The sequence below is a fragment of the Oncorhynchus mykiss genome, chromosome 10 (genome assembly GCF_013265735.2).
Source record: "Oncorhynchus mykiss isolate Arlee chromosome 10, USDA_OmykA_1.1, whole genome shotgun sequence".
Lineage (NCBI taxonomy): Eukaryota > Metazoa > Chordata > Actinopteri > Salmoniformes > Salmonidae > Oncorhynchus > Oncorhynchus mykiss.
Genome location: NC_048574.1, coordinates 27,409,154 through 27,553,332, shown reverse-complemented (window position 1 = coordinate 27,553,332; position 144,179 = coordinate 27,409,154). Strand labels below are relative to the sequence as shown.

At 43.0% G+C, this 144,179-nt stretch overlaps 2 protein-coding genes and 1 pseudogene across 5 annotated transcripts in view; 2 read left to right on the top strand and 1 right to left on the bottom strand.

Annotated features, from left to right (window-relative positions):
• Window positions 1–9,279, top strand: part of LOC110533586 — an 18,880-nt pseudogene extending 9,601 nt beyond the window's left edge. The window contains exons 7-10 of the transcript XR_005053610.1: window positions 6,409–6,541; window positions 6,738–6,829; window positions 7,130–7,385; window positions 7,501–9,279. The product of XR_005053610.1 is annotated as a rab5 GDP/GTP exchange factor-like (transcript). The remainder of the gene's footprint in view (window positions 1–6,408; window positions 6,542–6,737; window positions 6,830–7,129; window positions 7,386–7,500) is intronic.
• A 4,404-nt stretch (window positions 9,280–13,683) lies between these two features.
• On the top strand, window positions 13,684–53,739 carry LOC110534878 (E3 ubiquitin-protein ligase TRIM37). 3 transcript variants are annotated; one of them, XM_036989997.1, is made up of 25 exons: window positions 13,684–14,104; window positions 14,530–14,608; window positions 16,684–16,785; window positions 21,268–21,308; window positions 21,934–22,050; window positions 25,850–25,937; window positions 26,056–26,178; window positions 26,432–26,555; window positions 26,660–26,727; window positions 29,426–29,550; window positions 29,886–29,936; window positions 30,305–30,386; window positions 32,576–32,652; window positions 32,750–32,929; window positions 33,037–33,151; window positions 33,247–33,444; window positions 34,297–34,433; window positions 46,101–46,183; window positions 47,308–47,496; window positions 47,667–47,966; window positions 49,109–49,264; window positions 49,464–49,653; window positions 50,262–50,446; window positions 50,894–51,069; window positions 51,320–51,466. In XM_036989997.1, exons 2-25 carry the CDS (start codon window positions 14,588–14,590, stop codon window positions 51,329–51,331), a joined length of 2,940 nt encoding a protein of 979 aa, XP_036845892.1. In that variant the 5' UTR covers window positions 13,684–14,104; window positions 14,530–14,587; the 3' UTR covers window positions 51,332–51,466. The 3 variants fall into 3 exon arrangements, with proteins under 3 accessions (XP_036845892.1, XP_036845893.1, XP_036845891.1); XM_036989998.1 differs by having other exon boundaries at window positions 13,686–14,104; window positions 50,262–50,371; window positions 50,894–51,040; window positions 51,320–53,739; XM_036989996.1 differs by having other exon boundaries at window positions 13,686–14,104; window positions 50,894–51,040; window positions 51,320–53,739.
• A 2,856-nt stretch (window positions 53,740–56,595) lies between these two features.
• On the bottom strand, window positions 56,596–143,682 carry ppm1e (protein phosphatase, Mg2+/Mn2+ dependent, 1E). Its single transcript, XM_021617945.2, has 7 exons — window positions 143,400–143,682; window positions 69,133–69,254; window positions 64,601–64,800; window positions 63,282–63,470; window positions 62,905–63,048; window positions 62,661–62,754; window positions 56,596–61,005 (listed from the first exon to the last, which is right to left on the bottom strand). The coding sequence occupies exons 1-7, from the start codon at window positions 143,579–143,581 to the stop codon at window positions 60,089–60,091; spliced, it is 1,848 nt and encodes a 615-aa protein (XP_021473620.1). The 5' UTR covers window positions 143,582–143,682; the 3' UTR covers window positions 56,596–60,088.
• Between the last annotated feature and the right edge of the window lie 497 nt (window positions 143,683–144,179).

Sequence of the window (144,179 nt, the reverse complement as noted above, 5' to 3'; positions counted from 1 at the left end):
GGCCATTCCTTCTCTTGCTAGGACAAACGCGGTAGCTGCTGCATGCTGACCCGGTAACGACGAACCTACCGATTCTACTTGTAAAATCGCAATGTTTGGCAGTAGCGAACAACTTCACTTTGAGCCAATTGGAGAGCACGAACCCCCATGTGGGGGAGCCAACAAAAAAAAGTAGGGTATTTTCTCCGTACATCCACGGATAAGCAAGTCAAACTTCATATGCAATGTATGGGATGGTAGCTAGCTAAATGCACAGACGCAATGCACACAACACTAAATGCTTCCCCCAAGCTGTAACTCCACCACTGTAGCTAGTATTGACATTATAATACCATTTCCATGAAACGTCTGCCTGTGTTAGCTGCCAAGTTAGGGCAGTGTCCTTACCTAGCTTTGTTATGCTAGCTAGTGAATATTCTAACGTTAGCTAGCTAGAACAACATTTTGCTATGGGCTGCACTGGCAGTATGTGATTATGGAAAGTGAATTAAATTGTTTCTACGTCATCTTGCTAGGTAGTTATCTCGCTGTGGTCATCTGGCTAGGGCTTTCTACAAAAAAGCAACATTAGCGCGGATAGCTTGGAATGTAGACCATAAGCAATATACACAGATATATGCATTGCCAAGCAACGCTACTGCCACCTTCTAGTTTGGGGTATTTTAACGAGGCTGAGTGGCTGACGACTTCAAAGATTTTTGCTGAGTGAAAACACGAGATTGACTGCCAATACTCTTAGGTGGTGGGCCAAAGCTTTAAAAATGTTTAGTTGATCAATTTCCGTTGAGGGAGGAGCAGATTTTTGGGGGGGATATGATGGTAAAACATTCTTATGATGACAAAATTTGTTGGCACCTTGAATTCTTGCACATTTTCTCATAAAAAGGTATATTTCGAAACTTAGCCGCTCAGGCAAATTTGTCAAACTACTAAAATTGGAACCAATCAGAACTCCCGTACATACCCCTGGTGATGAAGGTAGCCAATGGCTTGCTTCTATCTATGATAACGTGAGCTGTTATCTGATGAAGAGGAACAGATATAGCTAGCTCCCAGACTGAAATAAGATCTAAATCTTTCGAGTGCACTGAAGAGGTAACTCTGTTTACCATTTAGGCAATTTATTGAAAGCTAGTCAATGTTAGACTAACCTAGCCAGCTACTGTAAATGTCAATTTTTGTTTCATTAGCTATATCTCTGAGTTCAATTGTTGAATGATGTTTTGGCCTGATTATGTCTATTTTAAAATATCTATCTGCAGGCTTAATGGCTCAATCCTATACTTTGCAAAGAAACCCAAATAAAATAATGTAGATAGAAGTGTGTGTCGTATGCTAGAATAGAGGTTTAAAAACGACAGCTGCAGATATATATTAGCCCATACATATGGCATAGCTTACACATACAGTATAGCATTCATTCCAATACAATGTGCTAAGCAATAAGATAACCAGAGTTTGCTTTCTAAACCAGATGAAAACATGCCTCCCAATTCCGTGGAAATATCAGTTGGGAAATTAATGTTTTGAGTTTCAAATACTAAATGTTCAGTGAATGTGAGTATATTTGTGTTTTTAAATGATTAAAACCTTCCTACTAACCTGAAAGTAAACAGTGCCAAAATCTTGAAAATCCATTAATTATTCTAATATCTATGACTGAGTGTGAGACATCTTTTCTATTTTGTACGATTCAACGTTCTTAACCGTAGACTCCCTGCCGCCCTGACAAGACTGTGTAAGACAAAAACCCACAAAGAAAAGACAACAGGCAAATGCGGTCTAAATAGTGACGGCAGGGCTAATTCAAACTGTAGGACTTGGTGAATAGACCATGGGAGATAAGTGAGAGACAATGATGAATAAAGATGCTCAAACAAGAATGTGTATCTGTAATAGTGTTCTTCAACTCTAAAATGCACTAGACTGTGTAAGACAAAATCCAGAAAAGACAACAGGCAAATGCATATGTGGTCTCAATGTCTAAGTAGTGACTGTAGTAGGACAGTTCTCCTCACAGGTGAGTGAATCAGCCCATGCTTGGTAAATAGCACTTGGTTGATATCTGGGAGCAGGTCACAGGAGATCTGAATTGATCATGAGAGACCAGAATTAATAAAAATAAATCATCACAGCAAAGGACTGTAGTTTGTGAGCTAGGAAATGAACATCCTGACAGTCTGAGGCATGGTGCTCTGCAATCATCCTACTCCAACTATTGACATGGATAATGTAGCATTTCTTATTTGTCAGTATGACATTATTGGGTCCTGCCTTGATGACTGTATTAGTTATACACTACTTGTCCTATAGATTTTTCTAGTCTTAAATTATTACTTGGAATAAATTGAAAACCAAAATGCTCCTTGTCCTGGAATGACATGCTAGCTAGCGATAATGCCATCTGCTCCTGCTAGCAACAGATCTACTTGTTGTAAATAGCTAGCTACAGTACTAAGGTTGCTGTCAGGAGTCATTTTACAGCTTGCATTGATGGTATCACATTTCTATAACTAAATAGTTTAATACATTTTTTAAAAAGCCTTTACCTGAGCAGTTTGTCAGAACTGTGTCTGCTACCTGAAACACAGATAACGCGATTGGCAGACGTGATCAACAGCGATAGTACACAAGTTTTTGATTGGTTTACAGTTTAGTACTCAGCGGCATTTGCCTGTCCAGCTAGTGAACATAAAAGTAAGTATTTGTAAAAAATGTGCAAGAACTGACATTTCCTACAAACATAAATGTGTTTAGAAGAAATAAATATACACTATGTGAAAGGGGGAAAAAAAGAGCTCTTCCCTCGACAGAGATTGATCATTTGGCAATCCTACCTGTGTGTCTGAGCTTTTATATAATGCCTTTGGTTTCATTTGCAAATAGAAATATCTATCAATATCTACTGTAAATATACAAGTGAGGCCTAAGCACTTCACCAAGTGGCCACTGAGGACAATGAGGACTTAGACTTATCAATGTCATTTTCAGCCATATCAAAGGCTATAGTCTTAATCTCGGAATCCTCTTTGACTGATATGGCAAACGTGTTTGGTAGATTTCAGGCCTGTAGACTTGTGATATGAAATAGATACCTTGTGATCTGTGATGGGTTGGTTAGGTTGCTTTCTAAATGTAATCTGTTACAGTTGTTACCTGTCAATTTGTAAGCAGTAACACAACTTTTCAATTACCCAACCTCAGTAACGTAATCTGATTACTTTCCCTTAAAAGAGGCATTAGAAGACAAAAATGATTAATCAAATGCATTTGGTGTGTCATCGTAGTTCTCCCTGAATTGTGGTCAGATTCCCTCAGGCAGCACTAACTTAAACTTGCACCTTTTTTCAATGCTGAATTGAATATCATCGAGAAAACAAACATGTCAATGTATATTTTTTGCATACATTTTTTATTTATAAGTAATAGTTTTTCAAAACTGATTTAGTCATTTTTTTTCTTCAGTTTCTCCCCAACCTTGTGTTAATTATGTGACATGTCGGTGTCTGATATGTTTGCCATATCTCATCTGTTCCTCACTCTGTGTGCTATTTTATTGTGGGGGGGCAACTATGTTTGGTTCAATTGTTCCCTACAACAACAGCTGGCCTTCACATATAAGCTAGCTAACTTTAGCAAGCTCACATCCAAATGCCAGTCCTACATTCTTCCACAAAACATAGCTCGCTAAATCAGTTCAAAACCAACACCAAACTTTACAATGTTTACAATAGTGTTGGAAAGCCGATCTCGCTACGCCATAGTCCAAGCTACGGTAAGAGCTAGCCACATTTTAGTTTCAGACCGGGCAAACACTGCAGCTAGCTACATTTCCTCGACTAAGATCAACCAAGAGACCAGTCAATACACAACTCAAACTGTAGCTGAGAAGACAAATTGCTTGCTAGCTATATTAAACCTCCAATGCACATGTAAACAACACCTCTGTTGTGCACTGCAGTGTGCAAATGCACGCTCGCTACAATCATAAGCCTCACCAGAGAAGCATTGCTATTTCAAATATCCAGAATAAATTCCAGTACGCTCCCTTTCCTGTCTTCTTGACATTTTTATCCAAATGTGCGCTGATCAACATTGTGAAATTAACGTCAATGCCATTTGAGAGTCTTGATTGTATTTGACAGCTCTGATCTGGATGCTGGAATAGCCCATGTGTTGGGCACACTATTTGTCAATAACGCCACCATGCAGGGCTATTCTAGGGGCGGGAGGATTATATAAACTGGTTGGTTTTAGCCCTGAATGCTGAATGTGCATCTGTGGTATATCAGACCATATACCACGGGTATGACAACATGTACACTGCTCCAAAAAAAATAAAGGGAACACTTAAACAACACAATGTAACTCCAAGTCAATCACACTTCTGTGAAATCAAACTGTCCACTTAGGAAGCAACACTGATTAACAATAAATTTCACATGCTTTTGTGCAAATGGAATAGACAACAGGTGGAAATTATAGGCAATTAGCAAGACACCCCCAATAAAGGAGTGGTTCTGCAGGGGGTGACCACAGACCACTTCTCAGTTCCTATGCTTCCTGGCTGATGTTTTGGTCACTTTTGAATGCTGGCGGTGCTTTCACTCTAGTGGTAGCATGAGACGGAGTCTACAACCCACACAAGTGGCTCAGGTAGTGCAGCTCATCCAGGATGATACATCAATGCGAGCTGTGGCAAGAAGGTTTGCTGTGTCTGTCAGCGTAGTGTCCAGAGCATGGAGGCGCTACCAGGAGACAGGCCAGTACATCAGGAGACGTGGAGGAGGTCGTAGGAGGGCAACAACCCAGCAGCAGGACCGCTGCCTCCGCCTTTGTGCAAGGAGGAGCAGGAGGAGCACTGCCAGAGCCCTGCAAAATGACCTCTAGCAGGCCACAAATGTGCATGTGTCTGCTCAAACGGTCAGAAACAGACTCCATGAGGGTTGTATGAGGGCCCGACGTCCACAGGTGGGGGTTGTGCTTACAGCCCAACACCGTGCAGGACGTTTGGCATTTGCCAGAGAACACCAAGATTGGCAAATTTGCCACTGGCGCCCTGTGCTCTTCACAGATGAACGCAGGTTCACACTGAGCACGTGACAGAGTCTGGAGACGCTGTGGAGAACATTCTGCTGCCTGCAACATCCTCCAGAATGACCGGTTTGGCGGTGGGTCAGTCATGGTGTGGGGTGGCATTTCTTTTGGGGGTCGCACAGCCCTCCATGTGCTCGCCAGAGGTAGCCTGACTGCCATTAGGTACCGAGATGAGATCCTCAGACCCCTTGTGAGACCATATGCTGGTGCGGTTGGCCCTGGGTTCTTCCTAATGCAAGACAATGTTAGACCTCATGTGGCTGGAGTGTGTCAGCAGTTCCTGCAAGAGGAAGGCATTGATGCTATGGACTGGCCCGCCCATTCCCCAGACTTGAATCCAATTGAGCACATCTGGGACATCATGTCTCGCTCCATCCACCAACGCCATGTTGCACCACAGACTGTCCAGGAGTTGGCGGATGCTTTAGTCCAGGTCTGGGAGGAGATCCCTCAGGAGACCATCCGCCACCTCATCAGGAGCATGCCCAGGCGTTGTAGGGAGGTCATACAGGCACGTGAAGGCCACACACACTACTGAGCCTCATTTTGGCTTGTGTTAAGGACATTACATCAAAGTTGGATCAGCCTGTAGTGTGGTTTTCCACTTTAATTTTGAGTGTGACTCCAAATCCAGACCCCCATGGGTTGATAAATTTGATTTCCATTGATAATTTTTGTGTGATTTTGTTGTTAGCACATTCAACTATGTAAAGAAAAAAGTATTTAATAAGAATATTTAATTCATTCAGATCTAGGATGTGTTATTTTAGTGTTCCCTTTATTTTTTTGAGCAGTGTGTATATGTGTATATATATATATATATATATATATATATATATATATATATATATATACACATATACACACTGCTCAAAAAAATAAAGGGAACACTAAAATAACACATCCTAGATCTGAATGAATTAAATATTCTTATTAAATACTTTTTTCTTATATATATATATATATATATATATTACACATCCAGTTGAAGTTGGAAGCTTACATACACCTTAGCCAAATACATTTAAACTCAGTTTTTCACAATTCCTGACATTTAATTCTAGTAAAAATTCTGGAATTGTGATACAGTGAAATGATCTGTCTGTAAACAATTGTTGGAAAAATAACTTGTGTCATGCACAAAGTAGATGTCCTAACCGACTTGCCAAAACTATAGTTTGTTAACAAGAAATTTGTGGAATGGTTGAAAAACGAGTTTTAATGACTCCAACCTAAGTGTGTGTGTAAACTTCCGACTTCAAGTGTGTGTAATACAAAAGTTAAGCCTAATGTGGAATGTTTTCCTTCCAGGCACTTCAGAGCGTGTGGAGCAAGTGATGGACGAGGTGGAGAAGTACATTATGACTCGCCTGTATAAGAGCGTCTTCTGTCCCGAGACCACAGACAATGAGAAGAAAGACCTGGCCACTCAGAACAGGATACGGTAAGGACTACAATCTTCTTCCTGAAAGACAGGCAGTTGTATTAAATTGTTTATGAATTGGGGTGTTTGTCACTGTGGGCAGACATGCATGCAATTATCCTCCCGTATCTGTCAATGTGCGTGGTAATGACCCTTTGTGTTTGTGTCACTGTGGGTGTTTGTCACTGTCTCACCCACCACTGTGTGGGTTGTATAGGGCGTTACACTGGGTGGACATTCAGATGCTCTGTGTGCCAGTGGATGAGGAGATCCCAGCGGTATCAGACAACGTGGTCATAGCCATAACAGGTGAGTCATGGATGGTGTCAAACAGAATCCCATTAGGACTCAACCAAACATGTCTCTTTAAATGATGGGTAGTGTTCAGAGGACTCTGCAGTGTGTTGCCTTTTTTGTTAGTTTTTTAACCTTTATTGAACCAGAAAATGCTCATTAAGACACAGTGTCTTCTGCAAGGGAGACATGGCCAAGAAAGCAGCAGTCAATACAATATTACGCAATTTTAAAGCATACATGATCTGACCTATAGGAAACATTTTCACATTTCAGGATTGTGAACAGGATTATGAATTGTGTGTTGCATTACAGACATCATCGAGATGGACTCCAAGCGGGTACTAAGGGAGAGCTAGCGTGCATCACGCGCTGCAGCAAGCACATCTTTAGCGCCATCAAGATCACCAAAAGTGAGCCAGCCTCGGCAGACGACTTCCTACCCACCCTAATCTACATCGTACTGAAGTCCAATCCACCACGCCTGCAATCCAACATCCAGTACATCACCTGCTTCTGCAATCCCAGCAGGCTCATGAATGGAGAGGACGGATACTACTTCACTAACCTGGTACGTGTCTCTGTGCCACTTCACACCACTCCCTCATGCCCACACCGAGGTGAAGAGAACCAAGCACACACTCATTTGGTTCATAGCTCACCTCCTGTGTCCTCTCTCTGTTTAGTGCTGTGCAGTTGCCTTCATTGAAAAACTGGACGCCCAGTCCCTCAACTTGGACCCTGTGGACTTTGAGAGCTACATGTTGGGCCAGGCCTTCCCTCGCAGGCCAGAGGTGGACAGTGGCTGGCCACAGATTGACACTGCCGCTTCCATACCCGCCCTGGCCCAGGTCAACCAGAATCTGGATCTCCTGTCAGGCCTGCGGAGCCGGCAGGAAAGGGTTCTGGAGGTGGCGCAGAGCATGCAGAGTGACCTGATCACCTGGCAGGAGAGTGTAGAGCGAGAGGTGCAGGAAATCCTGGAGAAGTACCCATTGGAGATCAGCCCACCTGCCCTCTCTGCGATCGACTCAGACAACATGGAAAACGACCGGCTGCCACTGACGCCCCAGGTTTTGCTGGGTAATATCTCTCCAGAATGGGAGGCAAGAGGGCTTCTTGAACTAATGATCCCGCCTCTCTGTAATGCTTTGAGCCGTCATTGGCTCTTTACTATGGCGAGGTTCAGGAATTGGCAGCCCCCTCGTGTCTATACTGCTACCATTTTAAACATTCTCACACACTGTAAGCCAAGTAGGCTTTTGTCCATTTTTCCCCTAGACCCTTTCCCAAAAGCATTCACAGATCTAAATTAATAGATAAAAGGAAGGACTAAGTTAAGGGACCTTTAATGGAACCAAGTCTTTACAATGTTCCTGCATACACATACTCCTTTTAGACTAGCCCTCTTCAGATCAGATGGCCTGAGTTGGCATTGGGCCCTAATCTGTACTCCTCTACATCCCTGCTGCACTGACACAGATGGCACACCTTGATACCGTAAGATAACTTCTCCACCTTGTCGTGCTGAGGAAAGAGGCATCTTACTTTTAGATGGCTGCTGGTGAATTTGGGAAATGCTGACTAACATTTAGTTATTCTTCAGATAGAGTGGTACATGTTACAAACTGTGAAACCTAAAGAGTGACCAAGACTCAAGTTACTGTGTTATGTACAAAATGCCAGTGAACTGCTGATATGGATTGTGGCATGTTGTGCATCATAGAAGTAATTGTGAAAGATGGATGATACCTGGGGAAGATGGATGATACCTGGGGAAGATGGATGATACCTGGGGAAGATGGATGATACCTGGGGAATGTTCAGTAAGGTGAAATGCTCAGATCAATGCAGATTATTTTGTATATGTTTAAGGAACACTTAACAGTTCAATTTGATTACAGCGTGATATTTACTCTATTACTACATGCCTTTTCTATCTGCAATTCATTTAACATTTGAATCACCTGAATAAGCCCCAGATTGTAATACTTCAACATCACTCACTCTGCTGTCACACAGACATATGTACTCTACTTAAACACTGTAATCAACTGTGACTGACTGCTGAGTCTCTAAAAGATTTGTAAACAAGTGTGTGTATATTTGTCAACTTTTAAACTGAATGGCACATCACTATTTTATTATGGAAATGTAATTTATAAGAATTGCCTTGTTTTACAGTGTGTATTTAATTGCCGTTCAATGAATAAACCCCAGGAATGCAAATCTAGTGGGGGTTTTTCCTCCTGCCTCACACCATTTCCACCCATACTGCTGATGTTCTGCTTGGTCAAAATCCCATCTGGTTTGCGCTTACTGGGATTATAATTTGCATATGTGCAAACTCCTTCTAGACAGTTGGAAAAGCATTCCTCATGAAGCTGGTTGAGAGAATGTCAAGAGTGTGCAAATCTGTCATCGGGGCAAAGGGTGGCTACTTTAAAGAATATGAAATATATTTTTATTTGTTTAACAGTTTTTTTGGTTACTACATGATTCTATGTGTTATTTCATAGTTTTGATGTCTTCACTATTATTCTACAGTGTCAAATAGTAAAAATAAAGAAAAACCCTTGAATGAGTATGTGTGTCAACTTTTGACTGGTACTGTACAGGAAATTTACAGGAAATGTTGCTCGTTAACAGTTAAATACACAAAAATCTATCCTAAATCATGTAGCGTATCCTTTATTGCCTGCTGCAAATGACTTGCTACTGACATCTTGTGGTGAAAACGTTGACCAGAGTTGTACAGATAGAATGGGGCACTGCACAGCAGTCGTGGGTTACTTTGGGACCGGTTACTTTGGAACCATATCCCAATTCTGAGAATCCTTTCTACAGATAAAATGGGTATGGTGGAAGTAAGCTAAACTTTTACATTCAGCCTCAGAATTGCTGCTAGAAGTTGACATCCGATTTCTACAAAGAAAAGCTGTAGTGTAACTAAAAAAGCTAATTGGACATAAAATGATCATTGTTTAGTGTGTTAGGTTGCACTTTTAAGATGTATTATTTGATTCAAACCATAACTAAGTGGCTGCTCTGAAGCCTTCTGTGGCTATGTAGCTCTTATCTCTCCTGGCCCCTTTTCCTCATTTAATAGAATTGGATGGGTCACGAGTGTATGTAGATTGCATCTAAGTGTCCACCATATTGCTTTCCCCGATCACATGGTTGGGAGAAAATGTAAGACGTACTTTCTTTATTCATGCCTTTGGATGCCTATTCATCAAGGCTCAGTGGTTAGCTGGGAAGCCAGGCTTGATACCAGAGGATTCTCCAGGAAATGGGATGAGGTGTCTCGATGGGGCTAGCCTGAATGGAAGACTTACATTTTATTCAGCTTCACTGGGGACATAAAAAATGGCTCATTAATTTTGCCCCACATTCACAGAAGGCAGCTCCACTTCTCTCCAAGCGTTCTGTATTTAGTATGTGGGTCAATTTCTCCCTCAGGTTCAAATTAGGCTTCGGAATAAGGCATGTTTAGTGGGAAATCCATATTTCAGTACAGTTTTGAGCATGGCATAGTTGGTATATAGTAACAGTCAAAAGTTTGGACACACCTACTCATTCAAGGGTTTTTCTTTATTTTTACTATTTTATAAATTGTAGAATAATAGTGAAGACAAACTATGAAATAACACACGGGATCATGTAGTAACCAAAAAATCTATCTATTTTATATGAGATTCTTCAAAGTAGCCTCCCTTTGCCTTGATGTCAGCTTTGCGCACACACTTGGCATTCTCTCAACCAGCTTCATGAGGTAGTCACTTGGAATGCATTTCAATTAACAGGTGTGCCTTGTTAATTTGTGGAATTTCTTTCCTTCTTAATGCATTTGAGCCAATCAGTTGTGTTGTGACAAGGTAGGGGTGGTATACAGAACATAGCCCTATTTGGTAAAAGACCAAGTCCATATTATGACAAGAACAGCTCAAATCAGCAAAGAGAAACGACAGTCCATCATTACTTGAAGACGTGAAGTTCAGTCAATTTGGAAAATTTCAAGAACTTTGAACGTTTCTTCAAGCGCAGTCGCAAAAACCATCAAGCACTATGATGAAACTGGCTCTCATGAGAACCACCACAGGAAAGGGAGACCCAGAGTTTCCTCTGCTACAGAGGATAAGTCCATTAGAGTTACCAGTTTCAGAAATTGCATCCCAAATAAATGCTTCACAGAGTTCAAGTCAATCATCTCAACATCAACTTTTCAGAGGCCTTTTTGGTTGAATTGCTGCAAATAAAGCACTACTAAAGGACACCAATAATAAGAAGAGACTTGCTTGGGCCAAGAAGCACGAGTAATGGACATTAGACTGGTGGAAATCAGTACTTTGGTCTGATGAGTCCAAGTGTGAGATTTTTGGTTCCAACCGCCGTGTCTTTGTGAGACGCAGAGTAGGTGAACGGATGATCTCTGTGTGTGTGATGGTGACACTGTCTGTGATTTACTTAGAATTCAAAGCACACTTAACCAGCATGGCTACCACAGCATTCTGCAGCGATACGCCATCCCATCTGGTTTGCGCTTAGTGGGACTATAATTTGTTTTTCAACAAGACAATGATCCCAACACACTCCAAGGACTATTTGTAAGGGCTATTTGACCAAGAAGGAGAGTGATGGAGTGCTGCTTCAGATGACATGGCCTCCACAATCACCCGACCTCAACCCAATTGAGATGGATTGGGATGAATTGGACTGCAGAGTGAAGGAAAAGCAGCCAACAAGTGCTCAGCATATGTGAGAACTCCTTCAAGACAATTGGAAAAGCATTCCCCATGATGCTGGTTGAGAGAATGTCTAGAGTGTGCAAAGCTGTCATCGAGGCAAATGGTGGCTACTTTAAAGAATATAAAATATGTTTAGATTTGTTTAACACTTTTTTGGTTACTACACGATTCCATGTGTGTTATTCCATAGTTTTGATGTCTTCACTATTATTCTACAGTGTCGAAAATAGTAAAGATAAAGAAAAACCTAGGTGTGTCAACTTTTGACTGGAATTGTAAGTAAACTTGATTTTGCACATAAACTCAGCAAAAAAAGAAACGTCCTCTCACTGTCAACTAAAGTCAATCACAATGCTTTATTAAGAAGTGTAATAGACTACTGAGAGAGTGTTGTGATATTATGCAACCTAATCCAGTGACTGTCATGAATTTTGGGTTGACAATTAGGATAATTTTGTTATTTTACAGTCAATGTTCTCTTTAAAATGCATCTTCTTCTATTTACTTATATTATATATATATAGGCCTAATTAAATTAGTGCCAATTCACCACCAGTGGAAACTGAAATCCCATTAGTTGCTAGATTTCTAACTATAAATAAACTCAGCATGTGACTAACAGAAATGTAATAATGTGTCCCTGAACAAAGGGGGGTCAAAATCAAAAGTAACAGTCAGTATCTGGTGTGGCCACCAGCTGCATTAAGTACTGCAGTTCATCTCCTCCTCATGGACTGCACCGGGTTTGCCAGTTCTTGCTGTGAAATGTTACCCACCTCTTCCACCAAGGCACTTGCAAGTTCCAGGACATTTCTGGGGGGAATGGCCCTAGTCACCCTCCAATCCAATAGGTCCCAGACGTGCTCAATGGGATTGAGATCCGGGCTCTCCACTGGCCATGGCAGAACATTGACATTCCTGTCTTGCAGGAAATCACGCACAGAACGAGCAGTATGGCTGGTAGCATTGTCATGGTGGAGGGTCATGTCAGGATGAGCCTGCAGGTAGGGTACCACATGAGGGAGGAGGATGTTTTCCCTGTAACACACAGCGTTGAGATTGCCTGCAATGATAACAAACTCAGTCCGATGATGTTGTGACACACCTCCCAGACCATGACGGGCCCTCCACCTCCAAATCGATCCCACTCCAGAGTACAGGCCTCTGTGTAATGCTCATTCCTTCGACGATGAACGCGAAACTGATCATCACCCCTGGTGAGACAAAACCGTGACTCGTCAGTGAAGAGCCCTTTTTGCCAGTCCTGTCTGGTCCAGAGACGGTGGGTTTGTACACATAGGCGACGTTGTTGCCGGTGATGTCAGTGATGTCTGGTGTGGACCTGCCTTACAACAGGCCTACAAGCCCTCAGTCCAGCCTCTCTCAGCCTATTGTGGACAGTCTCTGAGCACTGATGGAAGGATTGTGCTTTCTAGTGTAACTCGGGCAGTTGTTGTTGCCGTCCTGTACCTGGGTGGGATGTTCGGATCTACCGATCCTGTGCAGGTGTTGTTACACGTGGTCTGCCACTGTGAGGACGATCAGCCTGTCCGTTCTGTCTCCCTGTAGCTCTGTCTTAGGCATTTCACAGTACGGACATTGCAATTTATTGCCCTGGCCACATCTGCAGTCCTCATGCCTCCTTGCAGCATGCCTAAGGCATGTTCATGCATATGAGCAGGCACTCTGGGCATCTTTCTTTTGGTGTTTTTCAGAGTTAGTAGAAAGGACTCTTTAGTGTCCTAAGTTTCATAACTGTGACCTTAATTGCCTACCGTTCCACAGGTACATGTTCATTAATTGTTTATAGGTCATTGAACAAGCATGGGAAACGGTGTTTAAACCCTTTACAATGAAGCTCTGTGAAGTTATTTGGATTTTTACGAATTATCTTTGAAAGACATGGTCCCGAAAAAGGGATGTTTCTTTTTTTGCTGAGTTTAGAAGGAAGGAATGCATTGGGAGAATAAGATTTCATATTATTTTGTTACTGTTTGTCTTCCCACTTTCTTGTAGAAATTGCTTTTATAACATGTGTGGGTGTGTCGATTTACCCTTCTCATATTTATACGGGCCATTGCTCATTGGATAACTGTGAGAAAGGTCCCACCTTCCACCGCTTCAGCTGTTTTACATTGGTTGAAGCAATCGCGATAAACATGGAAATGGTCTCCAATGGTGATATGATATGTAGCTGCAGCAGATTATAGCCTGCATCATGGAAGAAAAACAAATGTAGCCACGGGTTGCAAAAGCGATGCGAGTTTTGCGTGCACGCGTATCATTGAATGAAGCCTGTCTACAGTATGAATTTGATATTTACAGTGGAGGCAATTTAGCTGTCTGTCAATTGGGCTGCTAGCTAGTGAAGGGCCATGTTAGCTCGATGCTAACTCGTTTATTGTATAGTTGAGGTTAGGAATCAGGCTAGTTGACGCTACCAATTTCACACATCCAAAATAATAGTGGAACATCTGCGTATTATCAATGCCTTTCTGAAGAAAGAAGAAATAGCTAGCTAAACCAGCTAGCATCTGAGAAGGTAAGGTAACCAGCTATCTAACGTTAGCTAGCTATCATAATCAGCTAACGTTATTAGTTAACCTTAGTTATATGTTTGAATTCGCCCTCATCACGCACACCTTCCTTGGTTTTCTTTTATGTTTGTGTTGCTAGTCAGCTATGTTGTTTAACACTATGCCAATTTGTAATTAATATAGTCGTTTTGGAAACCGCAGTGTTGTTAGTTCCCAAAGAGACCACCTCACCTTGCTAGTTAACGTTAGCTAACCTGTCACACATAGCCAAAATCAATTGTCCGTTAGAAGTTATTGAACAATAACATTGCTTGATATCGTGAACTAATTCCTTCATGCGTTGGAAGTGACAAGAAAATACTATTTTTGACTGGACCTTTATCTACATTTTCGTTTGACGCTATTGTTTTCTTTCTCTCCATGAAAATAGGTATTGGATTCATATTTCACCCAATTTCCTCCATTTGAAGAAAAGCAAACTGGCTGAGATGGATGAACAAAGTGTTGAGGTGTGTTTACATTTTACACCAGTATAAATGCACATGTATGTCACTGGTTACCCCACTGTGTAGCTTTTAGATAAATACCTATCTCTATGACATTTGAGTGAACAACTTGACATGCTGCTCTAGCTAGAAAATTCCCTAAACTGATGGATGGATGCAAGCACTCCTGAGCTCAGGACATATCACTAGACTAGAGATTTTGCTCTCAGCCAACGTTGGCATTAGACTGGGTTATGGGTTCCAAATATAGCTCACCCCACCAGGCAGTAATTTACATTGCATTGTGCACCAACTGTACCAAATGAGAATTGATTCCTGCTTCCTTGTCTATGACTGAGCTCTGTGCTCATTGTGCACAAATCAAAGTTTATTTGTCATGTGCACCAACTACAACGGGTGTAGGCCTGACTGTGAAATGCTTACTTACAGGCTCTAACCAAAAGTGTGATTTCTAAAAAAGTTTTTAAAAATTAAGGTATTAGGTGAACAATAGGTAAATAAAGAAATAAAAACGACAGTGAAAAATAACAGTAGTGAGGCTATAACAGTAGCGAGGCTATATACAGGCACCAGTTAGTCGGGCTGATTGAGGTAGTATGTACAAGTAGATATGGTTAAAGTGACTATGCATATATGATAAACAGAGAGTAGCAGCAGCGTAAAAGAGGGGCTATGGGGGGGTGCACACAATGCAAATAGTCCGGGTAGCCATTTGATTACCTGTTCAGGAGTCTTATGGCTTGGGGGTAAAAATTGTTGAGAAGACTTTTTGTCCTAGATAGACTTGGCTCTCCGGTACCGCTTGCCATGAGGTAGTAGAGAGAACAGTCTATGGCTGGGGTCTTTGCCTATTTTTAGGGCCTTCCTCTGACACTACCTGGTGTAGAGGTCCTGGATGGCAGACAGCTTAGCCCCAGTGATGTACTGGGCCGTACGCACAACCCGCAACCATGCTCTCGATGGTGCAGCTGTAGAACCTTTTGAGGATCTGAGGACCCATGCCAAATCTTTTTAGTTTCCTGAGTGGGAATAGGATTCGTCGTGCCCTCTTCATGACTGTCTTGGTGTGTGTGGACCATTCTAGTTTGTTGTTGATGTGGACACCAAGGAACTTGAAGATATCAACCTGCTCCACTATAGCCCCGTCAATGAGAATGGGGGCATTCTCGCTCCTCCTTTTCCTGTAGTCCACAATCATCTTCTTAATCTTGGTTACGTTGAGGGATAGGTTGTTATTCTGGCACCACCCGGCCAGGTCTCTGACATCCTCCCTATAGGCTGTCTCATCGTTGTCGGTGATCTGGCCTACCACTGTTGTGTCGTCGGAAAACTTAATGATGGTGTTGAAGTTGTGCCTGGCCATGCAGTCGTGGGTGAACAGGGAGTACAGGAAGGGACTGAGCACGCACCCCTGAGGGGCTCCAGTGTTGAGGATCAGCGTGGCGATGTGTTGCTACCTACCCTCACCACCTGGGGGTGGCCTGTCAGGAAGTCCAGGATCCAGCTGCAGAGGAAGGTGTTTAGTCCCAGGATCCTTAGCTTAACGATGAGCTTTGAGGGCACTATGGTGTTGAACGCTGAGCTGTAGTTAATGAATAGCATTCTCACATAGGTGTTTCTTTTGTCCAGGTGAGAAAGGGCTGTGTGGAGTGCAATAGAGATTGCATCATCTGTGGATCTGTTGGGGTGTTATGCAAATTTGAATGGGTCCAGGATTTCTGGGATGATGGTGTTGATGTGAGCCATTAACAGCCTTTCAAAGCACTTCAGGGCTACGGATGTGAGTGCAATGGGTCTGTAGTAATTTAGGCAGATTGCTTTCGTGTTCTTGGGCACATGGACTATGGTGGTCTGCTTGAAACATGTTGGTATTACAGACTTAATCAGGGACATGTTGAAAATGTTAGTGAAGACACCTGCCAGTTGACTGTTTCTAAATATACAGAAAATATTTAAAGTTAGGCCTTTATTAATGTAATGTATCATACACCACATTTGAGCCTACTGATTCCTGTCCATGTGTATAATGGTTCCAGTCTTGCTTTGATAATATTTAAGACTTCTATCTTGCCACACAGAGTATTGCGGAGGTGTTCCGCTGTTTCATCTGTATGGAGAAGCTGAGGGATGCTCGGCTCTGCCCCCACTGCTCCAAACTCTGCTGCTTCAGCTGCATACGGGTGAGTGACATGTCGCCACGGGCAACGAGACTAACTTGTTAGCGTAACACTTCACAGCTGGCATGTGAGGGGAAAATCTACAGGCCTTAAAATGCCTCAGTCTGAACAATCATACTTATAACTGACACCATTAGTGAATTAAGCAAAAACTTTAGTAACCAATTTAACTTTAGTAACCAATCTTGTTTAACCTCTCTAGGGTACGTGGGACGCTAACGTCCCACCTGACCAAAATCCAGTGAAAGTGCAGGGCGCCAAATTCAAACAGAAATATTATAATTAAAATTCCTCAAACATACATGAATTATACACCATTTTAAAGATAAACTTGTTGTTAATCCCACTACAGTGTCCGATTTCAAAAAGGCTTTACGACAAAAGCATACCATGCGATTATGTTAGGTCTGCACCTAGTCACAAAAAAACAGAAATTTCATGGTTAACGTGACGTGGTGTGATCATAACAACATACAGGTACTCAAGTCCTTCTGTTCACCTGATTTAGAATTCCTCACAATCAAATGTCGACCTCATTATCTACCAAGGGAATTCTCTTAGATTATAATCACAGCCGTATATATTCCCCCCCCAAGCAGACACATCGATGGCTCTGAACAAACTTTATTTGACTCTTTGCAAACTGGAATCCATTTATCCGGAGGCTGCATTCATTGTAGCTGGCGATTTTAACAAGGCTAATCTGAAAACAAGACTCCCTAAATTTTATCAGCATATCGATTGCGCAACCAGGGCTGGTATAACCTTGGATCACTGCTATTCTAACTTCCGCGACGCATATAAGGCCCTGCCCCGCCCTCCTTTTGGAAAAGCTGACCACGACTCCATTTTGTTGATCCCTGCCTACAGACAGAAACTAAAACAAGAAGCTCCCGCGCTGAGGTCTGTTCAACGCTGGTCTGACCAATCTGATTCCACACTCCAAGACTGCTTCCATCACGTGGACTGGGATATGTTTCGTATTGCGTCAGACAACAACATTGACGAATACGCTGATTCGGTGAGCGAGTTCATTAGAACGTGCGTTGAAGATGTCGTTCCCATAGCAACGATTAAAACATTCCCAAACCAGAAACCGTGGATTGATGGCAGCATTCGCGTGAAACTGAAAGCCCGAACCACTGCTTTTAATCAGGGCAAGGTGACCGGAAACATGACTGAATACAAACAGTGTAACTATTCCCTCCGCAAGGCAATCAAACAAGCTAAGTGTCAGTATAGAGACAAAGTAGAATCTCAATTCAACGGCTCAGACACAAGAGGTATGTGGCAGGGTCTACAGTCAATCACGGATTTCAAAAAGAAAACCAGCCCCGTCACGGACCAGGATTTCTTGCTCCCAGGCAGAATAAATAACTTTTTTGCCCGCTTTGAGGACAATACAGTGCCACTGACACGGCCTGCAACTAAAACATGCGGACTCTCCTTCACTGCAGCCGACGTGAGGAAAACATTTAAACGTGTCAACCCTCGCAAGGCTGCAGGCCCAGACGGCATCCCCAGCCGCGCCCTCAGAGCATGCGCAGACCAGCTGGCTGGTGTGTTTACGGACATATTCAATCAATCCCTATCCCAGTCTGTTGTTCCCACATGCTTCAAGAGGGCCACCATTGTTCCTGTTCCCAAGAAAGCTAAGGTAACTGAGCTAAACGACTACTGCCCCGTTTCACTCACTTCCGTCATCATGAAGTGCTTTGAGAGACTAGTCAAGGACCATATCACCTCCACCCTACCTGACACCCTAGACCCACTCCAATTTGCTTACCGCCCAAATAGGTCCACAGACGATGCAATCTCAACCACACTGCACACTGCCCTACCCCATCTGGACAAGAGGAATACCTATGTGAGAATGCTGTTCATCGACTACAGCTCGGCATTTAACACCATAGTGCCCTCCAAGCTCGTCATCAAGCTCGAGACCCTGGGTCTCGACCCCGCCCTGTGCAACTGGGTACTGGACTTCCTGACGGGCCGCCCCCAGGTGGTGAGGGTAGGCAACATTTCCACCCCGCTGATCCTCAACACTGGGGCCCCACAAGGGTGCGTTCTGAGCCCTCTCCTGTACTCCCTGTTCACCCACGACTGCGTGGCCACGCACGCCTCCAACTCAATCATCAAGTTTGCGGACGACACAACAGTGGTAGGCTTGATTACCAACAACGACGAGACGGCCTACAGGGAGGAGGTGAGGGCCCTCGGAGTGTGGTGTCAGGAAAATAACCTCACACTCAACGTCAACAAAACTAAGGAGATGATTGCGGACTTCAGGAAACAGCAGAGGGAACACCCCCCTACCCACATCGATGGAACAGTAGTGGAGAGGGTAGTACGTTTTAAGTTCCTCGGCGTACACATCACAGACAAACTGAATTGGTCCACCCACACAGACTGCATCGTGAAGAAGGCGCAGCAGCGCCTCTTCAACCTCAGGAGGCTGAAGAAATTCGGCTTGTCACCAAAAGCACTCACAAACTTCTACAGATGCACAATCGAGAGCATCCTGTCGGGCTGTATCACCGCCTGGTACGGCAACTGCTCCGCCCACAACCGTAAGGCTCTCCAGAGTGTAGTGAGGTCTGCACAATGCATCACCGGGGGCAAACTACCTGCCCTCCAGGACACCTACACCACCCGATGTCACAGGAAGGCCATAAAGATCATCAAGGACAACAACCACCCGAGCCACTGCCTATTCACCCCGCTATCATCCAGAAGGCGAGGTCAGTACAGGTGCATCAAAGCTGGGACCGAGAGACTGAAAAACAGCTTCTATCTCAAGTCCATCAGACTGTTAAACAGCCACCACTAACATTGAGTGGCTGCTGCCAACACACTGACTCAACTCCAGCCACTTTAATAATGGGAATTGATGGGAAATGATGTAAAATATATCACTAGCCACTTTAAACAATGCTACCTAATATAATGTTTACATACCCAACATTATTAATCTCATATGTATATACTGTACTCTATATCATCTACTGCATCTTTATGTAATACACGTATCACTAGCCACTTTAACTATGCCACTTTGTTTACATACTCATCTCATATGTATATACTGCACTCAATACCATCTACTGTATCTTGCCTATGCCGCTCTGTACCATCACTCATTCATAAATCTTTATGTACATATTCTTTATCCCTTTACACTTGTGTGTATAAGGTAGTAGTTTTGGAATTGTTAGCTAGATTACTGTTATCCCTTTACACTTGTGTGTATAAGGTAGTAGTTTTGGAATTGTTAGCTAGATTACTTGTTGGTTATTACTGCATTGTCGGAACTAGAAGCACAAGCATTTCGCTACACTCGCATTAACATCTGCTAACCATGTGTATGTGACAAATAAAATTTGATTAGATTTTTACCTCAAACATCCGGTGAAAGTGCAGAGAGCCATGTCAATTTACAGAAATACTCATCATAAATGTTGACAAATACAACTGTTATGCATGGAATTAAATATACAGTACAGCGCTCCGAGACCAAAACAAGCAATACAGATACCCGCCATGTTATGGAGTCAACAAAAGTCAGAAATAGCATTATAAATATTCACTTACCTTTGATCTTCATCAGAATGCACTCCCAGGAATCCCAGTTCCACAATAAATGTTAGTTTTGTTCGATAAAGTCCATTTATGTCCAAATACCTCCTTTTTGATGGCGCATTTAGTACAGTAATCCAGATGCGCAGGCACTAGGTCCAGGCAAAGTCAAAAAAGTTATTACAGTTCGTAGAAACATGTCAAACAATGTATATAATCAATCTTTAGCATGTTTTTATCATAAATCTTCAATGTTTCAACCGGAGAATTCCTTTGTCTTTAGAAATGAAAGGGAACGGAGCTAACTCTCACGGGCGTGCGCCTGACTGAGCACATGGCCTTCTAGCACACCCATGACTCAATCAGCTCTCATTCTCTCCCACTTCACAGTAGTAAACAAGTTTCTAAAGACTGTTGACATCTAGTGTCTTAGGAAGTGCAATATGACCCCACAGACACTGTATATTGGATATGCTAAGACTTGAAAACCTCCCACTTCCTGGTTGGATTTTTTCTCAGGTTTTTGCCTGCCATATGAGTTCTGTTATACTCACAGACATCATTCAAACAGTTTTAGAAACTTCAGTGTTTTATATCCAAATATGTATATCCTAGCATCTAGGCCTGAGTAGCAGGCAGTTTACTCTGGGTACACTTTTCTTCCGGATGTGAAAATACTGCCCCCTACCCCAAAGATGTTAAGGGAAAACCAATATTCCACTGTCATTATACTATGATTTTAATATATAGAACAATTCTCATTACAGTGTTTACTTTGAAGTGTCAGGCTACAAATATAGGAATTTGAGGCAGTCATGGGTGTTAGGCATCCTGTAAAAACCTCTCCATCTATACAGTGTTACAACCTCATCTGCAATGCTGACATGTAACCTCTTCTATTGACAGCGCTGGTTGACTGAGCAGAGAGCCCAATGCCCACACTGTCGGTAAGCCCTTCTGTGTTTGAACACAGTACTTAGTATTCCTGGCAGGGACTAGGGAAAGGGGGGGTACCTAGTCAGTTGCTCAACCGAAATATGTCTTCCGCATTTAACCCAACCCCTCTGAATCAGAGAGGTACGGGGGCTGCCTTAATAGACATCCATGTTATTCGGTGCCTGGGGAGCAATTGTTGTTGGGGGTTAGTTGCCTTGCTCAAGGGCAGAACGGCAGATTTTTCAACCTTGCTGGCTCGGGATTCGAAACGGCGACCTTTCGGTTACTGGCCCAACGCTCTAACAGCTAGGCTAAATGCAGCGGGGGTTAGCCTACTACTGATTATGTTCCAGAACAACCTTTTTAGAATCCAGGCAGCAGAGTTAAGAGTAAATCGGGGGAATAAAGTATAGATTTCCCCCAAAATTCACAGTGAGGACTGATCTAGTGCCAGTATTAATGATGAATCTTAAGGAATACTGAACTTGGAGATCTGTATGTAACTGTTCCTTTGTCCAAATTGTTTGATTTAGATGGTTTTGGATAGACTTAGGCTGTAGCCACCATTTAGGGGACATTATTTTTCAAGACCGATCATGTTTGTGTATGACCGTGTGTGTGTCTGTCTGTCTCCAGGGCACCACTGCAGCTGCGGGAGTTGGTGAACTGCCGCTGGGCTGAAGAGGTTACCCAGCAGCTGGACACCCTGCAGCTCTGCAATCTCTCCAAACACGAGGAGAACGACAAGGACAAGTGAGCCCCAGCATCCCTCCTTTCTATCCCTCACTCCCCTTTGACCCATTCATCACTACCACATATTTCTTTCTCTCTGTTTCTCTCTCTCTGCCCTCGCTCCCCCTCTCTATCCATACCCTATATTTCTGTTAGAATTGAAGACCTCAAACACAACCTGGGCCCCATTAAACTAAATGCAGTATGATGCAAAAGCAACCTAGAACAATGTGTCCTTTCAGCTTAGAAATGTGAAAGGCCCAGCACATTGTAAAGTGGGCTGAGTTTATAAATGGCTTGTTGTTTGGCTCTAGGTTTCCATCCAATTTGAAATAGATTTTAATGTGAATATTCTAAAATCGGCATAAATATTTTTCCCCACGAGTTGTGTTCCATTCAAACAAACTTGTTTCGGATAAAAAGTCTCATGACGAAGTGCACAAAAAAGCTCTTATACGACTAAGATATTTTTTGTAGAGGTGGGGTTTTCTGGTGTTTTCGGAAGATGAGCAGGGACTCTGCTGTCCTAGCTTCAGGGGGAAGCTGGCTTCATCGTTGGTGTGCCAGGACAGAGAAGAGCTTGGACTGGGCAGAGCGGGAGCTGCCTTCCTGTGGGGATGGGAGGGCCAAGAGACCAGAGGTGGCAGAACTGAGTGCTCGGGTTGAGGTGTAGGGTTTGAGCATAGCCTGGAGGTAGCGAGGGGCAGTTCCTCTTGTTGCTCCGGAGGCAGGCACTATGGTCTTGTAGTGGATGCGACCTTCGACTGGAAGCCAATGGAGTGTGTGGAGGAGCTGGGTGACATGGGAGAACTTGGGAAGGTTGAAAACAAGGCGGGCTGCAGCGTTCTGGATAAGTTGCAAGGGTTTGATGGCACAAGCGGGGAGCCCAGCCAACAGCCAGTTGCAGTAGTCCAGACTTGAGATGACAAGTGCCTGGATTAGGACTGACTGAGGTAGGGTTGTAGAGCTTGAACTTGCAGGAGCATGGTACTGCTTTGATGTTTGCAGAGAACGACAGGGTGTTGTCCAGGGTCATTCCATGGTTCTCAGTACTCTGGGAGGGCGACACTGTGGAGAATTCAACTATGATGGAGTGGTCTTTGAGCGGGCAGGCCTGCCTCGGGAGGAAGAGCAGCTCAGTCTTTTCGAGCTTGAGGTGGTGGGCTGACATCCAATCTGAGATATCTTCCAGGCACGCAGAGATGCGTCTCGTCACCTGGGTCTCAGAAGAGGGGAAGGAGAAAAATAGTTGAGTGTCATCTGCATAGCAATGATAGGAGACACCATGTGAGGATATGACTGAGCCGAGTGACTTGGTGTATATAGAGAAGAGGGCCTAGAACCGAGCCCTGGGGGACACCAGTAGTGAGAATATGTGGTGCAGACACAGATCCTCTCCACGTTGCCTGGTTGGAGCGGCCTGCCAGGTACGATGCAATCCAAGGGTGTGTAGCGCTGGAAACGTCCAGCACTGAGAGGGTGGAGACGAGGATCTGTTGGTTCACGGTATCAAAGGCAGTGGATAGATCTAGGAGGATGAGAACAGAGTCTGCTTTGGCAGTGCGGAGAGCCTCCACGCAGAGGATCAGTCTCGGTTGAGTGACCCGTCATGAAGCCTGACTTTTTATTTGACTAGGCAAGTCAGTTAAGATCAAATTCTTATTTACAATGAAGGCCTGGGAACAGTAGGTTAACTGCCTTGTTCAGGGGCAGAACAACATATTTTTACTTTGTCAGCTCAGGGATTCGATCTAGCAACCTTTTGGTTACTGGCCCAACGTCAAGAAAAGCATTCTGAAAGCGATAAGAGTTGAACAGAGGCAGCACACGAGTGTTTTGAAAAAGGGATACAGGTCCATAGTTTTTTGCATCACGACTCGAGTGTTGGTTTTTTGAGGAGGGGAGCATTCTGGCCATTTTGAAGTCAGAGGGGACGCAGTCAGGGATGAGGGAAATTATGAATGGAATTAGGTCGCCAGAGATGGTCTGTAGGAGGGGATAGGGTCAAGCTGGCAGGTTGTCGGGCGGCCAGACCTCAGTCACAATATTTCATCTGGAGAGAGTGGGGAGAAGGAGGTGAAAGCGTAGGGTAGTTCTGTGTGAGTGGGACCAGTGGACTCAATAGGCTGTGATTGAGGAGCGGCTGTCATAAACCTATTCAGTGGTTGAGTCATCCACAGGGAGGGAGGGGTGTAGGATTTAAGGAGTGAAGAGAAGGTGGAAAAGAGTTTCCTGGGGTTAAAGGAAGAAGCTTGAAATTTAGAGTGATAGTGGCTCTAGCAACAGATGCAGAGCAAGAGAAGATAAAGAAGAGGGAGTGAAAGGATGATAGGTCCTCTGAAAGTTTAGATTTCCAGTGCGAGTCATAAGATGTGCAAAGGGGGAGGGTAGGGTCGAAGAGGCTGAGTGGCTAGGAAAGGGAGACAGTGGGGGAGGGAGTTGTAGTGAGATTTGTAGGCTAACAGCCACTAGTAAAGATGAGATCAAGAAAATTGCATGTCTTGTGAGTTGGAAAGGATTGGACAAGGGTGAGGTCAAAAGGCAAGGAGGGGAAAGAGAGTGTTGGAAAGAAACTAATTAAAGGCATACATCGGGAGGTTGAAGTTGCCAAGTACTAAGAGCAGTGAGCCATCGTCAGGAAATGAGCTTATCAAGGTGTCAAGCTCATTGAGGAACTCTCCAAGTGCACTTGGAGGGCGATAGATGACAACAATGTTAAGCTTGAGTAGACAAGTGACGGAGGGGAGAAAGAGAATCTCCATTTAGGAGAAATGAATACCCCTATGCTACCACCGCTACGACCAGATGCTCTTGGACTATGAGAAAAAACGTAGTCAGATGAAGAGAGCAGCTGGAGTAGCAGTGTTCTCTGGGGTGATCCATGTCTCTGTCAGGACCAAAAAGTCAAGGGATTGAAGGGCAGCATAGTGTGAGATGAACTTGGCGCTCATGGCCGCAGATTGGCAGTTCCAAACGCTGCCAGGGACCCGAAATTCCACCTGGGTTGTACACGCAGGGTACACTATATTAGAAGGGGGGGGGGGGTCTGTAAAGTTTACAGGGAGAGGAGCGAACATGGAATAGAAAACACGCATAGTTGCCAAAGCTACAAAAGGGCTAAATGAGATCATCAGAAAATAACTTGGTAAGATTCTCAAGCGAGAGAGTGGTGTGGAGCCTTCCCCGAACACCTCGGCAGAGCAGTCTTTGTTTCGGGGACGAGACTGACTCGACCGCCGCTTACAGCTGCTGTTGAGAAAACAGGAGAGACTGAAGTACTAACACTTATTGCTGAATGCCTAGGAGAGGAGAAACCACTCTCCCTCCAATACAACCACTGATTACCAAAACAAGTCACAAATTGCCCTGCCGCTTAGATGTGTCAAGAATCATCTGCAAGTTTTGAGCAGTCGCAGTTCACACACCCAGTAGGCTAATGCGAAGACGGGCAGCACTTAAAATAGATGTCCTAGCGAACAAAAAGAGAGTACTAGACAACAGATAAAGACAAAAATTATACTTATCACTCCTGGAGATATCAGGAGTCCTCTAGCTATAGAATGAAGCACTTGTTGCATAATCTATTTCACCAGCAAAAAAATTGCCCACATTGTCAAGCGTATTTTGTTTTGTTCGACATTTGGAAAGTTTACCGACAAATTAGAATTTCCATCAGGCCTGTCGTGACATTTTTTTTGTCCGACATGTACTTTACTCGCAATAAAAGGTTGGATCGAAACCTGCTTAATGTGACTTAAAATGTGTTGAAAAGAGATTCCAGAGGGTCTAGATGTGTCAGTTGTCTATGGTTTGTCTACAGGTGTGAGAACCACCATGAGAAACTCAGTGTGTTCTGCTGGACCTGTAAGAAGTGCATCTGCCACCAATGTGCTCTGTGGGGAGGCATGGTAAGTGGCCCACAGAGGAGTATTCTCAGTCAAGCCCCACATCCCTTTGGTATAACAAAACAAGTGCTCAGTCAGTCCATTCCTGTATTTTGATCTTCACCCCTTTTCCTTCCCCAAGCATGGCGGCCACACCTTCAAGCCTCTGGCTGAGATCTACGAGCAGCACGTGTCCAAGGTGAACGAGGAGGTGGCCAAGCTCCGCCGCCGCCTCATGGAGCTCATCAGCTTGGTGCAGGAGGTGGTGAGGGCCACTGTTTCTTTTTCAGCTTGGTTAGAAGCACACATGAGAAAATAGGATCAATATCACTACTGCACACTGCTGAATTTTGCCACTAGATGGCACAAGAGCACTACAGCTAATTTGCCTCTGTTGTGATGGGATGCCTCCTCCACTCTATCCCTCTGTGATGACAGATGAAGTTACTGTTCCACCAAAATACATTATAACGCTGCAACCGTCTGCCTTAATTCAACATGTTTTCTGATTCTCTTAGGAGAGGAACGTGGAAGCAGTGCGAGGGGCCAAAGACGAGCGAGTGCGAGAGATTCGTAATGCAGTAGAGATGATGATTGCTCGTCTCGACAACCAGCTGAAAAACAAACTCATCACCCTCATGGGTACGCACATTTCATGACACCATTTGTGTTTCTCTCTTGTCACTGTAATGCCCTTCTATGTCACTAAAATATTATTTTTATATGAAAATGTCCTCTCCCAACAGGTCAGAAGACCTCCCTCACCCAAGAGACTGAGCTACTGGAGTCTCTCCTGCAGGAGGTGGAACATCAGGTATGTGGACTTGTACCATACCAGTATACAGTGTACCATTTAAAAAAATATTTAACACCAGGAATGCCGTAGGTAGCACTACAAGTGGATTGGAATGTGTTGTACCTGCTTGAGAGGGTGTGTTTCTTGCAGGACATACTGTGTTGTCTTGTGGTTTGTGGAGGCAGGTGTTTTAGGAGGAGAGTGGGAAGTGAGTGTTTTCGGTGGCAGTCTGGCACGCCACACCGCACAGCACTCTGGGTTAGAGGTCGACCGATTAATCAGAATGGCCGATTTTAATTAGGGCCGATTTCAAGTTTTCATAACAATCGGTAATCGTCATTTTTGGACACCGATCATGGCAGATTACATTGCATTACAGGCTGGATACCTCTTATGCGAGTGCAACAAGGAGCCAAGGTAAGGTGCTAGCTAGCATTAAACATATTTTCTTAAAAAAACAAATCTTAACATAATCATTAGTTAACTACATACACATGGTTGATATTACTAGTTTATCTAGCTTGTCCTGTATTGCATATAATCGATGCGGTGCCTGTTAGTTTATCATTGAATCATAGCCAACTTCACCAAACGGATGATTACCTAACCATAAACATCATCGCCTTTCTTAAAATCAATACACAATTATATATTTTTGAACCTGCATATTTAGTTCATATTTCATGCTTACTTGAATTGTGTCACTTCTCTTGCATTCTGTGCAACAGACAGGGTATTTGCAGCAGTTTGGGCCGCCTGGCTCGTTGCGAATTGTGTGAAGACTATTTATTCCTAACAAAGACAGCCAACTTTGCCAAACGGGGGATGATTTAACAAAAGCGCCTTTGCAAAAAAAGCACAATCGTTGCACGAATGTACCTAACCATAAACATCAACGGCTTTCTTAAAATCAATACACAGAAGTATATTTTATTAAATCCGTATATTTAGTTAAATAATCCAGGTTAGCAGGCAATATTAAACTAAGGAAATTGTGTCACTTCTCTTGCGTTTATTGCACGCAGAGTCGGGGTATATGCAACAGTTTGGGCCGCCTGGCTCGTTGCGAACTAATTTGCCAGAATTTTACGTAATTATGACATAACATTGAAGGTTGTGCAATGTAACAGGAATATTTAGACTTATGGATGCCACCCCTTAGATAAAATATGGAACTGTTCTGTAAATTCACTGAAAGAATAAATGTTTTGTTTTCGAAATGATAGTTTCCGGATTCGACCATATTAATTACCTAATGCTCATATTTCTGTGTGTTATGTTATAATTAAGTCTATAATTTGATATTTGATCGAGCAGTCAGACTGAGCGGTGGTAGGCAGCAGCAGTCTCGTAAGCATTCATTCAAACAGCACTTTCGTGTGTTTGTTAGCAGCTCTTTGCTATGCTTCAAGCATTGAGCTGTTTATGACTTCAAGCCTATCAACTCCGGAGCTAGTTAGCGGGGTGCGCGCTAATAGCGTTTCAATCGGTGACGTCACTCGCTCTGAGACCGTGAAGTAGTTGTTCCCCTTGCTCTGCAAGGGCTGTGGCTTTTGTGGAGCGATGGGTAACGATGCTTCGAGGGTAGCTGTTGTCAATGTGTTCCTGGTTCGAGCCCAGGTAGGGGCCAGGAGATGGACGGAAGCTATACTGTTACAATGGCAATACTCAAGTGCCTATAAGAACGTCCAATAGTCAAAGGTCTATGAAATACAATTGGTATAGAGAGAAATAGTCCTATAATAACTACAACCTAAAACTTCTTACCTGGTTAATATTGAAGACTCATGTTAAAAGGAACCACCAGCTTTCATATGTTCTGAGCAAGGAACTTAAACGTTAGATTTTTTACATGGCACATATTGCATTTTTACTTTCTTCTCCAACACTTTTTTTTTTTTTTTTGCATTATTTAAACCAAATTGAACATGTTTGATTATTTATTTGAGGCTAAATTGATTTTATTGATGTATTATATTAAGTTAAACTAAAAGTGTTCATTCAGTATTGTTGTAATTGTCATTATTACAAATAAATACATTTAAAAAATCGGCCCGATTTAATCAGTATCTGCTTTTCTTGGTCCTCCAATAATCGGTATTGGTGTTGAAAAATCATAATCGGTCGACCTCTACTCTGGGTAGCAGGAAGCTGAGCGAGAGGAGGCACTGAGCCACCAATTGTCTAGAGGCTTTCTGTCTTTTCATATCCTCTTCATCTGCACTTGCCCTGAACAGACAGGATGGTCAAAGCAGTGATGTTCATGACCACGATGTGCTTTCACCTGTCCAGTTCTTTCACATCAGTGCAGATAAAGAACGGGAGAAAAGGATAGGAAGCAACTTCAGACTACTGATATTCACTTTTTGTTTTCTGAGCGAATTGATTTGAAACTTTAAGAAACCAGGTGCGTTCTCCCACAGGTGCAATTTTCTCACACATTCTGCCATGTAAATCTTAGGGTCTTTTAATGCTTTTTACATTGTCTTTCCTCAAATGACTATCAGCTGTTCTCAAACCTTCACACAGGTGTTTTCTTATGAATTCACCTCTCTGAAGTCACAACCTAGGCCTTTTCATCGCCTGTCAAACTTTACCTTGAGTGCGTCATGCCTCCAGTGAAATGAGATGCGTTAAGAGTGAGGGTGAAGGGGGAGTGGTGGTCAGGTGTTGCTCTGCAAAGCTCTTCAATTGTGTGTGGTTCTCTGTCCTACAGCTGCGCTCCTGCAGTAAGAGCGAGTTGATCTCCAAGAGCCCAGAGATCCTGCTGATGTTCCAGCAGGTTCACCGCAAGCCCATGCAGTCCTTTGTCACCACTCCAGTCCCCCCCGACTTCACCAGGTAACATACTAACTAAACCTACTTCACTAAACCCATTTTACTGTACCTGCACACCTTCCTAGGTACTGTACTAAACCACAGATCCTGTGACTAGATAGCTTGATTTAAGAAAGAAGATGCTCCGGACCCTCTTTTTAGACTGTAGCTGTGTTTTTTTAAATTGTCGTCAAAGAAAAGAGGATCCACTTTTAGATATAGATGTTCAGTTCAATTTTGTATGGTTAGATATACATTTCCATTTGGATTATTCATAATGCAGCAAGATATTGTTATGCTTTTAATGGATATTTCATGACATTGAGAAGTGTAATTACGGAACAACTTTCTCTCCACAGTGAGCTGGTTCCTGCCTATGACTCAAGCACTTTTGTTCTGGCCAACTTCAGGTAGTTTTGAAAATGTTTGGATATGAGCTTGTGTATGCACAAGGAATAGAAATCGACAGTCTTTGAACATCAAACAAAACATATTTTAGCTTCTGTTTCTTGGAGAATAGTACAAACAGTACAAAGCACCCCGCTCATACCCCGCACAACCGCTCATACTTTATTTGGGGTTGCCAGGTCCAAGGCTCTGATTAAGTGCTTATGTTCCAGCTGCTAATTAAGGCAACCAGGGACACGTCGGCCCATGATGAGCAATTTCTCTCTCGTTGTGACACTTCACCAAGAAGCAGTTGAAATTGTATTTTTTAATGAATGGGTTCCTCTTATCTGACTTGTTTTTCTGCCTGTGTGTTGCGTTGTCCTTACAGCACCCTGAGACAGAGGGCAGATCCCGTCTATAGCCCCCCACTCCAGATATCTGGCATCTGCTGGAGACTCAAGGTTTATCCAGTGAGTAGACACCAACAATTGTGTGTTCTCTAATACTTAGTAGTAATTGCTACTAAACTACTAATGATCTCTTATGTTCATCGTATCTTACTCTAACTACTAGATTTGATATGTCATCTTTTTCACAACTAAGTTGACAATATTGGAGATTGTGAAAAACTCTCTGGTTTAATGTTCACCATAATTATGGGTTCTAGCAGCGAAGCTGGTTTCTTCTGGTTTATTATTATTATACCGGTTCTTCTTACAGGGAAAATGTAACATGCAAATTCCTGTGAGATGGTAAGGCAGAGGAGGGTGCAACTTGACATGATGATAAATGCCAATTGGCCACAAGGTGGCACTATAACAGGCACTTGAAATTGCATACTCTGAAAGGTAATGCGCCTCACCCCATATAACCTAGGGTCCTGAAATTCAGTGCATAGGGTCCCTCTTCTCACAAGGAACACATTTGCGTCAAGGACCCAGAAGGTCCGTCATCATGGATTTTACAGCATTTTGAATTTTGTGAAAAACACTTAAATCACATATCCTCCGGGACCACTGGGTCCATCTGGATGAACCTTCACATAGCATCTATGGACCAAGGTCTCAACTGAATATGTTCCAGACTAGCATGTCAAACAACATGGTGCTACTGACCAATAAATGTTCATGTGAGTGTTGCCTGGCACATCAATGCATATCAATCAGACATTAATACTTGTATTAACCAAACTTGTTCAAAACACTGTCAAGACTCAACATATGCAAGCATATTCAGATCGACTGTGTTGGAGCTAAAACGGCACATGTTTATATCTCTCCATCTGTTTGGCTTGGTGATGAAATTTGGCACACATGCTATGAGTCTAGCTAATCTGTAACGTATGGTTCAGTTTGGACACATGTTCTGTTGGACAAATAATAATTAATGCAAGGTTATTGCGGCCATATTGTTTGAGTAAGAGTCTTGGAAAATATTGTGTTTGAAGATAGATTATATATACCACATTTGGTGCCGATCAGTCTAGCGGTTTTGGAGAAAAAGCTTTAAAGTAGTCAATATCATAAAAAATAGCCCAAAGTATGCATATTGCATGATCTGATTTGTGGTATTTGGCAAGCGTGATAAAGAGTACAGAAGTAGCTCCTCTAGAGCGATGTGCCCACAGCTTGAATCCCAACATTGCTCCTTGCAGCTATATTTATTATGTTCCTTCTGCCAATTTGCTGAAACATTTTTAATTCCAGTTAGTTGGTAAGGGCTAGAAGGGTGCATCAAGGCCACACCCTCCCATGCAATTTGAACATAGGTCCGTCTCTTCACAAGGAAGAAATTGGCCTCGAACCCATAAGGTCCGCCATGATGGATTTTCCGCCATTTACAATTTTGTGAATTATACTTAATATGCTACTCTGGCACCGAAGGACCAATCTGCACAAAACTTGACATATGACCTCTGGACCAAGGTCTCTTAATGCTAATTTACACACTAGTATATCAAACAACTTGGCCGCTACTGACCAATAAACATTATTGTGGGCATGGTCTGGCACATAAATGTATATAAATCAGACACTGATGATCGTATTGTAACAACTTGGTACATATGTCCCAAACATATGCAAGCACATTCAAATCGACCACATGATGATGCTCTAACGGGCACATGTTTATATCTCTTGATCTGTTTGTCAGAGTGGTGAAATTTGGCACCCATGTTCAGGGATATGAGTCTAGCTAAGGTGTAAATTATGGTTCAGTTTGGCCACATCGTAGCGCTGTTGGACAGGAAAAAACATTAATGCAAGCTCATAGCCAATGAGCGTGCATGAAAAAAAAAAAATATATATATATATATATATATATATATATATATATATTTTTTTAAGCGGCCATATTGTTTGAGCTGGATTCCTGGAAAATATAGGATTTGAAGACATGGGTACATTGGTACATAGTATCTATCGGTCCATTTGGTTCTGGAGAAGAAGACGTGTAAAGTATTTAACTTTGAAAACTGGTGCTGCTCAATTAACCAAAATTGACCGATGTCGGTTCAATTATTTGAATTCCATTTTGTTCAGTTTTTTTCTGTCAACTCAATGTGAACATTGCACAGTTTCTCTAGAGATAAACCCGATCCAGCTTGAACCCCTGCTTGCTGCTTGCTGCTATATTGTGTGTTTGTTTTTCCCTTCAGGATGGCAACGGTGTGGTGCGCGGCAACTATCTGTCCGTTTTCTTGGAACTATCTGCAGGACTCCCTGAAACGTCAAAGTATGTTTTTTAAATTTATTGTCATTCTCTTTCTTTGAATTTAAGTTTTCACTTGAATTTATGTCACCTTCAACGTGTGTATTTTCTGTGTCTATAGATATGAGTACCGTGTGGAGATGGTCCATCAGGCCTCCAGCGACCCCACTAAGAACATCATCAGGGAGTTTGCATCAGACTTTGAGGTGGGGGAGTGCTGGGGCTACAATCGCTTCTTCAGACTTGACCTGTTGGCCAGCGAGGGCTACCTCAACATGCAGACTGACACCCTGGTCCTCAGGTTACCACTAATACTAATAGAGAGAAAGATGCCATTTCTAACTCTGGGTTTAGTGTCTTCATTGGAGTCATTTTTGACTGCTGAGTTGACTTTTCTCCCCTGAACAGGTATCAGGTGCGTTCGCCCACCTTCTTCCAGAAGTGCAGAGACCAGTACTGGTACATCAGCCAGCTGGAGTCAGCCCAGTCCAGCTACATCCAGCAGATCAACAACCTCAAAGAGGTGTGGGTTTTAGATCACCACAAATTAATCTCTAATTAATCTAAACTAAAATGATTTGCGTTAACTCATTGCATATTATTTCTCCATGTTGTCAGAGGCTGGCCATTGAGCTGTTCCGTAGGCAAAAGTCTCGCAGCTCGTCCCCTCCTGACCGGCGCCTGGGCACCTCGACCTCGGAGAGAGACTCCCGCTCAGGGAAAGGTCCCGTGGCTGAGGATGGCTGCCAGACCACTGCCACTGAGACCAAAGTGGAAGAGGAGGAGGAGGAGAAGACCCAGCACGATGACTCCAATGTGAGTCACTCAGACATTAGCACTTTGTCATCATATTCATGATGACCACAGAGGTTGTGGCGAAATCTGCACGGAGCCTTCACCCTGTATTGGTTCATATTTGTGATTCAAGATGGTGCACACAACACATGATCATAGTACCCAAACACACTGATTAGAGTGGTCGAAACAGTTAAATGTTGTGTGGATACGATAGTCTCCTTTGTATTTACACAGGGGAGCAACTTTCATTTTAGAAATGGGGGAGGATATAATATATATTATTTATATTTTATCCAGTCAGATAAACACCGCTCGGAGACGTCCGCAGGGTCCTAAAGCACACCGTTGCCTCGTTTTTTTTATCACATTCCAATGATAAAACTGGGGGGGGGGGCATATCCCCCCATCCCCAGTGAAAGTTGCTCCCCTGTATTCACATAACCACTGGGGTCGAAACATTGTTACATAAAAATCCAGGAAGCATATCATATGATGAATGGCATTATAAAAACAACTGGATGAAATTAGATTTCAGAGACACTTAATCATTCTGCCCCTTTTCCTCCTAAAATGTCTAGTCCTACTTAAGGGCTGACCTCAGCATGCATTATCATAAGGTGTCTCAAGAGGGAGATGGGGCACAGTAGAGGAGAAATGCTTGCTGTGTCAGCAGCTGAGCTCTAGGCTGCATGTTGTCTGAACATTGCGCTAATGTTGCATTAATGTTAAAGTATAGTCATGAGCTGATGGGGACCTTAAGCATGCACTATTTTATCAGATGAAGATCAAACACAGCAGAGTAGGAACAGCTGTGTCAGAGATTAAGCACTAAATGCTTTTATGTAAATGCTGCGCTAACGTTGTGGTCAGGAGCTGTCTGATGGGGACTTGGAAGTGGACTGTCTGACGGGGGACGAGGAGGTGAACCCTCTGGACGGTAGCAGCACCTCAGGCAGCTCCACGGCAACGAGCAACACAGAGGAGAACGACATCGACGAGGAGACCATGTGAGTGACCTAGCGCCACTATCACCCCTAACCACAGAGCTTTCTCTCTAGTTTTAGTCCCCCAATTATTTGGAGGGGGGGGAATGCAGAAATTATATCCACATCCTCAAATCAAACTTTATTTATCACATGCTCTGAATACAACAGGTGTAGTAGACCTTACTGTGAAATACTTACTTACAAGCCCTAAACCAACAATGCAGTAAAAAAATAGATAATATACTAAATTAAAAAATGTATAAAAAGTAAAATAACAATACCGAGGCTATATACAGGGGGTACCGGTATTGAGTTAATGTGCGGGGGTACAGGTTAGTTGAGGTAATTTGTACATGTCTGTAGGGGTAAAGTGACTATGCATATATAATAACCAGCGAGTAGCAGCAGTGTAAAAACAAATGGGGGGTCAATGTAAATAATCCAGTGGCCATTTGATTAATTGTTCAGCAGTCTTATGGCTTGGGGGTAGAAGCTGTTAAGGAGCTTTTTGGTCCTACACTTGGCGCTCCGGTACCGCTTGCCGTGCGGTAGCAGAGAGAACAGTCTATGACTTGGGTGACTGCCGTCTTTGACAATTTTTGGGGCCTTTCTCTGACACGGCATAGTATTATAACTCCTGGATGTCAGGAAACTTGACCCCAGTGATGTACTGTGCCATACTCACTGCCCTCTGTAGCGCCTACGGTCAGATGCCGAGCAGTTGTCATGCCAGGCGGTGATGGAATCGGTCAGGATGCTCTCGATCATTACATCGATCTTATCATTACAATGACTTGTTTGTGTCCCTCTGTCCCAACCTGGAATGTGCTAGTTAGAAAGAGTGTAGTTTTGATATGAGTCGTGTATGCGTACTTCATCAACCTGTTTTCAAACCCCTGAGCCCGAAGAGACTGTGTGGAGTGAAGGGCTGTTGCTGGAGCCTTAGTCTCACATGTTCTCTCTCTCTTCTCCACCCCCTCACTGTGAGCTCACCAGATGAGCCATCATTGAGTCATCACTGCTCCTCATACTGCCTGGCTGAGTGCAAAAAAACAACACGAAGCTCTCCAGCTCCAACCACGCACACTCATACACATACACTAGGGTTGAATATTTTCTAGAAAATCAACCAATTTTCTTTCCTGGGAAAATTGCAACCCTATCACGGTATTCCCATTCAAACCGGAAATGCTATTGAAAAGCATATAACATCAGCCTAAAATATGGACAGGAATCTAATGGTTTCTTGTTGTAGTTGTCACAATTTAATCAACTGAAAATGTCTGTCACCACACAATTTGTTGATGTAGTTTAGTTTAAATTTAAAAAAATGAGGTTATTAGCCTACAGACTAGTGAACATTACATTTGTTTTATCTTACCCCGGAAAGATGTTGGCCCCTTTCTCTCCCCTTGCACCTGGCTATCAGGGGAATTTCGGGAGGTTGTGTTTTTACTTTATGATAGTCACCACTTTAAGCAGGTTTTGTCACAGGGAACATATTTGATTCTCCGCTAAACAAACAGACAAGCAGATAGGCCTAGTAGTGGAGATTCAGTTGCTCAAATACCTGCCAATCTGACTAGTCAAACCCATGGATTCGCTTTTGTTATTGTGACATCATCATGTTGCAAATGTCTATTTCCTCATGCGTTAAGCAGGGGGACACGTCTGGCACTGCAGGATTTGAGTCCCTGGCGGCGTAGTGTGTTACTGATGGCTGGCTTTGTTACTTTGGTCACAGCTCTCTGCAAGTCATTCTCTAGGTCCCCCCGTGTGGTTCTGGGATTTTTGCTCACCGTTCTTGTGATCATTTTGACCCCACGGGGTGAGATCTTGCGTGGAGCCCCAGATCGAGGGAGATTCAGTGGTCTTGTATGTCTTCCATTTCCTAATAATTGCTCCCACAGTTGATTTCTTCAAACCAAGCTGCTTACCTATTGCAGATTCAGTCGTTCCAGCCTGGTGCATGTCTACAATTTTGTTTCTGATGTCCTTTGACAGCTCTTTGGTCTTGGCCATAGTGGAGTTTGGAGTGTGACTGTTTGAGGTTGTGGACAGGTGTCTTTTATACTGATAACAAGTTCATTAATACCATTAATACAGGTAACGAGTGGAGGACAGAGGAGCCTCTTAAAGAAGAAGTTACAGGTCTGTGAGAGCCAGAAATCTTGATTGTTTGTAGGTGACCAAATAGTTATTTTCCACCATAATTTGCAAATAAATTAATTAAAAATCCTACAATGTGATTTTCTGGATTTTTTTTCCTAATTTTGTCTGTCATAGTTGAAGTGTACGTATGATGAAAATTACAGGCCTCTCATCTTTTTAAGTGGGAGAACTTGCACAATTGGTGGCTGACTAAATACTTTTTTGCCCCACTGTATGTGTCTGAGGGTGTGTGTGTGTGTGTGTGTGTGTATATATGTGTCTGAGGGTGTTTGTGTGTGTGTATATATGTGTCTGAGGGTGTTTGTGTGTGTGTGTATGTATGTATATATATATATATATATATATATATATATATATATATATATATATATATATATGTATATGTATGTATGTATATATATGTATGTATATATATATAAAAAATATATGGGTGTTTGTGTGTGGCTGACTAAATACTTTTTTGCCCCACTGTACTAGGTAAACTGTTGACGTTACAATGTTTTTGTAATAACGTCATCTATTAACCTTTTAATAACAAAACAAAAATGACATACATTTTCATATTCCATATATCGTCATGACCACCGTTGTGGCTGACAGAAACCATTATTCCAAAGTCCCTTTATTTCATGTTTAATGTTCTGAGGCTGGTTCTCCATAGTAACAGGACAAAAGGAATTTGTCTGTGGCCTAAGATTTACCAGGGGCGTGAGGGGTCATAAAAACCCCACATCTTCAGACCCCTAGATCTCTCCTCTGTTGGGGTTGAGAGAGAATCTGTAGGGTTGTGGTCTCCTGTAACCTGACCAGATCAGGACAGTCTGTCATGTCTAGGGTGATCCTACTTGCAGGTGGGTAGTTAAGGCACTTGGAACAACTTGGCCCCTGAAGGCCAAAGCTTACATTGGGAACATTACTGGGCTGACCTAGCAAGTTCGGGAGAGGAGGCTGGGACTGGGCCCCTAAGGGGGTTTCAGGATCTATTGCCAACTTTCCAAAAATCGGGCTCGCTTCCGTCCCACGGGTGATCCTAGTATAAGACTTCATTAGGTCTTCCATTGCACGTGTGCGCCTGTGTACGTAGTAGGTGCACACGCCAAGGGAAATAAAACCAAGGATCCTGGTAACAGTCAGGATACCGTCCGGAACCGTCCAAGAGCGGGCGACAGACCAATCTTTTGGTCTGTAGTCAGTCGGGTCAACTAAGTGCCTCATCCCGTACGCTAAGATCAACAGTCATGGGTCCCTCGTACTGGATTTGGTTTTGAGTGGCTTGTGGTAATTCACGGGAACGGTTAGCAAAAGCATCCGGCATTTCAGTCTCGGTGTCTATCCTGTCGTCGGGAAGTTGGTCGAGAGTGAGGTCGTCTATGTGAACAATCGCCCCCTCTGGTACTTAACAAAAACAGGTTCAATTGGGCGTTCGTAAGTTTTTATTTTTTTATTTTTACCTTTATTTAACTAGGCAAGTCAGTTAAGAACAAATTCTTATTTTCAATGACGGCCTAGGAACAGTGGGTTCTGCCCCTGCCTGTTCAGGGGCAGAACGACAGATTTGTACCTTGTCAGCTCTGGGGTTTGAACTTGCAACCTTTCGGTTACTAGTCCCACTAGGCTACCCTGCCGCCCAAGTCATAGTGGCGGACGCGAACGGTGTGTTGACCAACCGTCGGTTCCCTACCACCTCCACTTGTGTGGTGGTGGCCCCATCCCTGGCTGTTTGTTTGGCTCTACAGCGTTCTTCGCTGGTGATAGCTTTAATACCACAAAGACGCTCAGTGTTATCCCTGACAAACGGTTTGCTAGGACAGTGGTAGTGGACATCTTTGGTTAGAGTACACATTAACAGGTTAGGGGTGTGAGAGAAATCTGTGTTGTTTTCCTGGTAAGCTACAACTGGGGGCGTGGCAATCTTTACGTGGATACTGTCGCGCCAAAATCCTACATTGAGAACTGTTTTCAATCTACAGATATTCTCCAGTTCAACAACCGGCAACGTCAGTTGAAATCCCACTTCATTACGATCAACATCAACTTGTATTGGGATGGCCGACCCCAGACTATAGGCCAAATGTGACTAATGGCCTTATTGACCTCAGCTACTTCAACCATGATATGTTGTGCACCAGATGGGCACTAGATATGAGGGGATTCTATTCATGGCCAAGTGGTCCATAGAAGAGCTAACTTCACAGAGAAAATCCCCCAGTAACAATCAAACCAATTGGACATGGGCATAGTCATGGTTCATGACCTCTGCTAGCTTTCCTACAGACAGGATAGTTTTTTCAGGAGAGTAGTGTGTGTGTTGACCACCAGAATAGTGTCCTGGAGAGACTTTCCCACATGTGGGCCTGTGCCTTCATCTTCTGCTGGATAAGTGGCATCTCTTCAGTAATCTCCCTAACATTCCTCTTGACTGTGGCTAGACTGACTGCGTTGACGGCAGTGGTACCTAGGGCAAATAGTGACCCTTGGACAGTTGGAAAGAACTCCACGAGGAGCCTGCCTGTTACGCGAATGCAGTCAGAAGCCAAGGTAAGTTGCTAGCTAGCATTTAAACTTATCTTATAAAAACAATCAATCAATCATAATCACTAGTTAACTACACATGGTTGATGATATTACTAGTTTATCTAGCGTGTCCTGCGTTGCATATAATCGATGCGGTGCGCATTCGCGAAAAGGAACTGTCGTTGCTCCAACGTGTACCTAACCATAAACATCAGTCAGTCTAGCCTTGGTTTCATGCATGTCAACATCAGAAGCCTCCTCCCTAAGTTTGTTTTACTCACTGCTTTAGCACACTCTGCTAACCCTGATGTCCTTGCCGTGTCTGAATCCTGGCTCAGGAAGGCCACCAAAAATTCTGAGATTTCCATACCAAACTATAAAATTTTCCGTCAAGATAGAACTGCCAAAGGGGGAGGAGTTGCAGTCTACTGTAGAGAGAGCCTGCAAAGTAATGTCATACTTTCCAGGTCCATACCCAAACAGTTCGCACTACTAATTTTAAAAATGACTCTCTCCAGATATAAGACTCTCACTGTTGCCGCCTGCTACCGACCCCCCTCAGCTCCCAGCTGTGCCATGGACACCATTTGTGAATTGATCGCCCCCCATCTAGCTTCAGAGTTTGTTCTGTTAGGTGACCTAAACTGGGATATGCTTAACACCCCGGCAGTCCTCAATCTCACACAAATCATCAAGGAACCCACCAGGTACAACCCTAAATCTATAAACAAGGGCACCCTCATAGACATCATCCTGACCAACTGGCCCTCCAAATACACCTCCACTGTCTTCAACCAGGATCTCTGCGATCACTGCCTCATTGCCTGTATCCGCTACATAGCCGCAGTCAAACGACCACCTCTCATTACTGTCAAACGCTCCCTAAAACACTTCTGTGAGCAGGCCTTTCTAATCGACCTGGCCCGGGTATCCTGGAAGGACATTGACCTCATCCCGTCAGTCGAGGATGCCTGGTCATTCTTTAAAAGTAACTTCCTCACCATTTTAGATAAGCATGCTCTGTTGAAAAAATGCAGAACTAAGAACAGATATAGCCCTTGGTTCACTCCAGACTTGACTGCCCTCGACCAGCCCAAAAACATCCTGTGGCGGACTGCAATAGCAGTATATGCAACTGTTCAGGGAAGTCAGGAACCAATACACGCAGTCAGTCAGAAAAGCTAAGGCTAGCTTCTTCAGGCAGAAATTTGCATCCTGTGGCTCCAACTCCAAAAAGTTCTGGGACACTGTGAAGTCCATGGAGAACAAGAGCACCTCCTCCCAGCTGCCCGCTGCACTGAGGCTAGGTAACACGGTCACCACCGATAAATCCATGATTATCGAAAACTTCAACAAGCATTTCTCAACAGCTGGCCATGCCTTCCGCCTGGCTACTCCAACCTCGGCCAACAGCTCCGCAGCTACTCGCCCAAGCCTCTCCAGGTTCTCCTTTACCCAAATCCAGACAGCAGATGTTCTGAAAGAGCTGCAAAACCTGGACCCGTACAAATCAGCTGGGCTTGACAATCTGGACCCTCTCTTTCTGAAACTATCCCCTGCCATTGTCGCAACCCCCATTACCAGCCTGTTCAACATCTCTTTCATATCGTCTGAGATCCCCAAGGATTGGAAAGCTGCCGCAGTCATCCCCCTCTTCAAAGGGGGAGACACCCTGGACCCTAACTGTTACAGACCTATATCCATCCTGCCCTGCCTATCTAAGGTCTTCGAAAGCCAAGTCAACAAACAGGTCACTGACCATCTCGAATCCCACCGTACCTTCTCCGCTGTGCAATCTGGTTTCCGAGCCGGTTCACCTCAGCCACGCTCAAGGTACTAAACGATATCATAACCGCCATCGATAAAAGACAGTACTGTGCAGCTGTCTTCATCGACCTTGCCAAGGCTTTCGACTCTGTCAATCACCATATTCTTATCGGCAGACTCAGTAGCCTCGGTTTTTCTGATGACTGCCTTGCCTGGTTCACCAACTACTTTGCAGACAGAATTCAGTGTGTCAAATCGGAGGGCATGCTGTCCGGTCCTCTGGCAGTCTCTATGGGGGTGCCACAGGGTTAAATTCTCGGGCCGACTCTTTTCTCTGTATATATCAATGATGTTGCTCTTGCTGCGGGCGATTCCCTGATCCACCTCTACGCAGACGACACCATTCTATATACTTCCGGCCCGTCCTTGGACACTGTGCTATCTAACCTCCAAACGAGCTTCAATGCCATACAACACTCCTTCCGTGGCCTCCAACTGCTCTTAAACGGTAGTAAAACCAAATGCATGCTTTTCAACCGTTCGCTGCCTGCACCAACACGCCTGACTAGCATCACCACCCTGGATGGTTCCGACCTTGAATATGTGGACATCTATAAGTACCTAGGTGTCTGGCTAGACTGTAAACTCTCCTTCCAGACTGATATCAAACATCTCCAATCGAAAATCAAATCTATAGTCGGCTTTCTATTCCGCAACAAAGCCTCCTTCACTCACGCCGCCAAACTTACCCTAGTAAAACTGACTATCCTACCGATCCTTGACTTCGGCGATGTCATCTACAAAATTGCTTCCAACACTCTACTCAGCAAACTGGATGCAGTTTATCACAGTGCTATCCGTTTTGTCACTAAAGCACCTTATACTACCCACCACTGCGACCTGTATGCTCTAGTCGGCTGGCCCTTGCTACATATTCGTCGCCAGACCCACTGGCTCCAGGTCCTCTACAAGTCCATGCTAGGTAAAGCTCCGCCTTATCTCAGTTCACTGGTCACGATGGCAACACCCACCCGTAACACGCGCTCCAGCAGGTGTATCTCACTGATCATCCCTAAAGCCAACACCTCATTTGGCCGCCTTTCGTTCCAGTTCTCTGCTGCCTGTGACTGGAACGAATTGCAAAAATCGCTGAAGTTGGAGACTTTTATCTCCCTCACCAACTTCAAACATCTACTATCTGAGCAGCTAACCGATCGCTGCAGCTGTACATAATCTATCGGTAAATAGCCCACCCATTTTTACCTACCTCATCCCCATACTGTTTTTATTTATGTACTTTTCTGCTCTTTTGCACACCAATATCTCTACCTGTACATGACCATCTGATCGTTTATCACTCCAGTGTTAATCTGCAAAATTGTAATTATTCGCCTACCTCATGCCTTTTGCACACAATGTATATAGACTCCTTTTTTTCTACTGTGTTATTGACTTGTTAATTGTTTACTCCATGTGTAACTCTGTGTTGTCTGTTCACACTGCTATGCTTTATCTTGGCCAGGTCGCAGTTCTCAACTAGCCTACCTGGTTAAATAAAGGTGATATTTAAAAAAAAAAAAAAAAAAAATTCAATCTATGCCTTTCTTAACATCAATACACAAGTATATATTTTTAAACCTGCATATTTAGCTAATATTGCCTGCTAACATGAATTTATTTTAACTAGGAAAATTGTGTCACTTATCTTGCAACAGAGTCAGGGTATATGCAGCAGTTTGGGCCGCCTGGCTCGTTACAAACTGTGTGAAGACTATTTATTCCTAGCAAAGACAGCCAACTTCGCCCAACGGGGGATGATTTAACAAAAGCGCATTTGCGAAAAAAGCACAATCGTTGCACGACTACCTAACCATAAACACCAATGCCTTTCTTAAAATCGATACACAGAAGTATATATTTTTAAACCTGCATATTTAGCTAAAAGAAATCCAGGTTAGCAGGCAATATTAGCCAGGTGAAATTGTGTCACTTCTCTTGCGTTCATTGAACGCAGAGTCAGGGTATATGCAACAGTTTAGGCCGCCTGGCTCGTTGCGAACTAATTTGCCAGAATTTTACGTAATTATGACGTAACATTAAAGGTTGTGCAATGTAACAGGAATATTTAGACTTATGGATGCCACCCGTTAGATAAAATACAGAACTGTTCCATATTTCACTGAAAGAATAAACATTTTGTTTTCGAGATAATAGTTTTCCTGGATTCGACCATATTAATGACCTATGGCTCGTATTTCTGTGTGTTATTATGTTATAATTAAGTCTATGATAGAGAAGTCTGACTGATCGATGGTAGGCATTCATTCAAACAGCACTTTCGTGCGATTTGCCAGCAGCTCTTCGCAATGCTTCAAGCATTGTGCTGTTTATGACTTCAAGCCTATCAACTCCCGAGATTAGGCTGGTGTAACCGATGTGAAATGGCTAGCTAGTTAGCGGGGTTCAAACGTCACTCACTCGGACACTTGGAGTAGTTGTTCCCCTTGCCCTGCATGGGTAACGCTGCTTCGAGGGTGGGAGCGAGGAGAGGGATGGAAGCTATACTGTTACACTGGCAATACTAAAGTGCCTATAAGAACATCCAATAGTCAAAGGTATATGAAGTACAAATCGTATAGAGAGAAATAGTCCAATAAATCCTATAATAACTACAACCTAAAACTTCTTACCTGGGATTATTGAAGACTCATGATAAAAGGAACCACCAGCTGTCATATGTTTTCATGTTTTGAGCAAGGAACTTAAACGTTAGCTTTCTTACATGGCACATATTGTACTTTTACTCCCCCAACACTTTGTTTTTGCATTATTTAAACCAAATTGAACATGTTTCATTATTTATTTGAGGCTAAATTGATTTTATTTATGTTCTATATTAAGTTAAACTAAAAGCGTTCATTCAGTATTGTTGTAATTGTCATTATTACAAATAAATACATTTAAAAAATTGGCCGATTAATCGGTATCGGCTTTTTTTGGTCCTCCAATAATCGGTATCAACGTTGAAAAATCATAATCGGTCGACCTCTAGTACCTACACATTATTACATGTGGACCGTATACATAAACACTCACAGAAGGGCTTCCTACGTATTCATACAGACATGGATGCATATATATATATATATATATATATATATATATATATATATATATATATATATATATACACACACACACACAGACCCATGTCTGTAGGGGGAAACTACAGTCAATTGACATCCCCACTCTCTGCCCACAAGGCACTTCACTCACTCAATGCTGTAGGTCCGGTAGGGCTTATTATAAAAAAAAAATTATCTGGTTGGACAGATGCTCTGGGATGTGTTGCTCCGTCATTCCCCTGTCTATAAATGCGCTGAGTGGTGCGGCGGCGAGTGAGACGCTCTGCTGGAGATCTGACTCATGTTGTACTGGAGTCTGATACAATAGCTGCTGTGTTTCCCTTGTTATCCCCTCTTCTCCCCCAGGGCATACCTAGGAATGTGTACAGGGCTTTCTTAAGCAGACCAATTTAAACCAGCATGCATTAAGTACATGCAGACACATGGACACCTTACTTGGAATACTCTCAAATGGGCACGCACATCCCATGGGGCCATTTGGCCCCTGCTAAAAGAACAGAATGACTTGTCATGAAGCTGTACCATTCCAGAGAGAACATTGCCGTGCACTGTCCATCCAGTTCATCAGTAGAGAGAGTGCGTTCAGAAAGTATTCAGACCCCTTGACTTTTTCCACATTTTGTTACGTTACAGCCTTATTCTAAAATGAATTAAATTGTTTTTTCCTTCTCATCCATCTACACATAATACCCCATAATGACAAAGCAAAAACAGGGTTTTAGACATTTTGGACATAAAAAAATAAATTATATTACATTTACATAAATATTCAGTTTTTTATTTTTTACTCAGTACTTTGTTGAAGCACCTTTTGGCAGTGATTACAGCCTCAAGTCTTTTTGGGTATGACGCTACAAGCTTCGCACACCTGTATTTGGGGAGTTTCTCCCTTCTCTGCAGATCCTCTCAAGCGCTGTCAGGTTGGTTGTTTTCAGGTCTCTCCAGAGATGTTCGATTGTGTTCAAGTCCGTGCTCTGGCTGGGCCGCTCAAGGACATTGAGACTTGTCCAGAAGCCACTCATTCGTTGTCTTGGCTGTGTGCTTAGGGTCCTTGTCCTGTTGGAAGGTGAACCTTCACTACAGTCTGAGGTCCTGAGTGCTCTAGAGCATATTTTCATCAAGGATCTCTCTGTACTTTGCTCTGTTCATCTTTCCCTCGATCCTGACTAGTCTCCCAGTCCCTGCCACTGAAAACTACCCCACAGCATGATGTTGCCACCACCATGCTGCACCGTAGGTATGGTGCCAGGTTTCCTCCAGATGTGACGCTTGGCATTCAGGCCAAGAGTTCAACCTTGGTTTCATCAGACCAGAGAATGTTGTTTCTCATGGTCAGTCCTTGAGGTGCCTTTTGGCAAACTCCAAGTGGGTTGCCATGTGCCTTTTACTGAGGAGTTGCTTCCATCTGGCCACTCTGCCATAAAGGCCTGATTTTAATTACATTTGCAAACATTTCTAAAACCAGTTTTAAGCTTTGTTATTATGGGGTATTGTGTGTAAATTGAGGAAACATTTTAATTTTAGAAAAAGGCTGTAATGTAACAAAATGTGGGAAAAGTGAAGGAGTCTGAATACTCTCCGAATGCACTGTATATAGCTGGTCTGTTCTAACACGGAGCACTTTGTGTCTAATCACCCTAAGAAGCTTATTGATGAGGGAACACTTCTCTGTGTGATTTAGGGAGTCCTGGACACACTTTCTAATTTGAGTTGCTGGTCAAGCCAAGGTCTTGCATAAGCTGATTTATTAGTTGGCTCATAATGTCATCTCCCGGTCTTAGTATTGGCCAAGGAACGGAATGTTCCTTAAGTGGGGTTGATTGAACGTGCACAGTTTCTATATCTTTAGAGGCCCACGTAGGGAACCAAATGTCCCCAAATGGTAATTTCTTGTAACAATAAATCGGCAAATGAAACCAATTGATCAGCTCAATCAATTGAAATGATAGGTAGACCTTTTTCATGTGTTGCCATGGTTTAGGCATCCGTCAGTTTTAGTGGTAGTTGTCCGCTAAAGGTTTAGTCTTATTTTGACCCTGACATTGTAGCAACGTTCCCAGTCCAGATATTGATGGTCTCTGGTTCTCAGGTCTGGGGAGAATGATGTGGAGTTCAGTGGGAACCTGGAGATGGAGGAGGGAGAACTGCCTGACGATGTGGCAGGGGCAGCAGGTAACCTCCTCCTCCACTTTGTCTCTACTCCCTCCTTTTCCCCCTCCCTTTTCTTTCTATCCCCTTCTCTCACCCTTTCTGTATGCCATCTTTCTCTCCTCTTTTTGATCTAGTTATATCTCTCTCACTCATCAGATCTCTTTAGTGTAATGGGGCTTAAAGACGATGACTCATTGTCAGTGTGATGACTTGTCATGGGTGCTGATGTGGAACGTTTTAAGTGTGTTGTGTGGAAAGGTGGTCGCTTCAGTGGATTAATGGGGATTAAAACGCAACCAAAGGGGAGTGTAAAGGGCTGCATAACAATGCTTAGATTTGCATGCATGAAGTGTGTCCTGTTAGAAGCCTACTCTTCAGTACTTTGATAACTGATTTCAACTTTAGCAATTCAGAATTGGCCGCCCTTAAACTCTGACATGTTGGCTGTCTCTTTTACTTACTATCTGACTCTCTCCTCTGAAAGGAAAATATCCATAATTACATGTCCCATATTGGTTTATTTACATTTATTCATTAAACATTGGCTGCAAAGTGGATTATTGTCCCCGCTGCCATTTCCAATCTCTGATCTCTCCTCTTCTCAAATGCTCATTGTATGCAGACCTTAATGATTTTTCTACTGCTCTCTCATAGCTGTTTTTATTTTACCTTTATTTAACTAGGCAAGTCAGTTAAGAACACATTCTTATTTTCAATGACGGCCTAAGAACAGTGGGTTAACTGCGTTGTTCAGGGGCAGAACGACAGATTTTTACCTTGTCAGCTTGGGGATTCGATTTCGCAACCTTTCGGTTACTAGTCCAACACTCTAACCACAAGGCTACCTGCTGCCCCTATGACATGGCTAGAGTTTGTGGAGGAGTTATCTTGTCTGAAATGGGCCTACTGTAACTCGTAATGGAGCGTGAGCTGTTGAGCAGCCACAGCGCTCCTCTGTGTGATAAACCTAGTAAATAAAGATTTCCTTTTGCAACTAGTATGCATTATGCCCTGTTCCAAACTTATTCAAAGCGTTAGTTGACTCATCCAGTATAGTTCACTTTTGGTCTCCAATTCCCATTTGCAACTGTCTCCTCACCGTTGTATCTCTGAACATACCTCTGACTCTCCCCTGTCTCTCCCAGGAGGCTCTAACCATGGGGCCAGGTGTCTGAGGCGTGGTGGAGGTCTCTCCTCCGCTGGCAGCAACAACAGTCTGCTGGAGATTGACCCAGTCATCCTCATCCAGCTATTGGACCTCAAGGAACACAGCAACGTGGAGTCACTATGGGGCCTTCAGCCCAGACCTCCTGCTTCCCTGTTGCACAGCCAAGGTAGGTGGTCTCTCTCACGGCGTATCCGGTGTATGTGACAATACAACATATTTTTTTCTACTCTGTACTGTATAGCCAAGCTAGGGCACAGTCACAAACATTAGGACAAGTGCTAATAGCCACTTAATCTCTTCATCGTGCTTGTCCCTCTCCTCTATACCTCTCTTCAGTCCAAGTCCACTCCAGAAAGGAGCGGGGCGAGCGCCGGCCTCAGGCAGTGAGGAGGGGAGCCCCAGACTCAGGGGTCCTGATCCGGCTCAAGGCCCAGATGGCTGAGGTGCGCAGTAAGATGACGGATGTCAAGTTTCAGCTGGAGGCGCGGGGGGAGGCCAGGGTAGGACCCTCTGGAAGAGCCACAGGGGAACAGGGGCCCTCTTACCACGCAGACTCAGACCTAGGGCCCAGCAGAAAGTCCACAGAGCTGGATCTGATCGGGAAAGGACCTGGGGCCTCCAGACACTGTCGCTCTGGTGAGTGGTGCTCAGGATTGGGGAGTAACAGATTACATGTAAAATATCTTTGACACCTTTTCTGTTTTCTCAGTGACATTCAAATTAGCATTGAAAAAAAGGTCAAGTTTAAGTTTGTTCCGCCTGAGCAAGTCTGACCACAAGTCTGAGACCACTATGATGACACACCAAATGTGTTAGTGGATCACAGGACAAGAGCAGGAATAGGCTTTTGTAGGCTACAGTCCAAGCTATGTCTTACAATGGTGCGACTGCTGTCGGGATCCAAAGATTATCCAATTTGCAGCATGACACCTCCTTTTGCATATAGTTGATCAGGCTGTTGATTGTGGACTGTGGAATGTTGTCCCAGTCCTCTTCAATGGCTGTGAGAAGTTGCTGGATATTGGCGGGAACTTGAACACACTGTTGTACACGTCAATCCAGAGCATCCCAAACATGCTCAATAGGTGACATGTCTGGTAAGTATGCAAGCCATGGAAGAACTGGGACATTTTCAGCTTCCAGGAATTGTGTACAGATTCTTGCGACATGGGGCTGTGCATTATCATGCTGAAACATGAGGTGATGAATGGCACGCAATGGGCCTCAAGATCTCGTCACGGTATCTCTGTGCATTCAACTTGCCATCGATAAAATGCAATTGTGTTCGTTGTCCGTAGCTTATGCCTGCCCATACCATAATCCCACAACTTTGACATCGGTTGTGTCTGTGGGGCCTGGGGACGTACAGCCAATTTCTCTAAAACGATGTTGGAGGTGGTTTCGGTAGAGAAATTAACATTAAATTCTCTGGTAACATCTCAGGTGGACATTCCTGCAGCCAGCATGCCAATTGCACGCTCCCTCAACTTGAGACATATGTGGTATTCTGTTGTGGGGCAAAACTGCACATTTTAGTGGCCTTTTAGTGTCCCCAGTTAAGTTTACAATTTTGGACAGGTAACTGTAACTGATTACATTTAGAAAGTAACTTACCCAACCCTGTTGGTGCTATACATCTTCACTGTACACAATACACTCTACAATCTGTGGAATTGAATAGCATTTCACAGCACTTTCTACGGTTGACTCTGAACAGCCAACTGGGGAGCTATCGACTGCTCAGTCAGATGTTCATCCAACTGTGGTTTGTGTGGCAGGAGGGAAGAAGGCCTTGTCTCCCAAGCAGGAGGGCAGCAGGCTGGGCCTGAGAAGAGCTACAGACGGAGTGGAGAAGGAGTCAAGAAGCCAGAGCGGTGAAGAGTTGTCCAGTGATCAAAGCCTCTTCCCCAGGGACACCCCCAATGGATCAGAAGGTCAGTAGTAAACCCAGGTAGAGGTTGGGTTAGCAGGGTTTAGACCTGCACCAGTGATGACACACCGCCATGGCTCCACCTAAGTACCCAAATGTATGGTTGTCACGTGTCGCACTAATTTGTAAAACATTCATGCAATGCACCAAAAGCGAATTAATTCTGACTGACCAGTGTTTCCCTGTGCTGTGTCATACTGTAGGAGCCCTGAAGCCACACAGCGTGCACAGCTCCCCTCCTTCTCTGGGCAGCTCATCGTCATGCTACGACAGCAAGCCCTGCATTTCCAAACACGACCAGGAGCAGCTCTACGGGGCTGACCTGTACGCTCCGGGGGGCCTCAACGGCATCTCCACCTCCACCATAGCACGACCCAGGACCCAGCCCATGGGGTAAGACTATAACACCCTGTTCCTAAATCTAACCCTAGCCCTTATGCATTAGTGGCGATTCCATTACATTTTCCCACTTCAAAAACAAAGTTTTTCTATAGTCCAGGTGCTTGGAGAAGGGCACATGATAATTGAAAAGTATACTTGACAATTGAGAAAATTAACTCCCTTTAAACCAACGTTTTGGTCATTATTTATTTATCAAGTGTTTACCCCCTGCCAAAGCCTCTCCAATTTAACCATTTGTTTTAGGCATTATATTTGTTTTGAGCCACAGTGATACTCTTTGTTTTATTACTTTACTGTGCCAACCTATTTGGACTACTGCTGATCTAGCTAACTAGACTGGAATTTATGAATTTATGCACCACCCTATTTTGGGATTAAATTGGTTTTCCCAACGGACAAAGCAAGACTGAGAGTGAGCTTTTCTCTAAACTGTTTAGGTTTGAAATAGACCAGCAACTAGTGGTGAAATTATTAGCTTTCACTCTTGCCAAAAGTATCCCTACAGTACCTTTTAGAAAGAAAGGAAGAAAATGATTCCCATGTGTATTGAAATCAATATCACTTGTGGTTTAAACAAATGGCAAATCAACCTCCCTTAGGTCCGGCCTGCTGACGGACAGCTCTCTGGACTGTGACTTGGAGGAGACGGCTGAGGTCCGCCAGTCACTGCTCTCCCTGGCAGAGGGACCCTCTTCACGCCCTGATGAAAGTGAGCCGTACTGCTCTAACCCCCCTCTTCCTCTACCTCGACCCTCCTCTATGGAGGAATGCTATTGTGACGGCAGTAAGGATTGAGCTCCACTTTTCATCTGTGGATAAAATATACTGTAATCTAATACCATACTGGAGGTAGAGTTAAAAGCTTCTTGGTGACGGGAATTTTAAGGGATGTTTATTCTGCAGTTTTAGCCCTAATGATCAGTTGGTATCTGTAGCGAGACAGAGAGGAGGTGTCTATTCTGCCCTGTGCAGGATGAGCTGTGCTCTTGGCGGTGATGGTGTTTCCCTTACCTCGGAGATGCCGCTATATTGGTCTTGGTGGTTCCCCCACTCTGTTACATGTACCTTTTCTCCCTCTTTCTATCTTTCTGCTGTTTTCCTTTCTGTCCCTTCGGCCTCCTCTTTTGTTGACCTATGTGCCCTTTCTCTCCTTTTTCTGTTTGCCTCTCTCGTTCTCTCTGTCACTATGATTTCCCTTATCCTTTGTGCCCTCGTTCTTTCTGTCTGTCAGGTCATCTTGTCCATAAGCAGACGGTGGTGCTGCTGCCAGGTATGAGCAGTGACAGTGAGATCGACTGTGACACGGAGAACGAAGATGAGGTGGTAGCCCTGGAGGCTGGAGACTGTCGCTATGATGCCCAGGCACTGCCCTGTGCAGGTCAATATTGTTACCTGCCACACACACACGTGTGTGTATATGTGTATATATATATATATGTATGTATATATGTGTGTATGTATGTATGTATGTGTGTGTGTGTGTGTGTGTGTGTGTGTGTGTAACCCCTTCACACAATCACTTAAACACACATACATTAGTGTGGGATCTCATTTCTGCACACTTAACACATTTTAGCCTCAAATCAGCTTGCCAGTACTGTGGAAGGAAATTAATGCTATGCTCAGTGTTTTAAATGCTTCTGTTCTTTCCTCCCAGGGGCCCAGTTGAACTCTGACGACCTGTGCTTCACCACAGGAGAGAACACAGAGAGGTGATTCCCCTCCAACATGGCCTCCACAGCCGGTCTAAACAGTGGCCATCGCCATATGGGCACTGGAGAGCAGTGTATATAACTTTTTAATGTACACAAGCACTTGTGTAGACACTTGCATGCAGTCATTCTAGTCACCGGCAACCCCAAATGCAATGAGAATGCTACAACTCACTAAGTGAGCACCTTGATGATGACTGCAAAATATGTAAATATATTTGATCACTTTTATTAATCTCCATTTATATTTAAATGTAAATTGGATTAAATATGAGTTAGAATGGGGCGAGGAACAATATATTTGCGAGAGACATTCTTTAGGCTGTCGTTGTGAAAAGTAAAATAGTAACATTTTATCATATGTAACTAACCTCATGGTTGATGTTTGCAACGTGGTCTGGACATCGTGAGCTCTGGTGAATTTTGAGAATTAAGCACAGTACACCTGCTTCACAACAGAAAGACAACCTTAAAATCTCTCTGCCTTTCTGATTCAATGAGGTGCTATTGATGTGTTTGTGTGGAGGAGCACAGTCAGGCAGGCATCACACAGTGCTGTAATGAACACCCCATTCTTGAAAACAGTCTGAACGAACGCCTTGAAGTGGACACATTTAGTACCTTTATTCCTGTTTCACCATTGATTTAAAACTTGTTAGGAAGTCCCTTTCTGTGCAAATCATATCATTGCAAACTACTGTATTTCGTCTGCTACTCCCGGTAGATTGGAGTTGCTTGCCCCCCAGTAAATCTTTCAGAACAAGAACCAGTTTTTCTGCTGTGTAGACACATTGAAGGATGTATCAATGGTACGTCCTTCTCTGGCATGTGTAAGAGATTGCTACCTTCTGAATGGGTATTGAGTAGTTTCTTAGTAGAACATTAGGCATGACTCTTGTTCACCGTAGCGGATTTTGCCTGACTTGATGATTCACACTGAACTTTCTTGGTTGACAGTCTGGGCTTCAAGTGCTTTTTAACCTTGTCTTGTAATTAAACATCAAAGCTGATGTACCTTATCCGTACATACAGGGTTCTTTCTTTCACCAGAAAGTGTTTTCTGCAGCCCTTGTCAAGTCAAGATGACCTCTGTAACATAGGCATGTATGTAGGTGGTGTTTTTGAGTTTTCTGCGCTGCGATCTCAACTCTTTTTCTGTATTGTGTGCGCAACTCCTCCCAGTTCAGCTATTCTGCTCATCTTTGAAAAAATGGGTCCATGCAAATTCACACCTTTTGACTTCTATGAAGCAGATATCATTTTGTTTTTCAACTTGGTGGATTCCTTTTCTCTTTTCAAAAAAATGGATCCAAATGTCACATTCCGTCGTCTTGATTCTAGATGATTTTATTTTGCTTGTTTTCTGGGCACAATTTGACCAATGCAATATTTGGAAAGTAATTTGTTTGACAGAGACATGTGTAAATAAGTGTTTGTTTTGTACAAAGGCTTCCCAATAGTGATGTGAAGTGTTCTGTTCTTTAAAGCATGTCATTGGAGCAATTTTCTTTCAATATCCTTTTTTGCCCATCAGAGGGTGCCATCTCTTCCTTGTAGTTGATCTTTGCTGTGTGACCGTGGACCATTTTATTTACACAGTAACATTTTATTATTTTCAACCCTTGAAAAGCAATCTGACGACCACACTAGCATCCACATGGACATCATAGCAGAAACTGTACTCTTTGCCAGTGTTCATTGTTCTCCATGGTACAAAGACTTTCTTCATTTAAATGTATACTGAAGAGGTGACCACACTGAATTTGTAAACATTTCTATCTCTTGAAAGGGAGATGTGTAAGATGTCTCAAAGTATACTGGTGTGCATTGACTAATAAGGAAATATGTTCTAAATGCCTGAATGGAGAGCTCAGTGGTTTACACTATAAATATCTTCCTTCAGCTGTAGGATGCCTGATGTTTACCCCCAGCTGCACAGCCTCCTAATGTTCCATCATGTGTGCCTAAAACTGCATGGCTTCAATGGAGTTGAACAGGCAGACGGGGGGTGGACAATATGCTTTAAACGTCTTATTGTGCCCTTGTATATACAGCTCCAGATTCATCCTGATATGGTCTAATTGTATCTATTTCACTGTCAGTTCACTATGCACATTTCTGTTTGTGCCCAGGTTTTAGCTGTGTGTTTGTCTGAGTGGGAAAGGGCTGACTTAGGAAAGGTACTAGAAAGAGGGTGATTAGATGGTTTCAAGTGTTCATGCTTTCCTTTGTGTCTACCATGAGTGTTTATTTTATATTGTCCCAGAATGCAGTGGGATTTTTATTTGTTGGGTATGTGTCATTTTTTGTTGTAACTAATAGAATATGACATTTAACAAATAAAATATTTTATGGTTTCTTGAAACTGAATGTGTGTTACCTAAATATGGAAATACTTATGAAATGGCTGAATTTATGTAACAATGAAAATCCTGCTTTTGTTTTATCCAACTGTATGAGAGCTCCATTGCAGATGAGGGGTAACTCCCACTGTTGTGGTTGCCTCCACGTCTCTTGAGTTCTGCATTGTATAGGAGGGTGGGTGGTAGGGGCTTAGTGTGCCAGGTTGGCGTGGCTAGAGATTGAGCTCAACAGAGATTACTTGAGTGAACTTTGGCACCTGCCATGTCCTGCTTGCATCTGGCCAGCACCAACTCTTCCTTCTTTCAGAAGGCCACCATGCCAAGAAGCGGGGCTTGATTTAGGAGGATTGGAGAGGACATGCTGCACAGTAGTCCGCAGTGCAGAAAGCCCTGTAGGAATTGACATGACTCAAGTTACTGTTATCCTACTACAGGTAAATAGTCTGTTTAGCAGGTTTCCCTCATCCCATTTCTAACCACCCCATAATGTTGTATATGTATTCACATTACCAACATATGTAATGTGTACCGAAGCGACTTCAAAGTGCCATCACTAGTGCTTCACTTCATACCAATGTTTTCTTGGGTAATTGCTCCTCATGAATAAGTTGTTTTGAACTGCTGATGGATTTGAACAGCTTTCTAGGTCTAAGCCATTTTGGTTAGTGTGTTGTCAATAAGGCCACAATGTACAGGTCGTAATGTCTCTTCCCATCATGTTATGATAGTTTTTAATATCTGTTAAGTTTATGTTCAGGAAGTGCCTCAGCTCTTCCACTGAAAATGTCCATATTGTCATCCCCCTTTTCCTTAGCCCTGATTTCACTCAAACTAGAACAGCAGATCAAATACATCCAGATTAAGGCCTTGATTCGATCAGATCAAGTGTTAACCGGCGATAGCTGACACATGCATAGCTTTGTTTTGGCGGTGTTGGAGTAACCACGATAGAGCTGTTAAAACGGTTAGCAGCTGCTCTTGTGATCATTGTCAGTCACACCCACACATTTACATTAGAACAGGGGTGTCAAACCCACTCCATGGAGGGCCTAGTGTCTGTCTAGACAACTGTGAGGGGAGTTCTTTACTAATTAGTGACCTTAATCAAGTATAAGGGAGTAGTGAACCTGCAGACACTCGAACCTCAGTGGAATGAGTTTGACACGTGTTAGAAGTTCAGAACAAAGTGTAGACTTTATAGAAATAATGGCGCTCAAATTGAAAAGAATTAAACAAAATAATGACGATTTTTATCAGCCTAATCAAGATCGATTACATCTCACATTTTAGTGTTCTAACTTGTAAACAATGTTGCATGGGATTTATCTTAATGCAACTCCGTGCTGCCAATGGCAATGTCCGCTTTAGGTATAATGCCAGGAGCCACTTGTTGATTTGACAACTAACACAGTTCCACCTCCGACACCGTCAAAACAACCGCTATGCGGGTGTCAGCTAGGGCGGATCTGATAGAATCTAGCCATAAGTGTTGAGCTGATTTAGTTTTTATAGCAACAGGAGTCTGTTGATAACCTCAGAGTAAAGCAGCAATGACAGTGTTTTGTGTAATGCCAGACTCCATTAGAGTAGTCCCTATTTCAGCCTTCAATTAATGTCCCTCTCATAACACTACATCTTCCACCCTTATTTGCTGGCTCCCAGAAAGCACTCCCCTAAATTAGAAAATGGGTCTATTTGGTCTGATGCCCTGAATGTCCCTTAATCGATCACTAGTGTGACATAGATTAAAGCCATGTCTTTTCCTGTCGGGGTGATTCTCGATTACATTTGGAACACGCAATCTTCTGTGAAACCTGGTGGATATTAACGCTCACTCATCTGTTATGTCAGACGCTAAACTGCTCCAGATATGGACACGGTCATAGTAATTAAGTTTTGTGTGTGTGTGTGTCCTCAAGCTGATGAACAACAGCAGGGAATTACTCTCCTCATTATTTGTATGTGTGCCTTAAACCTTGCAGCAAGAAAGGCCATGAGCAAAAGCTCAGCTGTGGTGCTGCTACATAATGTCAAATGTTTGAGTCAGCAGGTATATCCCTGCATTTCCATCTGTAAATAGTATACCATACCATGTGCTATGTGGAGCACAAACGTTGTACTTAGTAAGTCTGAAAAGCTGTTTATGAAATTTAGTTTGTGAAGTGTTCTTGATGTAGAATGCTTTAAACAACAAAAAAAAAGGTACACATAAATAAGTAATGATGATGAATGTTTTATGCCAGAGAAAAGATAAATGGACATCTGACTGCACACCATTCATTCCACCTGGAGGGTGAAATAAAAACATTGCAATGTTTCCGTTTCTCTACTTGGATGTTAACAAGGAAGTGCCCTCTTTGTTTTCCAGTATATTTTATTAAAATGCTGTAGCTTGCCATCCCTATCTTAAGAATGCTTGACACACTTTACAGGGTGCTGGCAATTACCTAAACTGTGAACACTAGCCATCGTGTACATGGGCATACGCGCATATCACCACAGGACAGTTGGAGGCCTTGATTAAAAATAATCTTGGTAGTTAATTAAATATGGCTGTTCCATCGCTAGGGTCTAAGCTTGACAGGTGGAGGCTAAGGACACTAATTAAGTCTCCTGGCTCTCTAAGTGGAGCCACTGAAGTCTCGACAAGAGTACAGCACACAGCTGAGGGTTTACACACACGTTTGGGAGAATTCCATAGGCCTAATTATAGTCCATCTGGTTGTACAAGAGGTCAAATAAAACTCAGACAAAATACTTGGTTTAATCTTTATACATTATACTAGTCACCAGTTCAGATACACACACACACACACACACACACACACACACACACACACACACACACACACACACACACACACACACACACACACACACACACACACACACACACACACACACACACACACACACACACATGTTTATATTACGAGAAGAACACAGAAAATACAGATACTGAAACATTTTACTGGTTTACCTAACCTGCAGGTTGGGGAACAGCTGGTCATGGGTTTGTCTTCAGGGATGCCTGGCGTACAGAGTTTGAACCGCCCTGTGAGAAGAGGCTGGCCAAGCTTAGAGACACTGGGCTGGATTCAATCCATATCACAGAGGTATTGCGTTACAGCGTTATTGAAATTTAAAGGCAATGTTCCCATGTTAGTGGAAACTGCATTCACAGTAAACAATGCATTTGTCGGCTCAATCGGAAATTACCTTTACATTTCTATTGTGCGATCTGTAACATTTCAGTTATACAGATTGAATAGAGCCCTTTGTTGTGTTTCTCATTGGGACTAATTCAATTTAGCCACCAAACGTATTAGTGTACAGCGACATCTGTCCAAGGGGTACATCATAGATTGTGTCCCATACTACCATCGAGCAGAAGTAAAGTGGTGTGTGCTCATGTCAATGTGAGCACTGGTAAGAGTTTAGGAGGGCGGCTGTTAGTTTGATCTAGCTCTGCCTTTCTCAGTGAAGACAAACCCTCTGAGAGAGCCTTTCCACGCGCGACTCATAAAGATTCATTATTGCTTACAGGAACAAAGCGTTTTGTGGACACAGTGCAGAGTCATGAGAGCAATTGAGTGACATAGGAAAGGGAAGGGGAGAGAGGGGAAGAGACCTGAACTGTGTGGTCTTTTACTATCATCAGGGAAAGTGTCATACTGGCATGGGGGGGGTCCTTTGTACCGCAGCAGTGGGTGAGAAAGAGAAGAACTGTGGGTTAAGCGAGCCAGCAAGTTTAGCTGAAGAACTATAGAGTTCGCATTTTCTGTTTATGGCTTGGTTAAGGTTCAGCGTCTTACAAACAACTGAAGCTATCAAAGACTGTGAGGGGGTGACCATTTTGACATTTCAGTGGATGGTCCTTGAGGAGCATTTCAATTCCCATGTTCCCTTGTCACTCAAGCACTGCTAACGTATACGACTCTCCTTCCAAAGGTGTCACATGAACAGTACAGTACATTGCTGGGGGCTGTGAAGCTTGATATCAACACAGAATATTGGTGATTTTATATAACAGATGTATAAGACAGACCACATGCATACTCTCAACACGTACCCACACGCCTGCACACATTCATACTTACATGTACATAATATAAATGTACTACTATTTCAATAAGCAATTGGTGCCCCGTGTGAGGAATGTTTGGGATGGGAAAGATGTGCACTTTTTTTACTCTCAAAAAGAAGCAGAAAGCTCCAAAAAAGCAGGTGATGTGAGTGGGGTTGGGGGGGGGGGGGGGCTGAGGTTGGGGAGACTCGGGGCATTCGATAACTACCTTTATATATTCAACTTTATGGTTGTCTTTCATAATTGGTCAGAAAATGGCAATTAGTGTGGTCTGCTGTTCCGAGAGTCGAAATGCAGGTGTTGGTTACACAAAGAGAAAGATGCAGAAGCATGGGCATCTTTTAACCCGAAAGGCAGTGCGCTTATTCACATCCTGCTCCTTCAGAGTGGAACACCAGGATAGAATGCTCAGATTTGTGAGGATATGGTGGTAAGCTGATAAATTATAGATTATTTCCTCTCCCACGATCAACAAAACACCTCCAGAATATTGTCTTCCAGGTGTACTGCATCCAGAAATGGTTTTCTTCCATCCACACAGGGAGCGTCGCTACAAGTCCAGAACACCACTACTGTCGCAGTCCTATTGGGCCATCTATGAAGGTCCCGGGAAGGCTCCATGTACATTCTACAACTGGAATACATTCTGCTCTCTGGAGATGCTTAATGGTGACTGTCCAAATGGCCTTCTGTAAATGACCACCATGCATTTCAGTAGGTAGGCCAGCAGGCGACCGACGACTAGTTGTTTCAGAGGAGCAGTAAGCAATGACAGTGATTGGGAACTGACTGACTGGCTGGGGGTTTCTCCGTGTGACTGTGGGTCACTGAGGTGGTTTGGTCACTTGTTTCATGTGCCCTTGTCTCCTGCCCCTGGGAACTCAATGAGACTGGAGCGGGAGCAGGTGAGGTTTTTAAACAAAAGTATGGAAATGGCACACTGTGTTAGTAAAAGTTGAAAATGTCAGGAATGGCACAAACAATTCCTGTTTTCTTAAGGGTATAAAGATGGGTTTTTCCAACAGCGAGAATTAACCTTCTTTGATAAATATTGAATGGTGGTTGCCTGGGCCAGGAGAGTGGAGGCACATTTTATAGAACCTAGTCATTGCTAGATAGCATTTACTATTTTATTTTTTAAAAACTTTTATTTAACTAGGCAAGTCAGTTAAGAACACATTCTTATTTACAATGACGGCCTAGGAACAGTGGGTTATCTGCCTTGTTCAGGGGCAGAACAGATTTTTACCTTGTCAACTCAGGGATTCAATCTAGCAACACTTCTGGTAACTAGTCCAATGCTCTAACCACTAGGCTACCTGCTGAAACTATGGAGTTTCAGAAAAAATACCATTTACATTTGAAAGGATAATGAGATTAAGATTAATTTACTATATTTGTCAAACCAGAGATGAAGACTTTGACATTGATCATGCTTATGCTCTATTATTGTTAGTGAAATTTTAGCAGCATAGTGATTGGTTAAGTAGCCCATGTAAGTGATATGACACACATGGGTCCGCATTGTAATGGGAAGCTTAGAAGGGACTTTGTCGACTGAGGCTCAAAATTCCCATCCATTTTTATTTTTCAGGAAATGGTCTTAAGTGACAGATATTGAAGGCATTTGTTCTGCTGCTTTGTCTCAACTATTCTGGCCCAGTAAGTCTTGCAATGCCTGATAGGGAACTTACTCACACCCAACCTGTTGGGAAAGACTTCTCGTCAATGAGAACACATCTTGTGTTTAGTGTTATGTAACCATCAATTTGACAGGCATAGCACGGACTGATTAATGTCTGCTCTTGGATGACGTCATCCCCAACATTATAAATATAATATCATTTCTTAATAATATCCCCTTTTAGATGCCATTATCCTCTATTGTAACCCCATCTGGAATACATATCGGTCTATATATGTTGGATTTATTCAGGTAAGTGACCACTAATCTTATAATCCTGTATTAACTACTCCCATTTATGGAGATGGAGTGAGTGGATAATTTGTATTCCATTATGAATCTGAGAGTACAGTACAGTATGTGTTTGCAATATGGGCCAGGAGCAGTAAATTGTTATGTCCGGCCTCCTGAATGGGGCTGTGTGGCTGTGGGGAGGGGTAGGTGCATGTAGAGATGAACGGACGGACGGGGTGCCAGTGTCCTGGATGGGGAGTTTATGATGGATGGATGAATGAATGACTGTAGTCAGATAAAGGAAGGGGCAGGAGAGAGAGGAGCTAGTGGAGATTATGTCACATCATCAGACTCTGCTGACGTTGGGTAGGTGGGGGAGGGCCACCCCAGGCCTTCTCTCAGGGCAGCGCTGGGGGTAGGGCACACTACGGGTGGAGTGCAGCAGGCCGGGGAGCTCCCTGGGCGCTCGGCCCCAATCCCGGGACCACCACCCCCATCTGGGGCTCACGCACTCCATCCTCCGGGTGTGCCTCCCCGCGTAGCCAAACAGGGCGGCCGCCAGGGGCCATTGTCCATCTGAGCTGGGATCCTGGCAGGTGGGGACTCGGAGTTTAGGCCGGGGCTTGTGCCTGGAGCCCTTTAGCCCCTCTTCTAGACAGGGCAACCAGGCCGCGCCATGGCCCTCGGCAGGCATGAGGTTCTGGGTGAGGCCTAAGGACGGGGACGGGTGTGAGCTGGCCAGGGGGAGCCTGATCGGACCCTCCTCTCCCAATGTGGGCCCCAGCAGGCCTAGGGTGGTACTGTCTGTCAATGAGTCCATGCGGTCTTCATAGCCCAGGTCGGCTGGAGCCGAGCACTGCTGCAGGAAACAGTGACTCTTCCCCCCAACGTCCGCGGTGCCCCCGTCCTGGCATGCCATCTCCCCTTGCCCTTCCTCCTCCACCTCCTCATCCTCTATTTCCTCCCCTGCCCCCTCCTCCTCTCCCGGGGGGGGCGCGCGGAGGTCTCTAAGGAAGACCACAATGACGGAGATGTTGTCGCTGGAGCCAGCATCGCGGGCCGAGGCCACCAGCTTGTGGGCCACCATGGTGCTGTCGCCACTGTTCTCCGTCAGGTGGTCGCTGACCACACGCACCGCCTCATCAGGACTGACTGTGTCGTAGAAGCCGTCGCAGGCCAAGATCAGGTAGTCCTCCGTGCCGTCCAATGTGACTATGTTGTGGTCGGCATCGCCAGAGATGTAGGGCTTGTGCTCATTGTCGCCTGTCAATCACCAAGAGAAAGAGGGATAAGAAACGAGGGAAAAAAATCATATATTGTAAAAATTTTTATCATTGAAACATTTGTCAAAGTGCTGAACAGCAACCTGGGCATAAACACCATAAAGAGCTGAAAGCAATATAATTTGATATTCCGTGCAGCTGTTTCTGTCATGTCCACCATGCTATGCATCTGTTTTGAAATCAAGGTGGAGAAAAACAAATAATACATTTTAATTTAATAAATAATAATATAATATCTGCTGCTTGCCGCCTTTGCTTTCTGTTCAGCCTTTTGTGACTAATGTATTTATATAAACATGTAAATTAATATCAGTGTAGCAATATCTGTCCTCTCTCCTCTCCTGCATGCAGTAGGAAACAGTTATAATGTAGCAGCTACAGTATTTCCTGTCGAGGAAGTGGTTTTGATATCAGATTAGGGAAGCTTTAGGATTTGGGAACAGAAGGTCACAGTAGGGCTTCCTCACTAGCCACCACTAAAATAGCTACCGGGAAATAAGACTAGACGCTAGCCTCAAGTTGCCTTGTGAATCAGTGCTTGAGGTCAATTAGAATTGAGGTCAGTGGTCTCCCGATTGGTGCAGTGATGTAAGACACTGCATCGCAGTGTTAGCTGTGCCACTAGAGATTCTGGATTCGAGTCCAAGCTCTATCGCAGCCGGCCGCGACCGAGAGACCCATGGGGCGGCGAACAATTGGCCCAGCGTCGTCTGGGTTAGGGGAGGGTTTGGCCGGCAGGGATGTCCTTGTCCTATCGCGCACTAACGACTCCTGTGGCAGGCAGGGTGCAGTGCAGTTGTATGGTATTTTCCTTTGACACATTGGTGCGGTTGGCTTCCGGGTTAAGTGGGCATTGTGTCAAGAAGTAGTGCGGCTTGGTTGGGTTGTGTTTCGGAGGACACACGGCTGTAAGTATCTAATTGGATACCATGAAAAAGGGGTAAAAAAAAAAGGTCAGTTAACTGAAATTCCAAATCAATAATTGAAAAAAGTGCATCTAAGCTATTTAAAAATAAAAATCCCTTCCTGAATAGAATGACTTCAATTTGAAATGACCCCAACCCTGTTGTGTATGTGAATAGGTACAGGATGGATTCTAAGGCAGTCTTTACAGTCAATTCCTATGTTGATGCCAGTGATGTTGTAGTATTGGAGCTGTGAGATTATTCCATTAAGATGTAAATAGCTGCTGGGAAATCAGACTGGTTACGTACACTCGTGTATGCATATAGGTACAGGTAACCCCCACCCCCCACCTCTGGGTTGCTATTTGTCTCCCACTCAGCACTGTCAGCTGGCCCTTGGCTGTGGCCCATTAGACTCTGTCATGACCTCTCTGCTCTGGCGCTCGCATAATCACCCAAATAGTTTAGACTGATTATGGGCCTGTATGCAGGCACACATTCGCACTCTCTGCAGGACACACCTACACGACATACTCCGACCCCTTGCTGACCTCTCAATTTTATCAACACTCTTCTCATTCACGCTGGCGGTGACCAAGGTAACACACACACACACACACCCTCCAACCAGAGGCAGTCCAGGGGGGACTCAGCAACAGACATGGTACAGCAGCTGCAGTCTGTACTATATATGGTAATTGTATAAGGCAGAGGGTGATTGTTGGTGTACCTATGGCTCTGGATACGGACAGGCTGCCATTAACCCTCCATGTGCCGAACCAGATGACACAGCCTCCCAGAGCTTCAATACGCTGCTTCTCATCCTGTAGTGGGAGAGAGAAAGATGGTATTATGTATAACGGTATGTGCTTGTATATGTGACAGACATCTCTGCTTAAGTGATGTTAGCGCCTGTGTGTGAAGTGAACAGTAATTAAGTGAGTGTGTTTTGCGTGTGTGTCTGTGTGCATTACCTCTCTGTCAGGCTTATGAGGCTTCATCAGTTCCACGGCCTGGCCCTTCTTGACCAGCATGACCTGAGAGTCCCCCAGCCAGGCCACGTACAGGGTCCGCCCCCTCAGGAAGGTCACCACCCCCGTGGTGCCGCAGCGCAGGTTCTGTCACACACACAAACACACACACACACACACGTAGACATAAATACATGAGTGTATAGTAATAACTGTTTACTATGATTCACAGAAATGTTATATCTATTAGAAGCAAATTCTGAACAGTAATAACAAATGCTCAGACATTTGAACTAACCTTGCCTCTCTGCAGTTCTACAATACCAGTAGTATTGAAATGAAACCTTCAAGATTAATGTGGCCAATGTTTGAGCCCTTACCTCCATCTTAGCTTTCCGGATGAAGCGTTCGTCGGTGACTCTGAAGGCGCGACAAAGGGCCTCCCCTGGATCCTGGCTGAAGCACTCCTGGTGCACCATGTTGACGTGGAGGTGGTTGGCGGCATAGATGGCAGCGTCCACGCCCCCGTGGCCATCGAACACGGCGAAGAAGGCCTGCTCCTCCTGGTCCTGAAAACACACAGTGTAAGGTCAAAGGTTAACACAGTATGACCTGCAATGTCATATAGCTTCAATATTTCTTCCCTTCATTGGAGTCATCACTTGTTCTAACATGATGGTGATTCATGTATAGTGACTCTCATGCTTTGTAAACATCAGAGTATGAAGCAATGCAAAGCATTCATCTGTCCAATCTCAATCATCTTTACAACAAGGTTCCATAAACAAACTTAACTGGTCATAGTAAATTTAAATTACCATTGGGTATACAGCATAGTTGTGTATCACTCTCATGACGTTGTGCGTTTTCCATGAATGGCATGTGTAGTGCCTCGTCGCGAATATGCAAATCCAAATATAACCGGTTTGTGTCTCCACTCATCCATCTGCTTTAATTAACTGGGGTTTAATGCCAATTAGCCGGCTTACCCACCACTAGCACGCTTAATAGAATGGATAAACATTTGATCCGACAGAATAATTATCTCATTATATGAGGATCTTTGAGCTGGTGTGTTTGCCTGTCTGGGATTTCTCAATGGTCGGTTGGTTCAGAAGGGATGTGAGGGAATTAATAGGATAGGATTTCAATGACATATCTGATTGACTCTGTGTGGCTCAGATAAAATGCCATTATCAGCCTGGGGTGTGGTGTGTGTGTCAGTCTGTTTGTGTGTGTGTGTGTGTGTGTGTGCCCGAGGAAGCATGCTAGAGCACTATGGCCAATAATGCTATTAGAAGCATTTAATTCACTGGCAGCCACCTAATGTGCTATTATTTACTGCTCTCATTGGGGCTGTATTGGGAATAAGTTGGATAGTGGAGTTTTATTGATCTTCTACCTATAGTGAAGTGAGATGGTAGCTTCCCTGCAGGGCATCTGGATTAGCCCACCGGGTTAGTCTACTGGGTTTACCCACTGGTAATCTGATCCTAAATCTGTGGTTAAAATCTTCCATCCTCATTAACCATGCTAGAGTGAACTGATCCTAGATCTGTGGTTAAGGACGACTCTGTTCATGCTTACCTGTATGTTGAACTGATCCTAGACCTATGGTTAATGACTACTATGTTCATGCTTACCTCTATGTTGAACTGATCCTAGACCTGTGGTTAATGACTACTCTGTTCATGCTTACCTGTATGTTGAAGAGAGTGTTGAAGTCGGGGATGACGATATGTTTGTCCTCCATCTTGCGGCGCATGTTTTTGATGGCGTGGATAGAAGTCTCGTAGTAGGGCTGAGGGCGGCGGCGGTAAGGGAAGTCTTTCAGCCACAGGCAGCATGTTTCACACAGTTTGTTGAAAATGAGCCTGGCAAATGCCACCGACTCAATCTCTAAAAGACGACACACGCATAAACAAACACACAAATGGCATGTGATCAGACCACAGGCTCACACACATACAGTACACTACACACCATACACTACACACTATACACTACACACCATACACTACACACCATACACTACACACTATACACTACACACCATACACTACACACTACACACCATACACTACACACCATACACTACACACCATACACTACACACTATACACTACACACCATACACTACACACCATACACTACACACTACACATGGATGCATTAGTGCACTGGTGAAAAGAATGGCATACAGATGCATATAGTCACATGAAAAGAATGTGCCGAATAATATACATGCATGTTTTTATTTAACTAGGCAAGTCAGTTAAGAACAAATTCTTATTTACAATGACACACACACACACACACACACACACACACACACACACACACACACACACACACACACACACACACACACACACACACACACACACACACACACACACACACACACACACAGTCCCAAATGACCCATTAGTCTGGGAACCCCTGTTTTCCATACTTGAGATCTGTCACACTTGAACCCACCCAAAGCCACTCATGCAAGCTAACATGGGGCCTTACACGGGGAATACAAGGGGAAACAGCTCAATGGAAGAGAGAAGATGGTTCCAGTGGAATTAAGGACAAGTGGGCAAGAGAGGCCATCTGGCAAATGGGTTGGGGGCTGGGGAAACGGACATAGAGATGGCGTAAGGAGGGAAAAAGAGGATGTCATGAAGAAGTGATCTCGCCGGCTGGGTCTCCCGGAGGGGACGGCTGACATTTTCTCCTCCACACCGTCTCCGTCTGTGTGCTGCAGACTGCACTCCTACCAGATTTAATGGGAATAGGTCACCGATTGTCTGCACGCCTAACCTCTCATGTCTCTCTCCCCTGGCTAACCCCTGTCTTTTGTTTGCCTGTGAGGAGTAACACTATGATTATATTGTTAAATGTAATGCTTCTGACTTTTTCACACTAAACAGTTTCCCGTGTGTATCAAAAATGGTCCACCACCCAAAGGATATCCAGCCAACTTGACACAACTGTGGGAAGCAATGGAGTCAATATGGAACGCTTTTGACACCATGAAGAGTCCATGCCCTGACGAATTGAGGCTGTTCTGAGAGCAAAAGGGGGTGCAACTCAGTATTAGGAAGGTGTTCTTAATGTTTTGTACACTCAGTGTAAATAAAGTACATATATAAACTCAGCAAAAATAGAAACGTCCTCTTACTGTCAACTGCATTTATTTTCAGCAAACGTAACATGTGTAAATATTTGTATGAACATAACAAGATTCAACAACTGAGACATACATTGAACAAGTTCCATAGACATGTGACAAACATAAATTGAATAATGTGTCCCTGAACAAAGGGGGGTTGTCAAAATCAAAAGTAACAGTCAGTATCTGGTGTGGCCACCAGCTGCATTAAGTACATTAAGTGCATCTCCTCCTCATGGACTGCACCAGATTTGCCAGTTCTTGCTGTGCGAAGTTACTCCACTCTTCCACCAAGGCACCTGCAAGTTCCTGGACATTTCTGGGGGAATGACCCTAGCCCTCACCCTCCGATCCAACTGGTCCCAGAAGTGCTCAATGGAATTGAGATCTGGGCTCTTCGCTGGCCATGGCAGAACACTGACATTCCTGTCTTGCAGGAAATCACGCACAGAACGAGCAGTATGGCTGGTATCATTGTCATGCTGGAGGGTCATGTCAGGATCAGCCTGCAGGAAGGGTACCACATGAGGGAGGAGGATGCCTTCCCTGTAACGCACAGCGATGAGATTGCCTGCAATGACAACAAGCTCAGTCCGATGATGCTGTGACACACCACTACAGACCATGACGGACCCTCCACCTCCAAATCGATCCCGCTCCAGAGTACAGGCCTCTGTGTAACGCTCATTCCTTCAATGATAAACCCAAATCCGACCATCACCCCGGGTGAGACAAAACCGCGACTCGTTAGTGAAGAGCACTTTTTGCCAGTCCTGTCTGGTCCAGCAACTTTGGGTTTGTGCCCATAGGCAACATTGTTGCCGGTGATGTCGACCTGCCTTACAACAGGCCTACAAGCCCTCAGTCTAGCCTCTCTCAGCCTATTGCGGACAGTCTGAGCACTGATGGAGGGATTGTGTGTTCCTGGTGTAACTTGGGCAGTTGTTGTTGCCATCCTGTACCTGTCCATCAGGTGTGATATTCGGATGTAACGATCCTGTGCAGGTGTTGTTACACGTGGTCTGCCACTGCGAGGACGATCAGCTGTCTGTCCTGTCTCCCTGTAGCGCTGTCTTAGGTGTCTCACAGTACGGACATTGCAATTTATTGCCCTGGCCAAATATGCAGTTCTCATGCCTCCTTGCAGCATACCTAAGGCACGTTCACGCAGATGAGCAGGGACCCTGGGCATCTTTCTTTTGGGTTTTTCCAGAGTCAGTAGAAAGGTCTCTTTAGTGTCCTAAGTTGTCATCACTGTGACCTTAATTGCCTACCATATGTAAGCTGTTAGTATCTTAATGACCATTCCACAGGTGCATGTTCATTAATTGTTTATGGTTAATTGAACAAGCATGGGAAACCCTTTACAATGAAGATCTGTGAAGTTATTTGGATTTTTCCTAATTATCTTTGGAAGACAGGGTCCTGAAAAAGGGAAGTTTCTTTATTTGCTGAGTTTATACAGTACCAGTCAAAAGTTTGGACGGACGGGGGGGGGGCGGGGGGGGGGGGGGGGGTTTATTTATTTGTACTATTTTCTACATTGTAGAATAAAAGTGAAGACATCAAAACTATGAAATAACACATATGGAACCATGTAGTGACCAAAAAAGTGTTAAACAAATCAAAATATATTTTATATTTTATATTATTCAAAGTAGCCACCCTTTTCCTTGATGACAGCTTTGCACACTCTTTGCATTTTCTCAACCAGCTTCATGAGGTAGTCACCTGGAATGCATTTCAATTAACAGGTGTGCCTTGTTAAAGTTAATTTCTGGAATTTATTTCCATCTTAAATTGTTTGAGACAATCAGTTGTATTGTGACAAGGTAGGGGTGGTATACAGAAGATAGCCCTATTTGGTAAAAGAGAGAAACGAAAGAGAAACGACAGTCCATCATTACTTTAAGACATGAAGGTCAGTCAATCTGGAAAAGGTAAAGAACTTCAAAAGTTTCTTCAAGTGCAGTCTCAAAAACCATAAAGCGCTATGATGAAACTGGCTCTCATGAGGACCGCTACAGGAAAGGATGACGCAGAGTTAGCTCTGCTACAGAGGATACGTTCATTAGAGTTAACAGCACCTCAGATTGCAGCCCAAATAATGCTTCACTTAGTTCAAGTAACAGATACATCTCAACATCAACTGTTCATAGGAGACTGTGTGAATCAGGCCTTCATGGTTGAATTGCTGCAAAGGAACCACTACTAAAGGACACCAATAATAAGAAGAGACTTGCTTGGGCCAAGAAACATGAGGAATGGACATTAGACCGGTGGAAATCTGTCCTTTGGTCTGATGAGTCCAAATTTTAGATTTTTGGTTGCAGCCCCTGTGTCTTTGTGAGACGCAGAGTAGGTGAACGGATGATCTCCGCATGTGTGGTTCCCACCGTGAAGCATGGAGGAGGTGGTGTGATGGTATGGGGCTGCTTTTCTGGTGACACTGTCAGTGATTTATTTTGAATTCACATTCTTAAAATAAAGTGTTGATCCTAACTGACCTAAAACAGGGAATTTTTACTAGGATTAAATGTCAGGAATTGTGAAAAACTGAGTTTACATTTATTTGGCTAAGGTGTATGTAAACTTCCGACTTCAACTATATATTTATAATATTTCCCCTGCATTCTCTTTCTGCCTCTTTCTCTCTCTCCCTGGCAAAAACACAGAGATCTTAAAGGAGTGATGCAAGGTTATTTAGACTGCTGTTTCCTTCTCTTCTAAAAGACCTCTGCTCTCGCTTGTTCGCTCCACAGAGTGCTTTATTTTGTCACTAACAAAGTAAAGGGAATTATAAGTGACAGTGGATGGCATCAAACTGTGGTATGAAAAAAGTGAGCCAGGAAGTGCAACTGTTTTAAATGCTAAGTATTAGATTAGTATACAAATGGTGATTTTTCTCATTTGTCCATGGTGTTGACTGAAACAACACCTAAACTGACAAAGGCTTTGAATTTCAGCTAATATATTGTATAACAAGTAACCCTGTCCATACAGTAGCCTAGCTAGGTCAGTACATGACCTGATTTTGCATGTCAGGCGTGGGCTGACAGGGGACTCACGGGGGAAAGGGTCTACTCCATCCTCAACAGTCTTCTGGATGTGGTAGATGGAGAGGTCACTCTGCAGAACACTGTCTGCTGTAGACCGTGCCAGGGCAGCCGCCAGGGAGAAGGGGCAGTTACTGTAGGAAAAAAAAGGGAAATGGAGGCGTTATAACAGGAAGGAAGAGAGATCAAAGCGTGGGAGGAAGAGGGAAGAAGGTTGTCATGACGTTGGGCTCTTTGGGTAGAGCAAGCCCAATCCCCCTCTCCCTGCCTCCCCCTTGCCTCCTTCAACTAGGTTGCTGTGGTCAGAGAGACGTCGTAAATTCCTGAGCATCTCCTCATGGACACACAGTATAGAGAGAGTACATTTTCAGAGACAACAAAGGAATTCCTTCCACCTCACAGAACTTGAGGTACAAACAAATTTCATGTTCCGGAGAAAGTATAAAAGATCCGTGAAGAATCCAGCTACGAACTGGTCCGTTTGTCACAACTTGGGGAAGCTCATGGGAGACGGTGTGGCCACATTACCATAACGCTGTTTATATAATAGCCTCAGATATGAGGTTTACATCTAATTGTTGTATAAGATGAATGAGTGAGTATGATACTGTTTGTATAATTGTGTAATATGATTTTGGACTACAAAATACAATTCCCTTTTGATTTGAACTAAATCAGAGGACCGCCCCTGAGCCCAGTTAGGGTCAGACATCCTGGGACAGCCCTTTTCGGCCCTTCCGAATAAAACCCCCACTCAGGTTTTTGATCGGCAGACCGAGCTTACCTCAATTACGAGATGGCTAAAGGTTGCAGACCATGAATTTCTCCATTAGAAGGACAAAGGTTGTAGATCATTGCTGAAAATGTTAACCATACCACGTGGTTAAACTCTTAGACTATCGATACCGACAGAATAAGAACAAGTCTTTGATATTAATTACTTGTCTGCAGCTAGGAATTCGGTATCATTGAACGCGAAGAACGACAACCGCCGAAACATCCATTCTATAACGAATGTCACTCTGAACTATTCCCTCTAACCACGACAGAGAGAGAGAGGGAGAGAGATGGACAATTCTACAAAATAAATGAACTTTTCACCAGCGATCAAGACGACACACTGAGCGTAAATACATTGGGGAGAACAAGTATTTGATACACTGCCGATTTTGCAGGTTTTCCAACTTAAAAAGCATATAGTTGAATGAACAAAACTTCCATCCGTTTTGCAACAAAGCACTAAAGTAATATGCAAAAAATGTGGCAAAGGAATTAAGTTTTTGTCCTGAATACAAAGCGTTATGTTTTGGGCATATCCAACACATGACTGAGTACCAATTTCCATATTTTCAACTATGGTGGTGTCTGCATCATGGGTATGCTTGTCATCAACAAGGAGTGAGGAGTTTTTTAAAAATAAAAATAAATGTAATGAAGCTAAGCACATACAAAATCCTAGATGAAAACCTGGTTCAGTCTGCTTTCCACCAGACACTGTGAGACAAATTCACCTTTCAGCAGAACAATAACCTAAAACACAACACCAAATATACACTGGAGTTGCTTACCAAGGAAACACTGGCCGAGTTAAAGTTTGACTTAAATTTGCTTGACAATCTTCGGCAAGACTTGAATTGCTGTCAAGCAATGATCAACAACCAACCAAATTTTTAAAATATACAGTGGGGAGAACAAGAATGTGATACAGTGCCGATTTTGCAGGTTTTCCTACTTACAAAGCATGTAGAGGTCTGTAATTTTTTATCATAGTTACACTTAATCCAGACTAATCCAAAATCCAGAAAATCACATTGTATGATTTTTAAGTATTTAATTTGCATTTTATTGCATGACATAAGTATTTGATCACCTACCAACCAGTAAGAATTCTGCCTCTCACAGACCTGTTAGTTTTTCTTTAAGAAGCCCTCCTGTTCTGCACTCATTACCTGTATTAACTGCACCTGTTTGAACTCTTTACCTGTATAAAAGACACCTGTCCACACACTCAATCAAACAGACTCCAACCTCTCCACAATGGCCAAGACCAGAGAGCTGTGTAAGGACATCAGGGTTAAAATTGTAGACCTGCACAAGGCTGGGATGGGTTACAGGAGAATAGGCAAGCAGCTTGGTGAGAAGGCAACAACTGTTGGCGCAATTATTAGAAAATGGAAGAAGTTCAAGATGACGGTCAATCACCCTCGGTCTGAGGCTCCATGCAAGATCTCACCTCATGGGGAATCAATGATCATGAGGAAGGTGAGGGATAAGCCCAGAACTGCACGGCAGGACTTGGTCAATGACCTGAAGAGAGCTCGGACCACAGTCTCAAAGAAAACCATTAGTAACACACTACGCCGTCATGGATTAAAATCCTGCAGCGCAAGCAAGATCCCCCTGCTCAAGCCAGCGCATGTCCAGGACTGTCTGAAGTTTGCCAATGACCATCTGGATGATCCAGAGGAGGAATGGGAGAAGGTATGTGGTCTGATGAGACAAAAATAGAGCTTTTTGGTCTAAACCACTCGCCGTGTTTGGAGGAAGAAGAAGGATGAGTACAACCCCAAGAACACCATCCCAACCATGAAGCAGGAAGGTGGAAACATCATTCTTTGGGGATGATTTTCTGCAAAGGGGACAGGACGTCTGCACCGTATTGAGGGGAGGATGAATGGGGCCATGTATCGCGAGATCTTGGCCAACAACCTCCTTCCCTCAGTAAGAGCAAAAGATGGGTCGTGGCTGGGTCTTCCAGCATGACAACGACCCGAAACACACAGCCAGGGCAACTAAGGAGTGGCTCCGTAAGAAGCATGTCAAGGTGCTGGAGTGGCCTAGCCAGTCTCCAGACCTGAACCCAATAGAAAATCTTTGGAGGGAGCTGAAAGTCCTTATTGCCCAGCGACAGCCCCGAAATCTGAAGGATCTGGAGAAGGTCTGTATGGAGGAGTGGGCCAAAATCCCTACTGCAGTGTGTGCAAACCTGGTCAAGAACTACAGGAAATGATCTCTGTAATTGCAAACAAAAGTTTCTGTACCAAATATTAAGTTCTGCTTTCTGATGTATCAAATACTTATGTCATGCAATAAAATGCAAATTAATTACTTAAAAATCATACAATGTGATTTTCTAGATTTTAGTTTTAGATTCCGTCTCTCACAGTTGAAGTGTACCTATGATAAAAATGACAGACCTCTACATGCCCCTTCATGCTTTGTAAGTAGGAAAACCTGCAAAATCGGCAGTGTATCAAATACTTGTTATCCCCACTGTATATTAGTGGGGTTTTTCCCCTTTAATTAAAAATAATGGATTTTTCTTCCACTTTAACGTTACACAGTATTTTGTGTAGATCATTAACAAAACAATTACAATTAAATCTATTTGAATCCCACTTTATAAAAATAAAATGTGAAGAAATCCAAGGGGCATGAATTCCTAACTGTATGATAAGCACTGCATACGGGGGAAACCAAAGTGACTCAGCCTAGCTACTCTATAAGAGGAATACTCAAATTAACATGAGGAGATAACTTAACATATCTCAGATAACAGGTTAAATGTCTCTTTGTGCCAAGTGCCATACACGTTCACATTCCATCTTATTGCGGGTAAGCAGTGATAACCAGTCTAGCTACAATACCTGTTTAACATATTGGGTCAATTGTAACAATTATCATCGGGGAAGTTGATATCTTTTTGGCAGAGACTCATACAAAGTAAAAACATTTACAGCATCCTCTGAAATGTAGATCATGTTGAAACTGCAGCTACATTAATAACATTTGATAGCAAGGTCATAAGTTATTTTTAACTGCACAATATTCTAATTTAGATCGAGAAGTTAAGAATGAGTCAAAGTTGATCTTAAGCCTAAAATGTGATTATCTCTACTCCAGATACTACAGCTTATTAACTCAGGCAAAGATTATTTTACTAATTGCTGGTTAATGTAATAATAATAATAATAATGTATGCCATTTAGCAGACGCTTTTATCCAAAGCGACTGCATCCATGCGTGCATCAATTTTTTACAAACCCAAAAATATCCTAGCATTGTAAGAGCCATGCTCTACCAACTGAGCTACAGACTCTACTCTGTACTAGACTCTAATGGTCTAGTACAGGTAGCCAGGTTAGTATCAGTGCTTATGTAACTCCTGTGTTACTAGAGAGCAGTTGGCAGGATATTCTCTGGGGTTTAAAGTTGGTGGTGTGTGTGTGTAAAGAGCTGGACAAGAGAAGCAGAGAGCTTTTCCTGACACTCACACACACACACGTGTGGTCATCCCATGACACATGCTTACAACGAGTAGGAGATAAACATAAGGCCTCCTATACCACTGGTGGTTTTCCAAACGAGTCACGATTATTCTGAAACCACTACAATTCAATGCATTAATGTTGAGTGCTGAGATGAGTCAATTTAAAACACAGTACAAAATCTATTTTGACTGAACACATTTTTGATTCCTCTCTGGTATCCTTTTATTCACCAACAATCTAACTCTCAAATAAACCCTCTTTCAAGTTGGACCCACTTGCTCATAAAAAAATACTACTCTATCTGAATGTGGAGAGGACAGGGAGTGGGTAGATGGCCTGAGGTTGTGTGGTGGTATGAGTGTACAGTATTGTATGTGTGTGTAGGAAGAGAATGTGGGGTGGATCTGTGGTTAAGTGGTGTGTGTGAAAAAATACATGACATAGGTAAGGCATGGTCTCCTTATATGCGATTATATGGATGACAGTGCTACAGCGAGAGAGAGATGCTAACAGCCTCATTGGTCCCAAGCTGCCATGCTGCCATCTTTGCTAGTCCACCTCCTCCGCGTTTCCATTCATAGAAATTCTCTGTCTTTCTTCCTCGCTCTTTCTCTCTCGCTAGCTCACATACTCTGCCACTGCCTTGCTGAGAGGGGCGTGTGCCGACGTGAGTAGCCCTCATTGGCTGAGGGACTCCGGCACATTCGTCAGCAGCCAATAAGGTCCCCCCTCTGCTTGTGCGACACAGTGAAGTCAGATCAGTGTGAAGGAATGGGGATGAGGAGGAGAGAGAGGCTCTTTTCACACATTTATCTCTGTGAATTCTATTTTACAAACCTAACTACGTGCATTGCTTCTCATCGTGACGACAACAGATACAATGTGTTAGAGCTTCACATCTTGCAGTTTTTTTCATCTATTGGCTGACAACTCCTTTACTGGGTTATTTCTATATACAGTGCCTTCAGAAAGTATTCACAGCCCTTGACTTTTTCCACTTTTTGATGTGTTACAGCCTGAATTTAAAATGGATTGAGATTGTCACTGGCCTACACACAATACCCCATAATGTCAAAGTGGAAATGTGTTTTTAGAAATGTTTACAAATCAATTCAAAATTAAAAGCTGAAATGTCTTGAGCCAATTAGTATTCAACCCCTTTGTTTTTGCAAGCCTAAATAAGTTGAGGAGTAAACATTTGCTTAACAAGGTCCCTCAGTCGAATAGTGAATTTCACGCACAGATTCATGCAAAAAGACCAGGGAGCTTTTCTAATGCCTCGCAAAGAAGGGCACAGATTGGTAGTTGGATTTTTAAAAATCAGACACTGAATATTTTGAGCATAGTGAAGCTATTAATTAGGCTTTGGATGGTGTATCAATACACCGAGTCACTACAGAGATACAGGCGTCCTTCCTTACTGAGTTGACGGAGAGGAAGGAAACCGCTCAGGGATTTCACCATGAGGCCAATGGTGACTTTAAAACAGTTACAGAGAAAGGAGAAACAACATATAGCTACTCCACAATACTAACATAAATGGCAGAGTGAAAAGAAGGAAGACTGTACAGAATACATATTTTTCCAAAACATGCATCCTGTTTGCAATAAGGCACTAAAGTAAACTTTATGTCCTGAATACAAATAATTATTTTTGGGGCAAATAAAACACAACACATTACTGAGTACCACTCTTCATATTTTAAAGCATGGTGGTGACTGCATCATGTTATGGTATGCTTGTCATTGGCAAGGGAGTGTTTTAGGATAAAAATAAACAAGAGCGCTAACCATAGGCAAAATCCTAGAGATAAACCTGGTTCAGTCTGCTTTCCAACAGACTGGGAGACAAATTTGCCTTTCAGCAGGACAATAACCTAAAATACAAGGCCATATACTGGAGTTACTTACCAAGATAACATTGAATGTTCCCGAGTTACAGTTACAGTTTTGACTAAAATCGCTTTGAAAATTGAAAATGGCTGTCTAGCAATGAATACGTCAAGGGGTATGAATACTTTCTGAAGGCACTTTATACAGTTTATTCCATATCTATAATTGAGGCCCTATAGGAGCTTTTTATATTCTCCCCATGCCAGCTAGTCTATAGTGAAACTCCTTATCATCATGGGCGATGTTACCGTTTGCATGGTCTAGATCTGTATTGACATGCGTAGCTGTGAGTCTGGGAGAAACAGAGCGTAGCATAGAGGGCTTTACTGCAGCTTACTGCAGCTGCTGTCTGTGGAGGTGAAAGATCTGGGTCGGGGAGCCTTGCTTTGACGTCATACTGAGAGAGAGGAGGCTCAGCTCGGCTTCACTACTGCACAGAGGGAGGAAGAGACAGAACGACAGAGACAGGATGAGGGAGGGACAGTGGGAGAGAGAAAGAGACTCATCATAACCTCAGATTGAGAACTAGTACCTCTCTCTGAAGCGTATTAATCAAATGTAAAAGACAGGCAGCTCCACTGTTCTAGTCTCCCAGAGACGTCTCTCACTGAAAATGAACATAATGTCCATAAGGATCCCAGTGAATCCTCTCTGGGTGTTCTCTCTCTCTTTCTTGCAAACCTGAGTTCTTCTCTTTTCCTTACTAATTCCCCTCCTGTGTCACAGGGGGTTTGGTGGGCTCTGTATTCCCTTAGCTGATCAGGTTATCTACAGCAGGGTTGTGTGTGTGTGCTTTTCCTTTTAGAAACAACTATGGCTGGGAAAAAGGAGGGTGGACTCAAAAATGAAATACGAATAAAAAAGTAAATACGAAGAACTGGGCCAAGATATGAGAAGTGGTCAACAAGTGATCAACTTTGGGCCATAACACTGTCAACATCACGTAAAACCACTAAATGTAGGCATGTTTAGATTTGGTTTGTTTTATGGCCTGTTTTTGTGTTGTGGATTTGTTAGTCTCCCTGCTAGCACAGTGCCATTAAGTAATTAATGAATCCATCCATCCATGTGGAAGGAGCTTGCAAGCACAATAAGTAGACATGGTTATGGATGCCTCGTATCAAGGAGGTTCCCCTGGGGGTTTTGTTAAATATGGCAGAATGAAAGCGTATCCATCGTCGCATGACAGCGGAGTCAGTCTCAAAGAGGACATTCTGTGGAGAACAGAGGAGGCTGGTGGTAGGAGCCATAGGAGGACAGGCTCATTGTAATGGCTGGAATGGAATTGATGGAACGGTCTCAAACATATGGAAACCACATGTTTGACTCCATTCCAGTGATTCCATTCCAGACATTACAATGAGCATGTCCTCCTACAGCTCACCCCACCAGCCTCCACTGGTGGAGAAGCAATCTGCCATGATCCACATAAACAGGACTCTGCTACAATTCCTCCTGGGCACTATTGGCATATGATGCTCACCGATATCTACAGCTACGCATTAGGAAATCTTTACACAAAGAAAAGGTTGCAAAGTGAGCATCTTGGCTACTTTACAGTCTAGCATGAACCTGTGACATGGCTGAAGGACTCTATCAAGGCTCTGGCAACTAGCACTGTGTTGCATGTAAATGAAAAGGAGAGACTGAACTATGCTTATGGACTCAGGAACAACATAAATGGAACTCATCGTGTTCCTGGTACTTGGAATAGACATCTCTAATAGGCTGGCTGAGGATGGACTCTCATTCTCTCAGTGATATTGGTCCCCTAAAACAATTGGGATGGCTGATTTTAGTATCACTCCCTATCACTCCCTAAATGTCTACTGTTGAATGCTTGATACAGACTCTTGAAGGCAAATGGCTATTTTTACTCATAATGGCAGGCCCCCTCTCTTCCTTAAATGGCAGCTGAACTAAAAAACCTACTTATCTGGTTGAAAAGATACAGTATTAGGCAGAAACATTGATTCGAGTGTAAACATTGACTACAAAGGGTAAACAGCATATTTTTTCTAATATTATCTTCCAAAACAACGAATTGCACTATTTATGGAAGCTGTTATGTTCATAGAGCCCCTGGATATTTGAGGGTTTGGTTTTGATTTCAACCATGCCCACTTGCCCACTAGCACAGGATGATAACGCCTGGGAGAATTATCATGCACAGAGAAACAGCTGTGCTGAATGCGCTCTATCCAATAGTACGGCAGAACCTACAGACAGTGGAACAGACCTGCCCACAAAATACAGCGCCTCAGACTTGTTTACACAAGACAACACATCGGCAATGTTATGTTAAAAGAACACTAGGCCCTTAAGCCCTTTATCGAGTGACCACTTGCTGATGTGTTTGATAGTGATCATGGTCTGCCACTGTTTTGGGCAAAATTACAATTGAGACGATGCACACTTTAATTGCAACTGCCATTTGTCAATATTGCAAAATTCACAACTCATTTGCGGGCATTTTGTGTTCCGCCACGACCTGTTTTGTAACATGATTCGCTATGAAACACTGCCAGACAGACTCACACGGTAATAGATAGTAATACAGTTTTTGTCACACTTTGCTACTGACTTGAAAAGATGATTTAGCTAGCGTCGCCTGCCTGCACAATGTGCCTGCTAGCTACTATCTAGCTTCATTGACAAAAACAGAGATGAAAATTAGCTAGCTAATGATTTTGGGAACTGATAAACATTGTGTAGCTTGTGCTTTATTTACGATAGTTTGTGACACCTTGCTGATGAAGTTGTAGACAGCTTCTCAGAAATCAGTCCTGCATGGCAGCTGACTTGATACTGTCTGGAGTGAGTGCACTACTAGTTTTCATTTTTTTAAATGTACAGTGGGGCAAAAAAGTATTTAGTCAGCCACCAATTGTGCAAGTTCCCCCACTTAAAAATATGAGAGAGGCCTGTAATTTTCATCACAGGTACACTTCAACTATGACAGACAAAATCAGAAACCAGAAAATCACATTGTAGGATTTTTAATGAATTTAGTTTCAAATTATGGTGGAAAATAAGTAGAACACTGAGTCACACTCCAAACTCCACTATGGCCAAGACCAAAGAGCTGTCAAAGGACACCAGAAACAAAATTGTAGACCTGCACCAGGCTGGGAAGACTGAATCTGCAATAGGTAAGCAGCTTGGTTTGAAGAAATCAACTGTGGGAGCAATTATTAGGAAATGGAAGACATACAAGACCACTGATAATCTCCCTCGATCTGAGGCTCCACGCAAGAGGCTCTCACCCCGTGGGGTCAAAATGATCACAAGAACGGTGAGCAAAAATCCCAGAACCACACGGGGGGACCTAGTGAATGACCTGCAGAGAGCTGGGACCAAAGTAACAAAGCCTACCATCAGTAACACACTACGCCGCCAGGGACTCAAATCCTGCAGTGCCAGACGTGTCCCCCTGCTTAAGCCAGTACATGTCCAGGCCCGTAGGAAGTTTGCTAGAGAGCATTTGGATGATCCAGAAGAAGATTGGGAGAATGTCATATGGTCAGATGAAACCAAAATATAACTTTTTGGTAAAAACTCAACTCGTCGTGTTTGGAGGACAAAGAATGCTGAGTTGCATCCAAAGCACACCATACCTACTGTGAAGCATGGGGGTAGAAACATCATGCTTTGGGGCTGTTTTTCTGCAAAGGGACCAGGATGACTGATCCGTGTAAAGGAAAGAATGAATGGGGCCATGTATCGTGAGATTTTGAGTGATAACCTCCTTCCATCAGCAAGGGCATTGAAGATGAAACGTGGCTGGGTCTTTCAGCATGACAATGATCCCAAACACACTGCCCTGGCAACGAAGGAGTGGCTTCGTAAGAAGCATTTCAAGGTCCTGGAGTGGCCTAGCCAGTCTCCAGATCTCAACCCCATAGAACATCTTTGGAGGGATTTGAAAGTCTGTGTTGCCCAGCAACAGCCCCAAAACATCACTGCTCTAGAGGAGATCTGCATGGAGGAATGGGCCAAAATACCAGCAACAGTGTGTGAAAACCTTGTGAAGACTTACAGAAAACGTTTGACCTCTGTCATTGCCAACAAAGGGTATATAACAAAGTATTGAGATAAACTTTTGTTATTGACCAAATACTTATTTTCCACCATAATTTGCAAATCAATTCATTAAAAATCCTACAATGTGATTTTCTGGATTTTTTTTCTCATTTTGTCTGAAGTGTACCTATGATGAAAAGTACAGGCCTCTCTCAACTTTTTAAGTGGGAGAACTTGCACAATTGGTGGCTGACTAAATACTTTTTTGCCCCACTGTATGTGAGAAATACTGCACTTAACACCTTAACTAGATGTAAAATTGCAGTACAAATTATTGATTTAAATGTTATTTTGTGAAGGGTTCAGATCACATAAAGGCAATAACCTTTAACAAAAGATCAGAACACTGGAAATGCATCACCAGTCAAACTGAGCATTGAGATTCTAGGAAGTTGATGTTTGTCCCTGGAATGCAGGGAAACATAATATAGTGCTAATTAGATTGATCATGGAAAAGAAAGACATCCAAGAGATTTAAAGAAAATGTTAGGCCTATTGAATCCGTCTTCAATGTATCAATGAACATCTTGACAATTTATGACCCAGGAATATCCTCATTTATGAGGGCCAGAGACACAGGAGAGGACGCTTCTTTGGTTATAGTTAATCCATCATGTGCTCTTTGATCATAGGATGAAATACTACAGAACAAAAATAAGTTGATGCTGGATAGGAAAAATGCTGAAAAAGCCTTCATGCAACCAAACTTCCAGAAGTAATCAAGGCACTCATGTAGCGAAAACATTTAAAAACGCACAAACTTTTTTTTTTCTCAATATTTAATCTTATTTTTGTTCTATATTTACAAGGGCCACTTGAATAGCATGCAGGAATCAGCTGAAGTCCATTAATGGAAGCTTAAAACACCCTAGAGTCTATGTCGGCGCCACTGCATAAATCGAATTAGCATAATAATAAAAAATCACTATACACATCTGTCAATTTAAGCTAGAGATATCTGTTTTTTGCATTGGATGCCTCTCAATCCACCACATCTGCCCACATCTGAGGTGAAAGGTGACAGAGCTAGTGCAGTGTTTGTCAGACCATGAGACATCCCAAAAATCAGTCTTCTCACAAAATCATTGTTAGCGTCTGAGCGGTTTAGGCTACACACTAATATTACACCTCAGTGGCAAGGTGAGACTTTCACGAACACGTACATGTCAGAATGCCCACAGGCCTCACAAGGTCCCCTGGTACAAGCTGAAAAAATTGATGGAAGTAAATAAACTCAGTAAAAAAAGAAACATCCCTTTTTCAGGACTGTCTTTCAAAGATAATTTGGAAATCCAAATAACTTCACAGATCTACATTGTTAAGGGTTGAACACTGTTTTCCATGCTTGTTCAATGAACCATAAACAATTAATGAGCATGCACCTGTGGAACGGTCGTTAAGACACCAAAAGCTTACAGACGGTAGGCAATAAGTTCACTGTTATGAAAACTTATGACACTAAAGAGGTCTTTCTACTGACTCTGAAAAACACCAAAAGAAAGATGCCCAGGGTCCCTGCTCATCTGCGTGAACGTGCCTTAGGCATGCTGCAAGGAGGCATATGAGGACTGCAGATGTGGCCAGGGCAATAAATTGCAATGTCCGTACTGTGAGATTCCTAAGACAGCGTTACAGGGAGACAGGACGGACAGCTGATCGTCCTCGCAGTGGCAGACCATGTGTAACAACACCTGCACAGGATTGGTACATCTGAAAATCACACCTGCGGGACAGGTACAGGGTGGCAACAACAACTGCCTGAGTTACACCAGGAACGCACAATCCCTCCATCAGTACTCAGAGACTCTCTCAGCCTATTGCGGACAGACTGGACTGAGGGCTTGTAGGCCTGTTGTAAGGCAGGTCCTCACCAGACATCACCGGCAAAAACGTTGCCTATGGGCACAAACCCACCGTCGCTGGACCAGACAAGACTGGCAAAAAGTGCTCTTCACTGACGAGTCGCGGTTTTGTCTCACCAGGGGTGATGGTCGGATTCGTGTTTATCGTCGAAGGAATGAGCGTTACACCGAGGCCTGTACTCTGGAGCGGGATCGATTTGGAGGTGGAGTGTCTGTCATGGTCTGGTGCGGTGTGTCACAGCATCATCGGATTGAGCTTGTTGTCATTGTAGGCAATCACAATGCTGTGCGTTACAGGGAAGACATCCTCCTCCCTCATATGATACCCTTTCTGCAGGCTCATCCCGACATGACCCTCCAGCATGACAATGCCACCTGCCATACTGCTCGTTCTGTGCGTGATTTCCTGCAAGACAGGAATGTCAGTGTTCTGCCATGGCCAGCGAAGAGCCCGGATCTCAATCCCATTGAGCACTTCTGGGACCTGTTGGATCGGAGAATGAGGGCTAGGGTCATTCCCCCCAGAAATGTCCAGGAACTTGCAGGTGCCTTTGTGGATGAGTGGGGTAACACCTCACAGCAAGAACTGGCACATCTGGTGCAGTCCATGAGGAGGAGATGCACTGCAGTACTTAATGCAGCTGGTGGCCACACCAGATACTGACTGTTACTTTTGATTTTGACCCCCCGCCCCCTTTGTTCAGGGACACATTATTCCAATTCTGTTAGTCACATGTCTGTTGAACTTGTTCAGTTGATGTCTCAGTTGTTGAATCTTATGTTAATACAAATATTTACACATGTTAAGTTTGCTGAAAATAAACGAAGTTGACAGTGAGAGGACATTTATTTTTTTGCTGAGTTTATGTAGACTACTTATATGTACAGTTGTCAGAAGTTTACATACACTTTGGTTGGAGTCATTAAAACTTGTTTTTCAACTAACTATAGTTTTGGCAAGTCGGTTAGGACATCTACTTTGTGCGTGACACAAGTCATTTTTCCAACAGTTGTTTAGAGACAGATTATTTCACTGTATCACAATTCCAATGGGTCAGACGTTTACATACACTAAGTTGACTGTGCCTTTAATCAGCTTGGAAAATACCAGAAAATGATTTAATGGCTTTAGAAGTGTCTGATAGGCTAATTGACATCATTTGAGTCAATTGGAGGTGTACCTGTGGATGTATTTCAAGGCCTACCTTCAAACGCAGTGCCTCTTTGTTTGACATCATGGGAAAATCAAAAGAAATCAGCCAAGACTTCAGAAAATAAATTGGAGACCTCCACATGTCTGGTTCATTCTTTGGGAGCAATTTCGAAACGCCTGAAGGTACCACGTTCGTTCATCTGTACAAACAATAGTACGCAAGTATAAACACCATGGGACCATGTAGCCATCATACCTCTCAGGAAGGTCTCCTAGAGATGAACGTACTTTGGTGCGAAAAGTGCTAATCAATCCCAGAACAACAGCAAAGGACCTTGTGAAGATGCTGGAGGAAACAGGTACAAAAGTATCTATATCCACAGTAAAAACGAGTCAATGGCCCAAAACATACCTTCCAAAGTTGTGGAAAAATGGCTTAAGGACAACAAAGTCAAGGTATTGGAGTGGCCATCACAACGCCCTGACCTCAATGCTATAGAAAATTTGTGGGCAGAACTGAAAAAGCGTGTGCGAGGAAGGAGGCCAACAAACCTGACTCAGTTACACCAGCTCTGTCAGGAGGAATGGGCCAAAATTCACCCAACTTATTGTGGGAAGCTTGTGGAAGGCTACCCGAAACGTTTGACCCAAGTGAAACAATGTAAAGGCAATGCTACCAAATACTAATTGAGTGTATATAAACTTCTGACCCACTGGGAATGTGATGAAATAAATAAAAGCTGAAATAAATAATTCTCTCTACTATTATTCTGACATTTCACATTCTTAAAATAAAGTGGTAATCCTAACTGATCTAAAACAGGGAATTGTTACTAGGATTAAATGTCAGGAATTGTGAAAAACTGAGTTGAAATGTATTTGGCTAAGGTGTATGTAAACTATTTAGTGCCAAAAATAAGGGGTTAAATACATATTAAAAAAATAATGTTTCTTGATGTTTCTTATATCACTCAGACATTTCAGAACAAACTTCCTTTTGATTTTTGGGGGGAATATCTGTAGATCCATGAAGTGAATATGTTGTTCAATGCATTTGTATTAGCTAATAGCAGTAAGGCCAAATCTTTTTTTTTTTAAATCATACAACAATGTTTTATACATCCATTTTTTTTTAAATCAAATTCTAAATAAAATAGCTAAATGATCCTTGGTATGATTTTCTCAAAACAATTCCATATAGTTTAGCAGAACCCCTCCACCCTGTCCCCCTGCTTAGACAGGGCTTAGACTGTTATGGGTTATTACCAAGGTCATATTGTGGATTCAGTAGTAGATTGCATGGTAGAGCCATCACATGCCCAGAGCTTTGCTGAATGCTCGGGAGCAGATCACGAGGGACCGTAATATTATGTTCAGATGCCACAGCTATTAACTTTGCTCAAGATACTCATGGATTAGAACATGGAATTGTTCCCTCAAAGGTTATAGGACAGGTCACATAGCTATTATTTTTGGAACAATACATTGATATCCCTGTGGTAGTAAGACCATCAAGAAGGTTAACCTTTTCCTACTACCAGTGACGGAGTGGTAAAAAATTGGTGGGTAAACTCTGATCGCCAGTCGCGGGGAAAAAGTAACCCTATACTTTCAAAGTATTTTTCTGCAAAAGATTGGGAAACTTAGCCTGGCAGTTGCGACTCACGTGACTCACAGCGAAGGGAGAGCTGTGACACACTTGTCTGGACAGGAGGCAGTTGTAAAAGCAGACTCATTGATTGGGTCTCTCAAATGATGTTTTTTTCCTGGGGGGTTGAGACCTCTTGTTGTTTGGCTTTGAAAATCCAACCGATGCAATGAAAGGGAGCTCGTGGGCTGTGTGTGGCTGTGCCTGTGGATGTTTGAGTGAGAAAGACACGGAGGAGAACTAATCAGTAAAAGCACAGCCACCTTCAATATTGACTCATCGTGCCAACAACATCAAAATAGTTCTCCCTCTCATGCATGTCCCTCTGGTCAGGTAACATGTAGGTTGCTAGGACAGGGTGCTTATTATCACACTGCACTTCAGAAGATCAGCCAACGATCAGCCAATGAAGAACCAAGAGCACACTGGTTTTACATGTCTGCATGTCTGGTTTGGGTTAGAGGATATGCCAACATGTCATTATGGACAAACAAAGATGTTCTTAGTTTTGGAGCCAAGTGTGAATAGTAAGCCTACGTTGGTTCAGACATACTATAGATACATTTGAATCATTAGATGGATGTCTGTTTGTTACTGTAGCAAGTATATGTGGTTCACATTATGTGTTAAATATATATATTTTTTTCTAGAGTAGTGAAGGGGTAAAAAAAGGTGAGACGTGTCAGCTCTGAGATTAACCGAGCACTGAGACTGGCTCTATTTAGGAGAGTGTGACCTAGTTGGGCCAAAGAGAACAGTTATTTGGGCTGTTGTGACATTGAAGGACGAGGAGCCCTGCATCCTGGTATTTTGGCACTAAAAGAGAGACTATGGTTGAAAATCCCTATGCATCACAACCATAGCTGCATCTTATACATCAGTGACATACCCTACAGTCTGTTTTCATATAATCTGAACAACAATTACAGTATGGAGAACAGATGAACTGGGGTGGAATGTTATGATTCTATATTGACTTTGCCTTAAAGCAAGAGTATGACATTGTTGCTGTTCGTAGCATTGCATGCAAGAGAAGCCAGCGAGCATTTGGCCTCCCTTGATAAAAAATGTAATTTAATAATAGCCAATAAGCGTTGAGCTAAACTAAGTGAACTCAGCTGTGAATAGTCCTGGCGCACCAAAAAAAGGTGTCAAGAGATGCTAGTTTGGATTTGGCTTCAGACCAATCACATCAGAATCCAAACGTCATTTTCAGAAAAATGTTTGCATCTCGTTGTTGTGTTGTTGTCCTCTGGTGGCTAGCTAGCTAGCTTAAATTGTCCCTTTCCTAAATTAGCCATGGATGGAGATAGGGATTTGGACTTGTGGTTTTACTTCATTATCCGCACTGGCCAATGACTATAACGGCAATTCTAATCCAACCATAAATTCATACATTGTGCCCCTAGCCTGAGAGGATGGAAGTTCAACATGTAGTATGCTAACGTTAACTAGCTGGCCTGGCATATTGTTTCCCATGAAAGAAAGTAAGGCTAGCGAGCAAGCATTTTTGGCAGGTAGCCTAGGACAACAAAAGCTAAAAGTGTGTATTGTATGACAGAGTCATAGACTGTGTAGGCAACATAAAAGAGGAGGAGGGCATTTGCGTATGGTGTGTCAACATGTTTTTTCTACTTGCACACGCATGCACACCCACAGAAATCAGTACCATGAACAGCCACATCATATTTAGCTTACGTAGATTGGACGAAATATGTTTTGGTATCTTTTTGTTGTCACTGTATTAGACTAAGTATAGGTTATTAGATTATGTTGACATGTTGAAGTTGAAATGGTGCTGGAATAGTGGAGGCAGCTCCTGTTTTCTTGCGACTTGTGGTAACTCTCCATGGTTCTAAATCAATAGTTGTTTAGTAGTCCGAAAATGTCGGAAACATTACCGTACTTGACCATGTTGTAGGTTATGTAACTATTTGTTACATGCAATATGTTTTGTGGACTTCACCGGACAGATGTTGCTCTCCGGTTTTGTAATGCAAATGAGTGGTTGAATTTATTCTGTCATTGTGCTTTCTTACTGACTCGGCCTTAGGCCTATATATCACAGTGTCAAGGCATATGAACTACCAGGTGATAAGAGCAAGCAATGCAATCATCACAACTCATAGTTTGTAATATCGCTTTTTTTGTGCTTGGCTTGGCTGGTGATTTTACCCACGCACCGCCACGCACCGCTCAAATCAGCTCTTCACACAGTTGGTCGAAGATCGTGCCCTAATTGGATTTGAGTAGAATAAGAATTCTCTGTGTCATATACTTTGGTTTGGGCAAAACAGTTACATAATCTTGAGCTCGAGAGACATTCCAAGCTCGCTAACTTTTTCTGAGGATATTTCACCTGCAGCTTTAGAAGCCTGAAATAGCTGCCCTCTATCAATTTCCAGTCAAACTCACACAAAGACTAAAACAAATACTTATATACTGGCATATGAAAGAGAAAGCAGGGTTTGTAAGGTCACAAAATCTCTGGGCTAGTACTGGTGATGCTCTATGCCGGGGTCGGGGAAGCTGATAGTCTCAGTCCACCTTTCATTATACAGTCAAATAGGATGGCCGGCTTTCTGGAAGAGAAGCTGCACTGGGAAGAAATGCTCTCATTCTTTTGTTTAAAATGGCACAGCGACGGGTCAGAGTTCATTTGTTTGTTTTCCAACTGCATCCGCTGTTGTTTATTTCGATCCTTCATAAATTACTTTCACCAACTGCTATATTTGGCCACAATATTACAGAGAGCTTTTACAGGCTGTACCAATAAAATGGAGAGAAATTGCTTTAATGCTATGAGGTGTTTTGGAGAGGAATGCAATGTACAAGTACTCTGTACTCTTGATTCATGAGTCATGCATTGAACCAGGGTTTGCTTTACTGTTATGCCCAAGCAATTGTTCTTTCTGAAAAACTTGCAATCACAGGTAAAATATCAAGGTTGTTTAGTCATCTTTGATGACAGTTAGTCATCTTTGTCATTTTGAAATGAAATTGACAAAAATGATTCTCTAATTTCAAGAGAATAAATAAGTCTGACTTTTTTTCTTTTTTTACAGATCACAGTCATTACATCAGTCGATCTGCTCTTTCATGAGAAATCCACATTGGAAATCTCCATTACCTGTTAATCTGACACACACATTTCCCGATTTCACCTGGATGGGTAGATAATCTTATCATTCAATGGCGTGTAGGGTTAAGGAATGGAGGCTGATGATCAATCTCACACAAATCATCAAGGAACCCACCAGGTACAACCCTAAATCCGTTAACATGGGCAACCTCATTGACATTATCCTGACCAACTTGCCCTCCAAATACACCTCCGCTATTTTCAATCAGGATCTCAGCAATCACTGCCTCATTGCCTGTATCCACTATGTGTCCACGGTCAAACGACCACCCCTCATCACTGTCTAACGCTCCCTAAAACACTTCTGCGAACAGGCCTTTCTAATCGACCTGGCCCGGGTATCCTGGAAGGATATTGACCTCATCCCGTCAGTCGAGGATGCCTGGTCATTCTTTAAAAGTAATTTCCTCACCATCTTAAATAAGCATGCCCCGTTCAAAAAATGCAGAACTAAGAACAGATATAGCCCTTGGTTCACTCCAGACCTGACTGCCCTTGACCAGCACAAAAACATCCTGTGGCGGACTGCAATAGCGTCGAATAGTCCCCACGATATGCAACTGTTCAGGGAAGTCAGGAACCAATACACGCAGTCAGTCAGGAAAGCAAAGGCAAGCTTTTTTAAGCAGAAATTTGCATCCTGTAGCTCTAACTCCAAAACATTTTGGGACACTGTAAAATCCATGGAGAACAAGAGCACCTCCTCCCAGCTGCCCACTGCACTGAGGCTAGGTAACAGGGTCACCACTGATAAATCCATGATAATCAAAAATTCCAATAAGCATTTCTCAACGGCTGGCCATGCCTTCCTCCTGGCTACTCCAACCAAAGCCAACAGCTCCACCCCCCCGCAGCTACTCGCCCAAGCCTCCCCAGCTTCTCCTTCACCCAAATCCAGACAGCAGATGTTCTGAAAGAGCTGCAAAACCTGGACACGTACAAATCAGCTGAGCAAGACAATCTGGACCCTCTCTTTCTAAAACTATCCGCTGTCATTGTTGCAACTCCTATTACCAGCCTGTTCAACCTTTCTTTCGTATCGTCCGAGATCCCTAAAGATTGGAAAGCTGCCGCGGTCATCCCCCTCTTCAAAGGGGGTGACATACTAGACACAAACTGTTACAGACCTATATCCATCCTGCCCTGCCTATCTAAAGTCTTCGAAAGCCAAGTTAATAAACAGATCACTGACCATTTTGAATCCCACCGTACCTTCTCCGCTGTGCAATCCGGTCACGGGTGCACCTCAGCCACGCTTAAGGAACTAAACAATATCAGAACCGCCATCGATAAAAGACAGTACTGTGCAGCCGTCTTCATCGACCGGGCCAAGGCTTTCGACTCGGTCAATCACCGTATTCTTATCGGCAGACTCAATAAATAGCCTTGGTTTTTCTAATGACTGCCTCGCCTGGTTCACCAACTACTTTGCAGACAGAGTTCAGTGTGTCAAATCGGAGGGCATGTTGTCCGGACCTCTGGCAGTCTCTATGGGGGAACCACAGGGTTCAATTCTCGGGCCGACTCTTTTCTCTGTACATATCAATGATGTCGCTCTTGCTGCGGCCGATTCCCTGATCCACCTCTACGCAGACGACACCATTCTGTATACTTCTGGCCCTTCCTTGGACACTGTGCTAACTAACATCCAAATGAGCTTCAATGCCATACAACACACCTTCCGTGGCATCCAACTGCACTTAAACGCTAGTAAAACCAAATGCATGCTTTTCAACCGCTCAGTATCTCTACTTGCACATCATCATCTGCTCATTTATCACTCCAATGTTAATCTGCTAAATTGTAACTATTTGCTCCTATGGCCTATTATTGCCTATCTCTTCATGCCTTTTGCACACACTGTATATAGACTTTCTTTTTTCTACTGTGTCATTGATTTGTTTATTGTGTTATTGGCTTGTTTATTGTTTACTCCATGTGTAACTCTGTGTTGTCGCAGTTGCAAATCAGAACTTGTTCTCAACTAGCCTACCTGGTTAAATAAAGGTGAAATAAAAATACAAATAAAAATGAAAGACAGTTTGGGAATGTTCTCAAAATGAAAATCATTCAGGCCTTTGGCAAGACCGATCTTCTCTTTCTTTGACTCGAGACATGACAGCCATTTTACCTCCATAGATAATAACAATGTGTATTGAGCTGCAGAGCTCTAAGCCTGACAAGAGTGTGCCCTGTGCTGACACACAAAATTAGGTCATTGTAGCCCACAGTCTCAGATATTTTTGCATTCATGACCTATGTGAATTGTCAACTACGGCTATGATGTTAACACGAGCTTGAATCGGAGGAACCAGATGGAACCGCACAACACAAACAAGCAACAATCAAATCTCTTCAGAGCCATTTTGGATAATTTGAGGCCAAATTGACATTTCCCAGCAACAACAGCATATGAGGGCAGGGAGGTTTTTCGTCTCACCTGGAGAAGCCATTTGGTGGCTCTTCATGGGGTTGTACTATTAGTGTGGGTTAGACTCAATTCCCTCAGCTCTATACACTAATCACCACTAAAAGCATCTCCAGAGTCTGTTTGCACGGGGAGGTTGAATACTGAGCCAAGTGTCTCTGGAAAATCCAATCTGAAGCAGCTCTGAGCATTGAGAGCACTGCCACAGATGGAGGACTATTACAATGGAATGGAATGATATCAAAATGTCAATCCATTTCTATGATTTTATTCTGTCTATCAAAGAACTCTCTGAAGCGGAAATATCTACACATAGCTAAAGAATGCATCATATTTATAGTGCTACAGATAATACCATTCAAAGACTGATCCACAGTTGACATGTAATCTCCCCACACAACATGGCTCTATAGTCTTGTTGTTTTGAATGTCCTGTGCGTGTAGAATTGTATTGGAAAATGTGATTGAATTCCGGGTCACTAAAACCTAATGACAGAGGTAAATCTTTAGATAGCACTCAGGTGCTGAGTAACCTGCCGGGTTTCAAGGAAACAAATCAGCTACACAAAGGGGCCATAGAGCCATATCTCCCTCTGTGTCCTAGCCTGGGATTACAGGCTTATTATCTGGGATATACTACTTTGAACCAATGTATCGCCAATGAAAGCCAGAGGGCCCGACATTCTGAGAAACCGCTTTCCATTCAATGGCGAATTCACAATTCTGCTGGCCTGTGAAGTACTCTGCTTCTGAAACAGTGTCATGGAGATTATGTCGCTGCCTGCCTCCTCCGAGACAGCAGATACGTAATGCAGTGTTAATTTCGCCAACAAAAATAGTGACGAAAATATTAGTCAAACACCTATTTTTCAGTAGCAATTGACAAGATACTGTAACTGACTAAATAGATCCAAAAATATATATAAATAAACTAAAAATAATTTTCATTTCAGTTGACGGAAATGAGACAAAATTATCTTTTTGACTAAAATCTGACAAGTAAATGGACTGGACAATAATTTTTAGAGAGATTGAGAGTTTTTTTTAGTGTTATTTGTTTGGTCAAATCAAAAGCATGCATGACATTAGCAGAATTGTTAAGCTTTCTCATTGCAATATTTTGTGACCCTTTGACTTGGCTGTGAGAGTAAAACATTTTATTGGTCGCATCAGTGCGAGCTGAACATTCAATAAAGTAATTTGAGAACATTAATTGAGTCGTTTGAGACGATCTGAAAAGGATTTTGAAGGTTGACTAATAGCCTTTGTTTCACAATGACACAGACGACACAATTGTTGGATGAAAAGCATAATAATCCAATCAAAATAAAATAGTATTTGTCACGTGCAGGATACAAAAGGTGTTGACTTTAGAGCCCTTTCCCAACAATGCAGAGTTAAAAAGTAAGAAAAATTTGCACAAAATAAATAAAGGGAATAGTAACATAATAAAATAACAATAATATACATGGAGTACAGGTACCGAGTCAATGGGCAGGGGTATGAGGTAATTGAGGTAATATGTACTGTACCTATCGGTAAGGGTAAAAGTGACTCTGCAATTAGGATAGATAAACAGAGTAGCAGCAGCGTATGTGAAGAATGTGGAAGAGTGTCTATGTGTGAATGTGTGTGTGGCGTCAATATGCATGTGTTTGTGTGTCTTTTGTGTGTGCGAGTATATGGAGTGTGTGAGTGTGTTGGAGAGTCAGTGTAGTATGTGTGGGAAGACTCCAGTGAATGTAGAGCCATAGAGCCAGTGCAAGAGAGTCATTGATGGGTAGCCATTAGATGAACTGTTCAGCAGTCTTATGACTTTGGGTAAAGACTGTTCAGGAGCCCTTTGATCCCAGACTTGGCGCTCCGGTACCACTTGCAGTGCGGTAACAGAGAGAACAGTCTATGACTTGGGTGTCTGGAGTCTTTGACCATTTTTAGGGCCATCCTCTGACACTGCCTGGTATAGAGGTCCTGGATGGCAGGGAGCTTGGCCCCAGTGAGGGCCGAACGTACTACCCTCTGTAACGCATTGCGGTCGAATGCCAGGCAGTTGCCATATCAAGTAGTGATGCTCTCAATGCTGCAGCTGTATAACTTTGTGAGGATCTGAGGGCCCATGCCAAATTTCAGCCTCCTGAGGGGGAAGAGCCATTGTCGTGCCCTCTTCACTACTGTGTTGGTGTGTTTGGACCATGATAGGTCCTTAATGATGTGGACACTGAGGAACATGAAGCTCTCAACCCGCTCCGCTAGAGCCCTGTCAATGTGAATGTGATGTGCTCTGCCCTCCGTTTCCTAGAGTCTACATTCAGCTCCTTTGTTTTGCTGACATTGAGTGAGAGGTTGTTGTCCTGGCACCACACTGCCAGGTCTCTAACCTCCTTCCTGTAGGGTGTCTCATTGTTGTCTACCTCCGTTGTGTCGTCTGCAAACTTAATGATGGTGTTGGAGTCGTGCGCAGCCAAGCAGTCATGGGTGAACAGAGAGTTCAGGAGGGGACAAAGCATGTACCCCAGAGGGGCCCCAGTGTTGAGGGTCACTGTGGCGGATGTGTTGTTGCCTACCCTCACCACCTGGGTGTGGCCCGTCAGGAAGTCCAGGATCCAGTTCCTGAGGTAGGTGTTTAATCCTAGGGTTTTTAGCATAGGGATGAGCTTGGAAGGCACTATGGTGTTGAATGCTGAGCTGTAGTAAATTAACAGCATTCTCAAATAGGTGTTCCTTTTGTCCAGGTAGGAAAGGGCAGTGTGGAGTGCAACAAAGATTGCGTCATCTGTGGATCTTTTGGGTGAATTGGAGTGGGTCCAGGGTGTCTGGGATGATGGTGTTGATCTGAGTCATGACCGGCCTTTCAAAGCATTTCAAGGCTACAAATGTGAGTGCTAAGGGACGATAGTCATTTAGACAGGTTACCTTGGCGTTCTTGGGCACAGGGACTAAGGTGGTCTGCTTAAAAAATGTATGTATTAGAGACTGAGTCAGTGAGAGGTGGAACATTTCAGTGAAGACACTTGTCAGCTGGTCAGCACATGCTCTGAGTAAGCGACCAGGTAATTGATCTGGCCCCGCAGCCATGTGTATGTTGACCTGTTTAAAGGTCTTACTCACATTGGCTACGGAGAGCGTGATCACACAGTCGTCCGGAACAACTGGTGCTCTCATGCACGGTTCAGTGTTGCTTGCCTCGAAGTGGGCATAGAAGGCATTTAGCACGTCTGGTAGCCTTGCGTCACTGGGCAGCTCACGACTGTGTTTCCTTTTGTAATCCGCGATAGTTTGAAAACCCTGCCACATTCAAAGAGCGTCAGAGTCAGTGTAGTAGGATTCAATCTTGATCCTGTATTAATGCTTTGTCTGTTTGATGGTTCATCAGAGGGCATAGCAGGATTTCTTATAAACGTCCGTATTTGTGTCCCGCTACTTGACAGCGGCAGCTCTAGCCTTTAGCTCAGTGCAGATATCCATGGCTTCTGGTTGGCATACTGTATGTACGTACGGTCACTGTGGGGACGACATAATACATGCACTTATTAATGAAGGGGTGACTTATGTGGTAAACCCCTCAATGCCATCGGATGAATCCTGGAAAATATTCCAGTTTGTGCTAGCGAAAGAGTCCTGTAGCTTAGCATCCACTGATTTTTTTTAACCTTTATTTACCTTATTTAACTAGGCAAGTCAGTTAAGAACAAATGATTATTTTCGATGACGGCCTAGGAGCAGGGTGTTAACTGCCTTGTTCAGGGGCAGAACGACAGATTTTTACCTTGTCAGCTCTGGGATTCAATCTTGCAAACCTTCGGTTACTAGTCCAACGCTCTAACCACTAGGCTACCTGCCACCCCTTAATCTAACCACATCCGTATTGAGCTGGTATACTTCCCATTTGAGATTTTGCTTGGAAGCAGGAATCAGGAGGATAGAGTTATTGTCATATTTTCCAAATGGAGAGCTTTGTATGGGTCTTTGTGTGTGTAGTAAAGGTGATCTAGAGTATTTTCACCTCTAGTTGCACAGGTGACATGCTGGTAGAAATGAGGTAAGACAGAGATCAGTGATCTTGCATTAAAATCACCGGCCACTAGGAGCGTCGCCTCTGGGCGAACATATTCTTGTTTGCTTATGGCCCTATACATCATGTTGAGAGCGGTCTTAGTGACAGCATTGGTTTGTGTTGGTAAATAGACAATATAGATGAAAACTCTCTTGGTAAACATGATGGTCTATAGCTTATCATGACCTAAGCTATTTTAACTCAGGCGAGCAGAACCTTGAGACTTCCTTAAAATTAGAGATTGCGCACCAGCTGTTGTTAACAAAGAGACACACACGCACACACACACCAACACCCCTGAGCTTACCCAACGCTGTGTTTCTTTTCTGCCGATGTATAGAAAAAACAGCTAGATTTATATTTTCCATGTCCTTGTTCAGCCACGACTCTGAGAAAAAATAGGGTATTAAAGTTATTCTGATCACGTTGATAGGATAATCTCGAATTGAGCTCCTCCAGTTTATTCTCCAGTGATTGCATGTTCCCCAATAGAACGGAGGGTAGAGGCGGTTTATCCACTCACCGAAGTACTCTTGTCAAGTATCCCGCACACCGGCTTCTATAACTCCGCCTCATCCCCGACACTCGAAAAAGGTCCGGGATGGGCCTGGTCCGGGATGAGCAGTATGTCTTCCGCCTCTGACCAATTGAAGTAAAAATCTTAATCCAAATCGAGGATAGTGATTTCTGTTCTGATGTCCAGAAGCTATTTTTGATCATAGGAAACGATGGCGGAAACATTATGTACAAAATAAGTTAAGATCTTTTGAATAACTATCTTCAAAGTAATGACTCAGGACGTCGGATGTAAGATGAAAGCTTATTTTTAGTAATAATACTTGTGCACGTTACATTTGACCACATAGATTCTACAAAACAATAAAAGAAAGTTGCTAGTGAAGGCCAGGAAAATCACTTGTCACTTGTACATAACTCGACCGTTCTCGTTAGTTTTTCTTACTTCCTGTCGCAACGCTTTCTTGTACTTGCAGTCAATAGCGTAATCAAATATTAACCAATACAGATTAACTACACTGCTTGTAATGATTATATGCTGTCTTCTTATACATGTACCACCTAATAGGATTTAGCTGCATTTTTTGTATGTGTGAGTTAAGTTTTGTTTTGTTATCTAAATTTGCCATCCCATTCAACAGTACAATGAATGTCGTTGTTTGTATCTCTGTCTTTTTGTATTGGAAAATAATAAACATTATAAAAATAAAAAATAAGAACCCTCAATCTCCATCACATGAATTATAATGCAATTACTCCTGCACATATGTAAATAACTGTAAAATAAAAAAATCTTTAGATTCAACTCAATTAATTAACTGTAAACATTAACTCTGAAACCCATTAAAGTAACTCTGTAATCCCTACAGTGCCATTCTTCTAATACATCTACTGTTCATCAGCTACATTACATGACCAAAAGTATGTGGACACCTGCTCGTCGAACAGCTCATTCCAAAAATATGGACATTAATATGGAGTTGGTCCCCCCTATAACAGCCTCCAATCTTCTGGGAAGGCTTTCCACTAGATGTTGGAACATTGCTGTGGTGACTTCCTTCCATTCAGCCACAAGAGCGTTAGAGAGGTCAGTCACTGATGTTGGGCGTTTAGGCCTGGCTCGCATTTGGCGTTCCAATTCATCCCAAAGGTGTTCGATGGGATTGAGGTCAGGGTTATGTGCAGGCCAGTCAAGTTCTTCCACACCGATCTCGACAACCCATTTCTGTTTGGTCCTCGCTTTGTGCACGGGGGCATAGTCATGCTGAAACAGGAAAGGGCCTTCCCCAAACTGTCGCCATAAAGTTGGAAGCACAGAATCGTCTAGAATGTTATTGTATGCTCTAGTGTTACATTTCCCTTCACTGGAACTAAGGGGCTAGCCCAAACCATGAAAAACACCCCCAGACCATTATTCCTCCTCCACCACATTTTACAGTTAGCACTACGCATTCGGGCAGGTAGCGTTCTTCTGGCATCCTCCAAACCCAGATTTGTCCGTTGGACAGCCAGATGGTGAAACGTGGTTCATCACTCCAGAGAACGCGTTTCCACTGCTCCAGAGTCCAATGGCGGTGAGCTTTACACCCCTCCAGCCGTCGCTTGGTATTGCTCATGGTGATCTTAGACTTGTGAGTGGCTGCTCGGCCATTGAAACCCATTTCATACAGTCCCGTTCTGTGAGCTTATCTGGCCTACCACTTTGCGGTTGAGCCGTTATTGCTCCTAGACATTTCCACTTCACAATGACAGCACTTACATTTGACCGGGGCAGCCCTAGCAGGGCAGAAATTGACTTGTTGGAAAAGTGGCAATCCGATGAAAAGTGGCAATCCTATGACGGTACCACGTTAAAAAAAATCACAGAGCTCTTCAATAAGGCCATTCTACTGCTAATGTTTGTCTATGGAGATTGCATGGCGGTGTGCTCGATTTTATACACCTGTTAGCAACGGGTGTGGCTGAAATAGCCAAATCCACTCATTTGAAAGGGTGTCTACATACTCTGGCCATGTCGTTTATCACATTGATGTAGGTTGTAGAGCATAATAGTGGATACTTTTCTCCCACTGACATTCTGCCTCATCAGACACTGTGGAAATTCTCAAAGGGTTAAATTGTGAACAAGCTGTCGGCCTCCTGGGTGGTGCAGTGGTTAAGGGCGCTGTACTGCAGCGCCAGCTGTGCCACCAGAGACTCTGGGTTTGCGTCCAGGCTCTGTCGTAACCGGCCACGACCGGGAGGTCCGTGGTGCGAAGCACAATTGGACTAGCGTCATCCGGGTTAGGGAGGGTTTGGCCGGTAGAGATATCCTTGTCTCATCGCGCACCAGCGACTCCTGTGGCGGGCCGAGCACAGTGTACGCTAACCAAGGTTGCCAGGTGCACGGTGTTTCCTCCGACACATTGGTGCGGCTGGCTTCCGGATTGGATATGCGCTGTGTTAAGAAGCAGTGGTTGGGTTGTGTATCGGAGGACGCATGACTTTCAACCTTCGTCTCTCCCAAGCCCGTACGGGAGTTGTAGCGATGAGACAAGATAGTAGCTACTAACTAACAATTGGACACCACGAAATTGTTTTTAAAAAAAAAAAAATATTCTAAAATAAAAAGTAAAAAAATGAAATAAAAATAAAATTGTGAACCAGCTGTCACAAATACATTTAAACTCAGTTTTTCACAATTCCTGACATTTAATCCTGATTTATTTCAGCTTTTATTTATTTCATCACATTCCCAGTGGGTCAGAAGTTTATATACACTCAATTAGTATTTGGTAGCATTGCCTTTACATTGTTTAACTTGGGTCAAACATTTCGGGTAGTCTTTCACAAGCTTCCCACAATAAGTTTGGAGAATTTTGGCCCATTCCTCTTGACAGGAAGCTCCCGCGCTCAGATCTGTTCAACGCTGGTCCGACCAATCGGATTCCACGCTTCAAGATTGCTTTGATCACGAGGACTGGGATATGTTCCGCATTGCGGTGAACAACAACATTGATGAACACACTGATTCGGTGAGTGGGTTTATTAGCAAGTGCATCGGCGATGTCGTACCCACAGCGTCTATAAAAACATTCCCAAACCAGAAACCGTGGATTGATGGCAGCATTCGCACAAAACTAAAAGCGCGAACCACTGCTTTTAATCAGGGCAATCTGCCGTTTCCAGCTACAATAGTAATTTACAACATTAACAATGTCTGCACTGTATTTCTGATCAATTTGATGTTATTTTAATGGACAGAAAATGTGCTTTTCTTTCAAAAACAAGGACATTTCTAAGTGACCCCAAACTTTTGAATGGTAGAGACTACTGATTGGCTAGTTTCCATAGAAAGGCTGCAGGGGATTTATACTCTATACAAATAGAACGGATCACTGGCGCTCATCTTAACTCGCCTCTATTCTGGGTCTTTCAGAAACATTCACTATCAAACTGTTCCACAGACTATTGTACACAGAGTTCTGAACATATTAAAGATATGATTAGAGATTTCCAGTAGCTGCATGATAAAGAGGCATGAAATCAGAAGAGACAGCTGCAAAGGCAACTATGCTTCACTTAAAATGACTCACTCTTGCTGCAGGTAGTGATGAAAATATCACATTCAATTGGCAGCACAATCAGTGTCCTGTGGTGTATAAAATCACCCACTCGATACCTGCTGTCATCTTGCATTCAAAGAGACGTCATGAGTTTGCCTTGGTGGATGCTAACATTCAGTGTGTTAGCTGTTCCATCATGATGCTACTGTACTTAACAGGAAGTTGTCAGCAGTCATACATCAGGCCAGGTTGAGGAGGTAGCTACCCTGCCATGAGCCCATACCCAATGAACTGACATAAGGAAGAGGCTCTTGGTCGGTACGTGTTCTGTATCCTTCCCTTGGATTCCAAGAAGCACTGGTCGTGTTCAGAGCTCCAGGATGGCGCGCTGCTGATGTAATGCTATGCTCTGCTGTGCGCTATGAGCAGGGGAGGCAAGATAACAGGAATGGGATGGCTGCTGACGCCACAGAGACTCAGCAGACAATGGCATTTACTCTGCATACGCAATAAGATGTTCAGTATGGGATACAGTAGACTCTGCCTCTACAGGCAAGTGTGGTGTGTAGTTGACTCTCGTAATTTCTGACTCTTGTTTGTTTTACCACACAGATTATTCAGATTATGACACCACACTACCGTTTAAATGGATCATTTTCAAGGTGTATTCCTTGAATGGAGAAACACACCTAGGCACATATATACTGTATAAATCAGTTGATGGGAATGAGAGCAGAAATACAAAATATAAAACTTAAGACATGCATGACAAATTAGACATTTATATTGTATCTTTTAACCTGGCATGAGTGTGCATAGTTTCCATTATCAATGATCCAGCATAACACATTCCCATACCAGGCCTCCAGTAAAAGATTGGAAAGTTAAATATTCTTCCCTTGGAGGCACTTGAGCGAGCATTGTGCAGCTCCACACAGGGCCTCAAAATAGTATTATATAATCCACCAGCTGACAGATCAGTTGTCTCATAATAGCCTATGGAGTAGCTAGAACGTCTCCGTGGCCTGCCTAATCGGGACTCTTGAATAGCCAGGGCTAATTCACTCACTGGGTCCTGACCCTACACGATCAAAACACTTGACCTAATCCTATCCAAGCCTAAGAAAAGGATCCAATGGTTCAGGTAGGCCAAAAGTGGCCAGGGGGATACAGAAAGACAAGATGGATGGGGGACAGAGACGAGGCTTGTCGGAGGGTCTGTTGTCCGGACCTCTGGTAGTCTCTATGGGGGTGCCACAGGGTTCAACTCTCGGGCCGACTCTTTTCTCTGTATATATCAATGATATCGCTCTTGCTGCTGGTGATTCTCTTATCCACCTCTACGCAGACGACACCATTCTGTATACATCTGGCCCTTCCTTGGACACTGTGTTAACAAACCTCCAAACAAGCTTCAATGCCATACAACACTCCTTCCGTGGCCTCCAACTGCTCTTCAATGCTAGTAAAACTAAACGCATGCTCTTCAACTGATTGCTGCCGGCACCTGCCTGCCCGCCTAGCATCACTACTGGACGGTTCTGACTTAGAATATGTGGACAACTACAAATAACTACAGTTGAAGTCAAAAGTTTACATACACCTTAGCCAAATACATTTAAATCTTTGTCCACATGTGCAGTTGCAAACCGTAGCCTTGATGTTTTTGGGGCGGTTTTAGAGCAGTGGTTTCTTGCTTTCAGGTTAGCGGCCTTTCAGGTTATGTCGATATAGGACTTGTTTTACTGTGGATATAGATACTTTTGTACCTGTTTCCTCCAGCATCTTCAACAGGGTCCTTTGCTGTTGTTCTGGGATTGATTTGCACTTTCCACACCAAAGTACGTTCATCTCTAGGGGACAGAATGTGTCTCCTTCCTGAGCGGTATGATGGCTGCGTGGTCCCATGGTGTTTATACTTGCATACTATTGTTTGTACAGATGAATGTGGTGCCTTCAGGTGTTTGGAAATTGCTCCCAAGGATGAACCAGACATGTGGAGGTCTACCATTTTTTTTCCTGAGGTCTTGGCTGATTTCTTTTGATTTTCACATGATGTCAAGCAAAGTGGCACTGAGTTTGAAGGTAGGCCTTGAAATACATCCACAGATACACCTTTAATTGACTCAAATTATGTCAATTAGCCTATCAGAAGCTTCTAAAGCCATGACATCATTTTCTGGAATTTTTCAAGCTGTTAAAAGGCACATTCAACTTAGTGTATGTAAACTTCTGACCCACTGGAATTGTGATACAATTAATTATAAGTGAAATAATCTGTCTGTAAACAATTGTTGGAAAAATGACTTGTGTCATGCACAAAGTAAATGTCCTATCCAACTTGCCAAAACTATAGTTTGTTAACAAGAAATTTGTGGAGTGGTTGAAAAACGAGTTTTAATGACTCCAAACTAAGTATGTCTAAACTTCCGACTTCAACTGTAGGTGTCTGGTTAGACTGTAAACTCTCTTTCCAGACTCACATTAAGCATCTCCAATCCAAAATTAAATCTAGAATCGGCTTCCTATTCCACAGAAGGATCAACAGTGCCTAAAGTTTTAGGGACTAACACCCTAGCCTTTTTTTTTACATTTTATTTCACCTTTATTTAACCAGGTAGGCCAGTTGAGAACAAGTTCTCATTTACAACTGCGACCTGGCCAAGATAAAGCAAACCAGTGCGACAAAAACAACACAGTTACACATGGGATAAACAAACGTACAGTCAATAACACAGTAGAAAAATCTAAAAATCTAGTGTGTGCAAATGTAGTTAGGGAGGTAAGGCAATAAATAGGCCATAGTGGCAAAATAATTACAATTTAGCATTAACACTGGGGTGATAGATGTGCAGATGATGATGTGCAAGTAGAGTTACTGGGGTGCAAAAGAGCAAAAAAAGAAATAACAATATGGGGATGAGGTAGTTGGGTGTGCTATTTACAGATGGCATGTGTACAGGTACAGTGATCGGTAAGTTACTCTGACAGCTGATGCTTAAAGTTAGTGAGGGAGAAATAAGTCTCCAGCTTCAGTGATTTTTGCAATTCGTTCCAGTCATTGGCAGCAGAGAATTGAAAGAAAAGGCAGCCAAAGGATGTGTTGTCTTTGGGGATGACCAGTGAGTGTTGAAGACTATTTTGTATATGACATCGCCAAAGTCAAGGATCGGTAGGACAGTCAGTTTTACGAGGGTATGTTTGGCAGCATGAGTGAAGGAGGCTTTGTTGTGGATAAAGCCAGCAAAGGCTACACTGAATCACTGCCAATACCTGGGGGACATGTCTCCCATTATTCACTGGCGACTCGTGACTAGGGCAGTCGCGTGACCGTATTACAGCACACCGGCGGTCACGGGTCATGAAGGCAGTAAAAATCCACATGACCGTTTAGTCACGGAATTGGGCTTCGCCGAGCTCTGCTGCTGCTGCTGGTTATTAGTAGCCTACCAAACTTGCTAACTGCCTGGTACTCAACACTCTATTGTCCCTCTAATCACTTTGAAATCAACGCAAATGTATTTGAAAATCTAATCAAACACTTCATGAGAGCCCATGAGCTCATGATGGCCGCTAATAAAAAGAGAATGATCTCATCAGCTTTCTATTGGCTAGGACTACTATATTTATTTCTCAACTTTCCTAATATTAAGCACATTGCTTATATTTACAACTGGAGTATAGCCTACCTGGCTGGCATGAAAATGAACCATGGGAAAAACCTCCTCCATTTCCTATTTAAGTGCATAGATGACATGTATTTTTTCCCTGCCCCTGTTTCGATACAGGTGCAGAATAATGGTCCATTCTAAATCAAAACAATGTCACACATATATTATGTAAAGACAAGATTAAATCAAGAATAGTCTGATCGGTGACAATATTAGCCTATCACTTGGGAATGATATATTATCACTTGTGATTGATGCCCAGCATAAGAAACAATTACTTTTTTGCAATTTGTTCAAATCATAGTCAGACACCTCATGTAGCCTAGCCCATAGGCCTATATGTTTTAAAAGGATTTGTATCTCAAATAAAGTGGCCAAATAACTTCTTAAAATTAACCACATCAATCTGCTTTACAAGGTGTGTAGAGGCTAACTGGCATTATAAGCAGGGCATGAGTTTCAAGTTTGGGGAAGATAATTTTCACCATAAAAATGCACCTTTATAATAACAGCATCCATACATAATTGCATTTGCGGTCCCTTTTGGTAATGGTGTTTTCCGCTAATGGAACATTTGCGCTTATAGCGTGAAGAAGCCTAATATTTTATCAACATTTTAAGCTAAAAGTTCTGATCTAATGAGAGGCGCTTCGGATTGTGCAGCACACTCAGCGAGAAGGGCACAATGCAGCACTCAGGGGATGCCGCTGTGAAATTCGAGGCATTATCATGTACTTGTCAAATTGGGAATGAGAGCCTGCGCAAAAAAAACAACAAAGCAGAGCTCATGCCTTTCAAGCGACTTAAAAAAAATCATCAATAGGTCTCATCATGCAGCCTTACAATGTATTAAAAGACAAAACATGTAGTCCAAAATGTATAGAACAACTAAAGTTACATTAATAACTCTAAATTAAGCATATAGGATTATCTATTTATTTGTTAACAGCTCAACACAGAATAGCTACATGTGCGCACTCCCTCAAATCGTTTTGGAGAAAATATTTATATTTTATTCAGCTTTGTTCAATTGTATTCTTCATACTATAAAACAATGCCACAGAATTATAAGCAAATCTTGTCTGCTAAATGTACTAGAGTTATTAATGTAACTTTAGTTCTATACATTTTGGACTACATGTTTTGATTTTTAATACATTGTAAGGCTGCATGATGTGGCTACAGCCATTTGGCGTAGCCACATCAGGACCTAACACAAGGACAACTAAGTGTGCTAATATTTTCTTCTGAAATCGACTACATTTTCTTCATATCATGCTTCTTTAGACCTGTCTAAAATAAATAATGGATTTGTTGTTGTTTTTAAATTGTACCTTTATATATTATTTACTACACTGGCCAAACTCGGACGACTCTGGGCCAATTGTGTGCCGCCCTATGGGGCTCCCAATCACATCCGGATGTGATACAGCCTGTAGGTGTAGGCTATATTACATGGATTTATTAGACTTTTTAAATAGCTTGTAGGCTATGTATGGAAGCCAGGAGATGCTAAATGTGTTTGTTATTTTACCTTTACAAGTCAGTTAAGAACAAATTCTTATTTACAATGACAGCCTAGGAAGAGTGGGTTAACTGCTTGTTCAGGGGCAGAATGACAGATTTGTACCTTGTCAGCTCGGGGATTTGAACTTGCAACCTTCTGGTTACTAGTCCAACACTCTAACCACTAGGCTACCCTGCCGCCCCAAAGTTAGTTAGCGGTCAATCAGTTACCGTGAGAACTACAGTTACTGCCTGCCGAAATGTCGTGAACCCCACAGCCCTACTCATGGCTTCTGTAGACGAAAAGCTCACTTGACTAAAGTGAAGCAGCTAATCGCTGGGCTTTGGTGCGGCTCAGCCCGTCAGCACACATACTATTATGACTCAGCCCTCAAATAGTGCTAGCTTGCTACCCCCCCCCCCCCCCCCCCCCCCCCCCCCCTCTCTCTCTCTCTCCCTGGGTGCTGACAATGTGAACGCCACTGCAGAGGCGGTGTTAATAGTGTGGGCTCATGTTCACCGTGTGCAGCCCAGCACCCGACCGGAGGGGTCCACTCAGGTCTGTCTGTGTGCCACACTGCAACTTGCCACACTAACACTACCCAAGCCATTGCAATTTCCAGAGGTTGTCCAAGCCAACATGGACAATTTCACACTTTAGAGGGAAACACATTTTAAGTGACAATAGGGACCATGGGGGTGAGCTCAATGGCTTGTACTTAGCGGATGACAACATTATGTCAAAGACTGAGATAGTTGCTGATTTGTTGGGCATGCGTTAGTGAACAAGCCATCTGGTCTATCGGAGGGCTGGATGGAGAAACTGAGGCAGTAGGTCCGTGTCCAGTGATTCATGCACCACGGTAATTTCCATCACTGTCAGGGAGGTCAGTGTGAAAGACCTCAGCCAGACCTGAACAGAGCTCACTTTGACTGCTGTTAGCTAGCACAGCTAATTACACCAATTGTGTGCAGTATTGTGCGTTTCTAATACTGGTTATCACTAAATCGCCATTGTTCACAAATTACATCAATCCGCTCCAAGGCAAAACACACTCCTGATAACCATGCAGTAAGGACAATTAACTGAGAGGTGGCTTAGCTTTCGTCATGGTGGAGAGTGAGCGTTGTAAGTTAATAGCACAGTGTCTCTATTAAATATGTAGGTCTGGGTGACAGCTGCCTCAATAATGCAGACTTTCTCCATTCCGTTTTGTGGTGTCATAGGATACCACATGTACTGTATGTCTATCCCACAGCAAAGGACAGAGGGCAAAGCTGCTTAGAGGCAGGGACTGGGTAAGAGAGACCACTGCCATTTAACATAATGGGCCAGACTGGAAAATGTGCTCTAGTGGGTGCTTTAGTGGGAGGGAAATCTCCCCTGGTGTAATGTGTCATCCACACATTAAATGTATTAGGTGTAGCTTTTAGAGGAATAATTGGGACAAGCAATGAATCAACAGCACACATTCAACTTAATCCAGCGATTCAGAGGACTGCCATTCTGCTACACCGCTCATTTTGTTGTCATAAGGTCAGCTAATTTTTTTATTTTTTATTATGTTTCTATAGAAACTACAAAATACATATTGTTGAAGCAGTCATGCACTGTAGTTTGTTGGGCATGCCAGCACATCTAAAATGGATGCCAACCATTTCTGAGTCAAAATGATAAAATAAAAAAAAATGATAAAAAAAACATAAGCCTATGCAAAATAGTTGTGTAGGAAATAGGTTTGTGCAGTAGTTTGTGTATTTGTTGTATTACTTGTGAGGCACCATGGTGAGGCTGCCTCTCACCCGACTCACCGTCCCTCCGCTCTCCCTCCCTCCGCTGAGAAAAGGGGACACTTCCAGCTGATGTCGAAACTCAAGTCGCATTGCATTATTTCTGCCTCATGCACCAATTGTTGTTGTTACTCCTATGACCAAAGAAAGTGAAATATTCATTGATATTAAACAAGACAAGCCACTAATAATATCGCAAGTTTATCGAACACTTTGCAATACTCAATCATTGAAGCTGCAGTGCTGGTTGTAGCGTGAGTGGAAGTAGGGGGAATGTGCATTTTATGGCTTATGGAAATGTTGAACAAAGTGTTGACAGTGCTGAATAACAACTTAAACACGAACTTACAGCAAAGAGCTGCTGTTTTTATGCGTATTCGTTGAGTCTCTCTCTAATCATGGCTTCAAATGTTTTGAAATCTCAGTGTCAATTTTGCAGACACAGTGATCTGAGCTATCTGATTGGCCAGCTATAGGCCTACAGGTGCACTTGATTTGCTCTCTAGGCCTGCCGGGTAGGCAGAGTTCTACCTTCCCGGCACTAGGGCTGCTGAATCAAGTGCACCTACCGCCAACAGCACGAAAACAAATAAAACAATAAGAAAACAAGGCTTTATTGTTGTTTTTTTTACAGAAATGTTTGGTGATCGACTAGTCGATCCGGTTGGTGACCACTGATTTATTTACTTATAATGCATGACTGCTTAAGACACGTGGGTGATATTCACTTTTGGAATTTATTAGAGATGCTCCAGTACTTTGTATATCCTTTAGCCAGTGGTTCTGAAAGTAGCGCTCACCAGCCAAAAGTGGTCCCGAAAATTGCGTACTACGTCACATACAGTGCCTTCAGAAAGTATTCATACCCCTTCACTTATTCCACATTTTGCCATGTTACAGCTTGAATTCAAGATGGATTCAATATATTTTTTTTCTCACCCATCTACACACAATATACCTCATAATGACAAAGTGAAAACATGTTTTTTGAAAATGTCCAGTCGTTCATTGACCACAGTAAATTCCATTACTGTTAGGGAGGTCAGTGTGAAAGACCTCAGCCAGACCTGAACAGCGCTCACATTAGCTGTGCTAGCTAACAGCAGTCAATTACACCAATGGCACAGCATAACTTCCAGTAAACATTGCCTTTCAAACTAGGGATTTTGTGGCTAACAGTAATTCTGCATACATCCAGCCCAACGCGGGAGGTTTTAAAAAAAATACACTAAACAAAAATATGAACGCGACATGTAAAGTGTTGGTCCCATGTTTCATAAGCTGAAATAAAAGTTCCCAGAAATGTTCCATACACACAAAAAGCTTATTTCTGTAGGATTTTGTGCACAAATTTGTTTACATCCCTGTTAGTGAGCATTTCTTCTTTGTCACACAACACACTGCCACAGATCCCTGAGGTTGAGGGAGCGTGCAATTGGCATGCTGACTGCAGGAATGTCTACCAGAGCTCTTGCCAGAGAATGTTATGTTAATTTCTCTACCAGCGGTTTGTTGATGTCAACGTTGTAAACAGAGTGCCCCATGGTGGAAGTGGGGTTAAGGTATGGGCAGGCATAAGCTACGGACAATGAACACAATTGCATTTTATCAATGGCAATTTGAATGCACAGAGATACCGTGGCAAGATCCTGAGGCCCATTGTCTTGCCATTTATCCGCTGCCATCACCTCATGTTTCAGCATGATAATGCATGGCCCCCAGCTGCAAAGATCTACACACAATTCCTGGAAGCTGAAAATGTCCCAGTTCTTCAATGGCCTGCATACTTATCAGACATGTCACCCATTGAGCATGTATGGGAGGCTCTGGATCGACGTGTATGACAGCATGTTCCAGTTCCTGCCAGTATCCAGAAACTTCCCACAGCCATTGAATAGGAGTGGGACAACATACCACAGGCCACAATCAAAAGCCTGATCAACTCTATGCGAAAGAGATGTGTCGCGCTGCATGAGTCAAATGGTGGTCACACCAGATACTAAATGGTTTTCTGATCAACACAACTACTTTTTTTCAAAGGTTTCTGTGACCAACAGATGCATATCTGTATTCCCAGTCATGTGAAATCAATATATTAGGGCCTAATGAATTCATTTACATTTACTGATTTCATTATATGAACTGTAACTAAAGTCTTTGAAATTGTTGCATGTTAAGTTTATATTTTTGTTCAGTGTCGCAAAGGTTCCGGAGCATGTCTTTAATAAAAATGTATTACTTGCTCTCCTCTGAAGTAAGGCTTGTTTTTATGCATTTATGTTCAGAGCAATAAGGTGCCTTTTTCGCATGATTGGATTTGTATGTGCACTGGCATATTTCCTGCTAGAGGCAGTCTCCCTCCTTTTACATTCTATTCAATGGCATTCATTTGCATTCTGCCAGGGTAGACACTAGGTGGGCAAGTAGGGATTCCAGTCTGTCAGTCGGAGAAACTGCTTTGCATTTGCTTCTTCTGCTGCAAACATATGACTCAACATTTGACATTGGGCTGCTCATAAACATAGAGGCTGCATACACTGGCCAAGAGAAGACATTAAAAACATCTGCACATATATCTATAATATTATTTCAGGGAGAGAGACAAGAGGGCAAACAGTTGAACAGGGGGGACCTGGAAGCTCCAAGCACCATGCTGGCAGAGAGGCGCTAAAAAAAGAATGTTTTTAAAACCCAGAAGAGGCTAAGGAAAGCAGGCAATGCACTGAAGTTACAGCATCCTGGAAGCGTTAGCTGCTTGTGAATGTAGGGCTGCCATCTCCCGCCTCCACACAATCCTCTTTCCACTGCCTGAGGAGCGGAGGTAGAGAACAGCCAGCGGGGAAGAAAACTCACAGACAAGAGCAGGTCATGTGCATCGCTCAAGTTTGGTCCACTTTGTATATCCTTGACTGGACCATTTTACAGTGGGAGGTTTGTGCTCCCCAGACCCAGTTCAACTTATTGAGACACAGCAACCTCTGTTAGAAACACAGCAACCTCTGATAGAAACACAGCAACCTCTGATAGAAACACAGCAACCTCTGTTAGAAACACAGCAACCTCTGTTAGAAACACAGCAACCTCTGTTAGAAACACAGCAACCTCTGTTAGAAACACAGCAACCTCTGTTAGAAACACAGCAACCTCTGATAGAAACACAGCAACCTCTGATAGAAACACAGCAACCTCTGATAGAAACACAGCAACCTCTGATAGAAACACAGCAACCTCTGTTAGAAACACAATGTCAAGTGTTTGTTGTGTACAATGTAGATATCCATCAGCACAGGTAGAGAACAGTAAGATGTTTTAGTGAAATATACATGGTCCTCAGACTGGGTATACCAATGTATAAACATGAATGCTATTCCCTAAAGCAGCATTCTTTAAAGTATGGGTGTTAGGGGTGTGTACGGGAGGTGAAGTCAGGTGCAGGAGAGCAGAGTGTAGTAAACAGGCGCACTATAATTCCGGTCCAAAAATGACAGCACATAAAAACAGAAACGTGCCAAAAACACGGAACATAACAAAAGTATGGCGCCTGACAACATCCACATAACAATAAACAATTACACAAAGACATGGAGGGGAACAGAGGACAAAATACATGCAGTGATTATGGAATGAAAACCAGGTGTCTATGGAACAAGACAAAACAAATGGATATGAGAAATGGAGCGGACGATGGATATAAAGCCGGTGACGTCGATCGCGGAACGCCGCTCGAACAAGGAGAGGAGCCGACTTCGGCGGAAGTCGTGGCAATGGGTTGTGTTAATGGTGGGTCGCGACAGGTCAGAGTAAAAAAATATATATACTATTTTTATTCGATTTTTAGGAACTCAGAGTCTCAAGCATTAGAATACAATTGGAGTCTGTTTAGAGTTAGAAAACAAAAAGTGCAATTCCTAAATTTGGTTGTACATCAGCAGTTTTTCTCTTGTTATGTCAGTCACTGACAGTCACTCAATGATCCAGAGGAGGATGATAAAGGACAAGGGATTAAGGGAGAGAAGATATGGGGGAGCTTAGACACCCCTGTACCTACATCTGGGGTAAAGATAAGCAGAAACCAGGACAGCTTGTCCAGGATCGCCGAGCAGCCTTTGCCGTCACTGTCTGGGTAGTGGCCCTTTAAACAATAGTAACTGTGTCAGACAGAGCGTGCTTGCCAGCGCCAGGCCTACTTAGCACTAAGATAGGATAGCTCTGAGGGACAGGAGAACCTCTAAGGGGAGGCAGGTGCCGATGGGACCTCTGTGGCTTCAATTTTCCGTGGCATGCTCTACAATTTCTCTGTGCTAACTTCTTCACAGCAGACCCAACAGTTACCGGGTATCTGACAGGGGGAGTACTGAAATCTCAACCACAGCTTAAAATGGGATGATTGAAGAGGGTAAAAATGTTAGTGGAACACTGTGTGCACAACGAGGCCTCAGATGTTTCATGTCATTGCCTTGGACATGGAACTGCAAGCAGCCATGGTAGAAGAACAACAACTGCCAGATTGTTCACTATTCTTGAACTCTTCATCACCCCATTGTTTTCACTACAGTTCTTGTATAGTCTGCAGCACTGATGTTAATGTCAACATATTGGGTGTGAATTTATCAAGAATGTACAATTTGGTTTATGTGCTTCTTTGGGAGGCCATTTCAAAATGATCTTATCTTTGACATTTTTGATATACAGTGCATTTGGAAAGTATTCAGACCCCTTGACTTTTTCCACATTTTGTTAATAATAACATTTGTTATTCAAACATTTATTAAATAAAATGCCCCCATTAATCTACACAAAATACCTCATAATGACAAAGCGAAAACAGGTTTCTAGAAACGTTTGCAAATTGATTAAAAATAAATAAATAAATAAAAAGTACTCTAAGTAAGTACCAAAGTACCTAAGTACTCAGACCTGTTGCAATGAGACTTGAAATTGAGCTCCGGTGCATCCTGTTTCCATTGATCATCCTTAAGATGTTTCTACAACTTGGAGTCCACCTGTTGTAAATTCAACTAATTGGACATGATTTGGAAAGGTCCCACAGTTGACAGTGCATGTCAGAGCAAAAACCAAGCCATGACGTCGAAGGAATTGTCCGTAGAGCTCCGAGACAGGATTGTGTCAAGGCACAGATCAGGGAAAGGGTACCAAAAAATGTCTGCAGAATTGAAGTTCCCCAAGAACACAGCGTCTTCCATCATTCTTAAATGTAAGAAGTTTGGAACCACCAAGACTCTTCCTAGAGCTGGCCGCCCGGCCAAACTGAGCAATTGGGAGAGAAGAGCCTTGGTCAGGGTGTCAAGAACCTGATGAGTTCCTCTGTAGAGAGGGGAGAAACTTCCAGAAGGACAACCATCTCTGAGGCACTCCACCAATCAGTCCTTAATGGTAGAGTGGCCAGATGGAAGCCATTCCTCAGTAAAAGGCACATGACAACCCGCTTGGAGTTTGCCAAAAGGCACCTAAAGGACTCTGACCATGAGAAACAAGATTCTCTGGTCTGATGAAACCAAAATGTAGTTACATTTTGAATGCCAAGAGTCACGTCTGGAGGAAACCTGGCACCATCCCTACGATGAAGCATGGTGGTGGCAGCATCATGCTGTGGGGATGTTTTTCAGTGGCAGGGACTGGGAGACTAGTCAGCATCGAGGGAAAGATGAACGGAGCAAAGTACAAAGAGATCCTTGATGAAAACTTGCTCCAGAGCGCTCAGGGCCTCAGACTGGGGAAATGGTTCACCTTCCAACAGGACAACGACCCTAAGCACACAACCAAGACAACGCAGGAGTGGCTTTGGGACAAGTCTCTAAATGTCCTTGAGTGTCCAAGCCAGAGCCTGGACTTGAACATGATCGAACATCTCTGGAGAGACCTGAAAAAAGCTGTGCAGTGTACCTCCCCATCCAACCTTACAGAGCTTGAGAAGATCTGCAGAGAAGAATGGGAGAAACTCCCCAAATACAGGTGTGCCAGGCTTGTAGCGTCATACCCAATACAACTCTAGGCTGTAATCGCTACCAAAGGTGCTTCAACAAAGTACTGAGTGAAGGGTCTGAATACCTATGTAAATGTGATATTTCAGTTTTTTATTTGTAATAAATTTGCAAACATTTCTAAAAACCTGTTTTTGCTTTGTCATTATGGAGCATTGTGTGTAGATTTATGAGGATAATTTCAAATCCATTTTAGAAAAAGGCTGTAGCTGTAGCGTAACAAAAGCAAAGGGGTCTGAATACTTTCCGAATGCACTATAAAATCGGTCCTTTTAACTTTTCCAAATGTGATCCATTGTTTTAGATTCTGAAACTAGTTCAACGCAAAAAGAGGTCAGATCATTCTGTAAAGTACATTAGGGACTCAAGTGGATGTTCTGATTAGTATGCCAAAATAGTAAATGCCAAAATATTCTATACGATAACTGCAGTAAATCAATTTTTCTTGATATGCACTGCTTATTGAAAGGCTTTTACTTTGTGTGTGAAGATCATGTTTAGTAAAATCTGGATAAAGTAAGGCAAGCCCCTTTCTTTGGGCATCGAAAAGGACAGATCACTGGTTCTGCCCTAACATCTGAATGCACTTGCTGTTCTGCTTTGAAATCATGTGCTGAGCTGACATTGCGGTGACTTGATATTTGAAATGTATGCTGCACTGCGGGCCTGGGAGTGACCTTCGACATTCTAATTGTAGCGCAAACCACATTTGAACTGCAGAAGATGTGTAGACGGAAACTGCCATCAAACACACAAGTAATTGCTGTGTGAATGGCAGGAGCCGCAAAATCTATAATATTTCCATCCAATTAGCTAGCCGGGCATCGTAAAGAGGGTGACAGACCTCTTTTACACAAATGAAAAGCTTGGAGGAGAGACAACCTTGGAGGACCCTTGAGAGTGTCCTTTTGTTTTATAATAACTGCCAAGCACAACACTTTGAAACTGAGTGCTTTTTGTGGTCTGAGTCTCTTATGTAAGGCCAATCCTTGTTCCCATCCAGGTGCTAGGTGTTTTTTAGCTTGTTTAACTATTTTCTCATCTGCAAACATCAGTGCCTTTAATAGGCCTACTGACAGATACAATCATCACCCAAACACATCCTTCTCTGCATGATCAATCACCAATGTTCAGTGTGTATCTGTGAGTGTGTGTACTGTTGTAGCCTGTGGTATTTAGGCCTACTTACAAAGTCACATCATAAATTGAAAGCACACCCATTGTTTATGCTGTAACTTCACAAATGACCTTGAATTAAAAGCAGTTAGTAGACCTACGGCTCCAACAGAGCTTCACAAAAATTATTGACACAGAGGAAAAATGCTAAATCTGATAACACAGATTAATATGTGCAGGCCTACACCCCCAAGTAACACTTGCTATGCAAGTGCAGAGGGGGCTTTAGCAGCAAAACATCCTAGAAGAAATGGCTGACAGCAACGGGTTCTCCTACCACGCCATTGTAAACAGTGTTGTGCTACACACAATATCTACCATATCTGCCAGACTGTTCCCCCGTGAGCAGCAGTCTAAGTTCATATTGAGATGTTTCTTGAACTCTTCCTTCACGTAGCCTACCCCTTTAAGCTTGTCATCACTGACCAATGACTAACTTGCCAAAGTGACACACAATGTTCCTCACTTTCTCCACTGTGCAGGACAGCTCCACTCTCAGCTCGTACTGGGTGTCTGTTTCTTCGTGCTCCCCATCATCCACTTCAACACCAAGTTTGTGTCGCCAGAAGGCTCATGTTTCATTTATTTTATTCTATGGCTATATTTGGATACCTTCAGGGGCTTCAATTGGGTATGGCAAAATATGGCAGTCACCATACCCTAGCTGTCACGATCGTCGTATGAAGGAGACCAAGGCGCGGCGTGGTATGCGTACATTCTCTTTATTAAAAGAATGAACACCGAACAAACTAACAAAATAACAAACGAAATGTGAAGCTATACAATATAGTGCTGACAGGCAACTACACATAGTCAAGATCCCACACCAGAAAGTGGGAAAAAGGGCTACCTAAATATGATCCCCAATCAGAGACAACGATAAACAGCTTTTTCTGATTGGGAACCATATCAGGCCAACTTAGAAATACAAAAACCCTAGAAGAACAAAACTAACCCTAGATGAACTAAACTAACTGTAGATTAACAAAACTAGAATACCCACTCTAGTCACACCCTGACCTAACCAAAATATAAAGAAAAAGGTCAGGGCGTGACACTAGCTCAGGGGTGGACAACTCCAGTCCGCAGGGGCCTGATTGGTGTCACACCTTTTCTCCTTTCCTAGCAAACACAGCTGATTAATCTAATTGCATTCTAAACTGAAGATCATGATTAGGTGATTATTGGAGTCAGGTGTGTTAGCTGGGACTGGGGCAAAACTGTGACAACAATCAGGCCCCCGAGGACTGGAATTGCCCACCCCTGAGCCTAGCTCAACACCACAAATTTAAAATAGGCTACTAAAATCAAACCAATCCTGATTAAAAAGGAAATGCAGTGTAGCAGTATTTGACCGCTGGCTTTAGGAACATACAGACGGCTCAGAGCAGGGCGGGAAGGCTTAGCTGGCTTTAGAACTATGGACAGAGCATCAACGCAGCTCTGCAGTGAACAGCACAACTTTGCTCTCAAAACAGAGCAGAGGTGGGAGATGGCTGTAGATGGCTAGCCAGGTAACTGCTGTCTGACTTGACATGGAACTAGTTTTTGGTCCCGGTGTTGAACTAGTGCGTAGCAGCTAATTGGTGTATGACGTGTTTGTCCTGTATCAACTGAGGTGAATGAAGTTACACCAGCCAAGGTGATATTTGGATAGAGTACATTTTGGTTGTTTTTTTCTGCTGTTTAAATAGAATTTTAGTTAACATTGTGGGGGGGTGGATTCACTTTGCCATACCCTGTTTAGTTGAAATGACGCACGCCCCTGGATACGATGTAGGCTAGCCTGTGTTTTGACCAACATTTTATTTTGTGAAAAGTACAATTTAAAATGTTAAATGTCTAACAACTACTGTACTGCTCCCCCTCCAACCTAATGTTGCTGCTAAAATTATTATTGATTAGATGTATTACTACCACCGTGCTACTGTTCATTGATTATTGACTGTCATTACCGTTAGTACGTATCTATTTTATCTTGCTACTGGTCACTATTACTCCTGTTCATGTACAGTGGCTTGTGAAAGTATTCACCCCTTTGGCATTTTTCCTATTTTGTTGCCTTACAACCTGAAATTAAAATAGATTTTTTGGGGGGGGGTTATATCATTTGCTTTATACCACATGCCTACCACTTTGAAGATGCAAAATATGTTTTTGTGAAACAAACAAGAAATAAGACAAAAACACAGAAAACTTGAGCGTGCATAACTATTCCTCCGTCCCAGTCTCAAATCTCTAGAAGACTGAAAAAGGTTTCCCCCAAGATTTTCTCTGTATTTAGCACCATGCATCATTCCTTCAATTCTGACCAGTTTCTCAGTTCCTAACGATGCAAAACATCCCTACAGCATGTGGCTGCCACCACCATGCTTCACTGTGAGAATGGTGTTCTCGGGTGATGTGAGGTGTTGGGTTTGCGCCAGACATAGCATTTTCCTTGATGGCCAAAAAGCTCAATTTTAGTCTCATCTGACCAGAGTATCTTCTTCCATATGTTTGAAAGTCTCCCTTTTGGTGAACACCAAACGTGTTTGCTTATTTTTTTCTTGAAGCAATGTCTTTTTTTCTGGCCACTCTCCCATAAAGCCCAGCTCTGTGGAGTGTTCTGCTTAAAGTGGTCCTATGGACAGATATTCCAGTCTCTGTTGTGGAGCTTTGCAGCTCCTTCAGGGTTATCTTTGGTCTCTTTGTTGCCTCTCTGATTAATGCCCTCCTTGCCTGGTCCGTGAGTTTTGGTGCGCGGTCCTCTCTTGGCAGATTTGTTGTGGTGCCATATTCTTTACATTTTTTAAATAATGGATTTAATGGTGCTCCGCGGGATGTTAAAAGTTTCTGATATATTTTTATAACCCAACCTGATCTGTACTTCTCCACAACTTTGTCCTTGACCTATTTGGAGAGCTCCTTGGTCTTCATGGTGCCCCTTTCTTTGTGGTGTTGCAGACTCTGGGGCCTTTCAGTACAGGTACTGAGATCATGTGACAGATCATGTGACATTTAAATAAAGTCCACCTGTGTGCAATCTAACTAATTATGTGACTTCTGAATGGTAATTGGTTGCACCAGATCTTATTTAGGGGCTTCATAGCAAATGGGGTGAATACATATGCACACACCACTTTTCCATTCGTTATTTTTTATTTATTTTTTGAAACATTTTTTTTTTTGTGTGTGTGTATGTCCATTACATGAAATCCAAATAAAAATCTATTTAAATTACAGGTTGTAATGCAACAAAATAGGAAAAACGCCAAGGTGGATGAATACTTTTGCAAGGCACTGTATATATTAGTATCTATCTACAGTGCATTTGGAAAGTATTCAGACCCCTTGACTTTTTCCATATTTTCTTACGTTACAGCCTTATTCTAAAACTGATTAAATAGTCCCCCCCATCAATTTACACACAATATCCCATTATGACAAAGCAAAAACAGGGTTAGAAATGTTTGCAAATGTATTAAAAATAAAAAACTGAAACATCACATTTACATAAGTATTCAGACCCTTTACTCAGTACTTTATTGAAGCACCTTTGGCAGCGATTACAGCCTTGAGTATTCTTTGGTATGACGCTACAAGCTTGGGACACCTATATTTGGAGAGTTTCTCTCATTCTTCTCTGCAGATCCTTTCAAGCTGTCAGGTTGGATGGGGAGTGTCGCTGCACAGCTCTTTTCAGGTGTCTCCAGAGATATTCGATCAAGTTCAAATCTGGGCTGTGGCTGGGCCACTCAAGGACAATTGTTGTCTTGTTGGAAGGTGAACTTTCGCCCCAGTCTGAGGTCGTGAATGCTCTGGAGCAGGTTTTCATCGAAGATCTCTCTGTAATTTGCTTCGTTCATCTTTCCCTCAATCCTGACTAGTCTCCCAGTCCCTGCCGCTGAAAAACATCCCCACAGCATGATGATGCCACAACCATGCTTCACCGTAGGGATGGTGCCAGGTTTCCTCCAGACATGACGCTTGGCATTCAGGACAAAGAGTTAAATATTGGTTTCATCAGACCAGAGAATCTTGTTTCTCATGTCTAAGAGTCCTATAGGTCAGCCTTTCTTAATGGGTCGCGAACCACTTCAGTTAACCTCTGTTTTAATCGTGGGTCGTGACGTGTCAAAGTAAATGTATTATTATTTCATTAATTACTGGAATTGATTTGGCCAAGTGCATCTGCGCTCTCTGTTCAGTGTGCTCTCTGCTTAGCAGCAGTCTCTGCTCAGTTTGGCAGCTGCGTGAGTGTGAGAGGGAGCCCGTCTGCTTCGCGGTTTACCGGATCTTTTTTCTGCAGTTTTCTTGAAGATCACTCCGCGACACACACGATGCAGTGCTGTCGTTCAAGCCACTGACTTGTTGTTCCTACTCGCCACCACTCACTGCTGTCATGAAATGGACTCATGCTAGCCACAAGTTCTGACTGAGTTCAATTGTCATGAAATGCATATAAAGCGATGAGTTTCTCTCTATTTTATACAAACTTACAACGAGGAGCGCCCACAATGTGTTTTGTGCGGGTAAGTGCTTAGTAATGAGTATCTCATAATGAACAAATTAATAAAACGACACGTCCTGACGAAACATCCACAGCATGGTGGTAAACCCAGGGAGTTCTTTCAGAACAGGGCAGAATGCTTCAGGAAACAGTGCTTCGACAGTGGAAAAGTAAGTCAGCTAGCAAGGCATTGTTGTCATTTTATAACAGGTTAATCAGCAGAAATAAGAGAGTACTAACTTACTCTCATAGTAGTAGATGTGAGTTTCTCTTTCAAACAATTCCCTTGCCTAACAAGCTAGCTAGTGATAGTGCAACTCTAGTAACAGAACAGATGAAGGTGAAAAGGGATCAGGCCTACTGTACATTTTACTGTAGAAATTATTGTTGAAAACTAGTCTAGGTTGGAACTGTTTCTGTTAAAATACAATAATAATTTGTATTCTTAACTGGAGTAAACTTATTGAAGCACGATGCCTTTTGAGGCAAACACACTCGCACAGTTCTGGGTTGTTCATCTATAGCAGGAAGCGGTCTCATGCCTGACTGAGAAAACAGTAGATGTTCTGGTCCAGTTTGGCACCACATACCTATGCGAGTCAGGGTTCTCAATTCTGACATATTTAAAAAAACAAGTACAGAAACAGTTTCAAGGCTGAGCATGACTTGTGTTGCACTGTCAAAAACAGAACCCAGAATAGACATGCTCTCATTAGGACTGTGTGTGTTTTCTGTGTGATGTGACCAATCAGTTTACTCTAGTTCAGAATAAAAAATATGTATTGTATTTTAACAGAAACAGTTCCAACCTAGACTTTCTTTCTACAATAATTTCTACAGTAAGATGTACAGTAGGCCTGATCATTTGTCATCTGTACTATTACTTAGGGTTGCACTATCAAAAAGCCGGTGTGTGTGTGTTCTGTTATTCATCTGTGTGATGTGACCAATCAGTTGATTCCAGTTCAGAATGAAAATTATGTATTGTACAGCAACAGTTCCAACCTAGACAGATGTAATCGTGTTTTTAATGGGGGGAAATAAACATGAATAGATATTTATATGGATAATTAATTTAATTGTTATTTGTTTTTTTCTGTATTGCATTTGTTTTAGGCATAAGGGCAATGAAATGTACTGATATGTATGTATAGTTGCCTATTTTCCTAAGCTTGGGTCCCAGGAAAACACAGAATTTCTCATTTGGGTCCCAAGCTGAAAAAGTTTAAGAACCCCTGCTTTAGGTGTCTTTTGTCAAACTCCAAGCAAGCGCTCATGTGCCTTTTACTGAGAGGTGGCTTCCGTCTGGCCACTCTACTGTCTGGAAGGTTCTCCCATCTCCACAGAGGAACACTGGAGCTCTGTCAGAGTGACCATCACCTCCCTGACCAAGGCCCTTCTCCCCGATTGCTCAGTTTGGCCATGCAACCAGCTCTAGGAAGAGTCTTGGTGGTTCCAAACTTCTTCCATTTTAGAATGATAGAGGCCACTGTTCTTGGGGACCTTCAATGCTGCAGAAATGTGTTGGTACCCATCGCCAGATCTGTGCCTTGACACAATTCTGTCTCGAGCTCTACAAACTATTCATTCAACCTTATGGCTTGTTTTTTTCTCTGAAATGCACTGTCAACTGTGACACCTCATATAGTCAGGTGTGTGCCTTTCCAAATCATGTCCAATCAATTGAATTTACCAGTTGGATTCCAATCAAGTTGTAGAAACATCAAGGATTATCAATGTAAACAGGATGCACCGGAGTTCAATTTCGAGTCTCATAGCAAAGGGTCTGAATACTTATGTAACTAAGGTATCTGTTTTTTATTATTAGTAACTTGTTTTCACTTTGTCATTATAGGGTATTGTGTGTAGATTGATGAAGAAAAACATGTATTTAATCCATTTTAGAATAAGGCTGTAACGTAACAACATTTGGAAAAAGTCAAGGGGTCTGAATACTTTCCGAATGCACCGTATCTATACTCAAGTATCCCTGCATATTGTAAATTTGCTATTGGCACTAACCCTGTATTTGGCTTCCAATCTTATTTCTTGTTTTCTTTATTATAAATATTTATAATTTGTATTAGTTATACTATTTTGATAGGTTAATGCACTGCTGGTTAGAGCATACAAGTGAAGCATTTCACTGTACTTCTGCATGTGACAACTTGAACATGCATGTATTCTTGGCCTACTGTATGTTTGGTGTTGATTTATTTAGTCTATTTAATTATCATTGCCTAGCATTCCTATTAATAGGCCTTACGTAGGCTGTTACGCCCAGATGTACCCTAAAGTGGTTTTGTTCATTTGAACCTTTTCTATTTTTGCCTAGGTGTTTCAAAACCCCAATGACATAAATAAATATTTTCAAACAAGACCTTGAGAGATGATCATTGACTTTACTGGTTTAGAATTATGCTACCATTGATTGTTAGGCTAAAAAATGATAAATGTAATAAGAACATTTTAGATTTGGCTTATAAAAACTAAAAACTGTTTTAAGTGAGAAGTAGACATTGGTCTGAAGCTGAAAAAGAAAGGAAATTCACGAGTGCCATAATGCAAACTTCAACCATGCTTTACCAAGATTTTCCAGCACACAGCTTTGACTTACTACAGTATCTATGTTGGTCTACTATACTTCCAACAATGTGTAGGCAGGTTGCTTAGGATTCAAACCTTCTCAAACAGCCTAATTCATATTCCATATTCATTACAAAGGTAATGCATGGCATTCTTCTCACCTGACACAAAGACTGCCCGGAGCATTCCACTACCTTTTCAATACTTTTTTCATCCATGAAAGCATGCTTTGCTTTTATACTTACAACACCAGATTTGATTGAGTGAGGTTTTTTTTTTTGGTACTAATGTGCTGCCTGCCTGTATTTCCTTAAACCTTTATTTTAACAATATATATCATTGAAAAAATAAATATCTTTCATAAAGATCTTTTTTGGTCAGTAGGTACCCAACATAAAAAGCAGGATGTGGTATGTTCGACACAGTCACTCATACACACTGAGTGTACAAAACATTATGCTTTTTCCATGATACTGACTGGGCAAGATAAAATATTTAAGTGCCTTTGCACGGGGTATGGTAGTAGGTACAAGGCGTACCGCTTTGTGTTAAGAACTGCAACGCTGCTGGGTTTTTCATGCTCTGTCACGCCCTTGGTTAGGTCAGGGTGAGATTTGGGTGGGCATTCTATGTTTTCTATTTCTTTGTTTTTGGCCGAGTGTGGTTCCCAATCAGAGGCAGCTGTCTATCGTTGTCTCTGATTGGGAATCATACTTAGACAGCCTTTTTTCCCACCTAATGTTGTGGGTAATTATTTATTTTCTGTGAGTGTGTGTGCCACGGTTGCATCACGTTCGGTTTCTGTTTACCTGTTGAAGGTTTCAATTCAATTAAAGATGTGGAATTACATGCACGCTGCGCCTTGTCTCATCTATGACAGGGAGTTTGAAGACAGTGAACGTGACAGAATTACCCACCACAAAAAACCAAGCAGCGTGCGCCAACTTGGATGACGAGCTGGACCAGGGAGGAGATTACGGCAGGGGACAAGACCCGGTCACAGAAGCCCGAGAGGCAGCTCCAAAAAATTGGTGGGGGAGGCACACGGGGAGATTGGCGGAGTCAGGGTTTAGACCTGAGCCAACTCCCCGTGCTTACCGTGGGGAGCATGTGACCGGTCAGGCACCGTGTTATGCGGTGATGCGCACTGTGTCTCCAGTGAGCATTCACAGGCCGGTGCGCTCTGTGCCAGCGCCCCGCATTTGCTGGGTGGAATTGGGCATCCAGCCAGGATGGGTTGTGCCAGCTCTACGCTCGTGATCTCCAGTGCGCCTCCATTTCCCAGTGTATCCGGTGCCTGCTCCACGCACCAGGCTTCCAGTGCATCTCCCCAGTCCGGTGAGACCTGTTCTGGCTCCACGTACGAAGCTTCTAGTGATGATCCATGGCACGAAGCCTCCAGTTATGATCCATGGCCCGGAGCCTGTAGTGATGATCCATGGCCCGGAGCCTGTAGTGATGATTCATGGCACGAAGCCTGTAGTGATGATCCATGGCCCGGAGCCTGTAGTGATGATCCATGGCCAGGAGCCTGAAGTGATGATCCATGGCACGAAGCCTCCAGTGATGATTCATGGCCCGGAGCCTGTAGTGATGATCCATGGCCCGGAGCCTGTAGTGATGATTCATGGCACGAAGCCTGTAGTGATGATTCATGGCACGAAGCCTGTAGTGATGATCCATGGCCCGGAGCCTGTAGTGATGATCCATGGCCCGGAGCCTGTAGTGATGATCCATGGCCCGGAGCCTGTAGTGATGATCCATGCCCCGGAGCCTGTAGTGATGATCCATGACCCGGAGCCTGTAGTGATGATCCATGGCCCGGAGCCTGTAGTGATGATCCATGGCCCGGAGCCTGTAGTGATGATCCATGGCCCGGAGCCTGTAGTGATGATCCATGGCCCGGAGCCTGTAGTGATGATCCATGGCCCGGAGCCTGTAGTGATGATCCATGGCACGAAGCCTGTAGTGATGATCCATGGTTCGGAGCCTGTAGTGATGATCCATAGCACGAAGCCTCCAGTGATGACCCATGGCCGGGAGCCTGCAGTGAAAATCCATGGCCCGGAGCCTCCAGTGATGACCCATGGCCGGGAGCCTGCAGTGAAAATCCATGGCCCGGAGCCTCCAGTGATGACCCATGGCCGGGAGCCTGCAGTGAAAATCCATGGCCCGGAGCCTCCAGTGATGACCCATGGCCCGGAGCCTCCAGCGACACTCTGCAGTCCAGAGTCTCCAGCGGTGGTCTGCAGTCCGGAGCCTCTAGCGGCAGCCAACTTGACACAACTGTTTTTCTAAATGGTCCTGTTTTATCAATTGCTGTACTAAACAATGGAGAGTTCATTACCTCTGTCAAATGACTATGTAGCTTAAAGTTTACTTTTGCAATAAAGATGACGATACAATAATACACATTTACAATAGGCCTATATCTAAAAAAAATAATGATTACTTTCCATGGTTTTTACACCGGAAGGTGATTATACAACATTATAACACAGAAAAAAGTATGCAATAAAAGGAAATTAAAAGTACACAATGACAAATGGCAACAGAAATAATGTAGTTATTTGTATTTATTTAATATACACTGCTCCAAAAAATAAAGGGAACACTATAATAACACATCCTATATCTGAATGAATGAAATATTCTTATTAAATACTTTTTTCTTTACATAGTTGAATGTGCTGACAACAAAATCACACAAAAATTATCAATTGAAATCAAATTTATCAACCCATGGAGGTCTGGATTTGGAGTCACTCAAAATTAAAGTGGAAAACCACACTACAGGCTGATCCAACTTTGATGTAATGTCCTTAAAACAAGTCAAAATGAGGCTCAGTAGTGTGTGTGGCCTCCATGTGGCATTCAGGCTACCTCTGGCGAGCACATGGAGGGCTGTGCGGCCCCCCCACACCATGACTGACCCACCGCCAAACCGGTCATGCTGAGGTCTTGTTGAACAGCTGAGTAATAGAATCAGGTGTGGTAACACTGGGCTTGAACAAAAAGCCTGCATAGGCTTGTCAATAGTAATTTTGGTAACTCCTGATATAAACACTGACAAATGATAAACTTCTGAGAAACACATGTAAAATACAAAGTCATTCGACAAGTACAAAACACTTAAGAATACATATTTATAAATCTGACATTAGATAGGTGCTCCAGCTACAAATGTTCTTAGTAATGCTGTACACAGCTGTTCAACTATAGTAAAAGAGCACACATTCCCACATTTATAAATGTCAGTATATATATATATGAAAACAGATGGGAGTACTCACACCATTTGTAACAGAACATACATAAGGGCTACTGATAGTGTGCGATGTACTGTGTGCATATGAATAAGCTTAAGTCGTTTGTCAGCTCCACGTGGGGCAGCTTGACAAATTTCTTAACCTCTCAAATGACAGAAGGTGGCGCCTGAGCAAGGGAAACGTTCACAACCTGTGCAACTTATCGTGTGCATTTGTACCATAGGGATGCCGTGCATCAGGCAGATGAGGGCAACAATATCTTCCTTGAGAGTTTGAGAGCTGGTCTCTCCACGTTCTCACCTCCGTAGTAGCAAGACGGAAGCACTAGTACACAACACTGCCTGTCCCTTGCCAATCAACAATGCCCAACGAATCCAAAAGGCTATTTTACGAGACACCTAATAAATCAAAATAAGCACACACCGTGCGTCTGTTTCGGGAAAAGTACGGGACTATCAAAAACAGCACATTTTCAATTTTTTTACACAAAAGAGAACTGTCACAATATCCCGTTAGTCAAACCCAGGACCTTCAAGTCCCAGGGCGATGACACCAACCATTATGCTACGAACCCTGTAATAGATATGTCAACTTGACACTATTTAAATGGACAGTCTGGTGATAACAGCACGGGTTCATTCCAAAATGTTTGGTTAAAAAATTGTCTAAAACAGTTGTGTTCAAAACAGTTTTATTTGATCACAAAGGGAACCAAGTTTGCAAACATGGGTTTTTCTTTTGACTGAGCACAGGTCGAGCAAGCAAGCAATGATCAATAAAACAAATCAAATCTAATTTATTGGTCACATACACGTGTTTAGCAGATGGTATTGCGGGTGTAGCGAAATGCTTGTGCTTCTAGCTCCGACAGTGCAGTAATATCTAACAAGTAATATCTAACAGTTTCACAACATATACCCAAAATACACGTAAATCTAAGTAAGGAATGGATTAAGAATATATACATATATGACAGAGCGGCATTTGACTAAGATATTTATACACAATTAAGTGACTAAGATACCGTAGAATAGTATGCAGTACAGTATGGCCAGTGATTCCTAATCTGTCTATAGGCAACCTTCTCTGATGTGCTAGTGATGGCTGTTTAGCAGTCTGATGGCCTTGAGATAGAAGCTGTTTTCAGTCTCTCGGTACCAGCTTTGATGCACCTGTACTGACCTCGCCTTCTGGATGATAGCGGGGTGAACAGGCAGTGGCTCGGGTGGTTGATGTCCTTGATCTTTTTGGCCTTCCTATGGCATCGGGTGCTGTAGGTGTCCAGGAGGGTGGGAAGTTTGCCCCCGGTAATGAGTTGGGCAGACCGCACCACCCTCTGGAGAGCTTTGCAGTTGTGGGCGGTGCAGTTACCGTACCAGGCGGCGATACAGCCCGACAGGATGCTCTCAATTATGCATCTGTTAAAGTTTGTGAGGATTTTAGGTGTTAAGCCAAATTTCCTTAGCCTCCTGAGGTTGATGAGGCACTGTTGCGCCTTCTTCAGCACACTGTCTGTGTGGGTGGACCATTTCAGTTTGTCAGTGATGTGTACAGAGAGGAACTTGAAGCTGCAGTCCTATCGATGTGGATGGGGGGTGCTCCCTCTGCTGTTTCCTGAAGTCCACGATAATCTCCTTAGTTTTTTTGATGTTGAGTGAGAGGTTATTTTCCAGGCACCCCACTCCTAGAACCCTCACCTTCTCCCTGTAGGCTGTCTCATCGTTGTTGGTAACTTCAGGTTTTCGGGAACAGATTGAAAAATAACCTGACACTGTGTTGATCAGGTCAGTGCAAATTTTGATTATAATGACAAGAATGGCATTGCCAGTGGAGGGAGTGTACTGATTACACCCAAGTGTCCAGGTCAGCAGTTTACACAGATGACTTCACCCATATGAAAAACCTTCCATAGCAAAATATACATAGCTAGCTAGCTACCTTCCTTTTGCTTCTCATCTAACTGGTGTTATCTAGCAAGCTACAGTACAACTGCTAGCCTTCTACGAGCTGCTACTGTTGAACCCGGTTTAAGAACACAGATTCGGCTGAAAAGATGTTAGTATTGTCAGAAATGCTACAAAAAGGTGGCATATCGTTGATTTATATTGGGCAGAAATGAGCACGCGAGAGTGGTAAATTGTTATTTTTTTAGACAGTTTAAAAACATTAAGGCCTAATGAATTTTTCAATTGACGGATTTCCTTAAATGAACTCCGTAAAATCTTTGAAATTGTTGCATTTTTATATTTTTGGTCAGTGTAAGTGTTGGCAAAGCAAGCGCAGAGACCTCACTAGTGTCAGAGAGACAAGAGCAGGCCCCCAGTGTCCAGTCTGGAGCGTGAAGTCACGAGCTCTGCTGGTCGGCTACAGTGTAGCAGCCTAGCAGTGCCAAAAGCTCTGGTCTGGCCTAGAAACCCCAAAACATTTGACGGACGTTTGGGCTCTAAAAAGTGTTTATTAGGATCAAGTTTGATCCCCATGGTGATTTATTTTAAAGTTTGCTACACATTGTCACACATGACCACGTGCTGACAGAGACCAACGAGGAGGCTCGCGCCCTCATGCCATAGATATTAAAACAGAAGTTGGATTGACTCTCTCAGGCAGGATGAAAACAACTACGTTTCCCATGATATGTTGCTAGTTACGGCCACTTTCACCGTGATCCTTAGCAATTTTTGGTGCCATTCAGCAATATGGCATGCTTCAAATTCAAATACTTCCGTTTTCATGCGCCATCAGGAGTTTTCCATAGGAATACGTGGATGACGTCAGCACTATCACCATCTACTTGTTTTAATGTCTATGGCAGAGAGAGGCACAGAGTCAGAGACCTCCAGTGGTCTGAAAAAGAGAACACAGCTCCCTTTGGGCAGAGGGGCACTGTTTTCTAGGAGCTACAACACAGCAGACAAAAACTTCTCCCCCCAGACTCATTGATAACCCCAATCCTCCATGGAGACAGAAGGTATGAAGTCCTAATTAATATCGGCCTCGGAGGAACAAGATCATATATATACAGTAAGCAGAGGACGCCTTCACTGATTTGTAAGTAATGACTTGTGAATCCTTGTGGAGCCTTTTTCTCTGGCTCTCTGTAGCCCTTGTTTAGCCTAGTGGGGCATTCTAAATTGAGAAGCATCAATTGCAAGTGCAAAAAAACTGTTAATTCTGCCTTTGGCTACAAAGGAAACAGGCATTGAGGAGACGTGGTCACTTCTACCACCTGTTTCCTTTCCTATCTTTTTTTTTTTTAGGATATAGAAAAACGGTGTTACAGCATACTAAGAACACATTACATAAGATCTTATTGATTGCGCAACATTGGTGAACTCATGCTATGGGTCAAGGTATGACATAGCCTAGCATGACCACTAATGCTTCGTTGCTTTGATTTATCACTCCCATTAAGCAATGCATCTGACTTAATTAGAAAAGAGTGTAGTGGAGATTAACCCTGGTTGGAAATCACAGGTACTAATGACCTCTCTCTGCTGAGGTAATGTGTCATGATCTCACCCTAGTGATTTGTGGTTTGTTGAGATCAAATGTTTTGGTCGCTTTTATCCACCAATTCTCACTGGGATCAACTTCTCTAGCGCCCCAGTCTGTAAATTGGTAGGACTATAAGTCTATCAGTAAAACTTGAGGGTAATTTAGGGTTTTAAATAAATTCAATGACTCGAACCATACAAACATTACATTTATGTTCAGTAAATCCATAATGTTTATTCTTATATCAATAACACTTAGCTTTAAGTAAAAAGCAAGTGCAAGCAAACGAGCTGCGATGAGGTAAGCCTATTTGTTCAGCACTTTCAAAATGGACACTGACAGAAATTCAGATAGATGTTAGTTCAGATAAATTCAGCAAGATGTTGAGGCCTTAACTTTACTATTCTTTAAGTCACCACACACACACACACACACAGACAAACAGAGACACTTGGTAAGCCTACCATTTTAAGTATTTTATTAGGCATACAGTGCCTTGCGAAAGTATTCGGCCCCCTTGAACTTTGCGACCTTTTGCCACATTTCAGGCTTCAAACATAAAGATATAAAACTGTATTTTTTTGTGAAGAATCAACAACAAGTGGGACACAATCATGAAGTGGAACAACATTTATTGGATATTTCAAACTTTTTTAACAAATCAAAAACTGAAAGATTGGGCGTGCAAAATTATTCAGCCCCTTTACTTTCAGTGCAGCAAACTCTCTCCAGAAGTTCAGTGAGGATCTCTGAATGATCCAATGTTGACCTAAATGACTAATGATGATAAATACAATCTACCTGTGTGTTATCAAGTCTCTGTATAAATGCACCTGCACTGTGATAGTCTCAGAGGTCCGTTAAAAGCGCAGAGAGCATCATGAAGAACAAGGAACACACCAGGCAGGTCCGAGATACTGTTGTGAAGAAGTTTAAAGCCGGATTTGGATATAAAAAAATTTCCCAAGCTTTAAACATCCCAAGGAGCACTGTGCAAGCGATAATATTGAAATGGAAGGAGTATCAGACCACTGCAAATCTACCAAGACCTGGCCGTCCCTCTAAACTTTCAGCTCATACAAGGAGAAGACTGATCAGAGATGCAGCCAAGAGGCCCATGATCACTCTGGATGAACTGCAGAGATCTACAGCTGAGGTGGGAGACTCTGTCCATAGGACAACAATCAGTCGTATATTGCACAAATCTGGCCTTTATGGAAGAGTGGCAAGAAGAAAGCCATTTCTTAAAGATATCCATAAAAAGTGTTGTTTAAAGTTTGCCACAAGCCACCTGGGAGACACACCAAACATGTGGAAGAAGGTGCTCTGGTCAGATGAAACCAAAATTGAACTTTTTGGCAACAATGCAAAACGTTATGTTTGGCGTAAAAGCAACACAGCTCATCACCCTGAACACACCATCCCCACTGTCAAACATGGTGGTGGCAGCATCATGGTTTGGGCCTGCTTTTCTTCAGCAGGGACAGGGAAGATGGTTAAAATTGATGGGAAGATGGATGGAGCCAAATACAGGACCATTCTGGAAGAAAACCTGATGGAGTCTGCAAAAGACCTGAGACTGGGACGGAGATTTGTCTTCCAACAAGACAATGATCCAAAACATAAAGCAAAATCTACAATAGAATGGTTCAAAAATAAACATATCCAGGTGTTAGAATGGCCAAGTCAAAGTCCAGACCTGAATCCAATCGAGAATCTGTGGAAAGAACTGAAAACTGCTGTTCACAAATGCTCTCCATCCAACCTCACTGAGCTCGAGCTGTTTTGCAAGGAGGAATGGGAAAAAATGTCAGTCTCTCGATGTGCAAAACTGATAGAGACATACCCCAAGTGACTTACAGCTGTAATCGCAGCAAAAGGTGGCGCTACAAAGTATTAACTTAAGGGGGCTGAATAATTTTGCACGCCCAATTTTTCAGTTTTTGATTTGTTAAAGAAGTTTGAATTATCCAATAAATGTCGTTCCACTTCATGATTGTGTCCCACTTGTTGTTGATTCTTCACAAAAAAATACAGTTTTATATCTTTGTTTGAAGCCTGAAATGTGGCAAAAGGTCTCAAAGTTCAAGGGGGCCGAATACTTTCGCAAGGCACTGTATGTGGTATAAAAAGGAAGGAAATACAATCATGAGGATCCACTTTTATATACAATATACCACTGCACAGACAGCGCATTCCGCAAACAAAACAGCCCTAGCAATATCAACTGGAATTACATGGATCTTTTACTTCATGAATGTTGTCAATCTTTTTAAGCTCCAACGCGTGCCATCGGGTTTAACCAAGCTTACAAGTAATGTGGATATGGGTTGAGAAAAATCATTGGGGTTTATTATTTTCATTTCTTTTCATGTGGTACATTGAAAATGTGGTAATATACATCTTGAACCTTATGTCTGTTGCATTGGTGGAGGCATTTACTGTTTCGGTGTCATTTAATGCATGGGAAAGCATATCCTTATATAATAACAAAAATCTCTAATCATTCTATCTGAAGTTAATACCCTAGTTGTTATCACCCTAGCGAGTTTACAATAGGGATTCTTATTGGAATCTTATTGGAATGTCCTTCTCACCTAATATCCCATGCTGTTGAAATATTCTAAGTAAAGTAATATCGTGAAAGTCAAATTCTAGCCTGGTGAGGGGGTTACTGTCACACCCTGACCATAGTTTGCTTTGCATGTTTCTATGTTTTGGTTGGTCAGGGTGTGATCTGAGTGGGCATTCTATGTTACATGTCTAGTTTGTCTAGTTCTATGTTTGGCCTGATTATGGTTCTCAATCAGAGGCAGGTGTTAGTCATTGTCTCTGATTGGGAACCATATTTAGGTAGCCTGTTTGGTGTTGGGTTTTGTGGGTGATTGTTCCTGTCTCTGTGTTTGCACCAGATAGGACTGTTTAGGTTTTCGCACATTTATTGTTTTGTTAGTTTATTCATGTATAGTGCCTTTATTAAAGAACATGAATAACCACCACGCTGCGTTTTGGTCCGCCTCTCCTTCACCTCAAGAAAACCGTTACAGTTACATGTATTTTCCCAGTCGGTGCTAGTTTTTCTTCAGAGTTCCCAGTTGTCTTGACTCACTGAAGTCTGAAATTTCCCTGTATAACTTTAATCAGTTATTTGGACTAAAACAACTGATTGCTGAGCCAACCCGGGTGTGTATTGACACTAAATCAACTTTGGATTTGATTATTGTATCAGACCAAGAGAACGTCTGTCAGTCAAGAGTCTTAAATATTGGTTTTAGTGATCATTTGGTAACCTACTGTATCCGTAAGAAATCTGAAATGCTACCTGAGCCAGGTAATAACTACATGAAGGTATGGTCTATGAAACAATACTCAAAGGAACGTTTTGTAGAAGTACTTGGAATTTTATATAGGTCTCATGTACTAAACTGTGATGTTGATGAAGCTTGGTATCTCACTCAACCCTCTATCTCCGATGAAACAAATTCAAATCAAACAGAGGTCAGGGAAATTGATCACTTCAGAGATCTTAGACCTCATAAGGAAGAGGGATCCTACCTGGCCAGATTCAGAAGAACAAATCTTCAACCAGATTATGAAGGTTATATTAACTGTAGAAACCAGGGAAGATACAAAATGGATAAGACCAACATTACAAAGACGCTGTTAATGACAACTTACATCAATCAGCCTTGTAAACTGTGGAACATTTTAAAGGACATTGGCTCAAAAACTCCCCATAAAGATAAAATCCTGTAGTATTGTCCTGGATATTGATTATGTTTTATGCAATGACCAGGAAACGGTTGCAAATTATTTTACCATATTTTTTACCACTATAGCCTTATCTCTGGTTAAAAAGTTACCAACCTGCTCTGGACACTATGGCCAGTCTTTCATGAACAACTTTTACCATAGCAAAGGTATCACAAATTATTTGTTTGAGCTGTGCATGGTAACAGAGGACAACGTTTCCAATCTACTATGCTTAATGAGCACAAACAAAGCAACTGGGCTGGATAACCTTCCTGAAAGAGTCATAAAGGATAGTGCATGTGTCACTGCTAAAATGATAACGCATATTGTATAAACCTTTCTATTAGTAGTGGAACATTTCCCAATAATCTCAAAACAGCCCGGGTGGTTCCACTCCACAAGAAGAGCAGAAAAACATATGAAGGAAACTATAGGCCTGTGTCGATCCTCAGCACCATATATAAAGTTGTTGAGAGATTTGTTTTTAATCAACTTGAGGGATACCTTCGAGCACAAACTACTTTATGAACTCCAATCTGGATTTAAAACAGCTCATTCCACTAATACTTGCCGTAACCACCTTTTTGATCACATCAAGCAGGAAAGTCGGAAGAGGAACTATACAGGTAGGGTCATGTTAGACTTGCAGAAAGCTTTTGACACTGTGGACCATGATATTCTCCTGATAAAACTGAAATGCATGGGTCTAAATGATGTAGCAGTGAATTGGTTTAGGTATTATCTGACCAACAGAACACAAGTATGTAATGTTGGTGATGTTCTGTCAGAGGCCAAAGAAACATCCTGGAATACCGCAGGGATCAATTTTAGGGCCTCTCTTATTTCTTATATACGTTAATGATATACCAGATACAGTAAAGTGCAAGCTCCTGCTTTATGCTGATGACTCAGCCATACTGGTACCAGGGAAGGACACAGTTTACATAGAGGAGACCCTGAGTAAGGAATTCCATTTTGTTAGAGATTGGTTAACTGACAAAAAAATTGTCACTACATTTGGGAAAAACTGAATCGATTTAGTTTGCAACAAAACGTAGATTGTTTAGGGCTGACAAGATAAAGGCAAACTGTGCAGGCAAGGATATTGAATCAAACTTATCTTGGTGTGTCCCTAGCTCAGTGCCTTTCTGGAGACCTGATTGCTGCCAAATTCTTCCTAAAATGGTGAATAAATTGAAATGTTTATATCCTAACACTAGATATTTTAACATCAAAGTTAAGAAACTGCTAGTCTCAAACTTGATCCAGTATCACTTTGATCATGCCTGCTCTGCTTGGTATTGAGGGTTATCAAAAAAGAAAGAAAATGCAAATCATGCAAAATAATGTTTTCAGGTATATGCTGAATGTCCCCTAGGACCCACATAGGGGTACTGGAGTTCCGGTAGGTGGGCTTGTTGCCTTTGGAGTCCAGAGTGGACCAACTTAAACTTAATCATATGTCTGACATCTTAAATGATCGTGCCCCAGGTTATATGAAAAACCACATTGATATGGTCTATAACCAACACAGTTACAATACCAGAGCTAGCGTTGTCTTGTAAAATACCAAGAGTTAAAAGTACTGCGAGGAGCATGTTTTTCTATACAGGCATTTGTCTATGGAATAGCCTCCCCCTGGAGATCAAGCAAAGAAAAAGTAGAAATAGCTTTAAAAAGCAGGGAAAGGTTTTAATTTGGACAAGGTTATCTAAGTAAGAGAAACCACACCACTGCCCCCCTACTGCTGGTCAGGTGTATTTATTTGACTGATATGTATGATGTGCAATGAATAGATTGTTTTAGTGTGAAATTAATATGGTTGATTTTTAAGATTAGGGAGAAGTGCAGTGAATAGTGCCACTTTTTAGGATATCAATATAAATTAATGTATGGTGGTTTATCATTTTTGTGTCATTTTTTTCTTCTTTTAATCATTATGTGTTGTTGTTTTTACCATCGAGGACCACTTTGGAAACAAGCGTTTTAATTAATACTTTCACCCAAAATAAATTAAATTCAATGATGTTGACATAATCAGTCCAATCAAAGCTACGGTAGATATAATGTGATTTGATGTAATTTTATCTGAGGCCAAAGACCTTGAGCCTTATTGGATGAGCACTTCTAATGTAAATATATGGCAGCAGCCAAGGGGGCTTGAACTGCCTAGCTCTCCCTGTAGATTCTGAGGTGACGTAGTGTCCCCATGAGTGACAGTACACTGAGCCAATCACGGCGCAACTAGAGAAGATTACCAACGCCTACAGAAAGCAGAGCGAGGCTGAAACACCTGCATTTTGGAGCTGCCTTACTCAAGAAAGCAAGAAAGAGACCATGTTTGTATGAGGCTTTATTCACTCAATAAATGTGTTTTTAAATTGTTAACCAACTGATATGTGGACACTAATTATTGCCAAAATAACATGCAAAAAACAGGCAACAAAAAAAACAGGTGGGGCTCTGACCCGCCACTGCTTGTCTCGAGATTTATGACAAATGAGGGAGGCTGACGGATTCCTTCTTTCTCTCTCTCTAAACCAGATGCCTGCAATGTGTCTTCTGTAAAATCTCTATCTAATTATTTTGTGTGTGTGTGTTTTGGGAGCAGCTGCTGTCAATGTTGCTGACGAACAATCACGTTCTAATTCGATGCCAAAAAGCTCTTAGCCAGACTTTGGCTGGACACAAAAAATGAACAGGACAATTTCATCCGGGAGCTCTTGTGCATAAATACATGATTTGTTTTCATGTAAAGCACTCTTTGATGTGAGGGCTGAAAAATGAGTGGAATTGATCATTCGGAACAGAGCATCTCAGTCTTTTGTGAGATGGACAAATTGTAGGCCTGATTACAGTTGTCTCATTAATCCTGAACAACTGCAAGATTGCACTAACATTGTAATTACATTGAAGTTATTTAAGACGTGAATGGAAAACCACGCTTGATCCAGTACCACTCTGTGACGCTGTGGTAGTCCATTAGGACTGAGGCACTTTGGGTGAGGGAACAGATGAGCCCACCTCTTCCTGTTGCGTTATGAATGAGGAGATGTGGTTGAAACAAGTGTGGAACATGTAAATGTCTCCCCTGCTCTTCTGATGTCCAATCTGGTCACACAGCAGTGCTCATTAACCCAGCCTTCAGTTGCAGCGCTTCCGACACCACACATTGTTACTCCAGCAGTGTACAGAAGCAAACTGTATGTGTGTGTGCGCGCGCGCGCGCGCTCACAAATGCATTTCTTGGAGGAATCCGGATGTGTGCATGGTTGTTTACAGCTGTGTGAGACGCACCTGTTTAATTAAGTTTAGGAGAGCTCTCCTCTCAATAACTGTCCATCAGCCACCCCAGTGGGGGTAACGGGGGCAGCAGGAGACAAGGGAGTGGAGTGAATGGGGGAAGTAGGAGGCTTAGGCTCAATCCCAATACACACACCCCCACCCCTCCCCCTCTGTTTTGCACGATCCCGCAAGCCCCATCAAGTCGGAGTGGTATCCCAATTCAACTTTGAGCGAGGCGTAGCTTACAGCCCAACACCGTGCAGGACGTTTGGCATTTGCCAGAGAACACCAAGATTGGCAAATTCGCCACTGGCGCCCTGTGCTCTTCACAGATGAAAGCAGGTTCACACTGAGCACATATGACGGGCGTGACAGTCTGGAGACGCCGTGGAGAACATTCTGCTGCCTGCAACATCCTCCAGCATGACCAGTTTGGCGGTGGGTCAGTCATGGTGTGGGGTGGCATTTCTTTGGGGGGCCGCACAGCCCTCCATGATGTACATCTGGGACATCATGTCTCGCTCCATCCACCAACGCCACGTTGCACCAGACTGTCCAGGAGTTGGTGGATGCTTTAGTCCAGGTCTGGGAGGAGATCCCGCAGGAGACCATCCACCACCTCATCAGGAGCATGCCCAGGCGTTGTAGGGAGGTCATACAGGCACGTGGACGCCACACACACTACTGAGCCTCATTTTGACTTGGTTTAAGGACATTACATTAAAGTTGGATCAGCCTGTAGTGTGGTTTTCCACTTTAATTTTGCGTGTGACTCCAAATCCAGACCTCCATGGGTTGATAAATTTGATTTCCATTGATCATTTTTGTGTGATTTTGTTGTCAGCACATTCAACTATGTAAAGAAAAAAGTATTTAATAAGAATATTTAATTCATTCAGATCTAGGATGTGTTATTTTAGTGTTCCCTTTATTTTTTTGAGCAGTGTATATACACACACACACACACACACACACATCTCAGAACAAGAGTTTTAATTGCTTCCACTGGTTAATCATGAATCCCCAAGAAATTGCAGAAAATTACTGCGTGAAGGAAATGCAACTTTTACATGTCAAACTGCTATTATAGAATGAAAGTCCTGCTTCAATACTACTCCACATTGAACTACAGCCAGAGGATGGGCACATTACGAGCACATTGTTGTTTTGCAGTTCTCATTTGTTGTTCATATGATAAGTACGTATTTGTTGCATGAGAAATATAAGGAAAGTTATTACTGCCGCCAGTACAGGCTTTGTGAAAAACACAAGGGTTGTCATCAATGAATTGCGTGGTATAGGCAATGCCTTGGTGGCTTCTGCTGATCGTGTGAGTGATGAAGTGATGTCCAATTTCGTAGGGTTATTTATTATTTCTCCCTACCATTAGTTGATCCGTTTGGAGGGACATTCCCCCACCGAGAGACACTCAGGGCTAAGGGAAAGAAATACAGTGTAGACATTGTTAATGTTGCAAATTACTATTGTAGCTGGAAAATGCAGATTTTTTTATGGAATATCTACATAGGCGTACAGAGGCCCATTATCAGCAACCATCACTCCTGTGTTCCAATGGCACGTTGTGTTAGCTAATCCAAGTTTATCATTTTAAAAAGCTAATTGATCATTAGAAAAACCTTTTGCTATTATGTTAGCACAGCTGAAAACTGTTGGTCTGATTAAAGAAGCAATAAAACTGGCCTTCTTTAGACTAGTTGAGTATCTGGAGCATCAGCATTTGTGGGTTCCATTACAGGCTCAAAATGGCGAAAGACAAAATATTTACAGTCTATTCTTGTTGGAAGCGGGCAGGTGTGAGTGCATCTGCATGCACAGTGAGGCAAATACTTTTGGAGGATGGCCTGGTGTCAAGAAGGGCAGCAAAGAACCCACTTCTCTCCAGGAAAAACATCAGGGACAGACTGATATTCTACAAAAGGTACAGGGATTGGACTGCTGAGGACTGGGGTAAAGTAATTTTCTCTGATGAATCCCCTTTCCGATTGTTTGTTTGGGGAATCCGGAAAAAAACTTGTCCGGAGAAGACAAGGTGAGCGCTACCATCAGTCCTGTGTCATGCCAACAGTAAAGCATCATGAAACCATTCATGTGTGGGGTTGCTTCTCAGCCAAGGGAGTGGGCTCACTCACAATTTTGCCTAAGAACACAGCCATGAATAAAGAATGGTACAAACACATCCTCCGAGAGGAACTTCTTCCAACCATCCAGGAACAGTTTGGTGACAAACAATGCCTTTTCCAGCATGATGGTGCACCTTGCCATAAAGTAAAAGTGATAACTAAGTGGCTCGGGGAACAAAACATCGATATTTTGGGTCCATAGCCAGGAAACTCCCCAGACCTTAATCCCATGGAGAACTTGTGGTCAATCCTCAAGAGGCGGGTGGACAAACAAAAACCCACAAATTCTGACAAACTCCAAGCATTGATTATGCAAGAATCCAGCTGCCATCAGCTGCCCAGAAGTTAATTGACAGCATGCCAGGGCAGATTGCAGAGGTCTTGAAAAATAAGGGTCAACACCTTAAATATTGACTCTTTGCATCAACTTCATGTAATTGTCAATAAAAGCCCTTGACACTTATGAAATGTTTGTAGTAGTAACATCTGACAAAAATATCTAAAGACACTGAAGCAGCAAACTTTGTGGAAATTAATATTTGTGTCATTCTCAAAACCTTTGGCCACGACTGTAGAAGGCTAATGTTAACTAGCTAACGTTGCCCATGAATGGAAGTTAGGCTACCGAGCAAGCATTTTAGCCAGTTAGCCCAGGACAACAAAAAATAAAAGCATGTAATGTATGACAGAGTGATAGACTGTTTCGTCAGCATGAAAGAGAGGAGGATGGCATTGGTGTAGGGTGAGTCAACATGCATGCACACATGCAAACAGAAATCCACATCATATTTAGCTTATGTTGATTGGACTAAATTGTTGAAGTTGAAATGGTGCTTGAATAGTGGAGGCAGCTTCTGTTTTCTTAACTCTCTGTGGTTCTAAATCAGTAGTTGTTTAGTAGTCCGAAAATGTCGGAAACATGAACTTGCTTGACCATGTTGTAGGTTATGTAACTGTCTCTTACTGTACATGCAATATGCTTTGTGGACTTCACTGGACAGAGGTTGCTATCCGGTTTTGTGATAAAACAAAAAAGTGTGGTTGAATTTATTCTGCTACTAGGACTTCTGATTGTCTCTGCCTTTAGGCCTTTATTTCACAGTCGCAAGGCATATGAATGAACAGGTTGTAGAGCAAACAATGCAATTATCACAAGACATAGGTTGTAATATGGCATGGGGGGGTTGTTTTCCCCAGTGATTTTACCCATGCACCCCTACTGATTGTTACCCATCCTCAAGACGACCTCTATAGCCGTTCCAACAGAACTAGCTGTCAGGCAGTAAGTAATGTCTATCTTTAGCCACCACAGCATATGTGTTGAATTATGCATTGCATATATTGCATAAGCTCCTCCTGTGGTTATTTCTCTTTATAATGACATGGTGGAATTGTGAGGACAAATGAGCCTGCTGACATGTATGCCTGCATCCATTTTGTTCCTCTCTCTCCCACTCGCTTGTCAACAGGCCATTAAGGGGTGTAAGGAACACCTGACAAGCTGCTCAGTTCACCCAGCTTCAAAGTGCCTTGTCAAATAAGGAGATGGTGACGGCTTCAAACACAAGCGGACTGGGTTTGCAAAGCCGAGCTGCTTTCATCATTAGCATTGTTATAAGGTTATTAGTCAGCTGCTCTGACACACACACACACACACACAATCTATCTTCTGAGCTCGTGCTGCTAGGTGACATAATCTGGGACATGCTTAACACCCCGGCCATCCTACAATCTAAGCTTGATGCCCTCAATCTCACACAATTTATCAATGAACCTACCAGATATAACCCCTAATCCATAAACACGGGCACCCTCATAGATGTCATCCTAACTAACTCACCCTCCAAATACACTTGTTTTTGTTTTCAACCAAGATCTCAGTGATCACTGCCTCATTGCCTGCATCCGTAATGGGTCTGCGAGCAAACGACCAACCCTCATCACTGTCAAACGCTCCCTAAAACACTTCTGTGAGCAGGCCTTTCTAATCGACCTGGCCGGGGTATCCTGGAATGACATTGACCTCATCCCGACAGCAGAGGATGCTTGGTTATTCTTTAAAAGTGCCTTCCTCACCATCTTAAATAGGCATGCCCCATTCAAAAAAATGTAGAACCAGGAATAGATATAGCCCTTAGTTCACTCCAGACCTGTCTGCCCTTGACCAGCACAAAAACATCCTGAGCGTTCTGCATTAGCATCGAATAGCCCCCGTGATATGCAACTTTTCAGGGAAGTTAGGAACCAATATACACAGGCAGTTAGGAAAGCTAAGGCTAGCTTTTTTAAACATAAATTTGCATCCTGCAGTACAAACTCAAAAGTTTTGGGACACTGTAAAGTCCATGGAGAATAAGAGCACCTCCTCCCAGCTACCCACTGCTCTGAGGCTAGGAAACACTGTTACAACCGACAAATCCACTATAGAAGCATTTCTCTACGGCTGGCCATGCTTTCCACTTGGCTACCCCTACCCCGGTCAACTGCCCGGCACCGTCCACAGCAACCCGCCCAAGCCCCCACCATTTCTTCTTCACCCATACCCAGATAGCTGATGTTCTGAAAGAGCTGCAAAATCTGGACCCCTACAAATCAGCCGGGCTAGACAATCTGGACCCTCTCTTTCTAAAATTATCTGCCGAAATTGTTGCAACCCCTATTACTAGCCTGTTCAACCTCTCATTCGTATCATCTGAGATTCCCAAAGATTGGAAAGCTGCCGCGGTCATCCCCCTCTTCAAAGGGGGAGACACTCTAGATCCAAACTGCTACAGACCAATATCTATCCTACCCTGCATCTCAAAGGTCTTCGAAAGCCAAGTTAACAAAAAGATTACTGACCATTTTGAATCACATCGTACCTTCTCCGCTATGCAATCTGGTTTCCGAGCTGGTCATGGGTGCACCTCAGCCACGCTCAAGGTCTTTAACGATATCATAACTTTTGACTCTGTTAATCACCACATTCTTATTGGCAGACTCAACAGCCTTGGTTTCTCAAATGATTGCCTCGCCTGGTTCACCAACTACTTCTCTGATACAGCTCAGTGTGTCAAATCGGAGGGCCTGTTGTCCTGACCTGTGGCAGTCTCTATGGGGGTGCCACAGGGTTCAATTCTCTGGCCGACTCTCTTCTCTGTATACATCAATGATGTCGCTCTTGCTGCTGGTGATTCTCTGATCCACCTCTACGCAGACGACACCATTCTGTATACTTCTGGCCCTTCTTTGGACACTGTGTTAACTAACCTCCAGACAAGCTTCAATGCCATACAACACTCCTTCCGTGGCCTCCAACTGCTCTTAAACGCAAATAAAACTAAATGCATGCTATTCAACAGATCATTGCCCGCACCTGCTCGCCCATCCAGCATCACTACTTTGGACGGCTCTGACTTAGAATACGTGGATAACTACAAATACCTAGGTGTCTGGCTAGACTGTAAACTCTCCTTCCAGACTCACCTTAAGCATCTCCAATCAAAAATGAAATCTAGAATCGGCTTCCTATTTCGCAACAAAGCCTCCTTCACTCATGCTGCCAAACATACCTTCGTAAAACTGACCATCCTACCGATCCTTGACTTCGGCGATGTCATCTATAAAATAGCCTCCAACACTCTACTCAGCAAACTGGATGTAGTCTATCACAGTGCCATCCGTAAGCTCTCGTTGGCTGGCCCTCGCTTCATACTCGTCGCCAAACCCACTGGCTACAGGTTATCTACAAGTCTCTGCTAGGTAAAGCCCCACCCTATCTCAGCTCGCTGGTTACCATAGCAGCACCCACTTGTAGCACGCGCTCCAGCAGGTATATCTCACTGGTCACCCCCAAAGCCAATTCCTCCTTTGGTCATCTTTCCTTCCAGTTCTCTGCTGCCACTGACTGGAACTAACTGCAAAAATCACTGAAGCTGGAGATTCCCCATCTCCCTCACTATCTTTAAGAACCAGCTGTCAGAGCAGCTCACAGATCACTGCACCTGTTCATAGCCCATCTGTATACAGCCCATCTATCTACCTCATCCCCATACTGTATTTATTTATTTAGCTCCTTTTGCACCACAGTATCTCTACTTGCACATCCATCTTTTGCACATCTACCATTCCAGTGTTTAATTGCCATATTGTAATTACTTCGCCACCATGGCCTATTTATTGCCTTAACTCCCTTATTTGACCTAATTTGCACTCACTGTATATAGACTTTGTTTTCTTTTTTTCTACTGTATTACTGACTGTATGTTTTGTTCATTCCATGTGTAACTCTGTGTTGTTGTATGTGTCGAACTGCTATGCTTTATATTGGCCAGGTCGCAGTTGCAAATGAGAACTTGTTCTCAACTAGCTTACCTGGTAAAATAAAGGTGAAAAAATCAAATTTAAAAACACACACACACACACTTCCCAGGAATTGCACTGCTGTAGCGGGACAGAGGTGGCCACTCGTTAACAATAACTGAGTGAGGTCTGCGTCCTACTTTGCTTCCGACAGAGCTGCTTCCAGCATATTCTGTCAATCACAGAGCAGGTACAAATTAAAATGAAGGTCAATGGTCTTACTTGTGTTTGATGGTTGGATAATGATCAACTGTTATATTTGATGGCTGCATAAGTACATGATCTTTGTGTACAGTGTTTCAGAAATCCAGACAGACAATAAGCACAGACTTCCTGTTCGCAAAGCCAAAGCATTCCTGTCACTTGAATGTTTTTGAATCGTGACAATCATACCCTACTTTTTTGGGTTAAATTCAAAAGTGAGTTCTCATTAAATGTGACATATACGATAGAGAGCGCAGTCCCACTTCGGTGTCGTGATTCCTTTATCCTCCAGAAGTATCATTACGTGTCATCCATGACAGTTTGAGAGGAGGGTTGCGTCTCACCCACACACTGAGCCGGCTGACGCTGGCCCGGGTGTACCATGTCACAATTCCCCCCCACATAAGTGTGAAACCGAACTGATTTCTCTACCTTTCAAATGTGTGCCTATAATCTCTCAGGTAGGGATGGGAATGTGACAAAATTGTATTCACACTGGCGTCATTGCAAACGTACACACACACACAAATCTACATCTGCGTTCATTTCCACCATTTCGAATACGCACATACGCACACTGTGAGCAACTCGCACGCACGCATGCACGCACACACACAGGGAGAGCAGCAAAGGGGATCTCCACCTCTCTCCCAGGCCTATTATTAGATCTTCAACCCAGAGACAAAATAATCACACGTTCAGCTGAAACACAACAGGAGCTGATGCTTGCAGCACAGTGTGTAAGAATGTGTCTCACTTTGTGCCATATTAAGACATTGCTCTCCTTTAAAAATACTATAATTAGAGCTGCAGGAATGACACAGTGGAAAACAAACAATCAAACTATGGTAACTTTAGAGAGAGGGAACCAGGAAACACTGCAAATATCCACAAATGGAAATTGTTTTTGTGTAATAAATGCATAATATGTGAGTTCTCATTAGATAAACGTAGGCTTATCCATGGGGTCAATTACATTTCATATATGTCAATATATACAGTGGGGCAAAAAAGTATTTAGTCAGCCACCAATTGTGCAGGTTCTACCACTTAAAAAGATGAGAGAGACCTGTAATTTTCATCATAGGTACACTTCAACTATGACAGACAAAATGAGAAGGAAAAAAATCCAGAAAAATCACATTGTAGGATTTTTTATGAATTGAATTGCAAATTATGGTGGAAAATAAGTATTTGGTCAATAACAAAGGTTTCTCAATACTTTGTTATATACCCTTTGTTGGCAATGACAGAGGTCAAATGTTTTCTGTAAGTCACACACTGTTGCTGGTATTTTGGCCCATTCCTCCATGCAGATCTCCTCTAGAGCAGTGATGTTTTGGGGCTGTTGCTGGGCAACACAGACTTTCAACTCCCTCCAAAGATTTTCTATGAGGTTGAGATCTGGAGACTGGCTAGGCCACTCCAGGACCTTGAAATGCTTCTTACGAAGCCACTCCTTTGTTGCCCGGGCGGTGTGTTTGGGATCATTGTCATGCTGAAAGACCCAGCCACGTTTCATCTTCAATGCCCTTGCTGATGGAAGGAGGTTTTCACTCAAAATCTCACGATACATGGCACCATTCATTCTTTCCTTTACACGGATCAGTCGTCCTGGTCCCTTTGCAGAAAAACAGCCCCAAAGCATGATGTTTCCACCCCCATGCTTCACAGTAGGTATGGTGTGCTTTGGATGCAACTCAGCATTCTTTGTCCTCCAAACACGACGAGTTGAGTTTTTACCAAAAAGTTATATTTTGGTTTCATCTGACCATATGACATTCTCCCAATCTTCTTCTGGATCATCCGAAAGCTCTCTAGCAAACTTCAGACGGGCATGGACATGTACTGGCTTAAGCAGGGGGACACGTCTGGCACTGCAGGATTTGAGTCCCTGGCGGCGTAGTGTGTTACTGATGGTAGGCTTCGTTACTTTGGTCCCAGCTCTCTGCAGGTCATTCACTAGGTCCCCCCGTGTGGTTCTGGGATTTTTGCTCACCGTTCTTGTGATCATTTTGACCCCACGGGGTCAGATCTTGCGTGGAGCCCCAGATCGAGGGAGATTATCAGTGGTCTTGTATGTCTTCCATTTCCTAATAATTGCTCCCACAGTTGATTTCTTCAAACCAAGCTGCTTACCTATTGCAGATTCAGTCTTCCCAGCCTGGTGCAGGTCTACAATTTTGTTTCTGGTGTCCTTTGACAGCTCTTTGGTCTTGGCCATAGTGGAGTTTGGGTGTCTTTTATACTGATAACAAGTTCAAACAGGTGCCATTAATACAGGTAACGAGTGGAGGACAGAGGAGCCTCTTAAAGAAGAAGTTACAGGTCTGTGAGAGCCAGAAATCTTGCTTGTTTGTAGGTGACCAAATACTTATTTTACACCATAATTTGCAAATAAATTCATTAAAAATCATACAATGTGATTTTCTGGATTTTTTTCCCCTCATTTAGTCTGTCATAGTTGAAGTGTACGTATGATGAAAATTACAGGCCTCTCTAATCTTTTTAAGTGGGAGAACTTGCACAATTGGTGGCTGACTAAATACTTTTTTGCCCCACTGTAAACACCAGGCCTACTGTCTGTTCTGGTAGTATAGGCTCTGGCAGCATCCAGAGCTGTGTGCACATTTGAATAAAACAAACAGTCATAGACAATAAGCTCTTTGTGCAAAACAGATCTAGCAGACTGATACAACAACTCATCTCAACGCTTCAGTCTCTCCCAAACATTCGGAATGGGTGGCATTGGCACAACACGAATAGGTCTTTGAAATGGGGCAATGGGGAGTGAACATCAAAATAATGTTGTATGATATGGAATGGCTTCAGTAAACTACTGACAGAAACCCAACACAGCACTTCCAATTCGACATTGAGTTCAATAGCTCTATGTAAATTAAACACAGATCAAACATAATACATTGAAAGCTCACATTTACAAGGTCAAGTATTCACTATTTCCAAACACTTGGGTGCCTTTTATAGTGGCAATTAAATGGCTCTATTTTAGACTGGGCTATGTTTGCTTCTTGTTGTGTCGTTTATTGGTGGTGTCAAAATTACAAGTATCAAATTGCAATCATCCTCGACATGCTTGAGAAATTCACAATGGTCTTTTCGGTCTCTTCGGTGGTTTGATGTACTATTTATGGGTGCGAGTGTGACGTAATATATCTAAAAATGCTCAAACCTGACCACACACATATAGCTTTGAATTTAATTTACTGTGGAGCCCGCGCCCACGAGCGCAGGTGAGCTAAAGATGGTTGCGAATACACAGAAATTGAGAACAAAAAAAGGCAAATCAGGACATAGTGAACAAAGTGTGTATAGTGTCATCTCCGTACTGTTGTCATGCCTGTACGACTAAATTGAATGAATCGGAAAGTCTGCTATGGTTAATATGAGGAATGCAATAGTTCCTTCCTACGAATGAAATGACGTCGTGCGACGCAAAAAGAGAGGGTGAATTCACATTAACTGTACCTCGAATAACTTGGATGCACGAATGGAAGGAGAGGAACCGACGTACAGCTGAAATATATTTGAAGTTCGTCTTTCCTCTCTTACATATGTCACAACATAAGCCATCCAATGACGTCGGCAGCAACATGGGAGATGACGATGTCAGGACATTGCAAGTGGCTTCACAGGCCACCCGGCAAAACTGACCGGAGAGCAATTCTGTAGCAACCAAATTGCTCACAAAATGTAAAAGCTGCTTATTTTTTTTAGAACACTGTAGGCTATCGGTAGCTTATATTTTATATTAACTGTGTTTCCGTAAAATCAGTCATAGCAGATTATTGTAAAATAGACTTACAGCCAACACAATTATAGTGTACATTCACTTAGGTTGACTCCAAATTCCTGACCTATTCTAGTTGAAACTGGTCATGCCAAAGGCAAACACAAACCGTTCGTTTAAGCTGCATACAAAACCATTTATAAAATCAAATCGGTACTTACTATTTGCACAGGTGCTGAAGACACATATCGAGGCATTCCCCTTCCACTTCGTCCGCCGAGGTGAGGTCCGATAAAGGGCGCATTGGGACAGGGTCGTTCTCCTGAAGTGGTGGCCTCATCTCTCGGAGGAACAGCTCCAAGAACCTTCGGAAGGTTTTCTCCTCTGCTGCAGAGCCGGCCATCACTTCTCATTCCTGGACAGAAGAGACAGCAGTATCCGGGCAAGAAGACTACTTCAAATCGCTGGCTGGACAGCTCCCCACTGGTGCCTGTTGGGAACGCGCGCGCGCGTAAACAAGGCTTTCGCTCTATCACAGAAGAGGGTGGGTGGATGATGATAACGTATAGGAAAGGGGAGGATTTTTTTTTATATAAAAGGGAGGAAGCGTCAGGTTTGGGAACGCGCACGTACAAGAGAGTCACCGCGAAATAAGATCAAAGTGAGGAATTTTTGTATGGAGGTTAATGAGTGTCGAATTTGTTAAACAAACAATTACTAATTTGCTAAGTGAAGCTTATTTGATCGGATAGAAGAAGTGTCGTAATGGTTAGGTTGTTACGAATGCACTAATAAGTGGATGCACGTGGCATTTCGGCAATTTAGGGGAAAAAACGAATTTATATCGGACTTGTGCCTTTTGTTCCCCCCTTTCACACTCGTATATACCCTCTCATTGGCTAGAATTGTCCCACCTGATCTCGCCTCCCGCCTGACTTCCATCTTTGAGGACATGTACAGTGCCTTGCGAAAGTATTCGGCCCCCTTGAACTTTGCGACCT

What these genes read in the sequence shown, in the direction of transcription:
- LOC110534878 (XM_036989996.1), top strand. Translation starts at nt 14,588, where the DNA reads ATGGATGAACAAAGTGTTGAG. An exon ending in GTCCCCCCCGACTTCACCAG is followed by an intron (nt 29,551 to 29,885) that starts GTAACATACTAA and finishes TTCTCTCCACAG; the next exon opens with TGAGCTGGTTCCTGCCTATG. An exon ending in GGACTCCCTGAAACGTCAAA is followed by an intron (nt 32,653 to 32,749) that starts GTATGTTTTTTA and finishes CTGTGTCTATAG; the next exon opens with ATATGAGTACCGTGTGGAGA.
- ppm1e (XM_021617945.2), bottom strand. Translation starts at nt 143,581, where the DNA reads ATGGCCGGCTCTGCAGCAGAGGAGAAAACCTTCCGAAGGTTCTTGGAG. An exon ending in TGGAGTAGACCCTTTCCCCC is followed by an intron (nt 64,801 to 69,132) that starts GTGAGTCCCCTG and finishes GTCGTCTTTTAG; the next exon opens with AGATTGAGTCGGTGGCATTT. An exon ending in GTCCGTATCCAGAGCCATAG is followed by an intron (nt 61,006 to 62,660) that starts GTACACCAACAA and finishes GGTGATTGACAG; the next exon opens with GCGACAATGAGCACAAGCCC.